General features: G+C 42.6%; 4 protein-coding genes across 11 annotated transcripts; 1 reads left to right on the top strand and 3 right to left on the bottom strand.

Moving 5' to 3' along the window:
- Window positions 1–3,002: 3,002 nt before the first annotated feature.
- Window positions 3,003–28,629, bottom strand: LOC110535501 (glycogen debranching enzyme). 2 transcript variants are annotated; one of them, XM_021620533.2, is made up of 31 exons: window positions 28,414–28,629; window positions 27,244–27,454; window positions 26,520–26,689; window positions 25,750–25,953; window positions 23,160–23,341; window positions 22,895–23,006; window positions 22,548–22,674; window positions 21,291–21,634; window positions 20,383–20,570; window positions 18,347–18,470; window positions 17,061–17,224; window positions 16,089–16,190; window positions 15,736–15,891; window positions 15,226–15,376; window positions 14,899–15,023; window positions 14,465–14,577; window positions 14,143–14,277; window positions 13,792–13,922; window positions 13,432–13,568; window positions 12,955–13,088; window positions 12,588–12,763; window positions 12,278–12,380; window positions 11,835–12,060; window positions 11,417–11,528; window positions 11,170–11,305; window positions 10,891–11,003; window positions 10,466–10,677; window positions 9,998–10,095; window positions 9,076–9,163; window positions 4,879–5,012; window positions 3,003–3,696 (listed from the first exon to the last, which is right to left on the bottom strand). In XM_021620533.2, the coding sequence occupies exons 1-31, from the start codon at window positions 28,493–28,495 to the stop codon at window positions 3,579–3,581; spliced, it is 4,608 nt and encodes a 1,535-aa protein (XP_021476208.1). In that variant the 5' UTR covers window positions 28,496–28,629; the 3' UTR covers window positions 3,003–3,578. The 2 variants fall into 2 exon arrangements, with proteins under 2 accessions (XP_021476208.1, XP_021476207.1); XM_021620532.2 differs by lacking the exon at window positions 18,347–18,470 and adding an exon at window positions 17,699–17,822.
- On the top strand, window positions 13,828–59,608 carry frrs1b (ferric-chelate reductase 1b). Of its 6 annotated transcripts, none has more exons than XM_036935208.1 (16): window positions 13,828–13,940; window positions 53,513–53,708; window positions 54,066–54,220; window positions 54,476–54,570; window positions 54,750–54,906; window positions 55,056–55,238; window positions 55,430–55,528; window positions 55,707–55,857; window positions 56,279–56,392; window positions 56,587–56,702; window positions 56,901–56,987; window positions 57,871–57,968; window positions 58,088–58,146; window positions 58,348–58,491; window positions 59,047–59,114; window positions 59,228–59,608. In XM_036935208.1, exons 1-16 carry the CDS (start codon window positions 13,893–13,895, stop codon window positions 59,318–59,320), a joined length of 1,863 nt encoding a protein of 620 aa, XP_036791103.1. In that variant the 5' UTR covers window positions 13,828–13,892; the 3' UTR covers window positions 59,321–59,608. The 6 variants fall into 6 exon arrangements, with proteins under 6 accessions (XP_036791103.1, XP_021476214.2, XP_021476212.2 ...); XM_021620539.2 differs by lacking the exon at window positions 13,828–13,940 and adding an exon at window positions 28,687–28,874; XM_021620537.2 differs by lacking the exon at window positions 13,828–13,940 and adding an exon at window positions 41,358–41,730.
- Window positions 59,609–59,610: 2 nt separating this feature from the next.
- Window positions 59,611–100,853, bottom strand: palmdb (palmdelphin b). Of its 2 annotated transcripts, XM_021620534.2 has the most exons (8): window positions 100,595–100,853; window positions 85,011–85,062; window positions 82,744–82,824; window positions 81,071–81,201; window positions 73,758–73,872; window positions 61,139–63,251; window positions 60,912–61,003; window positions 59,611–60,780 (listed from the first exon to the last, which is right to left on the bottom strand). In XM_021620534.2, the coding sequence occupies exons 2-8, from the start codon at window positions 85,053–85,055 to the stop codon at window positions 60,700–60,702; spliced, it is 2,658 nt and encodes an 885-aa protein (XP_021476209.2). In that variant the 5' UTR covers window positions 85,056–85,062; window positions 100,595–100,853; the 3' UTR covers window positions 59,611–60,699. The 2 variants fall into 2 exon arrangements, with proteins under 2 accessions (XP_021476209.2, XP_021476210.2); XM_021620535.2 differs by lacking the exons at window positions 73,758–73,872; window positions 81,071–81,201; window positions 82,744–82,824; window positions 85,011–85,062; window positions 100,595–100,853 and adding an exon at window positions 68,786–69,090.
- LOC118936499 (palmdelphin-like) lies at window positions 70,514–73,689 on the bottom strand. The gene is made up of 3 exons (XM_036935211.1): window positions 73,104–73,689; window positions 72,862–72,999; window positions 70,514–72,300 (listed from the first exon to the last, which is right to left on the bottom strand). Exons 2-3 carry the CDS (start codon window positions 72,962–72,964, stop codon window positions 71,102–71,104), a joined length of 1,302 nt encoding a protein of 433 aa, XP_036791106.1. The 5' UTR covers window positions 72,965–72,999; window positions 73,104–73,689; the 3' UTR covers window positions 70,514–71,101.
- Window positions 100,854–113,150: the final 12,297 nt, after the last annotated feature.

Raw genomic sequence — 113,150 nt, 5'->3', positions numbered from 1 at the left:
GTTTATGGAAGGATTTGAATGTTGATGAATGAATACAAAATATACAATTATACTTGCTCTAAATTAATAACTTTCATACACATTTAAAGAGTCCAATGATGTCTCTAGTGAAGGAGCCTCTCCTTCAAAGCTAGCCTACATGACATCATCCCAACTTAAAGAGCTTCAGAAGGACTTTATTACAAGAATACTGTCAAAATAATTTAAAATATATACAATACTTAACTTTTTAGATGGACATGTTACATATTTAAATACAGCATTTGTTAAAGCTTACATTTAAATGTATCTACTATCAGCTCATAATAACACTAAAGGGCATTGAGAATAAATAGTTGAAATAAGGTTATTGTTCACTTTATACCAACTTCCAATAGCAGGCCTATGTTACCATTGGTAAGTGATGTTATTTCACTAGGTGGAAGGCTACTCCTCACTCTGCGCTCCAGACTTACTTGGATGCTGTCCTGGACACAATTAAAAAGGAAGTGTCTGGTGAACAAGACTGGGGAGAATCTCAATTGCCTACTTCTTGTGTCCCCTCTGATCGCATCTTTCTCAAAATCCATTAGAGAAGGTCAGAGGGGAGGGACCTCTTGCGTTCTCATCCAATGGGTTTTGAGGAGGTGAGGAGAGGGTGTGAGGAGTATGCAATTGAGATTCTCCCTAGGACATACAGTGCGTCAAAGTATTCAGACCCCTTGACTTTTCCACATTTTGTTATGCTACAGCCTTATCCTAAAATTGTTTAAATACAAACATTACCTCAATCTACACAAAATACCCAATGACAAGGCAAAAATACTTTTAGAAATGTGTGCATAAGTATTCAAAATAAAAAACGGCAATACCTTATGTAAGAATTCAGACCCTTTGCTATAAGACTCAAATTGAGCTCAGGTGCATCCTGTTTCCATTGATCATCCTTGAGATATTTCTACAACAACTTGGAGTCCACCTGTTGTAAATTAAATTGATTGGAAACGTACATTCATATCTATATAAGGTCCCACAGTTGACAGTGCATGTCTGAGCAAAAACCAAGCCACGAGGTCGAAAAAAATTGTCCGTAGAGCACAGAGACAAGATTGTGTCGAGGCGCAGATCTGGGGAAAGGGTACCAAAACATTTCTGCAGTATTGAAGGCCCCCAAATACAGTTTGGAACCACCAAGACTCTTCCTAGAGCTGTCTGCCTGGCCAAACTGAGCAATCGGGGGAGAAGGGCCTTGGTCAGGGAGATGACCAAGAACTTGATGGTCACTCTGACAGAGCTCTAGAGTTCCTCTGTGGAAACGGGAGAACGTTCCAGAAGGACAACTATCTCTGCAGCACTCCCACAATCAGGCCCTTATGGTAGAGTGGCCAGACGGAAGCCACTCCTCAGTAAGAAGGCAGATGACAGCCCGCTTCGAGTTTGCCAAAAGGCACCTAAACACGCTCAGACCATGAGAAACAAGATTCTCTGGTCTGATGAAACCAAGATTGAACTTCATTGGACTGACTGAATGCCAAGCGTCACGTCTGGAGGAAACCTGGCACCATTCCTACGGTGAAGCATGGTGGTGGCAGGATCATGCTGTGGGGATGTTTTTCAGCGGCAGGGACTGGGAGACTAGTCAGGTTTGAGGCAAAGATGAATGGAACAAAATATAGAGAGATCCTTGATGAAAACCTGCTCCAGAGCACTCAGGACCTCAGACTGGGGCGAAGGTTCACCTTCAACAGGACAATGACCCTAAGCACACAGCCAAGACAATGCAGGAGTGTCTTTGGGACTGAATGTCCTTGAGTGGCCCAGCCAGAGCCTGGACTTGAAACCGATCGAACATCTCTGGAGAGACCTGAAAATAGCTGTGCAGCGATGCTCCCCATCCAACCTGACAGTGCTTGCGAGGACCTACAGAGAGGAATGGGAGAAAATCCCCAAAAACAGGTGTGCCAAGCATGTAGCGTCCTACCCAAGAAGACTCTAGGCTGTAATCGCTGCTTCAACAAAGTCTGAATACTTATGTAAATTTGATTTCAGTTTTTGCTTGTCATCATGGGGTATTGTGTGTAGATTGATGAGGAAAATAAACAATTCAATCAATTTTAGAATAAGGCTGTAACGTAACAGAATGTGGAAAAAAGGAGTCTGAATACTTTCTGAATTCACTGTATGTGCTGAAAAACCCACACTTCCCATTAGTGACAATAAAAGACAACGTGAGCAAAGCCTGGAGCCGAGGCTGTAGAAAGACGAACTGTGTCCACAGAAGATTTAATTTTACCTTTATTTTACTAGGCAAGTCAGTTAAGAACAAATTCTTATTTTCAATGACGGCCTAGGAACAGTGGGTTAACTGCCTGTTTAGGGGCAGAACGACAGATTTGTACCTTGTCAGCTCGGGGATTCGAACTTGCAACCTTTCGGGTTACTAGTCCAACGCTGGACTAGTAACTTTGTATGGCAAGAACTGTTTGAATCAACGTTGTTTCACGTAATTTCTTAAATAAATAACCAAAATCCAATGGCAGGGTGATATTTCTTTGATTTCACATTGAATACATGGAAGTTGACAACTCAACCAAATGTAAATCAAAACTAGACGTTGAACTGACATCTGTGCCAAGTGGGACCGTTGCTATTCCCAACAATAGGTAGAACATTATAATAATTTCACTGAAATGACTGAATACAATCTACCACCAATCTATGACAAAGGTACCAAGGGTGATGACTGGAATTATACAAGAGTGTTTTCCTTTTTGTAATGATTAATATTGACAGGATAATTGAAAATGACAGGATGTGAGTGGCACTGAAACTGTGCTGTTGGTTGAGTCTCCTTTGTTTCTACACAGCTAATTGGTAAAAATGTCAGTACGTTGGGCAATGCCACTTCCAGTATGTACAGTAAGAATCCGTAGGGGGTGAGGTCTTCCAGTAACAGGGGATAAGTGAACCATGACTTTGCAGAAAAGAGGGGGTGAATCATGACATTGCACAAAACAGCAAGAGAGGATTACTTCATGATTTATTTCTACTGGTGTTATCCACACAAGTTTGGACTGGAACACAAATGTGATTTTTTTTAAATACATTTTTTATTATGGTGGTGTAGCATGTGATGCATATTCTTGTGGTGGATCTGATTCATATTTCTGATTCACAGTTCAACGTCTCATCAGTCACAAGGACAAAATAATAATATATATATATATATATATATATAATATATATATTATGAGACAGCATTTAGAATGGGAAGAAGGGACAATTCATCCCTGCAGCGATGAGAATGCAGAATTAAGAAAAAAGTACTTCTGAATGTATTGAATAGTCTAACCGATTTTAAAGCAATTAAATATGTATTGACTACAATGAACATGCAAGCCACATTTATGAAAGCATACATTGACATGGATATCAACATGTAACAAAGAGGTTTAGGGGTTTGTTGTTTAAGGCAGTTTTGTAGAGATAGCCACATGGTTCTAGCTACGGTATGTGATAATGGTTAAAAGGGCTTCACGAAAATATTGCATAAAGGAAACATTTTTGAAAACTGCAAAAGAAAATAATATATTCTCCATCTACAGATCATGCAGCACCTCCAGTATGGTGGCGATAGACCAGGCCTGAGTCTCACAGCTGAAGGGACAGTACTGGCCATTCTCATTAGTCAGCTCAGGTAGACCCTTCCAAGACGATCTGGTGGGTGATAAAAGACAATACTGATTATGTGACAATTATAATCAATCACATAAATTGAGTGAAACAATAAAACAAAGTAATGTACACCTTCTTAAGGATAGGGGGCAGCATTTTCATAAATAGGATAAATAGCGTGCACAATTTTAACTTCCTGCTACTCATGCCAGGAATATATTAAATGCATATGATTAGTAGGTGTGGATAGAAAACACTCTGAAGTTTCTAAAACTGTTTCAATCATGTCTGTGACTATAACAGAACTTATGTAGCAGGCAAAACCCAGAGGAAAAACTGTTCAGAGTTTTTTTTTTTTTTTTTTGCCTGACCGTTCCCTCAGATGTCTTTGCCAAGGGATATTTGATAGCGTCCATTTTACAGTTCCTACAACTTCCACAGGATGTCACCAGTCTTTGGAATTGGGTTGAAGTTAATCATTGGTGCAACGAAGAAGAAGCACATCCTGGAACAACCTTACACTGTTGAAAGTTACGCAGGATGAAAAAAGGTGCATGGTTTGTTTACTTGCTCTATTGAATACAGATTGCCCCGTCTACAATTTGATCGATTATTATCCTAAAGTTGTATTACAAAAGTAGTTTGAAATATTTTGGCAAAGTTTATAGGCAACTTTTGAAATGTTTTGTAGTGATGTTGTGTTTTGGCAAGCAGTTTTTTTCTGGATCAAACTTGCTTTATAAATGGACATTTTGGGTATACATGGACGGAATTAATCGAAAAAAAAGGACCAATTGTGATGTTTATGGGACATATTGGAGTACCAAAGAAGCTGGTCAAAGGTAATGCATGTTTTATATTTTATTTCAGCGTTTTGTGCAGCGCCTGCTACGCTAGTTCTTTTGTTTACTACTGGTTGATGGGTGCATGCTATCAGATAATTTGCTTTCGCCGAAAAGCATTTTTAAAATCTGACATGTTGGCTGGATTCACAATGAGTGTAGCTTTAATTGAGTATCTTGCATGTGTGATTTAATGAAAGTTTGAATGTTATAGAATTGTATTTGAATCTGGCGCTCTGCATTTCCCCAGGCAATTGGCCACTTGAGACGCTAGCGTCTCAGTATCCTCAAGAGGGTACCTTTCACCTGAATTGTTGTTAAAACAATTGAGAACATTATAGCATTTGAAGTCACCTAACAAGTCTTTGTGCTTGTGTCTTACCTCTCGAAGTGGATGTTATGCCTAGAGAGGACATTCTTCACCAGGTACACAGTCTTGTCATATATATCTGGCCCCATCTTCTTGGCAAAGTACAGTTTGGCTCGTAGGAAATAGCCGACTGGCCAGAGCCACTCCTAAGAGAGGGAAACACACATTTACAGTTACCATAGTGCAGGGGCTACCAAACTTTATTGGCCCGTGGCCCCATCCAGGCTGTATCACAACCGGCCGGGATTGGGAGTCCCATAGGGTGGTGCATAATTTGCCCAGCGTTGTCCGGGTTTGGCCGGTGTAGGCCGTCATTGTAAATAAGAATTTGTTCTTAACGGACTTGCCTAGTTAAATAAAAAGGTGAAATGTAAAAACATTTTTTTTATATAAAAATATTAGTGATATTTTAAAAAAAGCACGACCGCACCATGCAAAAACAGTGATGCAATCAGCAGCCAATGTAACTTTTTTATTTGGGGCCTTGACAGTATTACAAATCAGTCAGATTACGTTGAAAGAATCTTAATCTGAAGTAAGTACAGCTTGAAGTGGATAAAATGCATCCCAGTACCACCCACGTGACTGCAGTGAAACATCACTCTGTGGGGGCTCCTAAACAACTATTGCCTGATGATCTTTTGAATTTCCCAATAGGTTTCTATTGTGAAATTCAAAAGATCATCAGGCAATAGTTGTTTAGGACCCCCCACAGAGTGATGTTTCACTGCAGTCACGTGGGTGGTACTGGGATCCCCTAAATCTGCTGTTGGAGCCCATTCAAATTAGCCCCAACATTGCCTTGCTAAATCTAGTTAATTCTCTTAAAATGAAATACCATGACTGTTTTCTCATTAGTTTGACATTTTATTTGAAATGTCTGATACAACATACTCTGGTGATATCGTTATCTACAGTGCCTTGCGAAAGTATTCGGCCCCCTTGAACTTTGCGACCTTTTGCCACATTTCAGGCTTCAAACATAAAGATATAAAACTGTATTTTTTTGTGAAGAATCAACAACAAGTGGGACAAAATCATGAAGTGGAACGACATTTATTGGATATTTCAAACTTTTTTAACAAATCAAAAACTGAAAAATTGGGCGTGCAAAATTATTCAGCCCCTTTACTTTCAGTGCAGCAAACTCGCTCCAGAAGTTCAGTGAGGATCTCTGAATGATCCAATGTTGACCTAAATGACTAATGATGATAAATACAATCCACCTGTGTGTAATCAAGTCTCCGTATAAATGCACCTGCACTGTGATAGTCTCAGAGGTCCGTCAAAAGCGCAGAGAGCATCATGAAGAACAAGGAACACACCAGGCAGGTCCGAGATACTGTTGTGAAGAAGTTTAAAGCCGGATTTGGATACAAAAAGACTTCCCAAGCTTTAAACATCCCAAGGAGCACTGTGTAAGCGATAATATTGAAATGGAAGGAGTAATACCACTGCAAATCTACCAAGACCTGGCCGTCCCTCTAAACTTTCAGCTCATACAAGGAGAAGACTGATCAGAGATGCAGCCAAGAGGCCCATGATCACTCTGGATGAACTGCAGAGATCTACAGCTGAGGTGGGAGACTCTGTCCACAGGACAACAATCAGTCGTATATTGCACAAATCTGGCCTTTATGGAAGAGTGGCAAGAAGAAAGCCATTTCTTAAAGATATCCATAAAAAGTGCTGTTTAAAGTTTGCCACAAGCCACCTGGGAGACACACCAAACATGTGGAAGAAGGTGTTCTGGTCAGATGAAACCAAAATTGAACTTTTTGGCAACAATGCAAAACGTTATGTTTGGCGTAAAAGCAACACAGCTCATCACCCTGAACACACCATCCCCACTGTCAAACATGGTGGTGGCAGTATCATGGTTTGGGCCTGCTTTTCTTCAGCAGGGACAGGGAAGATGGTTAAAATTGATGGGAAGATGGATGGAGCCAAATACAGGACCATTCTGGAAGAAAACCAGATGGAGTCTGCAAAAGACCTGAGACTGGGACGGAGATTTGTCTTCCAACAAGACAATGATCCAAAACATAAAGCAAAATCTACAATGGAAAGGTTAAAAAATAAACATATCCAGGTGTTAGAATGGCCAAGTCAAAGTCCAGACCTGAATCCAATCGAGAATCTGTGGAAAGAACTGAAAACTGCTGTTCACAAATGCTCTCCATCCAACCTCACTGAGCTCGAGCTGTTTTGCAAGGAGGAATGGGAAAACAAATCAGTCTCTCGATGTGCACAACTGATAGAGACATACCCCAAGCGACTTACAGCTGTAATCGCAGCAAAAGGTGGCGCTACAAAGTATTAACTTAGGGGGCTGAATAATTTTGCACGCCCAATTTTTCAGTTTTTGATTTGTTTGAAATATCCAATAAATGTCGTTCCACTTCATGATTGTGTCCCACTTGTTGATTCTTCACAAAAAAATACAGTTTTATATCTTTATGTTTGAAGCCTGAAATGTGGCAAAAGGTCGCAAAGTTCAAGGGGGCCGAATACTTTCGCAAGGCACTGTACCTACTGCATACCCCTTAAAAATATACATTTTTGTGTACATGGTGTGCTATTAGCATGCTAACACTCATTAAAACAGACTGGTAGAATAGCTAGCCATTGTTAGCATTCATTGGTTGAAGTAACTTTTGGAGTTAGAGTTTACTGGTGACTATGACATGAATATATATAATTCACAACATTTAGACAGGAGCTATAATCCAGTTACAATACAAAACCTTTTTAGTTTTTACTTTGTGTCATTATCGCTTGAATTCAGGCTTGGCTGAACTGGTTTCAATAGGGAAACATTTCTTCTGTACCCCGCTTCCATAATTTTAGTTGAAAACATCACTTTACAGTGTCGACCTGATGACTTTCTGTGTAGAAAAGAACATCCAGGTATTGACATTAAGGGTTGACCCATTGCCTGAAGCAAGTGAACTGAGCAGTCACATAAATTAAGCCTGCTCTGAGGTTGCACCATTCGGCAGGTGATTGAGTTTTTTGTATTAATAAATCATTCTAGTAGCCTAAAAACTGATCTTTGTGGTTCCTCCACATCGACAGATAATTTATGGAATTCATGGCAGTCAGCATGCAGTGAGAATTATTTAACTGACAACCAAAATACAAATAATTACAGTACTGATCTTCTTGGTTCCCCCTTATATTATGTCATACTAATACAATTGCTCAGAGAAAGAGATTTTCTTTAACAAGTAGTAAAACAAAGTCTAACAAAAATATAGTTTAATACTCCAGCACCCTCATGATGCTGTTGACTTTAACAAGGGCCACAGGACAAGTGGAAGCAAAATAGCCCCATAACATCAATGATGCACCACCATATTTTACTGTAGGTTTGAGGTACTTTTCTGTATATGCTTCCTTTTTGAGACGCCAAACACACAACTCGTGTGTGTGTATCCAAAGAGCTTTTTTTCTTCATGTCATCTGACCATAGCGCCGCCTGGAGTTTGATAAACGGCATTGGCACTTGGATTGGAACCGGTGCTATGGTCAGATGACATGAAAATAGAGCTCTTTGGCCACACAGTGGTGGGTTTGGTGTTGAAAAACAGAAGCATATGCAGAATATATACTGTAAAAAATATGTTGGATATTTGATGCTATGGGGCTATTTTTGCTTCCACTGGTCATGGCGCCCATGTCTAATTTTCATTTTCGGGCAAGTGATCATAATTTTTTTGGAAATCCCAACATACTATTGTCTTGCATGATGGGCAAGTGCCTTTCAGACCTTAATGTCAATCCCTGTCATCATTGCTTTCAATGTTCTTTTTTGCCCAGTTTGATTTGGTGCCTGGTCCTGTCCACTCTTCTAACGAGTCCTGCTTGGCTTCTGAGGATCGTGGAGGAATACAGAACGTCCATATTCATGAGAGTCTAAGCTTTCAGGATTGTGGTCATGACAGCATATAGCTTCAACCGTTCAAAAGTTAGAGCTACATTTGTTGGAAGAAAACAGAAACCATTCTGTTTGCCACAACAGCATTTAGCAGATGTTAGAGGTTACTCACGTAACCGCGGTTCTATGAACCAAGTTTCTCTGGCGACCTCATTTTCAAATCAGGTGACCCCACATGGGAACACGAACCCTAGTGTGGTACCATACAATCACCATTAAGTTCCTGTCTACTGACTAATGTTTATGTGGGCTGCAATAAATGTACTTACAGGTCCTTGATGGTAGTTGAAGCCCTTAGCAACATTGAAATTCTCACTATCCAGAGCATTATCGTAGACACCACAGTACTTCATGTCACTTTATGAGGGGAAAGAAAGAGAGAAAATGTTAACTGTGGGACAAGGAGGACAGGAATGAGATAAAGAATGACTGTGGTGCCAGAACTGGGTCTAGTCCAGCTTTTCCCAAACTCAGTCCTCGGGACCACAAGACGTGCACGTTATGGTTTTTGCCCTAACACTACACAGAGTTTGGGAAAGCCTGGTCTAGTCTAATGTGTGTAAACCCTACATGACGGACAGGGGGCGCTGTTTTGAAGCCCTGCACACCCATTTTTCTAATCTTCCACCATTGTAAAAAAAAGAGTTGAGAAGCTATAAAAATGCATTTACTAATGTCTACATTCATTTTTGCTAAATATATTACAGACAACTTAATAAATACTTTTAAATTATATTATGTGAACTGAACATATTATAAATATAACATTTACCTTAAAAAGGTGTATTTTTTGAGAGTACTACCGTTACTGCATGTCCCCACTACAATAAATATATTCCTAAATACCTGTCAATTTGTCCATTAAATAATGAATTGGAATACTATAGAATACCATTCGTTCCTACGGAGGACTGCTTCTTGTGAGGAGTACCAATGCGGTGGCCGGTGGCTTCAAAGCCTCTCATTGGCCAATACATAGCATCAGAAATCCAGGGTTTGTATACACCATTGGTCTAGTCTAGTAGGTCTCCAAGACTACTTTGTAGCGAATTCCTGATACGCCACCAATTTCGTAACTGTTGATCTTCTTGATCTGTCCTCTACCCTCTCTGCAGTTCTGAGCTGTCTAAATAAAGCAACAGAGTGAATGTGTTACTGTAAATGAGGGTATGGATGAAGCATCCCACTCACTCTGGATCTAACGTCTTCATTCCCAGGGGGCCGAGCAGCTTCTTCTCTGCCATCTCTAGTGCCTCCCAGGCCCTTTCCACTGTGAACAGCTCTGGAGCCTGGAGAACACAGAGAGAGAAGGTACACACAGAGCTGAGATACTTGACCTAAGACGACAACTTGTACAAGTGATACATCTTTGTAAATTGGGTTTGCAAGACTCAAATAATGTTCAGCACAAATACATTGGTAACCTCAGTACACCCACATTGAGAGGGTTAGTGTTAACCAGAGCACTGACTAGCCTAGTCTTTACAACACCGATGAGGTAAGTAGGTAAGCCTCATCAGTGCCAGATCGGCCCATATAGTAGGGGCCTATCTTCCCGTTTCTTTAGCATGAGGCAGTTTGATGTTGTCCATTCCTTGGACAGGACGCTAGGACATTAGTTACAAGGCCAATGAGGCAGTTAAAAGGAGCCGTGCTTACCACCACCATGGTGATAGCAAAGTTGGGCCTGAGCTGGTAGTCACACCAGGGACTGGAGGCCCCATAGCTGTCCTTGTAGATGCCTCTCTTGTGCACCAGGTCTGGGTGTTTCTCATTGGGGTCCTGAAGGTTGTGAGACACGTAAAACATCTTCTCAAAGTTCTCCTGGATCTTTCTGTTCCACTCTTCATAGGACACAGAGATGTTACGACCTAGAAGAGAACAGATATGTCTAGCTTCACTATGGCTAAAAAAAAACAGCAATTTTACAATTTTAGTGAGGTTATTGTTTAAAATACAAATTTCAACATCTGAAATTACTATGTAGTAGTATCCCAATTGTCATAATGGTCTAATTTTTTAACATTTGAGAATGTGAGAAAGCTGGGAAAAACATGAAGATTTGGGTTTATTCCAGAACGTACCATCACTAAGGATGGTGAGGGTTGCGTAAGGGAAGAAGCCGTGCGTATGAAGGTCCACTAACCAGCGCACTGTGGACTTACAGAGACCCACTATCTCCACTGCAGAGCCATCCCTGGAAGACACACAGACACAAACATGCACACCCTTGTGAAAACACTTAACTCAAGGGGAAAAGAACAAGCACTGCACATACTACAATAGAGTACTATGGATATGTAGGCTTGTCCTAGACTGAGTGAAGACAAGCAACTCTTTACCAAAGGAGAGGAAAACAGTACCTAGGTGTAGCTGGGATTCCTTTGTTATGAGCCTTGTCACTCTCTCCCATCTTGTCCATCCATGTCCCGCAGTTGAAGCGATTTCCTCCATAGACAAACCCAGTATCTTCATTCACCTTGGCCTCAACATTAAACCCTGGTAGGGAAAGACAAAAATCGGTATGATAAAACACGTAAATAGCTGATCAACCACGCCTCTAGATTTGCATGTGTGTGTAATGTGTGTGTGCGCGCGTGTTTATCTTGCCTTCATCGGTCATGTTGCGATCTATCTGTGGTCCAGCGTTCCTCTCCCTGAACTCCGTCCCCTGCATATGACGCGTCATCGCCTCATGAATGACATCATACAGGGGCTGGATCTGCAGAGTTAACATCACAGATACAATTTAACATGGGCAGACATTAAGGAATGACTAAATGGTCCTGTCTAAAAGTGCTTGTTTGAACTTTAACAATAAGCACATTTTTTTGGACTGCATCGTCAGATCTACACAGAGTATGACATATCAATAGGCTGCTATAACCAAGCTGTTTGACCCCAGACATGCCCTAGTCTCATGAGCCAGACTTAAAGTCTTGCGGTGACGAAGCGAGACCACCATGCCCCTTACTCATGCGCTGGCGGGCTGTAGAGTGTGTGTGTGTTTGTGTTTGTGTGAACCCACCCAGGCTCCAGCGGGCTGTGGCTGGGACACATTGGTGGGATACATCCTTGACACAGGGCACATGAGGATGTTGACTCCGTCAGGCACCATGTTGCAGTAGTCCTGGATGCACTGCAGCCACCACCATACTGCGTCACGGCAGTTATAGCGGGCGCCAGTCCCCTGTCCCAGCAGGTTGGGGATCAGGCCATACCTCAGGGTGCCAGCGAACGCCAGGATTATGTTTCTATGGAAAACAGTGACAGAAATTAAAGGATTCATCTTTATAACTCTGATGAAGGGCAAACAAAACACTGGTGTGAAATCCATTCAATTGTTTGGCAGCATCCAAGACCACAGGTGTACTGGAGTTTGTTACTTTTAAAAAAATCATACTTTAATTGAAATATATACCCATTCATCAGATAGGACACCGATGTTTTACTGGAGAATGTGACACGTACCTGGCCTCCAGGTGTCTTCCTGTCACCAGCATCAGACCTCGCAGTGCCATGAAAGTGTCCCGGCCCCAGCAACGGACCATCCCAGTCGCAAAATGAGGAAGACCTGTGACATCAGACAGACAACCATTAGCCAACCAGTAACACACACAGAGACAGAGAGTGAGAGCGAGAGAAAGAGAGAGAGAGAGAAAGAAAAAGAGAGAGGGAGCTAAAGTGTGTGGATGTATCTGTAAGTGTATAGACTGATTGGCTGGTCCCCAGTAGGGATTGCCCAGAATAAAGTTGTATTGAATTGAATGAAATGCCTTACCTGCAGCCAGTGACACACAGCACTGCTCTTTCTCGTTGGTAACGCCATTGAGACGGTAGGGCACGTCAAGCAGGGTGGGTGCCAGGGGGGGAAGGGCGGGGTGCAGGCCCACTCCACACATCTGTACTGAGCCCAGAGCTAACTGCTTCACCAGGGTGGAACCGGTCTGGATGAAGCTTAGAGAACCAGAGGACAAACACACAGAGATGACAAGCTGAATTTAGAAGTTTGAGGAATGATTTCAAGTTTCACCTTTCATTCAGAACAGAATTATTTTTGTACAATTGTTTTTTATTTTTAAGTACTACAAATTCAGATGTTTCTATTTCATTTATGAATAGGAATAGCTGGTTGTTATTCAACCTACTTTGACATTTTATTGAACACAATATCCAAGGCGGTGGTATAAGCCCCAACAATGATGGAGTCGAAGTAGCATGGCACCAGGTAGCGAGGGATCCGCTTCAGATAGGTAAACATGGCCTGGAACCACTTGCCTACCTGAAGGGACATCAAGAGACATATTAATTAAAACGGCAAAGCTGTGTGTGTCTATGGCCAGTTAGCAGGCTAAATAGACATAATCAATGCAATACAACAATGATGCTGAGTGTATGAGTGGTAAGGCTTGGTAAGGATCTGTAAAGTTCCAATTGAAGAATCACCATGGCTCTCAAAAACATTTGAGTGGACTCAAAGGAATAGACATCATCTTGACCAGATCTGGGTGCCAAATAGCAGCCTACTCTCTATGAACAGTAGTGCACTACTTTTGAGAGGTGCACTACATAGGGAACAGAGTGCCATTTGGGATGCCACCATGGTGAGGTTCGTCATGTCTTACCTCGCCCAGTGCTCCTCCCTTGATGACCAGCCGGTTGCTGACGTAGTCGATCATCCAATCGCCCCGTCTCAGGTTGTCACAGAAGGGGTGTCCCAGGTCGTTTTTGGGACGAATGTCCCCCATCACTGACATCAGACCTGTGAGTGTCAAAAGAGGTTACTCCATCTGACAAACAAACTCATCATACATATCCATTTCAATGTAATTAGTCCCGAAAAGGAGGAAGGGTAGCTTGGCGGTCCTGACTGGTAAATGGAAGATCATAGTTTTACGGTTCCCGGCACAAAACGGTTAACACTGCAATATGCATGCAGTAGGAGTCATGATTTTCCTGAAAGCCCCTCCCCCCCCGTTTTGTACCTTGCAGGCCTCCGTACTTGAGACTCATCCAGGAAGGGATGTTGTAGCAGCCTCCACCGTCCTCCTGCTCTTCAGCGTCACAACGGAACAGCAACACGTTCATGTCCGCCAGGGTCACCTTGGACATAATACTGGGAGGGAGCAGACAGGTAGGAAGATTAAATGTAGGCTGGATTAACATTTACCAGTGGAAGACAGCCTATGAAAAAGTCTTACAGCAGTTGCTTAATTAGTTAACATGTCTTATGTTGCAAATGCATGGGTCAGATATTAGCAGAGATATGGGCTGAGATTCCTTACAAAAGTAACCATCAATTTACCAAGTGAAAGAATTATCTAGAATATACGTACGCTGCCAGTGGAGTAGTGAGTATGGCTGGGGCGTTGTTGTCAGGCATACTGCCCGTCTTGTAATGGTCACTGAACTGGACCAGGTGTCTCCTCAGAACCCCCACCAGCTCCTGGGACCTGGGGTCCAGACTCACCCTGGGGACAAAGACCACGGGTTACAGACTCGTAAGGCATGACTCAAGAGTAGGAGTGCCGATTTAGGATCAGTTTTGGTTTTTCCGATCATAAATGCATATGGTATGGACACGGGGGAGACTCCAACTCCTAGACACTTGATATATACAGCACGTGAAATGACCTCAATAGGACAGTGTATTCTTACCTGAACACTATCACACTACCAGGGCTGAGGTGTTCGAATTCAATCTCCTGGACAAATTCACTGCGGCCCTTACACATGACATCATCCTGTTTCACAATCTTGCTGTCATGTAGCTGCAAGACAGTTGGAGTAGAAAGTGTTCACACCATCAGTGTCTTTCAAATTAAGTAGAATTCATATACAGGTGGTTAGACTGAAGAGACCTGAGAACAAAACCTGTTTTGTGCTACACTACACTCTGTAATTTACCAAGTGTGTATGAGACTACCATAACCATTCAACAAGAAAACAAACATTGCCAACTCTGCGACCTGAGCAAATCCTGGCCCACTTCTTTCAAAAGAAAGGAATGATAGACTAGAGGGATAAGCTTGCAACTAGTATTCTAAACCAGGGTGTAAAGTAGTAATTCCATGGTGCTATTCTCGTGTTACCTGGATGTGTTCTCTGATCTCTAATGTGTGATCAGGGAGACCGTTGATGCTCTTCCGGTCTTTCTGGTACGACCCAGCTATCCTCTCCACGGTCCTGGCCTCCAGTACCACCTCCTCTATTTTACCTGCAGGAGAACACAGTCGACACTGACCTGATCTGGGTTTTCATGGAAACTACAAAAGGAAGTGATATCAAGATGATTAGTGATAGATAGCCTACTGCGGTGATACTCAATCTGGCTCCTGGAGAGCCACAGTAGTTCTGGCTTTTGTTCTGTTGGCTGTGGCTCTACAGGAGTAGGATTGAGGGAAACTGGGGTACTGTACCTGGGATGCACATGGGGGGAACCTCCTGTCTATATTGATAGGTCTTGGGGTTCCTGAAGGCAGTGTGACACACAGCTACCACAGACTGGTGTGTGCTGGGACAATGTCTGGTTACTGCCACTATGTCCTCATCCACCTGGTCCACATAGACCTGCAAACACACACACACACGCTTCTTTGTTGTGTTCTTCAGTAGAAGCACTTACTCTGCAACTCTACAATTCAATATTCCCTCAAAAGTGTTTCCGCTTCTCTCAGGTTAAGTCCCTTGCTGAGCAATTCAGTTTAGTTCCCCATGTCCAGTTTCTGGATGGCCATTTTCAATAAGCCTGGTCCTGGACTAGAAAGCACTTTCCATCAAGATTCTGTATTGAGCATGCTTTATAGTCCAGGTTTAGGCTAAATCTGGATCTGGGAAAACAGTCAAAAGACATTTGCTGGCTGCCCATCCGTACCCATGGCTATGTGCCCAGTGCATGTCTCAGAGTGGATCTTAGAAGTCCCTCTAACCTGCGAGAAGCCCTTAGAGGCCAGTTCCTGGTGCAACTTGTTGAGTGCCAGTTTCCCAGCGATGATACCACTCTGGGAGTTCACCTCCCCTGCAGAGGAGGGCTTGGCCTCCGAGTTCCACTTTGGATAGAAGCGCTCCTCCTTCACAACAGAGATCTGCACAAGAACACACAGGAAGTTGGAATCAAACGTAGAACTAAACACTGTCCGTTTCATACATTGTCAGCAGTTTCAATATAGACGAGATAAATATAGAAGAGATTTTAGCTTACAGTTTTGTCTTTGAAGTGAACTCACTTTACAACACGCTCACAAACACACACACTTTTGATAATCATGGCCCTTATTCATACCTGGTGAGGGACCAGCTCGTCATATCCTCTAGTACTGCCTGTAGCACAACTGGCCATGGAGACGATAGCAGAGCTCGGGAGGGAGTCGTACACAGAGCGAATCTACAACACAGAAGAGGAATAGTAAATAAATAACACCAACAAACAGTCACAACATCGATCAACAATAACACTACTACAAACTCAGCAAAAAAAAGAAACGTCCCATTTTCAGGACCCTGTCTTTCAAAGATAATTAGTAAAAATCCAAATAACTTCACAGATCTTCATCTTCAATGAGCCATAAACAATTAATGAACATGCACCTGTGGAGCGGTCGTTAAGACACTAACAGCTTACAGACAGTAGGCAATTAAGGTCACAGTTATGAAGACTTAGGACACTAAAGAGGCCTTTCTATTGACTCTGAAAAACACCAAACGAAAAATGCTCAGGGTCCCTGCTCATCTGCAAAGACTTTACTCAACATTCAATTATCTGGCAACATCTCTGGTGGACATTCCTGCAGCCAGCATGACAATTCCTCAAAACTTGAGACATCTGTGGCATTGTGTTGTGTAATGAAACTGCACATTTTAGAGTGGCCTTTTGTCCCCAGCACAAGGTGCACCTGTGTAATGATCATGTTTATTCAGCTTCTTGATATGCCACACCTGTCAGGTGGATGGATTATCTTGGCAAAGGAGAAATTCTAACTAACAGAGATGTAAACAAATTTGTGCCCAAAATCTGAGAGAAATAAGCTTTTTGTGCTTATGGAAAAAAATTTATATTTTAAGTCAGTTCCTGAAACAAACCCTTTACATGTTGTGTTTATATTTTAATTCGGTATAAATACGGATGTTGACAAATTCCAGTGACATATTGTATACTACCTAATTAGGACACTCATTGTCATGGGTAACAACATACTGTACACTACCTGAATAGGGGACTTGTCATGGGTAACCCCAGCTACATACTGCAAACTACCTGGACAGGGCACTCGTTGTCATGAGTAACATCCAGGAACATGGCATGGGCGATAGAGGGCACCAGAGGTCTGAGGCTGGGCTGGACGAAAGAGCCCACAGGCTCTCCACCAAACCTGTAGACCAGCCTGCCCTCCTCATGACTGTCCCCTGCACTCATAGCCTCTGAGGAAGACAGAGAGACAGATTATATTGTTATTGTAGAACAGGCAAATGGTTATAGCCAATATGGTCATTGCAGTCATTTATAAGAAAACAAATAACCCAGGCTGATTTAAATAGTGAATGAATTCAGTTAACTTCAAATATTACCACCAACGGTCCTTTTTTAGCCAAGAGGCGATCAATTGCAGATTCATTCAGTTTCCAGTGTATCAATATTTTAGAAAAAAGGTATTTCATACCATGAACAAAGCCAATAGCCAACTTCACTAACACATATCCATGCCACATGTTGAAGCAAAACAGAAAACAGTAAACATGTATTTTTCTATTTCTATCAAATGTGTAGACTGGTCTCAGATCTGTTTGTGATCGTCAACTCCATTGCTCATTGTCAAGGAGTTGGCGAGACTGCACAAATAGACTGGCAGACAGGCTATAGATTAAGTGCCATTTGTGCATTACCCAGGCTCTTACCTCTGATGAGGGAGGTAATGGCCAGTCTAGTGACAAAGACATTGTCCAGCTCCTCGCTGCCCGTGAACAGCTCAGCCACCACATACAGGTCAGGCTTCAGCTCGCGAGCTCTCTCCAACATGTACTACACACAGCACAGCCACCCACACCACAGGCCAAAGCCAGGGCATGCAATGCAAGAAAGGCATGTGGGGGGGAGATCAGACAGAGATGAAAAAAGATAGGAGGAACAGAGGAAAGAAGGGGATTTAGAAAGTGAGATTAGATATGAGACAAGAGAGGTGGAGAGATGTGAAGGGGGACAGGCTAGGCAAGAAAGAGGGAAAATATGAAAACATCTCACACAGGGGGTGGGGGGGAGACATGCAAAGTGTCAATTACCATGCAACAAAATGTTAATAGAGGGAAAGGAGGAGAGAGTGGTGTTGGGAAAGGTAGTAAAGATATATATTAATGAAGGAGAATTTGATCAGGATAAGTATGATGAAAATATCAGATTCAAAGTAAGCCCGTGGCAGAAGAGGGGAATAAGATTATTGAAAGAAAGAAAGAGAAAGAAAGAAAGAACCAACATTTAGCATCATGCTCAGTCAGAATGCATCAGTCCAGTTCCCACAGTCCTACAGTACGATAAGGCAGAAGCAGTACCTCTGACCAGACTGGTAATCCCCAGGCGGTTTACAAACACATTGTCAATCAGCTCGCTGCCCGTAAAGAGTTCAGCTATCACATAGAGGTTAGGTCTGACCCCCCTGGCTGTTGCCAGCATCGCCTACAGAGCACAAGGTAAAACTTCACTTAGAGTGGTGACATGTAGCATTCATAAAGCCTTAATATGCATGATGATGTGTCATAATTCCCTACATAATAACATTAAGGGCTACATGGGGTTCAATTGTTTTGTTGAATACTACGTACATATTTATTTGACACTAGCTATTTTAACATTCTGAATACCCATGTAAATAAAGTATTGCCGTTTTATTTTATAGATATATACACATTTGCAAAATAAAAAAATAAAAACTGTTTTTTCACTTTGTCCTTATGGGATATTGTGTGTAGACTGATGAAGAAATTACATTTAATCCATATTAGAAAAAGGCTGTAACGTAACAAGATGTGGAAAAAGTCAAGGGGTCTGAATACTTTATGAATGCACAAGGGCAGGAACAGCCAATAGAATCTCACATTCTGAGACTAGGGGAACCCAATTTTGAATCTAGAAAACTTTTAAATATCTTCAGAAAGTTGTTCCCCGAGCAATAAAAATAAGATCATTTTTTAAAAAACCTTTATTTAACTAGGCATGTCAGTTAAGAACAAATTAGAATGTACAATGATGGACTACTCCGGCCAAACCCGGACGACACTGGGCCAATTGTGGGCCTAGAATCGAACCAGGGACTGTAGTGATGCCTCTTGCACTGAGATGCAGTGCCTTAGACCACTGCTCCACTCGGGAGCCCAAGAATAGTAGCTACTGTATGTTTCCATGAATTTGTCCAGTGTTTTTTTCCCCTCTACATTAGAAAGTTAGAAAATATTCTGAACAAAAATATAAAAAGGCAATATGCAACAAGTTCACTGATTTACAGTTCATCTAAGGAAATCAGTCAATTTAAATCCATTTATTAGACCCTAATTTATGGATTTCACATGACTGGGTAGGGGTGCAGCCATGGGCCTGGAAGTGTTTTTCCCCACAAAAGGGCTGGTCTCAGACAATCAAGCAGGTGAAGAAGACAGATGTGGAGGTCCTGGACTAGCGTGGATACACGTTGTCTGCGGTTGTGAGGCTGGTTGGATGTACTGCTAAATTCTCTAAAACGACGTTGGAGGCGGCTTATGTTAGAGAAAGGCACATTCTATTCTTCGGCAACAGCTCATGAAACATGGGACCAACACTTTACATGTTGCATTGATATTTTTGTTGAGTACAGATGCAACAATTTCCTGCTAGGGTGCATTTCCATTTAACTATCTCGCATCAGTAAAAACAGCTGGACATAATGACGTAATTATTTTTTTGTTTTTTGCAAGTGTCGAATAAAAACCACAAAAGTCAGCAATTTATTAATGTAGGCTGAATGTCCTCCTACCTATTTGTTTAATGTCTCAGGTAGCCAGCAAAAGCCAGCACAGATAGAATGCAACATTATTTTTATAGCCTAGTTGAAAAATTTGATAAAGCAAGCAGTAGACATTTAGAATGAAATGTGGAGTGGAGCTTTATAGTTATCACGTGCTCAGCGTACTATGACTTATTATGACTTCCAATGTGGCACCGTCATAGGATGCCACCTTTCCAACGAGTCAGTTCGTCAAATTTCAGCCCTGCTAGAGCTGCCCCGGTCAACTGTAAGTGCTGTTATTGTTAAGTGGAAAGTCTAGGAGCAACAACGGCTCAGCCGCGAAGTGGTAGGCCACACAAGCTCACAGATGTATACAATGTAAAAAAGAAATTGCCAACGTTTACTGACACCGGTCATATTCAGAGGGTGTTGCGTGTTCGTAAATTCATCAGTTATTCTGCGCTCTCGCACTCTCAGATGAGAGTGCTCTGAAATCGGAGTAGATAGCCAAAGTGAATTTACGAACGCACCCTAAGTGTATCACTGAAAATATTCACCAGGATATGTAGCTATGAATGATGCACCTACAGTCAGATCAGCATACTGTACCTCGGCCACATGTAGAGGAGTGGAGTGACAGTTGTCCAAGCGCACGCCCGCAAAGTGTTGGGCTGTGATCTCTGTATACTTCTTCATGTGGGCCCACAGGTAGGGACAGTCCGCTGGTTTCTCACCGTAACGCAGCTTCACACTGTCTCCCCAGCAGATCAGCTCCCTCCTCAGGTACACGTTAGAGCCTAGAGACAGGGAGGACACAGGGGAGTTGCACACCATCACACTAGTTGGGTTGAAATCAATGATATCTAAACCTTATATTAGAAAATAGTCACATTTCTCAAGGAAAAGTACATTATCATCTGGCATAGGATGGATATAACAATCCTAATGTACCATAAATCAAATGTTTTTATTTCACCTATAAAGGTGAAATAAAAACATTTGATTTATGGTACATTAGGATTGTAGGCAAGTCAGTTAAGAACAAATTCTTATTTACAATGACGGCCTACACCAGCCAAACCCGGACGACGCTGGGCCAATTGTGCGCCGGCCTATGGGACTCCCAGTCACGACCCATCGTGACTCAGCCTGGATTCGAACCAGGGTGCTTGTAGTGACGTCTCTATGACTGAGATAGAGACGGCCTTAGACCGCTGCGCCACTCGGGCACTACATATTTTCATGACAAGTGGTCAGTAAATACACAGGGGGTGTGAAAACATGTAGTGCCCGCGTGGCGCAGCGGTCTAAGGCCATCTCTATCTCAGTCATAGAGACGTCACTACAAGCACCCTGGTTCGAATCCAGGCTGAGTCACGATGGGTCGTGACTGGGAGTCCCATAGGCCGGCGCACAATTACAAACTTTTCAAAGACAAGTATGTGAATACTGAGCATGTTCTATCTGTTTAACTCGACCGGTCTGTAGAAATAGTTAGTTCTGTTCTATCAGCTGACCTGGCTCTGCAAAGTTCCTCAGGGGGTCGTCTGACATCACCCAGCCGTTGTGGGCCAGGAAGTGACACGCTTTGTCTGTCTGGCTCATCAGCTGCATTTCCTGGTCAAAGGTCAAGTTGTCCTCAAACGGGAAGGTGAAATATCCACACACCACTGGATGGTTCCTGGTAATAGGTCCCAACTTAGGCCCGTGGTCTGCAAGGCGTTCGTACACTACATTTCCCACAATGCAGTTGGTGGCCTGTTCCTCATGGTAGTGCATCTCCTTATAGCTCTCCACATTCAACTCCTCCAGTCTGTTCCTCAACCAGTTACAACACTCTTGGATGGATGAGGGCTCATTGCTGGAAATCAAAATCGAATTTTATTGGTCACATCCACATATTTAGCAGATGTTATGCCGGGTGTAGCAATATGTAACTATATGAGTGGCACAGAAGTATTTGTAGACCCAACAGTGGTGACAAAGCAAATCCCATCTTAAGATAAATCGGGATCATTGCTTCAAAGAATTCCTGTTTATCTCAAATGGGTTTAAAGCACCCTTGCAAAGTGTCTTAGCGGATGCAAAGATGGGTTAACAAGCATAGTAATTGTCTTATAGAAGGTAGAATACGCTACAAGAAAGGTGATCGGCATAGCAGTGACTCTATGAGCAGGTCTGCTGCTGTATTTATTATAGATCCCCATCAGTTCCTGCCAAGGCATCAGCTAGTCTTCCTGTGGTACAGTTATACATTACAGTACATTCATAACAGATTTCACAACATTAAGTGTGTGAACTCGGGCCTTTACTCTACTACTATTTATCTACTACACAAAATCCATGTGTACATGTGCGTATAGTATCGTGTGTTCGTATACATGTGTCTATGTTTGTGTTGCTTCACAGTTGCTGTTCCCTAAGGTCTATTTTTAAATCAAATTTTACTGCTTGCATGAGTTACTTGATGTGGAATAGAGTTCCATGTAGTCATGGCTCTATGTAGTACTGTGAGCCTCTCATAGTCTGTTCTGGACATGGGGACTGAAGAGACCTCTGGTTGCATGTCTTGTGGGGTATGTATGGTTGTCCGAGCTGTGTGCCAGTAGTTCAAACAGACAGCTTGGTGCAATCAAAATGTCAATACCTCCCACAAATACAAGTAGTAGTGAAGTTAATCGCTCCTCCACTTTGGACCAGGAGAGATTGACATGCATATAATTAATGTTAGCCCTATGTGCTCTCTGTAATGGTGTATCCTAAAGCGAACCCACCCATTGGGTATGAAGGTCTCCAAGGCTGAGGTCATGTCCACGGTGTTACCGAAGCGTCGACAATGGGGGTCCGGGAGGATCCTCAGACGCTTCTTATCCTCATTCTCTAATCTCACTGCTTTGCCTCCTGGGTAGAAAACATCAAACACAAAAATACTGAAGAAGATTAGTGCACCAGATGTTTAGTGCGAGCTGATTGCTACTTCAACAGTGGAAGCACAATATCTGGAACACAAATAACTTGGCTCAAAAGAGATATTAAAAACATCATTCACCATTCATCCCATTCAACATAATTCAATGTAATGACACTGAAATACAAGTCCTGAGTGGTTGGTAGCCCTTACCTGCCTGAAGCAGCTTCCTGAACTGTTCCACAGCCTTCTCCACGTTCACCTGGTAGAACTCCCACAGCTTGGTCCTGGGGTAGATCTCATCCCACAGGACACCTCGCAGCATCTACAAGAGGAGGCAATCAATCAATCCAACTTTGTCCTAAGAGGGACACTTGGGTTGAAAGTAGGGTTACTCAAAATATCTCTTCATTAATTGGATTGACAATTTTCCTATTTCAATACAGTACAAAACAGAAGGGTAACCCAACCAACTCACGTGGAGTTGGTGTTCATTCTCGATGTGAGCAGGAACACCATGGCCACTGTACTTCCCGTCTGCGATGTCACAGGTGAGGTGCCACAGAGCCCTGTCCAGCACCCAGGCTGGCTTCAGGTGAGGCGAGTTCACCAGATTATAGCCACACTCAGGGTGTAGACATAACCACCTACTGTTAGCAGCTAGGGAGAGAGAGGGGGCTGTTACTAACTGTTACTAGGTTGTAGCCATACCCACTGGGCACAGACGTCACTTCATTGAAATGACGCAGAAACAACGTTGATTCAACCAGTGTGTGCCCAGTAGGTGCAGCCACAACAACTTACTCACAGCTAGGAGGGAAAGAAGGTAAGTTGTTAAAAATGACAGAGGAAGAATGGATCCAACCCCAGTAGGGAATTCTCTCCAATGTCATGGAGTAAGACATATTTGGAACACATTCAACAATGGTCATTTGCGGGTCGTACTTAAGTACCAGAGATCAATAAACTTAAAAACACTAAAGGGGTAGGAGTTGTGCAGTGCACCCTAACACCGTTGCCCTTTACATAGGACAAACATTGCAGAGGCAGCTGTGGCTCTTGCATCATGGTCTCAGTTTCCTCGGTCAGCATTTAGCCTCTTCACATTGAAGGTCAGATTGAAGTATTCCCCTTTGCAATGAACCAGCCAATCACTCCATGACACTGCCTGTGTCCCAAATGGCACCCCATCTCCTATATAGTACACAACTTTTGACCAGAAGATAGTGCAGGGAATAGGGAATATGATGCCATTTGGGATGCATCCTGTGTCTTCAAAGGCAACTGAGTGAGGGGGGTTTAAAATGTTGCCACACTGCCACACCATGTTCACACCTTCATTAGTTATTGGTGCTTATGATAGGGGTGGAAAGATAACCATGGCTCCCCCATGTCTGCAGCACAATGTGTGAAGCTGAGCTTCTGATTACATTTTTGCCTAATAGTGGATTGTAATAAATGTGGTTGTTTGACTGTGCGCTCTCTGTGACATGATTATGTTTCAATTTATGACTAAGTGCTTCAACTTTCACCGTTGCTATGGACATCCAACACATGATTGTTCTATTAATTTGTACTGTTAGTGTTATCACAATGGTTACCACCATTGATTTGGTGACAAGAAGTCAAACATGTTTATTAAATCAGTATTTTCATTGTGTACTTCTAGTAAGGATATAGGATAACCTGCTGTTCACATACCATCTTCCTCTGTCCATTAACACGTGATGTAAAGGTTGCAAATCTCTCCTCGCATACTGGCTAATGCATTGGCAGTAGTCCTGCTGACCATACTTGAGTGGATGCCAAAGTCCACTACAACCTGGCACCAGTTTCTCTGTCATAACCTTTAGACTACTAGAAGGGCATGAGTCACCATGACCCTGCAATATATTCATGATACAATTTTGATAAATATACATGCATTTCCTTTTAAGCTGGACTCTTGGGTAACATTGTTTGTTTTGCTGTATAAAAACACCCTGTATTGGGCCTCCTGAGTGGGGTTCGATCCCGGGTTGTATCACAACCAGCTGTGATCGGGAGTCCCATAGGGAGGCGCACAATTGTCCCAGCGTTGTCCGGGTTAGGGGAGGGTTTGGCAGGGTGGGCTTTACTAGGCTCATCGCGTTCTTGTGGCAGGCCAGGCACCTGCAGGCTGACCTCAGTCATCAGTTGAAAGGCGTTTCCTCTGAACACATTGGTGAGGCTGCCTTCCGGGGTAAGCAGGCGGGTGTTAAGAACCGCGGTTTGGCGAGTCATGTTTCCAAGGACGCATGACTTGACCTTCGCCTCCTGAACCCGCTGGGGAGTTGCAGCGATGAGGCAAGATTGAAATTGAGGAGAAAAAAGGGGGTTAAACACCCCCAAAAAATAACACACTGTATTTGGTATATTTGAAAGGGATTGGGGGTAAGAAACATGGGACATTTTCAGTCAGGTATTGAGCTCTTGATATTTACCCCATTGCATTTTATGATGGGTTCACACCATGACTATGAAAGATTTACAAGCATATGTTTTGTGTTGGATTCTAAACTTGTGAAGTATGCACTTGTCCTTTTCAAAGATCTGAACATCCTGGACACTAAAGCCACTTGCTGTCCTGAAGATTATGAAGAGTATTAAGGCTATTTTAAAAAGGGAGCTACTACATATCACCTCTGCAAAGTTATATATTATATCAAACCCAGGTTATCTGAGAAGAGACTTTGCTAACCAATATTTTACTATCAGTCAGTCCTGCAAGCCTTCCCTGTGGCTTGGGAATAGTACCCAGAAGGTCACAGTCATAACTCTTCATGAAACATTATCTTCTGAAGAGCTTAGAGATGAGATCCCCTGTCTCTATAAATGGCAGCATGGATAGGTATGTTACATATCCAAGCGGTATGTTACATAGCCTACCACACCACCATTCACAAAATGGGAATGCATTCATCCTACAGTGTCGAGAGAGTGTGAGCCGATGCTCATGTGTAGAGTGCACCAAATGATGCCCTATTCCTTTAATAGTTCATGACTTTTGACCAGGGACTATAGTAGTGCACTTTACACTAAAACAATACCTGTATGGTTGTAGACCACGTCAGTGATGCAGACCATGTTCCACTCTTTCTTCAGTTTCTCCACCAGGTTGCCCACATCCATCCAGGTGTAGTTCTTCCCTTCAGTAGAGAACTCTGGGTTGAGCTCCAGTTGGTCGGCCAGAGAATAGCAGGAGCGAGACATCCCTAACTTCTGCAGCGGGGTGAAGTGGATCATGTTATAACCTATGGAGAGAGAGAGAGAGAGTTTAGATAAAAATATATTATGAATGAGAAATGTGAATCTATGAACGCACAGTAACAATTATGCTATAGGTACGTTACATGTTTTGCAATGAACCCAATGCGTGTCTGGACAGACAGATACTAAGAAACGGCAAACACTGCAAATATTTTTCGCAGATATTAGAATGGGTCAATGCCCACCAGTATAACCAAACAGATCTCAACCACTGTGTGATTATCCCCCAAACCACAACTCTTTGTACAGCACAATCTATACGATGAACCAATAAAGATGAACTCTGTATTTGTTAGTATCTGTACTTTTGAACTGCAGGCACATGATTAAGAACAAGCAAAAACAATTGCTGTGCTTTCAGAAATAATTATTTACTTCAGCAATTTAAACCAAATTAAATATGTGACAGTGTGACACTTATGAGTAAGGACAGGAATTTTTCCTGACCACGTAACCCGAGCAGGAGAAAAACCCATTTATATTGACGAAGACAATAGCCATGCTTCTGATTGTTGGCCAGCTGATTATGGTATCCCATTCTGCCCCTCACCGGTCTCCTTGGCAACCCTGAGCCTGTCCTGCCATTCGTCCAGAGGCCCCAGGCACTTGGCCAGGTATGTCTGAATGGCAATACAGTCCAGGGGTAGGACATGGTTATCAGCACCCACACGCAGCACTGGGTCCACCACTATGTAGCCACTACCAGTCTTCTCTTCAGTCCTGGGAATCACACAGACCACATCAGGCAATACAACAGGCAACGAGATCAATCAACAGCATAACGTGTATGGGATAAAAGGGTTGACTATTGAGGTTGAGCCCCAAAATCACCTGTAGGTTTGTTAAATAATAATATTTATTATTAGAATTATTATTAGGGTTATAGGGTGCTTATATAGTCCTGTTTCACTGCATGTGCAAGTGGGTAACCTGTACAAGTGTGAGGCGTGAAATGGAAATACGTTTTTTGCATATCTCACTCCCCCTGAGACACTCTCGGAGACTGGTGTCACAGACAGGGATTTAACTGTGATTCACCAGTTTACATTGTGACTCTTATGTCTTGTTTTCAATCAAACACATCATGATTAGATGTCAGAAATCAAAAAGAACAGTGCATAAACAGTGCTGGCTTACCACCACCACATATCTAGTACATTTTGATTCAATGTGAAAGTACTGCACACAGAACAGTGAACGGGAATCTATCTTGTACCCTGCAAATAACTAGATGTGTGTACACTCCTTCTGAACAAGAAACAGTGCTTTCTTACCCAGCACAAAAGTAATACTGGTAGGACCCTGCCACCTGCAGGTCCAGTTTGCAGTACTTGTCCGAGTCATCGTCTCTCCCCGTTGGGTTTATCCAGTTCAGAGGCCAGAACTTAAGCCGGTCAAACTTCTCTCCCTCCGCAGGGTAGTTAGTGTGGACCTGCACATGCCTCCCCTGCAGAGTGGGCCCCAACCGGAACTGGAGCTCAAAGCCTGATGGTACATAATAATAGTATGTCATTATCATTACATAATAACAAGTAATACACAAGCAGGATATGTGCTAAAAGCACTGCTGGAGTCTACAGTGAAATCAGAAAGGTTCACCCTGGACAATGACTGGAACTAATAATGTCCTAATGGGAAAATGTAAACTTGGATAACACATAGGCAGCTGTTATGGTGTCCTGCCAATCAAATGTGCATTAAAACTCAGTTTAAAAACAAATCCAATGTCTGAAGTGATGCCCGCCCAAGCAATTGATCTTGCCAAACAGTAGAAACAGTACAGCTAAGCCACAGAGAACACAAGGCCTTTTACCTTGCTATTTATAGCTGCAAACTTTTCACTAGAATATTTCAAGATAGGCTACTTCACTCAAGTGTCAAATGCATAGCAATGTTCAGCCCATGCCTAGCCTACCACTCCCCCATTAACTAAATGTGCATTTCAATGTCTATATTTTCAACAGCAGGAATAATATCCATCCTGGGGGTAAAATACAAGCAAGATAGCACCATACAAAAAAAAAAAATTGTCTAATAATGACAAACTTCAAATAGCCTATAATTCGCTGGGGGGGGGGGTGGTGTCTGTTCCAAAAACTTCGTAAATAACAAGGTTGCCAACAAACAACGCATACAAAGTTGTATAGCGGCAGAATAAGATACTGCAGTGGGCAGTTTAATTATCTTTTTCACTCACCACGTTAATTAAAACGTTAAGAATAAACTACGTGGTTAGTCGATACCTATTCTGCAGCTAGTTAGCGAGGTGAATTGGTCATGCTACTTTGTATGCGTTGTTTGTTGGCATCCTTGTACTTTACGAAGTTTTTGGAACAGATTGCTGTTGGAACGTTCCACAAATTATACCCAGTAGTTTTTGTTTGTATTATTCGCAAGTGCAAATGTGAAGTTGCCCAGGATTTGAATGGCCATTGCCTACATACCTTGCTCTAGTCGGAACAGAGTCCTCTCTAGTCGCTCCATGTCATTCAGGAACAGTACTCTGGTCTGTCTGCTTCGAACCATTTTGACGTTCCTTTTTTAGGGTGTCCTTTTCAAGCAGGAAGCGGTGCCCCCAGATTCCTACATGACACTCACTTCAATAGGGGGAGAGACCGAAGTCATGAGAGATAACGCCACCGTGTGAAAGAACACGCTATCCTGCAGCACAACGTAAATTCATTAGGCTAGCCTACGTGCATGTATGTGTGTCCATGGGTTTCATATGTACATAACTGGCCACGGTAGCCTATTCATAAATGTCTCTCTCTAAACGTAAGGAACAGCATAGGCCTATACATGTCGCTTTTGTTGCTGTTCACACACGTTCGTGATTTTTATTCAGATCCCCATTAGCTGTTCAAGAAGCAGGAGAAATTCTTCCTGGGGACCACATTCATCAAAAGTAAGTTAAATAATAGTTGCTCTCTTACTAAAAACAACACAAAAACTGTTTGGCTGTATTGAAATATAGATTTATATTTATATATTCAGCCCTGGTAGAAGAAACGACACATTGTAACTATGAACGATTTTACACGTTACAATAGTTGCAACATAATAGTAACATGTTTCTTTGCTAGAGTGAATCATCTTGTTTTTCCGTGTGCTCACTGCCAGTGTTGCAAACTCATTTTCAGGGTAGGTTGCTGGAGGCAGGTTTATTTTGTTGCTAAATGACGTTGTGATGTCATTGCGTGATAACGTAAAACTGTGTCATTACGTAGAATACACATTAACGTTACTCAAATTGACTACCGGTACATTGATATCAAAATATTTACACCTGATACGAACCTTGTTAGAGCATCCTACTGGAAGCTAAATTGCTCATTATTAAATAATGATATAGTTAAATTTGAGGTTAAAGATCTGCTCTCACACTTTTGGGAAAGGGCTTAATGAAGAAAAATCTTATTGCAAGAACTGGGAGCGCTTTAAATTTGAGGTGTCCAAATACCTTAGAAAATATGGTAGTAATCTTGCTAAAACCAGAAGAGCTGAGGAGGAAAAGGTGATCATTAAGATAACTTCCCTTTCTCAGAGGTCCCCAGCCGACCTCTTGGGGGACGAGAAGATGGAACTAATTGAGTTACAAAATAAACTGGATAATATATATAAATTAAAAGCAGAGGGAGCCTTTATTAGATCTAGGAAAAAATGTATTGAGGAGGGAGAACAGAATTCATCCTATTTCTTTAGACTTGAGAAATTTCACTCTAAAAATAACACTATCCATAAGTTAAACATTGATGGTGTTATTACAGATGACCATAAATGAATTGCTAAATACTGTAGCAATTTTTACAGAAAATTGTATAGCTCTACGTACTGTCAGGAATCCACATATATGTTTTTTATAACTCACTGAATAATGTTCACTCTATCAGTGATATAGAATCTAAACAGTGTGATGAACCCATCAAAGTTGAAGAGATTATAGAGTCTATCAAACATCTAAAGAACAATAAATCACCAGGTGTTGATGGAATTACATCAGAATTTTACAAATTATTTTCTGAACAAGTAGCTCCCTTCCTATTTGAAGTCTTTTTTAGCGAGTATTAAAAACAATGTTCTCCCTCCTACAATGAGTCAGGGGTTAATAACACTGATACCTAAGCCTAAAAAATAAGTGCTGCTCATCGATAACTGGCGTCCAATTTGTCTTCTTAATAATGACTATAAGACATTAGCCTTACTACTTGCAAAAATAATTAAAGAAGTCCTGGATGCAATCATTGATGAAACACAGTCTGGCTTCATGAGGAACATACATATTTCTAACAATGTCAGACTAGTATTAGACATACTTGACTACTCAGACCTAATAACTGAGGATAGCTTCATATTATTTTTTTGATTCTTATAAAGCATTTGACACAGTAGAGCATCAGTTCCTCTTCCACTCCCTTGAGAGACTTGGCTTTGGGGATTTTTTCTGTAAGGCTATTAAGACTCTCTATGCAAATGGTAACAGCTCTATCAAATTGAAACATGGCACCTCACCGAGATTTGAGTTAAAGAGAGGAATTAGGCAAGGTTGTCCTATCTCTCCGTACCTGTTTTTATTAATCACACAACTTGCAAATTCTTTAAATAATATTCCTGTACAAGGTATTTCCATAGCTGGTAAAGAAATTATTATAAGCCAGCTGGCTGACGATACTACACTTTTTCTGAATGACGCTAACCAAATTCCCATATAGATCAAATCAAATCAAATGTATTTGTCACATACACATGGTTAGCAGATGTTAATGCGAGTGTAGCGAAATGCTTGTGCTTCTAGTTCCGACAATGCAGTAATAACCAACAAGTAATCTAGCTAACAATTCCATAACTACTACCTTATAGACACAAGTGTAAGGGGATAAAGAATATGTACATAAAGATATATGAATGAGTGATGGTACAGAGCGGCATAGGCAAGATACAGTAGATGGTATTGAGTGCAGTATATACATATGAGATGAGTATGTAAACAAAGTGGCATAGTTAAAGTGGCTAGTGATACATGTATTACATAAAGATGCAGTAGATGATATAGAGTACAGTATATACGTATACATATGAGATGAATAATGTAGGGTATGTAAACATTATATTAGGTAACATTGTTTAAAGTGGCTAGTGATATATTTTACATCATTTCCCATCAATTCCCATTATTAAAGTGGCTGGAGTTGAGTCAGTGTGTTGGCAGCAGCCACTCAATGTTAGTGGTGGCTGTTTAACAGTCCGATGGCCTTGAGAAAGAAGCTGTTTTTCAGTCTCTCGGTCCCAGCTTTGATGCACCTGTACTGACCTCGCCTTCTGGATGATAGCGGGGTGAACAGGCAGTGGCTCGGGTGGTCGTTGTCCTTGATGATCTTTATGGCCTTCCTGTGACATCGGGTGGTGTAGGTGTCCTGGAGGGCAGGTAGTTTGCCCCGGTGATGCGTTGTGCAGACCTCACTATCCTCCGGAGAGCCTTACGGTTGTGGGCAGAGCAGTTGCCGTACCAGGCAGTGATACAGCCCGACAGGATGTTCTCGATTGTGCATCTGTAGAAGTTTGTGAGTGCTTTTGGTGACAAGCCGAATTTCTTCTGCCTCCTGAGGTTGAAGAGGCGCTGCTGCGCCTTCTTCACGATGCTGTCTGTGTGGGTGGACCAATTCAGTTTGTCTGTGATGTGTACGCCGAGGAACTTAAAACTTACTACCCTCTCCACTACTGTTCCATCGATGTGGATAGGGGGGTGTTCCCTCTGCTGATCAATGTGATACAATCCTTTTCCAACGCGTCTGGTTTATATCTTAACATTAATAAATGTGAACTCATAGCTGTCAAAGATTGTGTGACACCTTCATATTATGGTATTCCAGTAAAAGAAGAGCTTACATATTTAGGCATAACCATTAAAAAGGATCAGAAGTCTAGAGGCTCACTAAATTTTAACCCTCTTATTAAAAAAACCCAGAAGAAACTAAATCAATGGCTACAGAGGGACTTATCTTTAAAAGGTAGAGTCCTAATAACCAAGGCTGAAGGTATCTCTAGACTAACATATGGTGCTCTATCTTTATATATTGACAGTAAAATAAGCAAGGAGATAGACCAGATGCTTTTCAACTTTCTTTGGAGAAACCGTACCCATTACATTAGGAAAACTGTTGTAATGAACACTTATGAGAATGGTGGACTGAATTTTCTGGACTTTAAATAATACTTTTAAGATCAATTGGATAAAACAATTCCTAAGAAGACTCACTTATATCTGGAATTGTATTCCTCATCATGTCTTCTCTACTTTTGGTGGCCTTAACTTCATGTTGTTTTGCAATTATAATATTGACAAAGTTCCAATGCAACTTTCTGCTTTTCATCGGCAGGTTTTCTTGTCATGGTCCTTAATTTAAAAACACAATTTTTCTCCACACAGATATTATATATGGAATAATCGGGATATATTGTATAAAAATACCTCTTATATTGGTTCCAAAATAATATCCTGTTGGTGAGCCAACTGGTAAATGCAGAGGGTCTTTTACTCAGTTATAAAGAATTTTTATCACTTTACAAGGTCCCTGTAACACCTAAAGATTTTGCAATTGTTTTAGATGCCATTCCCTCAGGTGTTGCTATGTTATTCAGGAACGTGTCAAGACCTGACCCTCAGAGCCTACCTTCTGTTGACCCTGTTGACTCATCAGTAGGAAAGATTTGTTTCTCTTTTGTTCCATTCAACAACAGAGCAATACGATCCTTGCTTCAGCAGGATATTGTATCTATACCTTATGTCATGCCTTATTGGAATGGATTTATTGATAATATCTGTTGGAAAAAAGTTTGGATGTTGCCACACACATACCTACTTGTTAACAAAATTAAGGAAGTTTCCTTTAAAATGATTCATAAATATTATCCTGCCAACCACTATATGAAGAAGTTTAAGGAAAACATCAACTCAAATGGCTCCTTTTGTAATGACCACCCAGAAACAGTGTTGCATCTTTTTTGGCATTGTATGCATGTAAGAAAACTGTGGCAAGACATCAGTGGGTTTATAATTGAACACATTTATGAAGATTTTACACTATTGTGGAGAGATGTACTGTTTGGATTCTTTACATACAAAAGAAATAAGCTGAAACATTTTTATGTAATTAATTTCATTTTTCTTTTGGCCAAATTTCATATACACAAATGTAAATTTACAAACAGAAAACCACATTTTCGTACCCTACAAAAATAAATTGAACTGTATTTTAAGACGGTTAAATTCTCTACTAACAAAAAAGCTGTTAGAATTGTAAGTATATGCATGTCCCTTAAGGTCCTTGTGTAATTGTGATATTGTACCCCCAAGCTCGATTGTCCATTGTTTGTAATCTATGTATGCTTGTGTTCCCTCATGTGCTTTATGTATTGATTTGTTGTTAATAAAAATAATAAAAAATTCAATTCAATTTAAAATTACTCAAATTGACTGGCCATCTCGGCAAAAAAATATGATTTGACATTTGTTCAGGTACAGAGTCCAACTCTTTTCTGTACAATTTTGATTGAGACTTGTTGATTTATGTTGTAAGTTTTGTTCAAGATCAAACATTCGTGACCAACTATATTGGGTTTGGCTCGTTGAACCCGTACTACTGCTGCTGCAGTCAGCCAACAATGATTTGCAATTTGCTGAAATTGCTGCTGGCCTGCTGCTGCCTGGGCACGAGCTGAGCGGCTGCTGGTGACGTCACTCACAAAGCACTTTTGCAGTTGTGTGTTGTGACTGAGTGTGTAACATAAATCGATTTTTGTGTCATTTAGAGGGAAAATTCATGCATTTTAGCGTTTGAGTCACTTTTCAAAAGTTGCTAAAAGTTCCAAATATATTTTTTTAAATAGCTACATTTGTTGCTAGGTGCTGTTTGAAAAAAATATCTTGCCAGGGTAGTCTGAAAAGTTGATAAATCTAGCAACAAAATTGCTAAATTGGCATCACTGCTCACTAAGCAGGATCTGGGGTGTATTCATTACGTCATAAAATGTTTACCGTTAAGAACCAAACTGAAGCAAACGGGAAAACGGGGAGGGTCTCACCCGAATTTATCCAATAGAAACTCTCGTTTTCGTTGCAAACAGAGGAAAAGTTTTGCAACAGAATCTGTTAAGCAAACGGAACGAAACGGGGCGGTACCTACCTAAATGTGTCCAATAGAAACTCCCGTTTTGCTGTTCGCTTCCCTTTGGTTCGTAAATGGTTTCCATAATGAATACAAATGCTTGGCAGCTAGGTAATATTTCCCCTCCAAAAAATTTGGGTTGGATTATTTATGCTAACACGTTTGCAATCCCTTTAGCTTTGCTTACAAGCTTGCACTTTTTGGACAATTTTGGATGATCCACACACTTGGATGAAGACAGTGTGCAATATTCTAAATTGTCAGACAATGGTGGTGGAAAATGGTGCTTAATAAAGAAAGTAGCGTGAATTCGGGAAAATAAGTGGGACACGTTTTGCATTTCTGTCTTCTGTACCCTCTTTTGACATCTATTCAACACATTAGCCCAACACATGATCAATTTCTGGAATACTCAAGATGTTACCTAATCTCACACACACACAAATGTTTTTGACATCATATTCACAGGAGGCATGACACACCCATTTGTGTACACTGAGTCAAAAACTAATTCAGTTGGCATTTGATATACTGGGACACTATTATCATAATCCTATTTGTATCCCAATGATAATACAATTCACTCAAATAACAGTACTACAAGAAAATTAACAGAATATAGTACAAGAACAAGAGCCTTGCCTAACCCTAATGTAAACTGGATCTCCTTGCTCTATTGGAAAAGTCTAGAAGACTGTACCACTTTAGCTATTCCATGCTGTCCTACTTTATGGTTGACATAGGGGGACAACACAAAAAAAAGACAATTACAAAATGTAAACATAATATTGGCAACTTTTTTTGTATTTTGATGCACCAGTACATATTATGCATATTTACATCACAATTTTGCACAGTAGCTTATTTATGACCTTTTATAACCTTAAAACCTAACAGAAAAAAACTGTCACTGATCATACTGTGTGCTTTGTGGAGTGAGCTTCCTGTTTGAAGCTTGCTCCGCCCCTCTCTAGGATGTCAAACCAATGAAATTATGTGATTTTGATCATGTGGTTTCTCTGCAATATTGTGGTTTCTCTGGTTTCTTAGCAACAATAGTTTAGATTTTTCTCCTCAGACTAGAGGTCAACCGAATATGATTTTTCAACGCTGATACCGATACTGATTATTGGAGGACTAAAAAAGCAGAAACCGATTAATCAACCGATTAATTTTTTAAAATTTGTAATAATGACAATTACAACAATACTGAATGAACACTTATTTTAACTTAATATAATACATCAATAAAATACATTTAGCCTCAAGTAAATAATGAAACATGTTCAATTTGGTTTAAATAATGCAAAAACAAAGTGTTGGAGAAGAAAGTAAAAGTGCAATATGTGCTATGTAAGAAAGCTAACGTTTCAGTTCCTTGCTCAGAACATATGAAAGCTGCTGGTTCCTTTTAACATGAGTCTTCAATATTCCCAGGTAAGGAGTTTTACGTTGTAGTTATTATAGGAATTATAGGACTATTTCCCTCTATACCATTTGTATTTCATTATCCTTTGACTATTGGATGTTCTTATAGGCACTTTATTATTGCCAGTGTAACAGTATAGCTTCCGTCCCTCTCCTCGCTCCTCCCTGGGCTCGAACCAGCAAGACAACAGCCACCATCGAAGCAGCGTTAGCCATGCAGAGCAAGGGGAACAACTACTAGAAGGCTCAGAGCGAGTGATGTTTGAAACGCTATTAGCGCGCGCTAACTAGCTAGCCATTTCACTTCGGTTACACCAGCCTCATCTCGGGAGTTGAAAGGCTTTGAAGTCATAAACAACGCAATGCTTGAAGCACAACGAAGAGCTGCTGGCAAAACGCACGAAAGTGCTGTTTGAATGAATGTTTACACGCCTGCTTCTGCCTACCACTGCTCAGTCAGACACTTAGATACTTTTATGCTCCGTCAGATTATATGCAACGCAGGACACGCTAGATAATATCTAGTAATAAGATCAACCATGTGTAGTTATCTAGGGATTATGATTTATTGTTTTTTATAAGATAAGTTTAATACTAGCTAGCAACTTACCTTGGCTTACTGCATTCGCGTAACAGGCAGTCTCCTTGTGGAGTGCAGCGAGAGAGAGGCAGGTCGGTATTGCGTTACACTAGTTAATTGTTAGGTTGCAAGATTGGATCCCACGAGCTGACAAGGTGAAAATCTGTCATTCTGCCCCTGAACAAGGCAGTTAACCCACCGTTCCTAGGCCGTCATTGAAAATAATAATGTGTTCTTAACTGACTTGCCTAGTTAAATAAAGGTATAAAAAAATTATAGTAATATTTTTTTTTAAATCGGCGCCCAAAAATACAGATTTCCGATTATTATGAAAACTTGAAATCGGCCCTAATTACTCGGCCATTCCGATTAATCTGTCAACCTCTACCTCAGACCAAGAAAAAAAATTAAGCTGTCCCAGTTTATATGAAGTCCCACTCGTTCCGAATTCACCCTACGCATATTTCTCCCGTTTTTTCTGCCTTCTCACCATTAAAGCTTGTGGATTTAAAGTATGCCTTTGTCGCCTGAATGCAGGATGCTTTATGTACAAGCAGGTCCATGAGGGATACAAGTGTATTACCGGGAATGCACACCAAGCATAGACCATAGCAAATATTGTGGATATACTGACAAGATACATATCTCTCCGCCCTAAAAATGTGAGTCGTTGTCCACAAAGTGGCGGCGGGCTGTAGCTCCCGCTCATCCTTTCTTTGGATTGGTGGAAACATTTCATTATTGTAATAATTTTTTAAATAATCAATGAGGATTGTTGACGTCAACCACCTGTATTCAATAGAGAGATGCTATGCTACGAGCCTCATGACATGAATATGCATTGCCATCTTGAGATATCAATTCAATTTAAGGGCTTAATTGGCATGGGAAACCATTTTACATTGCAAAAGCAAGTGAAATAGATAATAAACAAAAGTGAAATAAATGATAAATGTACAGTAAACATTACACTTACAAAATAATAAAAACATTTCAAATGTCATATTATGTATATATACAGTGTCGTAATGAAGTGCAAGTAGTTAAAGTACAAAAGGGGGAAAAATAAACAGGTTGTATTTACAATGGTGTTTGTTCTTCACTGGTTGCCCTTTTCTTGCAGCAACAGGTCACAAATCTTGCTGCTGTGATTGCACACTGTGGTATTTCACCCAATAGATATGGAAGTTTATCAAAATTGGATTTGTTTTCACATTTTTTGTAGGTCTGTGTAATCTGAAGGAAATATGTGTCTCTAATATGGTCATACATTTGGCAGGAGGTTAGGAAGTGCAGCTCAGTTTCCACCTCATTTTGTGGGTAGTGTGCACATGGTCTGTCTTCTCTTGAGAGCCAGGTCTGCCTTCGGCGGCCTTTCTCAATTGCAAGGCTATGCTCCCCGAGTCTGTACATTGTAAAGATTTCCTTCATTTTGAGTCAGTCACAGTGGTCAGGTATTCTGCCGCAGTGTACTCTCTGTTTTGGCCAAATAGCATTCTAGTTTGCACAGTTATGGAAGGTTTGGGAATTGCATCCTTTTAGGTGGTTGTAGAATTTAACGGTTCTTTTCTGGATTTTGATAGTTAGCGGGTACAGTCCTAATTCTGCTCTGCATGCATTATTTGGTGTTTTACGTTGTACACGGAGGATATTTTTGCAGAATTCTGCATGCGGAGTCTCAATTTGGTGTTTGTCCCATGTCTCAAGTATGTTTTATCTCTCAGTATAGTCAAGATTACTTAATCATTAAAAAACGTATATTCGATCAAATAAACTCACAAAGCAAACAAGCCATTATTTTTTGGTTGTTGTCCAAATTCAAAACTCTTTGACCTCCATACAAAAACGCCTTGTTTGGTGAGCGAAACAACGAAAAAACACCACCATCTGGAGGGCGACAGATTTTCCGCAGAGTTCGGCTTCTCTCTTTCACTTCCTCTCTGAAGATAGTATGCTTGATCGGCATTATCGTCTGCCTAGGCTAAGAGAAAATGTATACTTCATATGAAATGTTGTCCTTGAAAGGTTGAGTATTGCTTTTTTAAAGCTGAAGGTATCTCCAGACTTACTTATGCAGCCAGTCCCTATATCTTGACAACAAAATAGGTAAAGCGGTTGACCAGGTGCTTTTCAACTTCATCTGGATAAATCGTACACATTATATTAGGAAATCTGTCGTTATGAACTCATATGAATATGGTGGTCTCAATATTTTTGATTTTGCTACTTTGAATAATACTTTTAAGATAAATTGGGCTAATTTTTTTTTTAAAGAATCCAACTTCAATTTGGAATTTCATCCCTCATTTTATCTTCTCCCGTTTTGGTGGCCTCAATTTTATGTTACTTTGTAACTATAACATTGATAAGATTCCTGCAAAATTATCTGCTTTTCATAGACAAGTATTCATAGCGTGGTCGTTAATATATAAACATACTTTTTCCCCGCATAGGTATTTCATTTGGAACAATAAGGACATTTTGTATAGAAACAAGTCTTTGTTTTTTAAGAACTGGTTATATAATCATATCCTGCTGGTAAGTCAACTTTTTAAGGCAGAAGGATTGTTACTGAATTATGATGCATTTTGATCTCGTTACAATATCCCTGTAACACCTAGAGAGTTCACCATAGTCTTTGATGCTATTCCATCTGAAACGCTCATGTTATTTAGAGGTGTAGCCAGACCTCACCTTCTTGACCTACCCTCGCTTAATCCAGTTGACTCTCCAATAGGGAAAATATGTTTCTCCTTGCTCCCTCAAAACAACAGATCTATACGTGCTTTATTTCAAAGGGACATTGTATCCATTCCTTATGTCACAAGTTACTGGAATACATTGGTCACTAATATCTGTTGGAAAAAAAGTATGGTTATTAAGACACAAATACTTGCTTGTTAACCAGGTCAAAGAGGTCTCTTTCAGAATGATCCATAAGTATTACCCTGCGAATCATTACCTGAAGAAACTCAAAAAAGACATTGATTGTACTTTTTGTGTTGAGCATCTAGAAACAGTTTCACATTTATTTTGGCATTGTCTACATGTAAAACAATTATGGAAAGATATTCACAGTTTTATAATTGTTAATATTCTTGATGACTTTTGTTTGTAATGGGAGAATGTGCTGCTCGGTTTCCTTAACCATAATAAAGAAAAACAATTTTACCTCATAAATCGAATTGTGCTAATGGAAAAATGTCATATTCATAAATGTAAATTCACTAATAAAAATAAAAAAAACTCTTCCATGTTTCTATAAGGAATTCGAGCAGTACATTAAAACCATTCTACACTGCTCAAAAAAATAAAGGGAACACTAAAATAACACATCCTAGATCTGAATGAATGAAATATTCTTATTAAATACTTTTTTCTTTACATAGTTGAATGTGCTGACAACAAAATCACACAAAAATGATCAATGGAAATCAAATGTATCAACCCATGGAGGCCTGGATTTGGAGTCACACTCAAAATTAAAGTGGAAAACCACACTACAGGCTGATCCAACTTTGGTGTAATGTCCTTAAAACAAGTCAAAATGAGGCTCAGTAGTGTGTGTGGCCTCCACGTGTCTGTATGACCTCCCTACAAAGCCTGGGCATGCTCCTGATGAGGTGGCGGATGGTCTCCTGAGGGATCTCCTACCAGACCTGGACTAAAGCATCTGCCAACTCCTGGACAGTCTGTGGTGGATGGAGCGAGACATGGAGCGAGACATGATGTCCCAGATGTGCTCAATTGGATTCAGGTCTGGGGAACGGGCGGACCAGTCCATAGCATCAATGCCTTCCTCTTGCAGGAACTGCTGACACACTCCAGCCACATGAGGTCTAACATTGTCTTGCATTAGGAGGAACCCAGGGCCAACCGCACCAGCATATGGTCTCACAAGGGGTCTGAGGATCTCATCTCGGTAGCTAATGGCAGTCAGGCTACCTCTGGCGAGCACATGGAGGGCTGTGTGGCCCCCCACCATGACTGACCCACCGCCAAACCGGTCATGCTGGACGATGTTGCAGGCAGCAGAACGTTCTCCACAGCGTCTCCAGACTCTGTCACATGTGCTCAGTGGGAACCTGCTTTCATCTGTGAAGAGCACAGGGCGAATTTGCCAATCTTGGTGTTCTCTGGCAAATTCCAAACGTCCTGCACGGTGTTGGGCTGTAAGCACAACCCCCACCTGTGGACGTTGGGCCCTCTTACCACCCTCATGGAGTCTGTTTCTGACCGTTTGAGCATACACATGCACATTTGTGGCCTGCTGGAGGTCATTTTGCAGGGCTCTGGCAGTGCTCCTCCTGCTCCTCCTTGCACAAAGGCGGAGGTAGCGGTCCTGCTGCTGGGTTGTTGCCCTCCTACAGCCTCCTCCACGTCTCCTGATGTACTGGCCTGTCTCCCGTTAGCGCCTCCATGCTCTGGACACTACGCTGATGGCAAACCTTCTTGCCACAGCTCACATTGATGTTCCATCCTGGATGAGCTGCACTACCTGAGCCACTTGTGTGGGTTGTAGACTCTGTCTCATGCTACCACTACAGTGAAAGCACCGCCACCATTCAAAAGTGACCAAAACATCAGCCAGGAAGCATAGGAACTGAGAAGTGGTCTGTGGTTATCACCTGCAGAACCACTCCTTTATTGGGGGTGTCTCGCTAATTGCCTATAATTTCCACCTGTTGTCTATACCATTTGCTCAACAGCATGTGACATTTATTGTCAATCAGTGTTGCTTCCTAAGTGGACAGTTTGATTTCACAGAAGTGTGATTGACTTGGAGTTACTTTGTGTTGTTTAAGTGTTCCTTTTATTTTTTTGAGCAGTGTATATTAATCTAATACGAAAGTTGTTAAAACAATCAATATGTGTGTTTCTTTTAAGGTCTTTGTATAATCTGTAATTTGTTGTACCTCCTATCATATGTTATCATTGTCTATTTATGTACTTATTGTATGTATACAGATTTTTCTACATTGGTAATAATATTTTTTTTTTTTTTAATATATATATTTTTTATTTATTAATTATTTAATTACAAATGTAAAAACTTCACATGACATCGCGGAGCATCGAGGCACGCCAGGCCAAATTGAGCTCTTTACTTCATCGCTATGCGTCTCTCAAATGTTGTAACAATGCCATATTGACATGATTGGTTGACGGTAGATGAGGGCGGGGGGTCCTGTATGAACACAAACTCACTTCCTTAACAACTTCCTTCCCAACAGCTCTGCACTGCTCAGCGAAGCTGACGTGCGAGCACAAGTTAGCCAGACAGACTACTATACTTCATGATCAGAATACAAAACCAGAATGAACTGGTAAGAGACACAGTCTTACTTAGGTTGTGCCTGTTGTTCATATGGTTATCTGCCCTCTCATTGGCTTGAATGGTCCTACCTGATCTCGCCTGCCGTCATTCATTGATCACAAGCGGTCACTCGGCTCTCTTGTCAATATAATAGATACTCTTTGCCTTTACATCTCCTCAACCAATCAACACTCACTGAGTAAGGACAGCCCCCCTTTTCGTTGGCTATTTGCCGACGGACTTTAATTTGGTTTCAAGAGTTGAGTGAGACAAGGTAAGGTATGCTCAATTACATTTTTTTTATTTTAAAGAGTGAAATAGATAAACATTCTTACTGTCCTGCAATAGGTAATATAGCCTACCGTTCTTCACACGAAATCGTATATAAGAGAGCATTGCGAATTGTTTTGGTTTCTTTAGTTTACAGAACACACTCAAGAAGAAAATATTTGTTTTGACAGTGGTGTGTGTGCAGGTAAGCACAGTAGGTTATTATGACCCATCCTCCACATTCAGATTTTACCCAAAGGAATCATTGTTTGTCTTATTTGCCAATATTGTTTGGGCTGTCAATGACCGCATATTTAGAATACAATGGATTCACTGATTAACAATTATGTTAAAGAATGAGATTTTCTGAAGAAATATTCAATGCCAAATGTAACTTTGTTAGAATTAGGCCTATTATTGGCAGTGAGTTAAATGTATACATGTAAAAAGAAGGTTCAATAACTAAGGCAAAATTGGTCCCATTCCTACATATTGTAGGCTACTGCTCTACGCATTATGTATTTGTCTAACAATTTATATGTTTGAATAAATTGTTACATGTACCCTACTGGGACCTGTAGGCTATAACTATAAAAACAGTAAACTCGTGTTTCAAGCAGCCACTACAGTTGGTCATGAGACTACTCGTTTTTGTAACAACCATAGTTCAGTTATTCTTTATCTACAGCAGACTGATAGAACCAACTAACTGTAAATGGGAAGTCGATTAACATTTCTCTTCCCACCGTCTTAAGAAAACACCATACGATATTACTGTTGTGAGTGTGAGCAGTATTTTGGGGGGGTTTGTCTTAAAATAATAATAAAAAGTTAAATGGTAAGCTAGACGCTAACTACCTTTAACGCACAATATAATATCTTGCGCAGGAAGTTTTGTTAAGAGCTCCGATGCTTGTTCTGAACAATAAAACGGATCGCTTGCGTTCCGGTTTTGGGAACGCATCTTTCATATAATCGAAAAATAATAATACATTAAAAAAAGGTTAAATTACTAAACACCTTATTTAGGGTTAGTGTTCCCACATGGCCATATCTCCACGTTACAGCGCGCGTTTACGAAAGACAAACAACCGGAAGACACGCGAACACTTGTGCTAATTAGCTACAGTGCCTTCAGAAAGTATTCACACCCCATTACTTTTCCACATTTTGTTGTTTTACAAAGTGGGTTTAATATTGATTTAATTGTATTTTTTGGTCAATGAACTACACAACATACTCATGTAAAAGTGGAATAAAATTGTAACATTTGTTTAATTTTTTTAAATTTTAATTTTAATGTGTATATATATATATATATATATGACTAGTGTTTTATTTATCTTGATTACATAAGTAGTAAGGGGAATCAATTCATGTCAGAATCACCTTTGGCAGCGATTACAGCTGTGTTTTTCAGAGTAAGTGTCTTAATAAGAGCTTTCCACACCTGGCTTGTGCACCATTTGCCCATCATTCTTTTAAAAATTCTACAAACTCTGTCAAATTGGTTGCTGGTCATTTTCAGGTCATGCCAGACAACCATTTTCAGGTCTTGCCATAGATTTTCACTCAGATTTATTTCAAAACTATAACTTGTCCACATTCGCTGTCTTCTTGGTAAGAAACTCCAGTTCAGATTTGGCCTTGTGTTTTTATGTTATTGTCCTGCTGAAGGTGAATTCATCTCATAGTGTCTTGTGGAAAGCAGACTGAACCAGCTTTTTCTTTGGGATTTTGCCTCTGCAGTCCTTAACGATTACAAGCATACCCATAACAGGATGCAGCCACCACTATGCTTGATAATATAGAGAGTTGTTCTCAGTAATGTGTTGTATTGGATTTGCCCCAAACATAACACTTTTTATTCAAGAAAATAAAAAAAGTAAATTGTTTGCAACATTTTTTGCAGTAGTTTTTTAGTGCCTTGTTGCAAACAGGATGCTTGTTTTGGAATATTTGTATTATGTACAGGCTTCCTCCTTTTCACTCGTCTATTCATTTAGTATTGTGGAGTAACTACAATGTTATTGATCCATCCTCAGTTTTCTCCTACCACAGCCATTAAACTCTGTAACTGTTTTAAAGTCACCATTGGCCTCATGGTGAAATCCCTGAGCGGTTTCCTTCTTCTCCCGGGCAACTGCGTTAGGAAGGACGCCTGTATTTCTGTAGTGATACACTTTGTAGTGATAGTAGACCCACACTAATTCGCTTACTGCCCCAAATGATCCACAGATTACGTAATCTCAATCACATTCTACACTGCCCTTTCCCACCTGGACAAAAGGAACACGAATAGTGCCCACAAAGCTCAGCACTAAGCTAAGGACCCTGGGACTAAACACCTCCCTCTGCAACTGGATCCTGGACCTCCTGACGGACTGCCCCCAGGTGGTAAGGGTAGGCATCAATACATCTGCTCTGCTGATCCTCAACACGGGACCCCTCAGGGGTGCGTGCTTAGTCCCCTCCGGTACTCCCTGTTCACTGACGACTGCATGGCCAGGCATGACTCCAACAGCCTATAGGGAGGTCAGAGACCTGGCAGTGTGGTGCCAGGACAACAACCTCTCCCTCAATGTGAGCAAGACAAAGGAGCTGATCGTGGAATACAGGAAAAGGCTCCCATTAACATCGATGGGGCTGTAGTAAAGCGGGTCGAGAGATTCAAGTTCCTTGGTGTCCACATCACCAACAAACTATTGCGGTCCAAACACACCAAGACAGTCGTGAAGAGGGCATGACAACAGCTTTTCCCCCTAAGGAAACTGAAAAGATTTGGCATGGGTCCCCAGATCCTCAAAGTTCTACAGCTGCACCATCGAGAGCATCCTGGCCGGTTGCATCACAGCCTGGTATGGCAACTGCTCGGCATCCATCCGTAAGGCACTACAGAGGGTAGTGCATTGCACCCAGGACTTCACTGGGGCCAAGGTTCCTGCCATCCAGGACCTGTATATAGTATACTATACTATACTATACTATTGTCAGACTCCAGTCACCCAAGTCATAGACTGTTCTCTCTGCTACCGCACGGCAGTCGGTACTGGAGTGCCATGTCTAGGTCCAAAAGGCTCATTATCAGCTTTTACCCCCAGGCCATAAGACTGCTGAACAATTCATCAAATCCCCCAGAGTGCCAGAGCCAGTCTACCTCTGAAACTAACATATACGGTCACCTTAAGGAGTAAGAGTAGGCTCCTCGAGAGAACATTCTTGGGCAAGTCATGAGAATACTCCTTGTTGTTATCTGTGACAACCAGCTCAGTTTTTCTTTATCTGTAACAGACTGATGAGGTAAATTTCCCTTTGCTTCTTGAATGTCCTATATCTTGAAAACTTGACTGCTGAATTGCAAAACATTTTGTAACTGTCTCAATAGTAGACTAACAAAAAAAAAATCTAAAGATAATTATTTTGTAGATGTTTCCTTTTAAAGGGCAATTCCATCACTTTTCAACCTTATTGGTTATCTCCATCACAAAACAAATGTCTACATATTTGAAAACGGCACATTTTCTATGTTTTGTGTAAAAATTAAAAAAGTTCTACATCATGCGAAGCCAGAACCCTCTTTCTAGAAACTCAATGTAGGTTTTGAAAACACTTTTTGCTCTTAATCTTACCCCGTGATGATGCAGAGAAGCATTTTATAGGATCTTTCTTCTCATAGAAATGCTCTGTTTTCAGATATGTAGACACTGGTTTGGTGCGAGGGCCATAACTAGGGTTTGAGTTTTAGTGAAATCCGGAAGGAATAACTTAAAAAAATATTTGTTTGAAGTTAATTTACTGCATTGCTATACAACAACAAAAAATACACGTTACAATGCTATTTGGAGAACAGCAAACACAAGAAAAAATCACCCCAGCCATTATCACCTTGGCTGCTCTAGATTCATTCACTTCTGTCGATTTACAAAAAAACACAAAGCCTATCTATACAATTGTAATGTTATACCCTTGAAAGGGGGGAAATATGATAAATGATTCACACTGACATGTAGCATCAGCGACGAAACAAAAACATGACATTTTTAGGACTCTTTTGATTGCATTTTAATGTAGTCCTATAGGGAAGATGTTCATACTGAAACATATCTTTTTTATGTTCCTAACATGTTTGATGAGATTAGTGCAGAATTTCTCAGGGGACCACAAATGGGGCGCAGACCCCAAGTTTGGGAAACACTGTACCAACCTCTGTCTCTGTGCTTGCTTCCTCTGTCTCGTCTCTCTCTGCTTTAAAAAAAAATAAAAATATTTATTTCACCGTTTATTTAACCAGGTAGGCCAGTTGAGAACAAGTTCTCATTTACAACTGCGATCTGGCCAAGATAAAGCAAAGCAGTGCGACAAAAACAGAGTTACACATAAACATGTACAGTCAATAACACAATAGAAAAATCTATGTACAGTGTGTGCAAATGTAGAAGAGTAGGGAGGTAAGGCAATAAATAGGCCATGGAGGTGAAATAATTACAATTTAGCATTAACACTGGAGTTGTCGATGTGCAGATGATGATGTGCAAGTAGAGATACTGGGGTGCAAAAGAGCAAGAGGATAAGTAACAATATGGGGATGAGGTAGTTGGGTGTGCTATTGACAGACTAGCTGTGTCTGCTCTGACAGCTGATGCTTAAAGTTAGAGAAGGAGATATAAGGCTTCAGTGATTTTTGCCATTCGCTCCAGTCATTGGCAGCAGAGAACTGGAAGGAAATGCGGCCAAAGGAAGTGTTTGGATTTGGGGGATGACCAGTGAAATATACCTGCTGGAGCGCATGCTATGGGTGGGTGTTGCTATGGAGACCAGTGAGCTGAGATAAGACGGGGCTCTACCTAGCCTAGACTTATAGATGAACTGGAGCCAGTGGGTTTGACACTACAGTGGTAGGCTTGATTACCAACAATGGCGAGACAGCCTACAGGGAGGATGTGAGGGCCCTCGGAGTGTGGTGTCAGGAAAATAACCTCACACTCAACGTCAACAAAACAAAGGAGGGCCTCCCGGGTGGCGCAGTGGTTAAGGGCCATCAGAGTCCCTGGGTTCGCGCCCAGGCTCTGTCGTAACCGGCCGTGACCGGGAGGTCCGTGGGGCGACGCACAATTGGCCTAGTGTCGTCCGGGTTAGGGAGGGCTTGGTCGGTAGGGATGTCCTTGTCTCATCGCGCACCAGCGACTCCTGTGGCGGGCCGGGCGCAGTGCGCGCTAGCCAAGGTTGCCGGGTGCACGGTGTAGCCTCCAACACATTGGTGCGGCTGGCTTCCGGGTTGGATGCGCGCTGTGTTAAGAAGCAGTGCGGCTGGTTGGGTTGTGTATCGGAGGACGCATGACATTCAACCTTCGTCTCTCCCGAGCCCGTAAGGGAGTTGTAGCGATGAGACAAGATAGTACAACAATTGGATACCACGAAATTGGGGAGACAAAGGGGTAAAAATTCAAAAAAAACAAAGGAGATGATCGTAGACTTCAGGAAACAGCAGAGGGAGCACCACCCTATCCACATCGACGGGACAGTAGTGGAGAATATGGAACGTTTTAAGTTCCTCGGCGTACAACATCACGGACAAACTGAAATGGTCCACCCACTCAGACAGTATGGTAAAGAATGCGCAACAACGCCTCTTCAACCTCAGGAGGCTGAAGAAATTTGGCTTGTCACCTAAAACAAACTTACAGATGCACAATCGAGAGCATCCAGTCGGGCTGTATCACCTCCTGGTATGACAACTGCTCCGCCCATAACCGTAAGGCTCTCCAGAGGGTAGTACAGGATGCACATTTCTGTTTGAAAAAGCTAGCCTTAGCTTTCCTAACATACTGAGTATATTGGTTCCTGACTTCCCTGAAAAGTTGCATATCGCGGGGGCTATTCGATGCTAATGCAGAATGCCACAGGATGTTTTTGTGCTGGTCAAGGGCAGTCAAGTCTAGGGTGAACCAAGGGCTATATCTGCTTCCTCCTGCATGCATCGCAGCCTGCCTCAGCCTCTCCACATCACCGTCTGTCTCAGTAGCCTACTCTCTGTAAAGTTTGCTTCTTAATTCATCCTTCTAGCTGGCTAAGTAATACTAGCCAGAGCCCTTCAACATTACGATAATAGAGGTCTCTGTCGTCAGAGACTGACTGAAATATTTATAAGTGACTATTTACTACTTGTACACTCATTCTCCGAGAGTCATTTTTTGTTTGTTTGGGATGTCTGTAGACACATTAGGAGTTGTGGGACGGTTTTAAAATGGCCTTTTGTCTGGCATCTTGCAAAACATAGTCGCTTCTAGACTATTTGCCTATTGAGCCGACTGTGATCTTGGGTAGTTAGTTTCCCTCGACCTGTGCCGCGAGAGTGCGGAGTTAGCCGTTTAAAAGAGTGGTGAATGTGCTGTTAAAAAGGCAAATCCAGGGGACGCAGGCGAACATAACGAACAAACCACTGTTCATGATTCCATTCTTTTGCAAACAGACAGGTGCGATTAGAACTCAGTCAGATCAAAAAAATGAGCATTCTGAGCTTTGATCAACGCTGGGAGCAATATTTAGATGTTGACCGGTAATTGATTTTGCTTTATTTTGTACTTTGTTACAGCCTGAATTCAAAATGTATGATTAAAATTTTTTTTTTTACCCATCTACACAAAATACCCAATAATGATAAAGTGAAAACATGTTTTTAGAAATGTTGGGAAATGTATCTATTTTTTTGCACATTTATAGAAAATGAAATGCAGAAATATGTCATTTAAATAAGTATTCGTACCCCTGAGTCAATACTTTGTAGAAGGACCTTTTGGCGGTGATTACAGCTTTGAGTCATCTTGGGTATGACTGTATCAACTTTCATTTGGATTTGGGAATTTTCTTCAATACGTACTACCCTCTGTGGTGCCTTGCGGTCAGAGGCCGAGGATTTGCCATACCAGGCAGTGATGCAACCCGTCAGGATGCTCTCGATGGTGCAGCTGTAAAACCTTTTTGAGGACCATTGCCAAATCTTTTCAGTCTCCTGAGGGGGAATAGGTTTTGTCGTTCCCTCTTCACAACTGTTTTGGTGTGCTTGGATGATAGTGGGAAGAGTTTGTTGGTGATGTGGACGCCAAGGAACTTGAAGCTCTCAACCTGCTCCACTACATCCCCATCGATGAGAATGGGGGCGTGCTCGGTCCTCCTTTTCCTGTATTCCACAATCATCTCTTTATTCCACTGTTGTCATCAGCAAACGTAATGATGGTGTTGGAGTTGAGCCTGGCCATGCAGTCATGAGTGAACAGGGAGTACAGGAGGGGACTGAGCAAGCACCCCTGAGGGGCTCCCATGTTGAGGATCAGTGTGGCGGATGTGTTTTTACCTACCCTTACAACCTGGGGTTGGCAGGTCAGGAAGTCTAGGATCCAGTTGCAGAGGGAGGAGTTTAGTCCCAGGGTCCTAAGCTTAGTGATGAGCTTTGAGGACAATATGGTGTTGAACGCTGAGCTGTAGTCAATGAATAGCATTCTCACATAGGTGTTCCTTTTGTTCAGGTGGGAAAGGGCAGTGTGGAGTGCAATGGAGATTGCATCATCTGTGGATCTGTTGGGGCAGTAGGCAAATTGGAGTGGTTCTAGTAGGGTTTCTGGGATAATGGTGTTGTGAGCCATGACCAGCCTTTCAAAGCATTTCATGGCTACAGACGTGAGTGCTTACGGGTCGGTAGTCATTTACACAGGTTACCTTAGTCCCTGTCCCCAAGAATACTATGGTGGTCTGCTTGAAACATGTTGGTATTACAGACTCCGACAGGGAGTGGTTGAAAATGTCAGTGAAGACACTTGGCAGTTGGTCAGTGTATGCTCGGATTAAACGTTCTGGTAATCCGTCTGGCCCAGTGGCCTTGTGAATGTTGGCCTTACTCATATTGGCTGCGGAGAGCGTGATCACATAGTCATCCGGAAAAGCTGATGCTCTTATGCATGCTTCAGTGTAACTTGCCTCAAACCGAGCATAGAAGTTATTTAGCTCGTCTGGTAGGCTTGTGTCACTGGGCAGCTCTCGGCTGTGCTTCCCTTTTGTAGTGTGTAATAGTTTGCCAGCCCTGACACATCTGACGAGCATCGGAGCCTGTGTAGTAGGATTCGATCTTAGTCCTGTATTGATGCTTTGCCTGTTTTGATGGTTCGTCGGAGGGCATAGCGGGATTTCTTATAAGCTCCTTGAAAGCGGCAGCTCTACCATTTCGCTTTGTGTGAATTTTGCCTGTAATCCATGGCTTCTGGTTGGGGTCTGTACGTACGGTCACTGTGGGGACGACGTCCTCGATGCACTTATTGATAAAGCCAGTGACTGATCTGGTGTACTCCTCAATGCCAACGGAAGAATCCCAGAACATATTTCAGTCTGTGCTAGCAAAACAGTCCTGTAGTTTAGCATCTGCTTCATCTGACCACTTTTTTTATAGACTGAGTCACTGGTGCTTTCTGCTTACATTTTTGCTTGTAAGCAGGAATCAGGAGGATAGAGTTATGGTCAGATGTGCCAAATGGAGGGCGAGGGAGAGCTTTGCACGTGTCTGTGTGTGGAGGAAAGGTGGTCTAAAATATTTTCATTCAGGTTGCACATTTAACATGCTGATAGTAATTTGGTTAAACTGATTTAAGTTTCCCTGCATTAAAGTCACTGGCCACTAGGAGCGCTGCCCCTGGATGAGCGTTTTCCTGTTTGCTTATGGCGGAATATAGCACATTTAGTGCGGTTTTAGTTCCAATCTCGCTCTGTGGTGGAATGTAGACAGCTACGAAAAATACAGATAAACTCTCTAGGTAGTTAGTGTGGTCTACAGCTTATCATGAGATACTCTACCTCAGGCAAGCAAAACCTTGAGACTTCCTTAGATATCGTGCACCAGCAGTTGTTTACGCAAATGCATAGGCCCCTGCCCCATGTCTTACCAGAGGCTGCTGTTCTGTCTTGCTGTATAATGTATAATTTGCCAGTTGTATGCTAATGTCGTCGTTCAGCCACGACTCGGTGAAACACAAGATAGTACCTTTTTTTTAATGTCCCATTTTGAAGGATAAATGTGCTTTCAGTTCGCCATATTTATTTTCCAGCGATTGAACGTTCACTAGCAGAACGGAAGGCAAGGGCAGATTAAGTCACTCGTTGCCTGATCCTCACAAGGCACCATAATATTTTGCCTCAATCTCAGTTTCCTTCTCCAGCGAATCACGGGGTTTGAGCCTGGTCGGGTGTCTGCAGTATATCCCTCGTGTCCGACTCATTGAAGAAGAACTCCTCGTCCAATTTGAGGTGAACAATCCCAGTTCTGATGTCCAGAAGCTCTTTTCAGTCATAAGAGACGGTAGTAGCAACATTATGTACAAAACAAGTTACAAACAACGTGAAAAAAACAAACAAAATAGCAGGATTGGTTGAGAGCCAATAAGACCGCAACCCTACCCTCAGGCACCATCATCTGTACACATAGGTTGACAATACACAGGTTGACAAAAAATGTGGCTCAATTCAGTTGTTTCAGAGTCCCACAATAAGAGCTACAATGCTAATGTTCTCTGGGTGTCACTGAGTAGACTGATACCCCATGTCATTGATCCACAATCCATAGGTAAGGCTGTACAGTGAAATAAGTATGCCCCCAATGCAATTCTAAAGTATAATACATCCAGTGTGATTTCAACAGATTTTTGTCAAATTAACAAATTGTCTTTTGTTGATTTTTATCTAACAACATTCCGACCTTGTTTAGCATGATCTATTCAATTATGGCATAATTATACTATTTGTATTAATTTGCATTACTGTCGATGACATACTTTTATTTTGAAGGGTAACCGCAAAGTCCACTATTGTGGCTAATCCTTATTGTGGCTAGCTTCACATAGATGGGTCCGACCACCATTAATCAAATAAGAACTGCCTTGTAAATTCTGGTTATTTTAGATGATTACACCTAGCTATATAGCTAGCTAACTATAGCTACTAAAACAGATTGTCGTTTTGCTATGTTTTTGGGGAAGAACATTGTTTGCATCCATGCGCTAGCAAGGTTTTTTTATTGACCAGCACTGTGGGTGCGCGAGACAACTTTACCAGCATCATAGCATACGCATCGATGAATCAATATGACATATGAAGTGTAATCAATGTGTAATAACTACCTAAAAGTATGAACGCGTTAAGTTAAAATGTGACATGCAGTCATATTCAGGTCCTGATTGGTCAACAAGCTTAATTGACAAGTGAAATGTTATTTGACACGCAAAGACCCAAAAGGGGGTTCCATAGAATGAGAAATCCTGGTTGAGAATGAAATGACTGAACAAATGAACAATGAAACAGCACAGCAAGTAAATGAAAGAAATATAGGTTTTGATGATGTTTTACCGGTAATGGGGATATACGTAAATGCCAAGAAAATGTATTTTTGTTCTCTGTGTGTGTGTGACATTTTTATTTAACTAGGCAAGTCCGTTAAGAACAAATTTCTATTTACAATGCCGGTCTACCCCAGACGACGCTGGGCCAATTGTGCGCCGTCCTATGGGACTCCCGATCACGGCCGGATGTGATACAGCCTGGATTCAATCCAAGGACTTTGAGTGACGCTACTTGCACTGAGATGCAGTGCCTTAGACTGCTGAGTCCGTGTGTGTGTGTGTGTGTGTGTGTAACTATTTAACTGTCCTAGAATGCTTAAAAGGCCATTAAAATGTTAAATATCTGTATTGGGTTTTTTTTGGAAAGGAAAATATCGGTATCGGCCAAAAATGTCATCAGTGCATAAAACTAAAACGAACCATGGCAGAGCTAGTGCCTGCAAAAAGACGCCATTACTATAGCTCTCTATTGGACACATCAAAAAAAATTTCACAATGAGCTATCGATTTGAATTTATACAGTTAGAAATTCCTTGGCTTTTAAAGACTGCAAAAGGCATAATTGGCTGACCTTAAATCAAATGCTAGTGTATTGTTGTTGGGGTTACCCCTGTGCTGTGATGTGGGTTTTATATGGTGTGTATTCTCTTTTCTCTCCACACTCTCTTCTGCTGATGTGTGTGGGTCTGGTAGTGGTACTCTCTCTATTCTACTCTTTTCCTTTCGGCATGGTTAATACCTGCCTGGCGCCCAAACAAAATCTTTCTTTACCCCTCTCTAATAAATACCGCTACAAGAGTAATTATTGATATGACTGTGAGCGTGGACCAAACAAAGTAAGGTGAAGGTGAAAGACTCCTTGCATATCTCCAATCACAATGGCTATTGTGATGTTATAAATACTGGGGTAATCCTCCAGCATAATAGGTAACATTTGGGCTTAGATTAAGTAACATGTAGACAATCAAATCGGTGCAATAGCAGGAGTATAAGGGGAGACATTAGCCCAATTAGGCTTAATGGAATGCCCACACTGTGCAAGGATGGCGATAGGCCACATCCTCACACAACTGTAAATCGGAAGTCAACTAACATTTTCCTCTTCCCACTCTTTCTTTATGAAGTGCCTTCAAATAAATTCAATATGGTTTTTCATCCTCTCTGGCGCCATACTGTAGGCCTATGTGTAAGCTATTGAGTAGCCTAAGAATCATTTTGTCTTTTGGAAAAAAATAATTAAAAAAAATGTTTTTAAAATTGCAAGCTAGCTGAGAACCAGAATAAGCATAGGTCTACCCATGACCTAAAATACCATTAGTCAGTTACAGTATGTTGCATGACCCTGAACTCTCATACAAACTCCGTCTTCATAACCTTCATTATAACCTCTGTATTGTCTTGTCCTTCCAGATGCCGGGTCCACATCTCTTGTTAGTGGTGGTGGCTGTGTGTTTAATAAAGACGGCCTCTGGCTTCGCCAATGGAAAAGTGTCTCTGTCGTGCGGAGATATGACACCACGGCATGGCCATGACTCCAGCTCTAAACCTGCCCCTTATAACATCACCCTGGACAAACACACATTCAGCCCTGGTGACCGTATCACAGGTAGCCTACTATATATTTGTTTCTGTTTTTTTATAGGGATATTGCTGTTCAATATCAACATTAGTGTTCACATCGGTGTAAATGTGTCCGAGTTAGCAAAATAGCTAATTCTCATCCATAATCCCTGGAATATTTCAAAGAGCATATTTAACTGAAAACGTTTTGTATTCTAGAAACCATCTCCTGCCAGTGTGCCGTTGAGCAAGTAAATTAACCCCAAAACTGCTCCCGGGGGTGCTGCACTGTGTCTTACCCATTCCTCCTACCTCTTTGTGGGTGTGTGTATTTGTGTGTCTCGGGGGGGTTGAGACAATGGAAAAATGAAAATGTCTTGAGTTTTTTGCTTTCTATTAACAGTGACCTTACGGGTTGTTCCCACATCTGGGAGCATCCACTTCAAAGGTTTCCTGATTGAAGCGAGGGATGCTGGGAACCCGGACGGTCCCGCTGTTGGATCATTCAGCCTCCTCAACCCTTCTGAGTCACAACTCCTACATTGTGACCACACACAGGTAGAGATGATGTTACCCGACCTCAATTATATACTACATGATTGCTGGAAACACAAGCTAAGTATTGTAAAGCTCTGGCTGTCTGGAATTACTATTCGGTTGCGTTTGAATATCATGCCGTCTTCAACAACCTTCACCAGCCATATCATTAGTAAAACAGACAAGATGCTACTTGTCTCAGCCACACACCTCCAATGGAGTTAGTACTGTGCAAGAGAAGTTTATTGTATGATAAGCAACCCTGTCATTTTGAAGGGATCTGCAGTAAGCCACACCAGCAAATCCAAGAAGACAGAGATACAGGCCGTGTGGGAGGCTCCAAAAACCCCCCCATCCGGTGTCCAATTTATGTGCGTAATTATCTCCTTTATTCTCATTATGCCAATCGCTAAATGTGATATTTTTCCATTCTATTGCTAAGGTGTTGTTGATGCTGTACTGAATCAATGCTGACAGCTATGTAAGTTGCTGTGGATAAAAACAATCTTCTGCTAAATGACTTAATAATATCATTATATTGTTGTTTCAGGGCCACAGTGGTGCAGAAGTATAAAGTCTACTGGGTGCAGATCCCAGGGCCGGTGGTGTCTCTGAATGGGGCGACTGGGGTTCCACCACCAAACCCCACCCCCACCACCACCACTACTGCTGCTGTGACCGCAACTCTGTCTGCGCTGACCAGACCTGTGAGTCACTCACCACCAGGATTGTCTCTAAGTATAGAGAGAAGAGACTGAGGATGAATCAGCATAATGTTTACGCTGACCGACAGGCTGTGGATGATGATTAGGTGTGGTGGTGATGGAGAATTTAACCCTCTCCCTCTCTTCCTCAGTTCAGCTCAGAGGGTTGTGGTAGGAGTAAGTCCTGCCTGCGTGACCCTGTGGGATGCGACCCAGGCAGAGACCCCCTGTGCTTTTTCCTCTCCTTCACTCCAGAGGAGCGGACTGTGCTGTTTGAGCTCAGTGGACCAGCTGATGGATACCTGTCCTTCGCCTTGTCGCTGGACAAATGGATGGTTGGTATGACCCCAGAAAGACTACCAAAGAAGTATTCTATAACCACTTGGAGCTTGTGTGGACTTAAATGATATGCCAAATCTCGGGCTACTATCTGTGGTATTTCAATATGGCATATGCACAGTGAGATTTGTTTTATGAAACCATACAATATAATTGTAACTCATTTGAGTTTTGTATTTATGTGTAGGGGAATGATGATGTATACCTGTGTGTGAGAGATGGGGACAGTGTGGACATCAATGCTGCATATGTCTCTGGCCGAGCTCACCCTGAATTTGCCTCTGAGGTATACACAATTTATGTTTTGCAAAGTTCTGATAAAAATATGAAATAATAGTTCTGTGAATGTTTTTTTTTTTGTGTTATTTGTGTGTTGCTTGTTTGTTTTAGATGGTTGTTTCATAGATTGACCTCTATAGTTACCTCACTGATCTTTGACCTATGACCTTTTGTGTTCTCTCCAGAATGTTCTTTCAGACACAGCTTGGCAGCTGGCAGATGGGGTCATTCAGTGTCGTTTCCGTAGAGACATACTCCTCCCCCGTCAGATTGAGAGCAGGTTCAGCCTGGACCAGAGCTACTTCCTGTTCATAGCCCACGGGAGGGCTGAAGATGGTATGACCATGTGTCTTTTTGTAATGCTTTTCCTATTTGTTTACCAACTTTTGGTGTTATACTATAGTCTCATACATATTATTGATTATTCCTATTGTGCCAGATATATATTGTAGATGCTGGTACTGAACTTGACATCTACTAGATTAAACATTCCTGACCTCAACCCCTCATTGTTGACTCAGGTGTGGGCTAGGCTGTGCCAAGTGTTTTGAACGAGCTCACTGCTGTTTTGTACGTGAGATTTCTGGTTTAAGCTGTGATTATCTAGTACAGTAGTCATATGTGTGAATCACGTGCCAATAATAAAACATTGGTAAATAGTTCCAACATCTATTTACCACAGTGCTTAACTGGCAGTGCTGGATCTAGTGTTGGTCCCAGACATAGACATTATCATCATCCATCCATCCATCTTAAGGTGTGATCTATAGACATGACCGGCAGCCTCTGATATCCACTCATCAGACAGTCATCACAGGTCTCCCCGAGAATCTAGCTGGCTCCAGGTCTCCCCTGCTCATTAAGTTCCATGGTAAGCCTGTAGTTTACAGAAAGATAAGCCTTTTATGACCTGCCTTGTTTGAATAGGAAGTGTTGCAACAAAGACACACATTTCATTACTTAATATAACACGCGTTTAACACTTAAGTTCCATACACTTGTTTCAGTATATGTCTGGCTCATACAAACACAGAGAACTAAGTGTGTATCCCTCTGTATCCCCAGGTGTGTTTATGCTTGTGGCCTGGATGACGACAGTGACCACAGGGGTCATCATTGCACGCTACTTCAAACACGACTGGCCAGAAACGAGACTATTTGGACGCAGGCTATGGTTTCAGGTAAAGACGATTTGTTTAAAGTGTTTTGTCTTGATTAATATATTTGGTTAATTCTTAAGGCTTGTTATCAGAGATGAGTTAGTGATGGATAATGCTCAAATCACCATCTTTCTGAATTTCCTCCTGAAAACGAGTGTTATTTCAACCCTATTTTCACCATGGTGATGATGATGTAGGATTTTGTGAATGTCTCTACAGGTGCACCGAGCCTTGATGACCCTGACCGTGCTCCTTACCTGTGTGGGATTCTCACTACCCTTCATCTACCGAGGCGGTTGGAGCAGGGTAAGACTGGAAATACCTCCCTCGGTCATCACCACATGCTACACATCTGACAGTCAGTCACTCCATCTGTCCGTCTGTATTTCTGGCTGGCTGGCCATATATTGTGTCATAATAATTTAGCTGCTTGAGTGCCTGTGAGGTGTGTGTGTGTGTGTGTGTGTGTGTCTTAGAATCAAATTTATTTGAATTGTCTGTCTTAGAACTGAATCATCACCACTCAGCTGTGTGTCATGTTCTCCCTTTTCTCTCATGCTGCCTCCTCCACCAAGCTGTCTGTCTGCCTTAGTCATTCTGGCCCTGCTGGACAGAGAAGGACAAGAGCGAGAATGTTGAGTGCTGTAGTTGAGCCAAGTAACCAATTATCACTGACTTACAAAGCTGAATAACTAGCATTACTTCAGCGTAAGCATGTATGGGAGAACAATAATTTGTTGGAGTGACATTGATCGATGGTTGAAATTATCTGCACCTGTTTATCTTTTTAAGGAAGGCTTTTTCAAGCGTTTGTCCACTTTGCGTCCTGCCAAAATATATATTTTCATTTTGGTGCTATTCCCCCCAGTGACCATTTAGAGGTCACCCTTCCCTTCAAGTGCTACAGAGTCAGCTGGAAGACCAATTTAGTACAACCGCCAAAAATTCCAAGATATTTATTTTATTTTGAGGTTGACTGTATCTTGTGTGCCAATTCAATTCCTGTTATTTACAGGGACTTCTGTACCCTGGATCCATCGAGTTGATCCTCTCCTCTCTTATCTTCCACTGTTGTTCAGAGGTTTCTGTAGTGTTGTTCTAGTGTTTGCTCAGATACCTATAGTGTTGTTCACCTCTACTGCATCTAATTCTGTACTGTAATACTGTTGCTCTGCGCTGTCTCCATCAGCATGCCGGCTCCCACCCTTACCTGGGCTGTACTGTCATGGCTCTATCTTTTATCCAGCCTATCATGGCCCTCCTCAGACCCGCCACAGACTCCTCACGGTACAACCTAAATCTCCCTACAGTGATCTGTTTCTGAGATCCGTCAAACATGTTAGCTGTCTATATTGTGTAGCAGGATCCAGGAATCAACTGTGCTGTATTTTACGGTCTTTCCACAGAAGGTACATATTCAACTGGATGCATTTGGGAACAGGCACTATTGCACGGGTACTTGCAGGTTAGAGATTCATCTTAATCTTAACAATGTTGACATGATGATGAAGACTATTATTATCTTGATATACGGATAATGATGCCAACAATAAAAGCAATGTTTAGTACAATGACTGCAACAGCAACAATGGTGTATCCAAACCTAGTGATTGCAACAACCTTCTCTACCCTGTCAATCATAACCCCAGTATCTCTCCTGTTGTAGTTGTGGCCATCTTCCTGGGTATTCAGCAGCAGGCCTTGCTTCTCCCTGGCCCCTGGTCCACTGGTGTCCTGGCAGGCTGCGTTGTCTGGGGAGTCCTGGTAGACCTGCTACTTGAGTTCCACAGTAAAGTAGTCATCGTAACAGGTTGGTTTCTTTTGATTTATTCAGGTAAATCTTTTTAAGAATGAATGATTATTGACAATGACAACCTTCTCCATGCTGTTCTTTCCTTTCCCACTTCCTATTCGTTCCAACAATTGTTAACTTTTAATATGTCCCTGGTTCTGGAACCACTGAATTAGACCTTAAAACAATGTAATTATTTGACTGTTCAATAATCAATGTTGTTTTGCTTGGAGGGAACAAATCAATTACACAGTCTGATTCCATTAAGCATAGAAGAGAATTGAAAACAAATTGTTTGGTGCGTGGGCAGGAATGCTAAGCAGGTTTAAATGTCAACAAAAAAAAACACTAGTCTTCATAACGACAGACTTGAGTATGTAAAATCATTTTTCACTTGTTGAGATGTCTTCCTTGATTACAGTAATACATATTTCTCTTACAGTAATGTGTATATAAGGTTTAAATATATATTAAATTGTTATTTTCAGGGATGTAGTAGTCACACAGAATGCCAAATATCTCTATGTATTCTGAATACTGGAACTTTGTGGTAAATCTCTAACCTCTGTACAGGGAGGACTCTTGCTGAGGACGAAGATAAGATTCTGGGTACTCACTCGGATAGTGAGAGACAGAGAAAGGTAAGCTTGAAATAAATGTATAAACTATGTATGTTTTGGATATATTTTTGAGAAGTGTTCTTTTATAATAAGTTTGTCCACACTGATTTTATTTTTACTCCAATTTCTTTCAGGTATCTCGATTCAAAAAGATTGTCTTGGCTGTGTTCCTCGTGGGAAATGTTGGATTTTTGTCTGTTCTCCTAAACACAATAAGAAATGTGTGACTGGGAATCACATACTCCTTGTTAGGGGTCATTGTAGACAATAATAGTATAGATGATGTGTTACTTAATTAAGCCATGTTGCTCTTTTTTACACACTACTGCCATTTCCTTTTTAAGATTCCACTGAACATATTAAAACGTGTGTCCTTAAAAAATGGTAAATGGATGAACAACATTTGTATTTAAGAACTAAATCTGTCTGCTGATTTGAATAAATATGTTACATCATCTTAAGATACTCTTTATAAATCATTCCCCCCGTCATTAAAATAAAGACTTTTGAACAAATGTATTCATACGTGGTATTTATTGTTGCACTAATCTATTGAACACTTGCAGTAAGAATACAAGGAAAATCACCTGAAAAATAATGTAATAAAGTGGCCTCTCTTATTTTAGGTAATTTCCTTACACAATTTCAAATGCTAGCAAGCAATACTGGTGATTGTTTTTGTATAAGCAAAACCGTAACAAGTAAGCATACAAACATACTTAATGAAACAATGTCAATTATTTTTTGTTTCATGAACTCTATTATCAGCGTTAAATGGCAATTCTCAAAAAATGGAGCTTGTTTAATACTCTGCCTCAATAATTATTTAAAAGCAGAAACATTTTCCTCCTTTGAAAATTGTAAACATCTGACATTTGTAGGGAAATGCACAATATAGAAAAGTTTTTTTTTTTTTTAATAAGCTTCTTTTTTTTTTTTTACTCTTTTCCTTTTTGATTCTGGAAATAGTATTTTATTTTAAACATGGAATCCGTAATAAGGGAAACGGCGCCACTGGCTGCCCATCGCCGTTATTGTTTTTAAAGTATCGCAAAAGGATGTGGTGGTTTCACCATTAAGGATTCCAGCTTTTAAGGGAATGTTAAAAATGTATTTCAATCAAACATGATTTCACATGGTGTATAATGTCCGTTCAACATATCTCAGATTTCAGCAACTGATTGAATATATTTTTTGATACAAGTTATATGTTATAGAATTGTATCATACAGTATGTTATATGCCCACACCAATATTTCTGGAAAACACAGTACGAAAGTACAATAAATATAAGCTTCTTTCCTTTAGCAAGACAATACACCAAAATATGTTTTAAGATTTGCTCACATTAAAATTTCATAAAATGTTAGCATCTGTGGACTAAACATTACATTCATTTACATTCAGGCATCTTGGCGGGCGAACACACAATACTATTTCCTGGCACTTGGACCAGAGAATCGATAACATTACAGAAGCAGCAAGTGTGGTTAAATGTCGCAACATGAAACAAACATGAGTTTGCAGCACTGCATTAAGTCTATTAACTCAGCTGAAAGTGGACCGACAATATTTTCACCAGTGACTGAGGGTTGTACTCTGTTCTTCACTCGGCAAACTCCCCAGCCTCCCAGCGCAGCGCCAAGGCGCTCTTACGCCTTCCTCCGGCTCCATACACCTCAGGAAACTGGGAGACAATCACCTGATTTGAGCTCCTGTGGCTTAATTTCAATGATATTTATGCTTTACATCAAATGCGATATTGACACTTGACTACGGTAGTTGTATGATAACACAACAGAATTTTGGTTCACTTACTCTGTGATCACAGGATAGGGCTGAGCGATCCATCTTGTATGCCGTTTTCATTGGTGATGATGGCGAAGACTTACACTTCAGTGGCGCATCAGCTGAAATATGGTCAAGACACAATGTTTTCAATTGGTTGATATTCATAGACAAAAGCACAATATGTTCCGGCTTAGTTTAAGAGTAGGGTCAGAAGTTCTTCCTGACCAAATGAGACAAACTTTGTATAAACTTACCTTCAAACGACAAGCTGTCCATGAGATTCTCAGCCACTAGGCCTGTGTTGTTGTACATCCCTTTCGGATAGATGTTCGCTCTTTCTTTCTTCAGCTCCTCTTCGCGCTGTTTCACCATCTTGATCTCCTCGTCCACCAATGACAGCTGGCTCCTGGAGCGCAGCTTGAAGAAGGGGTTGTTGAGGAACGTTGAGGAGCACTCCTGGCCCTGCTGCTCACAGGCCGTGTTCAGGCAGAACTCTGAGGCGCTCCTGATGATCAGGTTGGATGTCTCTAGGATGATAAAGTTGGCATTGGAGGTTTCATCCGAGTGCCACTCGTTAGCTCTGGAGGTGTCTCTGGCGCCATGTCTTGGACTTCCTTCCGGTTCTAGTATAATGATGCTGTTGGCAGGCAGATCGTGTTTCAGTGGCCCCTTTGCCGGCGAAGACGTAATAATGAATGATGGAGTAGTTTTGGATCTGGGTATGTTGCAGCTGCCGTCCTCCATACTCTCAAACGTCTTCCTCTTTTCGTCAACCTCCTGACATAGCTTCGCTGGGAGCAAGATGACTGGCTTGGCATTTGTCTGAGCACATTCTGTAGGTTTCATCCCATTGGAGAAACCCCTGTCCCGCTTAAAGCTGTCTTCTCTCTCCATGGCCAGGCGGATCTCCCTCTCAATGGAGGTCTCTGGGAATTCTTCATAAGGGGACCTGTAGCTGGAATCGCCCAGGCCTGAGTCCTCTGAGCAGGGGCTAAACTGGGTGTGGGGATACTCAGCTCCACCCATAGCCAAATTCTCTAGGCTCGTATCTCTCGTCTTGGGCCTGTCAATGTTCCTGACTGGAGTGTACATGAAGCTGTGGCTGCCCATGAGGGGCCCACACTGCTTTGTGGTGGGTGACAGCACCAAGTTCTTGGTCTGCTCTTCCATCTCCCTCCACTGTTTCCGGGCCAGCTGGAAGTCCACATGCTCTGTGCTGACGTTCTCACTCTTGGTCTCCTGGATAACGCAGAAGTCCTTTGGAAGCTTCTTGTTGGGATCTGCCTTGCAAGATGTATTGTGCCTTGAACCATTGCCATTTCCCTCCTCGTCTTCAGAGATTTTGGACAGGCTTTGGAGCAGTGCTGCAGGGTTATATGTCACTTCCTGTGCAATACCAGTGAGGTAATCTGGTTGCTCCAACACTTCCAGTTCCTCTTCCTTTGGTATCTTCACTTGAACTTCCTCCTCGTTATCGTCATGGTTGTCAACGTTTTGCACTTCAACCTTTTGGACGAAGAGATCCTGTGCACTCAGTTGGAGGCTATCCAGATAGTCATCATCGTCCTCATGGTTGATCGAGGAGGAAAATATCGCCCTCCATTTATTTGCTCCATCTTCACTCTCATCGTCTGAAGAGGCCTCTGCTATCTCAACACGCAGGCATTCATCCACCTCGTCTGGGTCCAGACCATGACAGGACTCGTTGGAGACATCCGACAGAACCTCCTCTCTGATGTACTGTTCTAGTAAAGACTCCTCTGGGACATCACTGATGTAGTTTTCTAATGGGCCATATTCAATCTCTTTTGTGTCTTTATCCTCACCATCTTCATCATCCTCTGGGTTGGACACAGTATCTTCAGGCTGTTCTAGTTCTTGGGTGTCCTGTCTCTTACGATGAGCTTCGTTCTCATACACACTGTCAACACTTGACGGTGTGTCAGAGACAGACGAAGTGATGGATTCGTTTCGGTTGAGTTCTTCATGGCTAGACAAAGCCTCCTTTCGAAATGGGTTACCTGTGCAGAGCCCGTTTCCTAAGCCGTCAAGCTCATCGATCATACTAGCCGGTAAATCTGCTAGAATTTCTAGCAACGCTTTCTTTCCTATGGATTCTAGTGAGTCAGCCTCTAAACAGACTTGTTCCTCTTCTGTTCCTCCTAAGCCCTTTTTGTTTTCAGTTGAGTCAGTGAGCGAGAGTTCCTTTTCATAGGCAATTACGCTGGTCATCTCCGTTTGTTCACTGGTCTCCATGGTTACTGCCTTCGGGAAGGATCTGGGTTCGTTTGGATTGTGATTCTGAGGGTTACTGCAACCTTCGTTCAGTTCTTTACCATCCGTCACACTTGCCACAGCGGTAGCTCTCTGAAAGAAATGAAAAGGTATTCACCCGTCAGTAAGGGAGATTGGGAATTGTTACAGTGTTACATGTTATTCCCTCACTGAGTGCAGTATCGCTGAGTTTGGCACTTTTGTATATGAAAATCATTTCCCTCTGTAGCCTTTCTCTAGGCTTTAGATTGGTTTGTTCTTCCTCTCCTTCTTTCCCCCTTCTTACTTAGTTGAAATGTCTCTGTTATATTGTCCCCTTATTTCCCAAGTGATAGGTAAAGCCTTTTCTACACAGCTCCTTTCGGCCAAACAATAGACCTTATTACAGTGACCTGTATATTACACAGAACAGACAGCAGATCATTTGTGAAGAGTTTTTGCTTGATTCTATATCTAGGTAAAAGGGTTTGGTATTCACTCAGAAATATGTTCATAAAATGGCAAAAAAACATTTCTACAGAGTCTATCTGAATCCTGTGGAACACATAAGAAACCAATCCAAGCAAATCCTATCTTTGTCTTTTCCCATCTATGGCCACTTTACAATTTGTACCAAACAATTTGAAAACAAAACAGAGAGGATCACATGTAATTGCAGAGGGGTGGACTCATCAAAGTTGTTTGTTTACTATTGCAGTGAATTGACAAATTGGGTTAATCCACAGTGAGGCTGAACAAGAACACCAGTCGTACCAGCTGAATTAGATGGCTCTGGCTCCGGCTTATATAAGACTGCAGGATTGACTATCACCCACGCTGTGTGTGTGTGTGTGTGTGTGTGTGTGTGTGTGTGTGTGTGTGTGTGTGTGTATATGTTATTATACACTACTTCTGTTCTGTGTGTGTACACCCGCAGACCCCCCCAGCATGCCCAGGGGTAGTGGTGTCCGCATGTCGCCGCTCAGCACCACCACCATGGGAGAGACAGGAAACTGACTGCTGATTGGTGTCATAACAAGGGAAAAACTTAGATAGAAAAACCGTGACAGGCTGAGCAGAACACACAACACATGTATTTCCAGTCAATTAACCTGAGGAAATGAATTTGTTTGCTTTTAGAAATGTAATGATTCTTAAAAATGTTATAGTTGGAACTGTTCGTGGTGAATTTGAAATTTGTTCTGTGCTCTGAAATTACTGTGAAAATAAAAGTATTTTCTCAAACAGTATTTACATGTCACATTTGTGATTTATGCTATCCACACTTTACTGTGTATAGTTTAGACTTTTTTTCTACGGATGGTGATTCATTATCACCTACTTTTCACACACCACCCAGGGATTGATTAGATGCCAACACCAAAACTGACTGTTTCAGTGGAATATACAGCGTCTCCATGTCTTGCTTTGATTTGATCAGGGAAACAGTGTTTTCCTTCTCATCTTAACTCCATCATTCCACCCACGGTTCTGCATCTATGACCGGACAAGCTAATCAAAAGTATCTCTTGTATCCTTTCCGTTGTGTAAAATGTGTTGTACATCGTGAGGCTGTTTCCCAGACAAAGATTAAGCGTAATCCTGGACTGAAAAGCACATTCAATGGAGATTATCCGGGAAACTGCCACCTAAATGTTCAACCTGGGTCTTTGCCAAGCCCAACTCCAGAGAAAGGCTCACATCAAGCACTGAGCTGTGGCTTCTTTCACACCAAAGCTCGGAGTATTTAACAGCTCCAAACAGCAAGGACTGCCAACAGTCATTCATAATGAGACCATAATCCTCATCTATCCTATGACTTTCTTTACAACTGTCACTGTGGGCAAATTCCTTTGTGTTGTTACAGAGCTGTTGCTACAAAAAAACACTGTGAAACAAGATTTTAATTGTGACTGTTATTAGCTGTTATTGTCAGGATTGTTTTGTTTGGATGTTTTGACAATATGTCAGACAAATCAAATCAAAACATATTTTGTGAAATAGCATAACATATTTATAACTTTATATTTCTTCTCCCTGTGAATGTGTTGAGATAATAGTTTAGTCATTCAAAACATTTCTTAGGTGGAATAATTTGGCAAGGCACAACGATATGATATCCTGCCTCCATTGTCAGCTCAACAACATCTCCCAGATATTTCTCTATCCCTGCTTGATCAGAACCAGATAGCTAGTTCAATGCAGTCTGTATTGTGTAGCTACAAACAACAGAGGTGATACAGGGCTTAAGGTATTTCCGCTGGTTGACAGCACCACTAACCTTCCTCTCTTTTCTTCCTGTCACCGTCATCATTTTGAACCATCTAATCCCACACAAATGCTACACAAACATTCCTCGGCGACAATACAACGGGGCAAAGATGGATAAAACAACGTTTCCTTCTGTCCAAGGTCTGAAATAGACACATCATCAAGCCAAACACAAAAAGCCATTAAGTCCAATCAAAAATAAGACAGAAGTGCTGAGCACCATGGCAACCCCCAGTAGTCATACCACTTAGCACACAGTTTGAGTGTCACAAACTTCCACCACAGTCTCACAGGCTCTCAGGCATGAGCTGTCGTGTCCTAAGTATCTGTATGCAATAAAGAATGCAGCGTCGATGCGAGATTAGCATCAAGCACACAGAAAGAGAGACAGAACTGATGTGTTGGAACGGAACGGAACATCATCGCCGTAGAAATATAATCAAATGCACATGACCCTATGGTACCTACCAGAAGCTTCCAACAGATGAGCCAGAAGGAGATCATCTTGATCTTACTGGTCCAGACAAATCAAAATACACTCTTCACAACAAACACCCAACATGGACTCTGAGTGACTGTGTGTGGTGCAATGGGAGAAAATACACGGCCTTATTGATAACTGACCGGAGGTGTTGATCAGTGAAGGGTACCCATGTTGAAAGAACTAGAGGGGCACTCTATTGGCAGAAATGCCATTGTGATGAGGTTGATGCTGGAGATGGTTGTTCCTCAGGCTACTTCCTAATCACGGATGTGGCTACATGTTATGGTGGTGTCCTAGTGCACTCCCAGTCACTGAGTGGCCATTGAGTGCCCCCTGTGTAATCCATGGACTTTTAGCAAGCCACTCAATAGGTGACTAAGGTCATGATGGGATTGATTTTAGCCTGAATGGTGGCATCATGGAGATATTTTCTGCAGGGAATGAGATTGAAAGCTGCATGTGATATTTGTGATGTGTTTTTGTTGTTGTTGTGTGTGTTCCCAGCTTGCGAAGCATCATCCAAATTACACATCAACTAAATGCCACGTTGAATTCTGAAGTCGCTTGCATGTGCGTCATTCGTAAGTGCCTGCAGGAGGCAGGATGCTTGGCAAGAAAGCTGTTGTACACTCTGCTTATGAGTTTCAAGGCTGTTCTCTATACAAAAGGAACAGTAGCTGTGAAGTTCAGGAACAGAACAGGCTCGGTGAAAAGAGACATGGTGTACGTGGGTGGGTTGGAAACATGGAGTATGACCAATGATGTATATAAACCCTGAATTGCTCATGCTATGTACTGGCCATTAAGAGGCTTTGAACTGACCGGTCGGGCATATTGTCACTGGAATTCTACAGTATTTTGATTAAATGTTTAAAGTCAAAATTGTAAGTGTATTTAAGTATTTTGTTGTTTTAGTGGAGACAGTAACATTTCGTTTTCAGGTTTAACTCATATAATATAATTTAAAAGTATGCATTAGTGTGTGTAATAGAATAACTGTGGCCAAAACTAATGTAGACATTAATAAATGCATTTAGCTTCCAAAATATTTGTACAATGACGAGGCTTCAACACAGTGCCCCCCTATGAGTCATCTAGTGTATGGAAATCATTGAGGACGACCTGAAGGAAACTAGTGTGATAGAATATTTCTAGGAAACCTTGAGCCCTGCAAGGTTTACATGTTCATCTCGTCCGAGGTTAACATATTGAAACACCCAACATTGACAATAAGAACATGAAGTCTGTCCTCTGGTGTTGATAGGTCAAATTTAACGGAAAAATGTGGTATAGTGATTTTTTGCCGGAGATTGTGTAACTAATACATGTGGTGTGTTCCTGCACTTTTGAGAACACTCTACACTGCTAGCTTGTTCACTATTACAAACGTCAATAGTAGTGACGTTCTAATTGGATGGAACTACATTTGGAGCTTTTGTTGCTATGCACTGCTAGCTAGTGAGGGTGATGTCATTATCATTTTAATTTATCAACGGGACTTGATACAGCTGTAAGAGTCACAGCCTCTATAGTAGGAGGTTAGAGAGGGTGTGTGTGTGTGTGTGTGTGTGTGTGTGTGTGTGTGTGTGTGTGTGTGTGTGTGTGTGTGTGTGTGTGTGTGTGTGTGTGTGTGTGTGTGTGTGTGTGTGTGTGCGTGTGCGCACCTGGCTATCTCTCCGGGCTGGAATGACTAGATGGAGTGGTGATGATGGAGGCCTCTTCAGCAACTCGCTATCTGCATAGTCAAGTACCTAAAACTCTTATCTCTACCTGACTCCCAGACAGCACAATGTAATGCATGTGTAATGAAATGCATGCCGTACATGCAAGGACACCTGCTGCTGCTTTCAGGCAAACACAGAGAGATGAGTTCTTATTCTTTTACCTTTGTTATTTGCAGTGCACTTGTGTGCATGTGACTTGTATGAAATTGACAAACAAATTCCTTCATTTTGATCTTGTTGATGTACCTGTAGCAGTCAGAGCATTGGGCCAGTAACCGAAAGGTTGGTCGTTTTTATTCCTGAGCCGACAAGATGAATAATCTGTCGACGTGCCCTTAAGTAAGGCACTTAACCCTAATTGCTCCAGGGTCGCCGTTGATAATTGCAGACCCTGGCCGTGACACAGGGAGAGTTGGTATATGCAAAAATCACATTTCCAATTTACACAAGTATTAATAAACACTTCTACATGTGTGAAATACGACAATTATAAGCACCCACCAAATAATTATTTGCAAATACAGAAAATAAATGAATAGAAAGGAGGATCTTTCCATTCAGAGGTTTTTTGATCGAAGAAGAAATTTTGGTAAAAGATCAAATTAAAACATTTGTAATCTCTTTCTACACACTTAAATTTAACCCCCAAAACCCCCAAAACCCCCAAACCCTCTCAAATGACCTGAATACGTCAATTCATTCAGCAAGGATTTAGTTTTTGGCTATTATAGTCCAAAGTGAAATATAAATATAAAATATGAGCATTTGAATATAATCCAAATGTATTGTCAGAACATCTTCATTTTGTTCAGAATGTAATCATATATTTCCGTTGTACCTGTGGCTGTGTCGTTTTTCTGTATTACAACAATTATACCGTCTTTGACCAACCTCAGCGGATCTATACCTAATCTAACGCACCATCACACATTCACACACTGTAACACACTCCAATTCAACACCCACTTCTAGTCCACTATCTATATGATCCCCTTTCACCATCATAATCCTTTTAGACTTTTACAAGAGACAATTGCAGCAAACCGATACAAGTTACATCATGCAATAACAGTTCTGGTCTATAAAACCAGCTGGTATTTCTAGTCCCTGTCAGTACTCCGTACAAAGGAAAAACTCTTCTGTCTGTGTTATTGTTGCTGCGGTCCTACCTTATGCCAGTCCAGCAGGTGATTGTAGACTGGTTTTGGCTAGCAGTGTTAAGCTGGCGCTCTGTCTCTCTGTAGCCTCAGAGACTAGAACTCTGATTATGAATGTGTGTAGAGGGGAAGCAACCAATAGCAGAGCAGTGTGGATGGTGCAAAGAGATGGTCTCTCTCTCTCCTTTTCCCTTGCACACACACACTGTCGCATATTCATAAAGAGCGTACCCAAGACTTCTCTGCTGTGAGTAACGTTGAGAATGCTGATGTTTTGTACTATGATAACCCTGTGACGCATTTAGTCAAAACCAGGAACTTACTGTTCAAGTCCTAATCTTTCCAACCTTCTCTGGTTTTTTTTCCTGAGGTTTGTCCAGTGTGCTGTAACTTGAACTGATGATTGCATGTATTTCGAGTTCAGATATGCTTTTTTTTGACTATTTCAATTGATAACAATCCCTTCACTGAATGTATGGTCAATCAATGTACAAGCTCTCAACCATAGAAATAACATGTTGATAAAAGTCTTTCTTATTCATTTTCTTTGGTTATTCAGATAACACATTTTTATTTTCCAATTTAGTATGCAATATTACCAATGGCATTAATAATTCAGGAATGAATTCCTCATTGTAGATTTTGTAAAAGCACTGACAGCAGAAAAAGGTCGGTCACTTTGGCATTAAAACACCTTCACAGCCATTTTAGAAATGATCAGCAAATGTCTTTGAATAAATATTGTTGCTGATTGAATACTACACCTAATAAATTTAACACAGGCATACCATAAATGCATGATTGACATACAGACATTTTCAATTTCACACATTCATAGACCATCTTGGCACTTCCATGATAATATAAATACAATTCTGATCATCTGTCTTGTCAGTGGTCTGTCTCTTAGAAGACGTCCTGTATCTGATGAGCAAAATAGTGTGTAGAAAAGGTCTGTTTCATAGGACCACTCTTTTCTGTTCCTTATTCTTCACAGAATAGTAACGTCAGGGACGGGTATCAATCACTTTGCCGGTTACACTTTCCCCCTAGCTTTGCCATTCTCATTTTCAAAGCTGTGGATAAGAAAAATGGAAAATGTTTAAGTTCAATATTTTTTGACTGAATCTTGATTTTCACCTAAATTAAAGTCAATCATCCCACAAACCCAGTAATATAAAATGTTCTCCTGAAGGTTTCCATGGTATAAGAAGAACAACCTGTGTGCATATCCATACGTAATACTTGTGCATTGTCTTGCTGTCTCTAAGATTTCTTCTTTAGGAAATTTTTTTTTAGGGTGGAAGGGATTTTTTCCATGGAAATTGTAGCTTATATAATGGTAAGAAAACGCTTATGTAAGTATTTCTCAAGCAAATGCCACTTCATGTTCCTCAGCGTAAGTCTGGGCTTTTCAGATGGATTAGGAAGAAATACCCAACGACATGCTTGCCAATAGAGACCCAAAAGAAAACAGCGTAGACAGAACGTTACCTTGAACATGGAACACAGTTCAACGTCTGTACCAATGCAACACAACAATGGAGAGTGAGTTTCAGGGAGGAGGAAAAACATAAAACAACTAAATGGTGATGTATAAATGATCGCCCTTTGAAGTCAGTTAAATCATTATATTGAACGAGTATTGTAGGATTGGCGGTATAAGTCAGTTAGTCAGCAGTTTAGCCATGCTGTGAAGTTGTAGTCTGAATTGACAAAGAGAGAACTGCAACCAGTGGATAGTATGACAAATGAGTTTTAATTATTTTAGATTCAAGAGCAGACATTATGCAGAACAGTTAAGTTAGATAGCACACACATACATTAGAAATGACCAAGCACTTAATCTTATATAAAATCAAATAAACATCTCATTCGAGAAATGTAATGCCTTTCCTTACAAGCAGCAGCATCATCTTTGGCATTCAGTACACCTGTACCCAGAACATGACCAAGCAAATGTTGATGTGTTCAGCAGTACGGCCACTGGATGGAGCTAAAGTCTTAAAAAAAAAACAAGTTAGTAATACACTGATTTACATGACAACATCTCTCCGATATTGTTTCCGTTCAAAACAGTTAAAAGCTTTCATTCAGTTGTCAAAGCTGACTATAGTTCAAATAAGGCCACATAAAGTAATGCCAGGTGTGGTAACCGCTCTAAAACTGTGCCTTATTATCTTGTTAAAGGAAGACAAAAGAGGGTGAACGTAGGGACCACGGGTTAGAGAATGCTGTACATGCTTGGGCTGTGGGTAGGTTGGCGCAGATGCCACAGTGTTCGCGTGAGAGAGAGTGTTAGGCTGTTAGAGTAGATGAGAGGCTAGGTTAGCATTTGATGAGAGGGATTGAAGAGCCCCAGCCCCCTAAGCAGCAGCAATTTTTTTTGCCCGTCTTGATACCTGCGCTCATGGGCACTTCCATGGCCAGGGGCTGTTGGTCTGGGTCAGAACTGCGCTTGCCAGGTTTGTGGGTGAACGTGGGTCGGTGTAGCAGACTCTCAGAGTTTGTGGAATCTGCAATATAGTCTGTGTTGTTGTTGCATATAGCTGTGGGTTGGAAGATCTTGCTTCGGTATCCCTCGGGGTGGTATGAGGGTACGTTGTTGTCATCTTCTTCATCATCATCATCGCCGTTTCCGATGACGACCAGCTCGGCCTGGATATTCTCCTCATCTTCCTCCTCTGCTGCGTTCTGGTAGCCCATGAAGATCATTGTCACTGGTTCAGAGTCCAGATCAGGTGGCAAGGTGTTCATGATGTTGAAGGAGGACTCACCACTGTCACTGGTGTAAAATGGTGACTGTCGACTGCTGGGGTAGAATGGAGACTGCCTGTCCCAATCTGTCACAGTATTCTCTATCAGCGGTATGGGAGTGCGGCTTTCTCCTGAACTCAGGACTGCGATGATAGCTGGTCTGTTTTTATCTGGGTGTGGGCCTTTTCCACTGCTACCATTGGTGAGGCTCTGGCCAGTTTTGAAACCTTGATGGGGGGGTGATTGAGGCTGCACTAGATGCTTGTCGGCGTGGATGTTTGGAATGTGAGTGGGGGCAGAGCTGGCTACTTCTTCCCTGCTCTGGGCTCCATCTCTGGGCAGAGCTTCTGGAAGCATCTGGAAAGGGCTGGCTTGAGGATGGCGGGTTGTAATGGATGTCCGATGGCCATTGGGCTCACCAGGACTGGGGCTGACGTGTCCCTGCTCAGGCTTCCATGCAGGGGTTGAAGGCCTGCTGGTGTAAGGAGCAGCGTAGACGGGCCTGTGGTACTGGACCTCGGTGGGGACCTTTGCATCCCCAGCCTGACGCAGGAGCGCCTCTACCTCAACGTTACTCAGTTCGCCCACCCCCACCCCATTCTGGGTCACCTGTCCCTCCGAGCGTAGGGCATAGACAGACTTCTTCCCATCATCGTAGACCTTCACACCCTTCTGTTGGAACTCTTCAGGGGTTAGGGTGGTCATGGACACGACTTGGCTCTCTCCTGTTCTTATGTCCTTCTCTACACTGATCTCCATGGCGAACATAGCTACGGAGAGAGAGAGAGGACATAGGATGGACAACAACTAGAACACAATGTGTATGATTCATATAACATCCTGAATGTATTTTGAATGTACCACAAATATGTACAGTAGGTTATAACTCCTGTCTGTAAACTGTTTTCATGTATTTATGTGTTCAATCAATAATCAAAGTATAGATCCTTGACAAATGAAAAAAAGCTTTTTATCCAATTTCCGCCATGCTAAAAACATTAAATTACAGGCTTTGAGTCCATGTTCTAGGAATCCAAATGAGTCACCGACAGAGAACGATCATATAAAGGCCCATATCACATAAAAAATACACTGTGATGTACAGGTGAAGTGCTTAATAATTCCAGATATCATCCTGCTTTTTCTGTTTTCGACACTCTATTCATTCCATTATCCTGCTTGCTGAGACCTACGGGCCTTTGACATGACGCAATGTTGTGTTAAGCACTATAAAAGAGTGCAGATGGCCACTCATTGCGTGTACACAAATATTCACTCTAAATAACATAGGCCAGATATCGCATACAGAATACTGTATATTGTTTATATACCCTGCTTTGGTTCTTCGCCATCAAGTCCTTCCTGTGGATTTTGTATTTTCCTCAGTGGTCTACTGGTAGGTGTGATGGACCTTTGCATCTGGAAATCTGGCATATTTGGAATCGGTCCGTAAATGTATTGTATCGGGTCTGTAAAGATAACATCCCAGTCAGTTCACATATGCCAACAGGTCCACCAGAAGATGTTAACATGGAATAAATATAGGAATATAATGTTAGGAAGACGTATTTACCTGCCTGGTACTCGGCATTTAACTCCTGTGTGGAGATACAGGTGTTCACAATCAAAACCGACTGAAAGGATGATGTGAAAATCACAACAGGCCAGGTGAAAAAGAAAGGATGTTAGTAATTAGTGATGATTTCCAAACGTCGCGAGGTTTGTTTCCGCTTAGTGATTAGACACCATATCCAAGGAATCAGAAAACATGCAACTAGAACAGTGGCACCTTCTGCCCTCCATCAATATAATTGCCTTCCATTTCACATCACCTTTTCCTCTGAAAGCAGACCTTTGCCAAACGCCGCACACCCACACAGTCATTTCACAGTAACCTCTTGGTGGGAAAAAAAACGACTTTAACACAAATCACTACCTGCATATTCAATTAATATCCTCCATTTCATTGGAATGAAGCCATGCCCCATAGATATAAAGAACATAGACACAGATTATTAGACATTATCCATCACCCCATTGCTGTTAGTGTAAGGCTGACGGTGAGAATGATAATCCAAGTACACTGCAAACTCAAGAGTCAAGCATTAGGCTTAATACCCAGGAACCCTTGTTGTTCTCCCAAAGAACCAGAATAATGGATATAAATACAAGTCCCACATTATAAGCACAAAGTAATGGTCTAATGTTAGTATTAGACGAGCAATACCTTGATGATGTCCTCTGCAGTCCTTTCCACCTCCTTCAGTCTCTTCAGAATCACTTCCTCGTTGGCTGAAATCTGCAGCTCCTGTGTTTCCAGAGCCTCTATTTCCGTCTCCATTCTGTAAAGTGGATGCAAAACATAGAGCAGCTCAGCAGCTGCAATCAGCCCAAACAGACAGTAATCACTCAGCAAGCAGTGGTATTCATATGGAAATTGGGAAAAACAAATTGACATTTGCATGGAAATGACCTTATCCATTGCAACCGTAATCATTGGTAGTCGGTCACTAATAGCTTAGCATGTAAATTAGCATATGCAATGACTGCTTGTTCTTTGATAGAGATAGATTGCTTGATTGAATTTGTGTTTATCAGTATGCGGCTTGGATGTCAATCAAAACAACACTGAATATTTGGCTCATATCAAATAGAAAAACATGACTATTGTACTTGCATCCAATATTGACATATTTTACATTCAATCATACTCTCATTAAGGTGAAAATTGATAGGCTGTTTATGTGTTTTTCTAAATGTGGTTGTTTTGGTCAGGGGTCAAAGTCTATTTCTGAACCCTCATCCGGATCCTTGATAGGTTGTTTTGTCCAGGTGATGAAGAGGATTTCTCTCTAGATTGGTTTGGCGCTTTTGTCTGCATCCCAAATGTCACCCTATTCCCTATATAGTGCACTACGTTTGAATAGTGCACTACTCTTGACCGGGACGCAAAGGGTGGGAATAGAGTGCCATTTAGGACATAGCTTTATCACACAACTCTGATACTGTCCAGTGAACAGAGCCCATCTCATCACATCACTGCTGGCAGGCAGGATGGCAGGACAGACAACAGACGGGTCCCTCCAGTTCACTCGTCTCTCTATTAATGTTCTACCATCAGAAAATATAACAGTGCCTCTCTCTGATAGAACATATTATCACTTACAGCTATACTCTGAGAGCTATACTAAAAGCTATATACACTAACACTATAACACTAGAGAGTAACACTCTATACTCTCAAGAAGTTAGTATTGTTATTACATAATGGTACTATTACTCTCTTAAAGTACTTATTATAGACTGGGTGGTTCGAGCCCTGAATGCTGATTGGCTGAAAGCCATGGTATATCAGACAGTATACCATGGGTATGACCAAACATGTATTTTTTATGCTCTAATTGGTTACACGTTTCTAATAGCAATAAGGCACCTCGGGGCTTTGTGAAATATGGCCAATATACCACGGATAAGGGCTGTGTTGCAGGCACTCCACATTGCATCGTGCTTAAGAACAGCCCTTAGCCGTGGTATATTGGCCATATACCACACCCCCTTATTGCTTAAATATATCTGCATTGACTCTGAGGGAGTAATCCTCTCTAAGGGGGTTGGTTTAAGCAGGCAGGGCTATAAGAACAGTAGACAGGTTGTTACGTAACAATGGTTGGGGTGGGAAGACTGTCTGTACGACCGTTGGCTGACACACAAAGCCTCTCACAGGGGTTAAGCAGTGGGTTAAGGAGCACCATCTCTGTATAATCCTTCCAATCGTTTCCCACTCATAGTAGCTCAGGCTAGAAAGGGAAAGCGTTTGAAAATCTCATGTGTTGCCCTTTGACTTAGAAACGTATGCTCTTGACTCACTAACGCGTGAATGTGTGCACTGCACTCAGTCACACACAGGCAAACATGGACGAACGCACAAGCACACTAGTGCCGAGTGATTTGTGTTTTTTGAGGTCAGTTCAGTTGCGGTTCGGTTTTTTAAAAATAATCACTGTTTTCGATTATATATATATATTTTTTTTACATTAAATGCATTCTGAAATATGACCTTGGAATTATTTTGTAGCTTTTTAAATGAAATTCCAAAGTCAAATATTTAGAACATTCAATTGCCAAAACATTGAAAACACCCCATTGTCGCTTACCAACACAGAATAAAGAAATTAAAAGGACCCCATGATGTAGTGCCTACCATCACTCCTTAGCACTTACAGTGCCTTGCGAAATATTCGGCCCCCTTGAACTTTGCGACCTTTTGCCACATTTCAGGCTTCAAACATAAAGATATAAAACTGTATTTTTTTGTGAAGAATCAACAACAAGTGGGACACAATCATGAAGTGGAACGACATTTATTGGATATTTCAAACTTTTTTAACAAATCAAAAACTGAAAAATTGGCCGTGCAAAATTATTCAGCCCCCTTAAGTTAATACTTTGTAGCGCCACCTTTTGCTGCGATTACAGCTGTAAGTCGCTTGGGGTATGTCTCTATCAGTTTTGCACATCGAGAGACTGACATTTTTTCCCATTCCTCCTTGCAAAACAGCTAGAGCTCAGTGAGGTTGGATGGAGAGCATTTGTGAACAGCAGTTTTCAGTTCTTTCCACAGATTCTCGATTGGATTCAGGTCTGGACTTTGACTTGGCCATTCTAACACCTGGATATGTTTATTTTTGAACCATTCCATTGTAGATTTTGCTTTATGTTTTGGATCATTGTCTTGTTGGAAGACAAATCTCCATCCCAGTCTTAGGTCTTTTGCAGACTCCATCAGGTTTTCTTCCAGAATGGTCCTGTATTTGGCTCCATCCATCTTCCCATCAATTTTAACCATCTTCCCTGTGCCTGCTGAAGAAAAGCAGGCCCAAACCATGATGCTGCCACCACCATGTTTGACAGTGGGGATGGTGTGTTCAGCTGTGTTGCTTTTACGCCAAACATAACGTTTTGCATTGTTGCCAAAAAGTTCAATTTTGGTTTCATCTGACCAGAGCACCTTCTTCCACATGTTTGGTGTGTCTCCCAGGTGGATTGTGGCAAACTTTAAATAACACTTTTTATGGATATCTTTAAGAAATGGCTTTCTTCTTGCCACTCTTCCATAAAGGCCAGATTTGTGCAAGATACGACTGATTGCTGTCCTATGGACAGAGTCTCCCACCTCAGCTGTAGATCTCTGCAGTTCATCCAGAGTGATCATGGGCCTCTTGGCTGCATCTCTGATCAGTCTTCTCCTTGTATGAGCTGAAAGTTTAGAGGGACGGCCAGGTCTTGGTAGATTTGCAGTGGTCTGATACTCCTTCCATTTCAATATTATCGCTTGCACAGTGCTCCTTGGGATGTTAAAAGCTTGGGAAATCTTTTTGTATCCAAATCCGGCTTTAAACTTCTTCACAGCAGTATCTCGGACCTGCCTGGTGTGTTCCTTGTTCTTCATGATGCTCTCTGCGCTTTTAACGGACCTCTGAGAATATCACAGTGCAGGTGCATTTATACGGAGACTTGATTACACACAGATGGATTGTATTTATCATCATTAGTCATTTAGGTCAACATTGGATCATTCAGAGATCCTCACTGAACTTCTGGAGAGAGTTTGCTGCACTGAAAGTAAAGGGGCTGAATAATTTTGCACGGCCAATTTTTCAGTTTTTGATTTGTTAAAAAAGTTTGAAATATCCAATAAATGTCGTTCCACTTCATGATTGTGTCCCACTTGTTGTTGATTCTTCACAAAAAAATACAGTTTTATATCTTTATGTTTGAAGCCTGAAATGTGGCAAAAGGTCGCAAAGTTCAAGGGGGCCGAATACTTTCGCAAGGCACTGTACTTAACCATAATTTATTCACATTACTTAAATAAAATATTTTTGATATGTATATTACTTATTTTTCATATAAGTACTTTATTATTTCATTTCTTCGCATCTCATCTCTTCTGAGGCAGTAGCAGCAAGACTACCAGACAACCATCTAACGCTATCTCTGTGCTCCCCAACGAGCCAAGTTCCTCTTGGCTAGCGAAAAGTTTAGCCCATGATCATTGGGTTGCCACAGCTGCCCATGCTGCAGAGCTTTCTGACAAAATCACTATTTTAGTAGTTCTTCAAAGTAGAGGCATTTTCAAGACTGCTACAACTATCAAAAGCTACCTCACAAACTGTCTCTATCCCTCTTGTCGCTGTGTTGTGTACATTCCTCTCCCATGGCGTACATTTTGTGTGCGGGAAGCTGTTCAACCACACTAAACTGTTGATTCTTGTCACACCCTGATCTGTTTCTCCTGTCTTGTGATTGTCTCCACACCCTCCAGGTGTCACTTATTATCCCTGGTGTATATATCCCTGTGTTTCCTGTCTCTCTGTGCCAGTTTGTCATGTATGCTTTTCAGTGCTTTTCCTGTACTCCTGGTCCTCCCGGTTTCCCGTACTCCTAGTCCTCCCGGTTTTTGACCCTTGCCTGTTTTCTGGACTCTATACCTGCCTGCCTGACCATTCTGCCTGCCCTGACCTTGAGCCTGCCTGCCACTTTGTACCTCCTGGACTCTGAACTGGTTTTGACAATTTTGCCTGTCTACGACCATTCTCTTGCCTATCCCTTTAGGCTTGTTTAATAAATATCAAGACTCAAACCAGCTGCCTCCCGTGTCTGCATCTGAGTCTCGCCTTGTCCCCTTATAGATGCTGGTAGGATTTAATACCAAGATATTTAGCGATCTACATTTTAAGTGGTAAATAGTTCATTGCAATAGGCTTATATTTAAGGCTACAGCTTGGCAGATAAGTTATGGTGGCCTAAACATTTTGTGGAATTAGTCATTATTGTTAGTGACAATTATGGTTGTAAGTAACGTTAGCTATATCTGATATTATAATGGCTCAGTTCAATGTTATATTAAATGACTCTCTCTTAGGGGACACTATTCTGACATCACAATGAAGGAAGATGGCCACAATGAAAGAAGTAAGTTTAAATCAGTCACATCAAGTAAACAGAATATGCATATGAATATGCAGAATATGCATATGAATGGGAGATGAAACAACATTTTTCAGAGAACATAATTGTTATGCCCCCCCCTGTGGTACATGGATGCCATAATGGATGAACAGTAACATAGTTATGATGACAGAAATGCATAATCTACATACCTAGGAGAGACAGGGAAGAGAGAACAGAGAATCTACCAACTGAGTTTAGGTTAGCTAGTGAGTTATTTTTCATAATGTGAAATCAATTCGACAGACCAGTAGTCATTTAGGACAGGGGCGTGTGTTTTATTTGGACTGGCACACCACTGTATGTTTTCAACAGCACTAACACTGTTACTGTAGAAATTCACAGGTACCTGAAACAACATCTGCCCGAACACTGTTGTTATAGGAATCCACAAGAGAACCAACATGAACTTTCCAAACACTGTTACTATATGATCAGAGAGAGGGTACTAAATATATTGTAGCACATGATAGGTTTTATCCTCTGGCTGGTCAACAGTGTTCGTGTGGACAGTTCAAGACATTTCAATGCAAAACATGTTTTATGTTATTTAAATTCAAGTACTGCCTCTCAGCGCCCGACAAAACAATTTGGGTGGACATCAATCGGGCTGTGCTGGACCAACCCATGTGGATGGCCTTCGTCCTCATCCCGATCTTTGTTCTGAGGTAGATGGTCTTCAATACAACTCAGAAGATGATCTAGTCCCAGATGACTGAGACAGACACGGAGCCCAAACAGACTTAAGAACTAAATGAACTTCTGCTTCTGTCTGTAAAATTTAAGTATAGTTTGACCAATGATTGCCAAGAGGACATCATGAATCTTGTGGGTGGGAGTAATTCCGTTAGTGTCTCAAATGTATGTGTTTTGATGACATGAAACAGTACATGGAAATTCACTACGTGTGAGAATTGTTGTCTTGGTGGAACATTCTGATGTGAAGGTGCATTGCAGGAGCTGTGAGACGGCAATCGAAAAACCAGAAAGACAAAGACGGTATCTAAAAAATATATATTTGCCTTTGGAAGAGCAAATAAAGAATATGTTGCAGGAACCTGAGATTGTAAACGATCTAAAGCATAGATTTGATAGTTAAAGAGAACCAATCTTCTATAGATAATATATATAATGGGAAGATGTATAAGGAACTGTCGCCTCTAAATTCTCCCGACAATCTGTCCCTTCAGTTGTGAGTTCCAATTTTTAAATCCTCATCTTTTTTAGCATTTGACCACATCTTCGTACTGTTAATGAGCTTCCTGTACATCTGAGAACGAACACGTCCTTCTCTGCGGTTTATGGTTTGGGCCCCAAAAGCCACACATGAACACATGCTTGAAACATTTTGTAGCTGAATGTATTACTTTGCAAGATCAAGGTGTCAAATGAAAAAATCCTGAAGGTGAAATTGTGACTAACAAAATCTTTCCTTTAAATTTAGTCAGTTACACAGCTGCCAGACCTCTTCTTCAAAACTTTAAACAGTTTCATGGGGAATTTGGCTGCTCTTTTTGTCTCCATAAAGGTACTGTAATAGCAAAGGGAAGAGGGCATATCCTTTTGAGGAAAACTGTCAACTCAGAAATCAGTCTTTAGAGTAATTTATTTATAGATTTAGCAACATAGTCTGGGATAGCTGTAAAAGGAATTTAAGGCCCCAGTATTTTATCTCGGCTTGAACATTTTGACATAATAGTGGGACCTATCCCAGATTATATGCATAATGTGCTATTGGGGATTGCCAGAAGCATGACCAGTTTATGGTTAAACAGAGAAAATCATGAGATGTCATGGTATATAGGTTGATCAACTCAACATCTAGATGACATGCTTTTGAATATAAAGACATCATACAACGTCTCACTTGTAACACATTCAGTCACCCAAAGAACATTTTGGAAGGCACACAAATGGTACACGTGGCTCCTGTACACTCTTAGAAAAAAAGGTGCTACCTAGAACCTATAAAGGTTCTTTGGCTGTCCCCATAGAAGAACCCTTTGAATAACCTCTTTTGGTTCCAGACGGCTTTACCTGGAACCAAAAAGTGTTCTACCTGGAACCAAAAAGGGTTCTACCTGGAACCGAAAAGGGTTCTCCTATGGTGACAGCCGAAGAACCCTTTTGGAACCCTTTTTCCCTAGAGTGTGCTATAGTCTTCCACTACTTTAAGGAATCAGATTGTTACCTAACTCATTGGTTAAAACTCGCTAAGAGGTTTTACCACGTATTAATAGGTTGAATATTTCCCTATTACACCCTACAGCGTGCCACAGTTCGTTCTTGATGCGATGTTTCACGTGCTTGACATGATTTCTCTCTATGGAATTTCTCTCAAGTAATTAAACCGATGTCAGTCAATTAGTTGTTTAATAACTGGAAAAAAGTAAGACATTTTGGTTAATCACAGCACTAACACACACACGCACACGCACACACGCACACACGCACGCGCACGCGCACGCACACACACACACACACACACACACACAAACACCTCACCATTCATCCCATTCTAAGATGTACCTGTCAATGTTACTCTGCAGTAATAGGGTTTGCTCCTGGTCGCCCTGGGCCTGTAGTTTGGTGGCCTCCTGGTCCTCCTCACTCTGAGGGCTTAGCCCATCCATCAGCCATTGCTCTCGAAGGGCTTTTTTCTATTTGGGGAAACCATCAATAGACTATGTTACACCATGAACTATAGTGTTGTAACTCAACAACTGTTGTGTGTGTCCCCAATGACTGCGTAGATATTTAAATTCCATTCCATTCTTTTTGACTTCAGATAAAATGCATATGCACTAGGTTTTTAACAATGTACAGTGCATTCGGAAAGTATTCAGAACCCTTGTCCTTTTCCACATTACATTACAGCCTTATTCTAAAATAGATTTTTTTTAAATATCTCATCAATCTAAACAAAATACCCCATAATGACAATGCAAAAACAGGTTTTTAGACATTTTTGCAAATGTATAAAAAATGAATTAAATATAATTTTTACGTAAGTATTCAGACCCTTTACTGAGTACTTTGTTGAAGCGCCTTTGGCAGTGATTGCAGCCTCAAGTCCTCTTGGGTATGACGCTACAAGTTTGGCACACTTGTATTTGGGGAGTTTCTCCCATTCTTCTCTGCAAATACTCTCAAGCTCTGTCAGGTTGGATGGGGAATGTTGCTCCACAGGTCTTTTCAGGTCTCTCCAGAAATGCCTGTGTGCTTAGGGTCATTGTCCTGTTGGAAGATGAACCTTCACCCCAGTCTGAGGTCCTGAGTGCTCTGGAGCAGGTTTTCATCAAGTATCTCTCTGTACTTTGCTCCTTTCATCTTTCCATCGATCCTGACTAGTCGGCCAGTCCAGGCTGCTGAAAAACATCCCCACAGCATAATGCTGCCACCACCATGCTTCACCGTAGGGATGGTGCCAGGATTCCTCAAGACGTGGCACTTGGCAGAAGAGTTCATTCAGGCCAGAGAATCTTCATGGTCTGAGAGTCATTTGGGTGTCTGTTGGCAAACTCTAAGCAGGCTGTCATATGCCTTTTACTGAGGAGTGGCTTCTGTCTGGCTACTCTACCATAAAGGACTGATTGGTGGAGTGCTGCAGCTGGGCAGCTACCTCTAGGAAGAGTCTTGGTGGTTCCAAACTTTTTCCATTTAAGAATGACGGAGGCCATTACGTTCTTGGGGACCTTCAATGCTGCAAAACATTTTTGGGACCCTTCTCCAGATCTGTGCCTCGACACAATCCTGTCTTGGAGCTCTACAGACAATTCGTTTGACCTCATGGCTTGATTTTAGCTCTGACATGCACTGTCAACTGTGGAACCTTATATAGACAGGTGTGTGCCTTTCCAAATCATGTCCAATCAATTGAATTTACCACAGGTGGACTCCAATCCAGTTTCTAGAAACATCTCAATGATTATCAATGGAAACAGGATGCACTTGAGCTCAATTGTGAGTCTCATAGCAAAGGGCCTGAATACTTATGTAAATAAGGTATTTATGTTTATTGTTTTTAATACATTTGCCAACATTTCTAAAAACCTGTTTTCACTTTGTCATTATGGGCTATTGTGTGTATATTGATGTGGAAAATTTAGAATAAGGCTGTAACTTAACAAAATGTGGAAAAAGTCAAGGTGTCTGAATACTTTCCGAGTGCACCGTAAATAATAGTTTGTACTAAAACGTACCTTCAAACATTGGAGTTTTAATTTTTCCTCCTCAATTTGTCTCCTTTTTTTTGCGATGTCGTCCTGGACTCTTCTTTTCTCCTGTGAAGACATTCAAGCATGGCTTTGTCAATGGAGAGATTCCACCTGTTTTTGTCGTTTCATAGATTGAAATTAATCTACAGCTAGTCATGGCTATTCCAACCAATGGGAATGCCCCAGCTCCCCACTGTGTCCAATCAAGCAGGGAGGTGCCTGTGACATCATAGCAAGTCAGATACAACCTGTCCACAGTGTCCATCTGCTCAATATAACAGTTTAGCAGTTTCTCTCTATAAATACCCTTTGGGTTGGTTTCCAAGACACAGATTAAGCCTAGTCCTGGACTTAAACACTATTTCAATTGCTCTGTCTAGGAAATCGGCCCAATGCGTATAGGCCTACCCTGTATGGTTGGATTATTAGGTTGACCCAACTGCTGGGTACAGGCTTTGGGTCACTTCGTTGCGATCTATTCTTTAAAAAGAGCAGGGTTGGGTTGTTGATGTTGGGTTATTGGTGCTGGTTTATTGAGATCAGAAGACTGGAGGTGTAGCTTAGTAGGAGCGTGGCTTTCAGAGAGTTATGCTTAGCCACCCGTGAAATGACATTCCTGTTCATCTGTGCTGTTGTATAGTTTTCACATGTTAAGGGTGAACATTGACATTTTTGTAGCTTCAATGAGGCTTACAGAAGTGTATTAGTTCCCTAAAAGCCTATGCAAATCCCATTGTTGGGATGGATACCACCTTATCACAATAATATTAATATTCTAGAAGATTGTGCAAAATCCCCCAAAAAACACATGTAATTTGCAGTATGTAAACTTAACATGACAAACAGGAATGGAATTTACTCTCACGGGTGGCCAATAAGATCTATCTGAACTCCACACCTGTCACGACTTCCACCGAAGTCGGCTCCTCTCCTTGTTCGGGCGGCGTTCGGCGATCGACGTCACCGGCTTTCTAGCCATCGCCGCTCCATTTTTCATGTGTCCATTTGTTTTGTCTTGTTCCATACACACCTGGTTTTCATTCCCCAATCAATCTACATGTATTTAGTCCTCTGTTCCCCATCATGTCTTTGTGTGTAATTGTTCATTGTTAACGGTGTATGTTCACTTGCAATACTTTTATAGTTTATGTTCCGTGTTTTTGGGTACTTACGTAATTTTTTGTGCCTATTGTTGAACGGAGTAAAAGTGTGCCTGTTTACTCTACTCTGCTCTCCTGCACCTGACTTCACCTCCCTTACACAGCCATAACAACAACCCTAATAAGCCAGGTCTCCTGAAAATAACCTAAGGATTACATTAAAATAGACCCAGCTGCTATGTGAACCAAGCATGAAACAAAAAAATACCCAACTGATGCTTAAATTAACCGATGTTTACTTAATCCCCAAAACCCAACATATTGGGTTATTCAGGAATTCCAACTAGCTCGGTCAAAATAACCCACCTTGTTCTGTCCAATATTCATCCAACGCTGTGTTACCAAAGAACCCAAATTGGGTTGTTTTTAACCCACCATTTTTGTGTGTGTAGAACCACACAATACTTCATACATTAGATCAGAAGATGTAATGCTTATTTTCTAATGGTTGTTAGCATTACCAAAGATAAATAATGCCTGTCTGTCTTCATTTTTGTGGAAAAGTTATAACTGCATAGACATATCTGTCATGTAAAGTGTGGTGGTCAGACATATTGTTGTCTATTAATAGTCCCATGTTTGATCCTTGTATTACTAAGCCCCAGGGAGAATGGATATCCCAGATGAAGTCTAGTCCACTGACAGCTAGCTCTGTGGATGCACATCTAGAGCGAAGCAAGTTTACTGAAATCAGGGAAGCGTGAAGACAGCCAGACAGGAAAATCAGATGAGGAAAGAGATCAGGTCTATAGACCTCTTAGACTACATACTGAACTGAAGTGATGAGCTCACTCTCACTTCCTGACACTAAAGTGTTTGACCTTCATTTCTAAAACAAGATATCCTGATGATTTCCTAGCTCTCTTTCACAGCTACTAGATACCGTTGCCGTCCATTCTCATTTGCAGAATCATCACAACACAAATAGCTTCATAAATGCCTCTGACCTATTTAAATGTGTAGCTTTCAGAAACACCACTCTTTCTTTCACATGAATAGAATAATTTGGGTACTGCGACAGCAAAAAAAGGATCAAATGTCTGTTGTCTCTGTGTAATGGAACAATAAAGATGTATTGTTTTGTAGCTTTACCGTTATGGCCTGGAGCCGCTCCTTCAACAGGTCGGCCTCCTCCATACTGACCCTGAAACACAAAGAGGAGCGAGAGCGTTACCCGGAAGTGTATAGGAGAGTGTGAGAGAAATATAATTTGTGAGAGCGCATGTGTGTGCATGTGTCTGTGTGTATGTATGGTTGAGAGAGGGGGGGGCATAAACAAAGAGAAAGACAGAGAGAGTTAGTATGCTTGGCCTGGCAGGGTCTGTGACAGAGACAGGAGGCAGTGATGTGATGGTGACAGCAGGCTGGAGAGAACAGAACAGAGTTGGCCTGGAAGCTTGTGACAGGAGTGTATCTGCTTGGGCCTGGGTCTGGGGAGGAAGGGAGGGAGTATGTGTGAGGCAGCCTGTGAAGGAGGGTGTGTGTCACCAGGAAGGGTTCGAGGGCTAAGCCCAAACCAAGGCCAACTGGGATAACAGGCATGTCTCTGTGACACGTCACATGGCAGAGTTATCCAGGCGAGGGGTTGGTTTATAAAGGGATGGGGCAGGCAGTTAGGCAGACACACATGCCTCTCTGGGCTGTGTATGGAATCTGACATAGCGTTACTAGATTTTTTACATGCACCGTGATGTGATCACGGTAAATAACTGCAGATAAAGAGGACATGGCACCCACCATGCAAACAGAGAGAGGAACTGACAGGTTGTACTATGACCTATGAGGATTTTAACTTGACCCCAAGGCTGATGTGCTGTTATGTAGTAAACGAAAGGGGGAAAATATAGCTTTAGTCCATGTGACACTTCAATCTGAATTGAAGTTGGATTGATGATAATAACTTGTAAAGTAAGTATGTTGTGCCGAGACGTGACATCATTCTATGATCAACTATAGCAAGATCACAGAGTTTTTCTTCACCGTGTCACCTGACCAGGAAAAACTTGAGTCATATTTGGTAACCGTTTTATAAAAGCAATACGGCACCTCTGGGTTTACTCCTAAGGACTAGGCTTAATCTGTGTCTGGGAAACCGGCCCATAGGGTGTTTAAAGAGATAAACTGCTAAAGTGTCATATTGAGCAGCTGTTTCCAGGCACATCTCTTTGCGTCATGTACTACAGCCCCTCCTACCTTATTGCTAAAGTATCCCCCTCAAGATAAAGTGAGCTGTGAGCTCTACCTGCATGCTGTCTATTGTGAGTCAGCTCAGCTCTGGGTTTATCACATGTGATTTAAGGTTGATCTGTTACTAATTGTGCGGAGTCAGCTCACTCTGTCCCCTCTTCAAATAAACACATCAGGAGGCAGGATATATCTTTCCGCAAGCAGGTCAGGGCAGGACTCCAAGGTTAGGGGGCATTCAAATAACATCCCTGAGCTATGGACCCAGCCAGGATCAGATAGCATGGCTGCCTGACAATATGCCCCATGGAAAGGCAGGGCAGCAGCCTCCAATGACATTGAGTTCCAAACAAACAATGACAGAATAATAAAATATACTAGAAATACATTAATTGACAACCCCCAAAGGGAAGGGATGTTAAAACAATCGTTTAGTGTCCTTGAAGAGATTGAAATAGAATCAACACTGAGTGACTTTCTCACAGGCCAAACATAGCTATTTTATTTCCAGCCATTACTACTGTATAAGAAAAGGAGAGCACATATAGTTATTGTTGTATTATACCTACTGTTGCATCATTTGGTAACAATAGACAATGTTCAATATGACTGTCATAATAAACTGTGCAGAAATTAGAGCTGAACTGGACTGGTTTAGTCTCATGTATACAGAGGAACTGCAAATAGTGTCCCAGTATTCAAAAGGCACATTAGTAGCAAGCTCCCTCTGAAACCACAGAAACTTAAGATAGGAATGACGGGTGCTGAGAGTCGTGTTGAAACCGGGAAAATATGATGTGTGATTTAAAAGGTGTGTGGAGGCCTTGGCTTAATTTCTATCTCTGTCTGAAGACAGATGGCTAGATGGCCAAGTATCTGGCCAGATATTCTCACAGGCTGAAGGACATATTTCCTCTCCCACATGTCTATGGCAGGGCTCCATTTAAAACTATTCCTAGATCTATCTATCTATCTATCTATCTATCTATCTATCTATCTATCTATCTATCTATCTATCTATCTATCTATCTGTCTGTCTATCTGTCTATCTGTCTTATCTGTCTTATCTGTCTTATCTGTCTCATCTGTCTCATCTATCTTATCTACAGCACATTTTGTAATTATTTTTTTAACATTACAGCCTTATCCTAAATGGATAAAAAAAAAAATCATCTTCAGTCTACACACAATACCCCATACTGACAAAACCACTTTTAAAAAATGTGGCTAATTTATAGAAAGTAAAAACTAAAATATCACATATAAGTATGCAGACCCTTTACTCAGTACTTTGCTGAAGCACCTTTGGCAGCGATTACAGCCTCGAGTCTTCTTGAGTATGACGCTACAAGCTTGGCACACCTGTATTTGGGGAGTTTCTCCCATTCTTCTCTGCAGATCCTCTCAATCTCTGACAGGCTAGATTGGGAGCGTTGCTGCACAGTTATTTTCAGGTCTCTCTAGAGATGTTCGATCGGGTTCAAATCTGAGCTCTGACTGGGCCACTCAAGGACATTCAGAGACTTGTCCCAAAGCCACTCCTGCATTGTCTTTGCTGTGTGCATATTGTCTTTGTTCTGTTGGAAGGTGAACCTTCGCCCCAGTCAGAGGTCCTGAGTGCTCTGGAGCAGGTTTTCATCAAGGATCTCTCTGTACTTTGCTCCGTTCATCTTTGCTTCGATCCTGACTAGTCTCTCAGTCCCTGCCACTGAAAAACATCCACCACCATGCTTCACCGTAGAGATGGTGCCAGGTTTTCTTCAGATGTGACGCTTGGCAATCAGAACAAAGTGTTCAATCTTGGTTTCATCAGACCAGAGAATCTTGTTTCTGATGGTCTGAGAGTCTTTAGGTGCCTTTTGGATGTAATGTTCCTTTAACAGAGGCTTCTGTCTGGCCACTCTACCATAAAGGCCTGATTGGTGGAGTGCTGCAGAGATGGTTGTCCTTCTGGAAGGTTCTCCCATCTCCAAAGAGGAACTCTGGAGCTCTGTCAGAGTGACCGTCGGGTTATTGGTCACCTCTCTGAACAAGGCCCTTCTCCCCTGATTGCTCAGTTTGGCCGGGCAGCCAGCTCTAGGAAGTCTTGGTGGTTCCAAACTTCTTCTATTTAAGAATGATGGAGGCCACTGTGTCCTTGGAGACATGTTTTTGGTACACTTCAGATCTGTTCCTCGACACAATCCTGTCTCGGAGCTCTACGGACAACCCCATGGCTTGGCTTTTGCTCTAACATGCACTGCCAATTCAAGGATTATCAATTTAAACCTGAGCTCAATTTTGAGTCTCATAGCAAGGGTCTCAATACTTATGTAAATAAGGTATTTCTGTTTTTTATTTTTAATACATTTGCCAAAATTTAGAAAAACCTGTTTTTCACTTTGTCATTATGGGGTATTGTGTTTAGATTGCTGAGGGATCATTTTTATTTATTTATTTAGAATAAGGCTGTAATTTAACAATATGTGGAAAAAATATGAATACTTTCTGAAGGCACTCTGTCTGTCTGTCTGTCTGTCTGTCTGTCCGTCAGCTTTCCAAAAGTGTCTGATTGTGTAACGTCTGCTTCCAATTCACACCCTCAAACGCATAGATCCACTGAACGCAGCTCACTTTCCAGCTCACACTCTCAAACACCTAGATTCCCTGAACGCAGCTCATGCTCCAGATCCCATCCACCTGAATTCTAATCACCTGTTCACACACCTGTATGTCATTATCACACACTATTTAGTTCAGTTCTTTGCACCCCATCACTGTGAGCTATTGTTTGTTTTGTGACACACGTCTTTCAGAGCTCCGGTTTTCCTGTGAATGATCTACCTATTGCCTGATCTCCCGGACTACGTTACTAGCCTTTTCCCTGCCGGTACTGTTGCCCTTTTGGACCCCCTGTGTATGACCATCTACGCCCTGTGTTTGAAACCAGCTCTCTGTCTCCCCTCGTGTTCATTATAGAATACCTCACCAAATACGACAGATGGATTCAGCGGCGCTGCAGCTGCGTCTGGCCCGACAGGAGGAACGAATCGATGAACTCTGCAACCTCCTTCGCCAGTCCATTCCTGTTTCACCCAGGAACTCGGCCGTGCCCCTCTCACGCCTGCCTAGAGACGCCGGAGGTTACGTAAAAACCTGTGCCTCTATTGTGGCAAGAGTAACCACCTACTCAATAGCTGTCCAATTTGTCCTCCACGAAGGGGTGACCACGACTGCTCCACTTCTGCCCGGGTAAGCATCTCTACGTTTTTGAACATTACCTGAAGGCAGCTCTTCTTTCTGCTAATGGGGTCACTCAGTTTGTGGAGGGATTAGTGGACTCTGGGGCTGCAGGAAATTTAATTGATGAACAATTGGCACAACAGTTAAGGGTCAAGCTAATCCCTGTTAATCCTCCCTTTAGGATTAATGCGCTGGATGGACAACCTCTCGGAAACTGATCTTGTGAATCGCATGACCGAAAGTACCACCCTTCAGATTGGCCTCCTTCACTCAGAGGTCATTAAGTTAATGGTGTTGTCTTCACCTAAAGAACCCCTCATCCTTGGTCACCCCTCAAGGCTTAGCCTTCACGACCCTGCCATCTCCTGGTGGCAAGGGGAACTCCTGTCATGGTCTCCCGTTTGTTTTAAGAACTGCTTCAGTCTACCCTGTCAAGTCACCTCTATAGAAGGATCGGGGTCTGCCATTCCAACCCACATCCCACCTATATATGCCCAGTTCCTGAGTGTCTTCAGCAAGAAAAAGGCGTCTATTCTGCCCCCTCATCACCCGGAGGACAGCGCGATCGACCTCCTTCCTCGGGCATCGCCCCCTAAGTGTCGGACCTACCCCTTGTCCATCACAGAGAATGAGGCTATAGACAACTATATAGGAGAGGCTCTCGCCAGAAAATTCATCCGTCCATCCACATCTCCGGCTGCATCCAGTTTCTTTTTTTGTAAAAAAAAAAAAAAAAATCAAATCAAATCAAATTTTATTTGTCACATACACATGGTTAGCAGATGTTAATGCGAGTGTAGCGAAATGCTTGTGCTTCTAGTTCCAACAATGCAGTAATAACAAGTAATCTAACTAACAATTCCAAAACTACTGTCTTGTACACAGTGTAAGGGGATAAAGAATATGTACATAAGGATATATGAATGAGTGATGGTACAGAGCAGCATAGGCAAGATACAGTAGATGGTATCGGATACAGTATGTACAAATGAGATGAGTATGTAAACAAAGTGGCATAGTATAGTATAAAGTGGCTAGTGATACATGTATTACATACGGATACCGTCGATGATATAGAGTACAGTATATACGTATGCATATGAGATGAATAATGTAGGGTAAGTAACATTTATATAAGGTAGCATTGTTTAAAGTGGCTAGTGATATATTTACATCATTTCCCATCAATTCCCATTATTAAAGTGGCTGGAGTTGAGTCAGTGTCAGTGTGTTGGCAGCAGCCACTCAGTGTTAGTGGTGGCTGTTTAACAGTCTGATGGCCTTGAGATAGAAGCTGTTTTTCAGTCTCTCGGTCCCAGCTTTGATGCACCTGTACTGACCTCGCCTTCTGGATGATAGCGGGGTGAACAGGCAGTGGCTCGGGTGGTTGATGTCCTTGATGATCTTTATGGCCTTCCTGTGACATCGGGTGGTGTAGGTGTCCTGGAGGGCAGGTAGTTTGCCCCCGGTGATGCGTTGTGCAGACCTCACTACCCTCTGGAGAGCCTTACGGTTGAGGGCGGTGCAGTTGCCATACCAGGCGGTGATACAGCCCGCCAGGATGCTCTCGATTGTGCATCTGTAGAAGTTTGTGAGTGCTTTTGGTGACAAGCCGAATTTCTTCAGCCTCCTGAGGTTGAAGAGGCGCTGCTGCGCCTTCTTCACGATGCTGTCTGTGTGAGTGGACCAATTCAGTTTGTCTGTGATGTGTATGCCGAGGAACTTAAAACTTGCTACCCTCTCCACTACTGTTCCATCGATGTGGATAGGGGGGTGTTCCCTCTGCTGTTTCCTGAAGTCCACAATCATCTCCTTAGTTTTGTTGACGTTGAGTGTGAGGTTGTTTTCCTGACACCACACTCCGAGGGCCCTCACCTCCTCCCTGTAGGCCGTCTCATCGTTGTTGGTAAATCAAGCCTACCACTGTTGTGTCGTCCGCAAACTTGATGATTGAGTTGGAGGCGTGCGTGGCCACGCAGTCGTGGGTGAACAGGGAGTACAGGAGAGGGCTCAGAACGCAACCTTGTGGGGCCCCAGTGTTGAGGATCAGCGGGGAGGAGATGTTGTTGCCTACCCTCACCACCTGGGGGCGGCCCGTCAGGAAGTCCAGTACCCAGTTGCACAGGGCGGGGTCGAGACCCAGGGTCTCGAGCTTGATGACGAGCTTGGAGGGTACTATGGTGTTGAATGCCGAGCTGTAGTCGATGAACAGCATTCTCACATAGGTATTCCTCTTGTCCAGATGGGTTAGGGCAGTGTGCAGTGTGGTTGAGATTGCATCGTCTGTGGACCTATTTGGGCGGTAAGCAAATTGGAGTGGGTCTAGGGTGTCAGGTAGGGTGGAGGTGATATGGTCCTTGACTAGTCTCTCAAAGCACTTCATGATGACGGATGTGAGTGCTACGGGGCGGTAGTCATTTAGCTCAGTTACCTTAGCTTTCTTGGGAACAGGAACAATGGTGGCCCTCTTGAAGCATGTGGGAACAGCAGACTGGTATAGGGATTGATTGAATATGTCCGTAAACACACCGGCCAGCTGGTCTGCGCATGCTCTGAGGGCGCGGCTGGGGATGCCATCTGGGCCTGCAGCCTTGCGAGGGTTAACACGTTTAAATGTCTTACTCACCTCGGCTGCAGTGAAGGAGAGACCGCATGTTTTCGTTGCAGGCCGTGTCAGTGGCACTGTATTGTCCTCAAAGCGGGCAAAAAAGTTATTTAGTCTGCCTGGGAGCAAGACATCCTGGTCCGTGACTGGGCTGGGTTTCTTCCTGTAGTCCGTGATTGACTGTAGACCCTGCCACATGCCTCTTGTGTCTGAGCCGTTGAATTGAGATTCTACTTTGTCTCTGTACTGGCGCTTAGCTTGTTTGATAGCCTTGCGGAGGGAATAGCTGCACTGTTTGTATTCGGTCATGTTACCAGACACCTTGCCCTGATTAAAAGCAGTGGTTCGCGCTTTCAGTTTCACACGAATGCTGCCATCAATCCACGGTTTCTGGTTAGGGAATGTTTTAATCGTTGCTATGGGAACGACATCTTCAACGCACGTTCTAATGAACTCGCACACCGAATCAGCGTATTCGTCAATGTTGTTATCTGACGCAATACGAAACATCTCCCAGTCCACGTGATGGAAGCAGTCTTGGAGTGTGGAGTCAGCTTGGTCGGACCAGCGTTGGACAGACCTCAGCGTGGGAGCCTCTTGTTTTAGTTTCTGTCTGTAGGCAGGGATCAACAAAATGGAGTCGTGGTCAGCTTTTCCGAAAGGGGGGCGGGGCAGGGCCTTATATGCGTCGCGGAAGTTAGAGTAACAATGGTCCAAGGTCTTTCCTCCCCTGGTTGCGCAATCGATATGCTGATAAAATTTGGGGAGTCTTGTTTTCAGATTAGCCTTGTTAAAATCCCCAGCTACAATGAATGCAGCCTCCGGATAAATTGTTTCCAGTTTGCAGAGAGTTAAATAAAGTTCGTTCAGAGCCATCGATGTGTCTGCTTGGGGGGGGATATATACGGCTGTGATTATAATCGAAGAGAATTCTCTTGGTAGATAATGCGGTCTACATTTGATTGTGAGGAATTCTAAATCAGGTGAACAGAAGGATTTGAGTTCCTGTATGTTTCTTTCATCGCACCATGTCACGTTAGTCATAAGGCATACGCCCCCGCCCCTCTTTTTACCAGAAAGATGTTTTTTCCTGTCTGCGCGATGCGTGGAGAAACCTGTTGGCTGCACCGCTTCGGATAGCGTCTCTCCAGTAAGCCACGTTTCCGTGAAGCAAAGAACGTTACAGTCTCTGATGTCCCTCTGGAATGCTACCCTTGCTCGGATTTCATCAACCTTGTTGTCAAGAGACTGGACATTGGCAAGAAGAATGCTAGGGAGTGGTGCGCGCTGTGCCCGTCTCCGGAGTCTGACCAGAAGACCGCCTCGTTTCCCTCTCTTTCGGAGTCGTTTTTTTTGGGTCGCTGCATAGGATCCACTCCGTTGTCCTGTTTGTAAGGCAGAACACAGGATCCGCGTCGCGAAAAACATATTCTTGGTCGTACTGATGGTGAGTTGATGCTGAGTTGATGCTTATATTCAGTAGTTCTTCTCGACTGTATGTAATGAAACCTAAGATGACCTGGGGTACTAATGTAAGAAATAACACGTAAAAAAACAAAAAACTGCATAGTTTCCTAGGAACGCGAAGCGAGGCGGCCATCTCTGTCGGCGCCGGAAGTAGTGGTAGTCTCCATCCCTGCTTAGATTACCAACCCCTCAATGCCCTTACCATCAAGAATCGCTTCCCTCTTCCTCTGATTCCGGCTGCACTAACAAGTAGGACAGGCTACCATCTACTCCAAACTGGACCTACGTAGTGCTTACAACCTGCTCCGTATCCAAAGTGGGTATGAGTGGAAGACAGCGTTCATCACCTCTAGGGGTCATCGTGAATACCTGGTTATGCCCTACGGTCTCACCAATGCTCCCGCAGTCTTCCAGTCTTCATGAATGAAGTTTTCCAGGACATGGACAGTTCTTCATCGTGTACATTGATATCTTGATCTCTCTCACTCCCTTGCGAAGACATGTCCATGTGCAACAGGTCCTCCAACGGCTACAGGACCACCATCTTTATGTCAAGGCTGAGAAGAGCGCATTTCATGTTACTACGATAACCTTCCTAGGGTTTGCGCTGACACCAGGAGGGGTCAACATGGACAAAGGCAAAGTCACAGTCGTGCTTAACTGGCCCAAACCTACCACCGTAAAGGAACTACAATGTTTCCTAGGATTCTCCAACTACTACCGCCAGTTTATCCGAAACTGCAGCAGCACAACCGCTCCTCTCAGCTCTCACCAGTCAAAAAACCCGTACCCTCCAATGGACTGATACCACCCTTAATGCATTTGAGACCTTGAAATGCCTCTTCACCTCTGCACCCACCCTTAGGCAGCCAAATCCTACCCTTCATTTTGTTCTGGAGGTGAATGCATCCAAGGTCAGCGTGGGAGCGGTTCTTTCTCAGTGGGTCGGGACACCTCCCAAATTACACCCACGTGGCTTCTTTTCCAAGAATCTGTCACCCGATGAGAGGAACTATGATGTTGGGAACCGAGAGCTCCTCGCCATTAAGCTGGCTATTGAAGAGTGGCGCCACTGGTTAGAGGGAGCTCGTCACCCATTCCTTGTTCTTACCGACTACCGCAATTTGGAGTACTTAAGAAGTGTTAAGAGCTCAACCCCAGACAGGCTCGCTGGGCACTCTTCACCCGATTCAACTTCACCAGCATCTACCTGCCCTGCGAGAAAAATGTGAAGGCTGATTCTTTATCCCGTCTATTTGACGCCCCTTCCTCAACCCAGCTCCCGAGCCCATCCTGCTTGTGTCGTGGGACCCATACAGTGGGAAATCCAAGCAGCTGTCCAAGAGGCCCTACACCATGACCCAGCACCTCCCGACACCCCTGCAGGCAAGACCTGCATGCGTCAGACCCCAACTAATCAGACCCCATCCCGGAATCACCCGAACCACGGAGTCCCTAACAGCCGAGGTCTGAGATGACGTTCTTTCCTGTCCTGTCTGTGCCTGGGCAAAGATCCCTCGCCAACTACCTAGCGGTAAGCTCGAGCCTTTACCTACAGCACACCGACCATGGTCCCACATTGCCATGGATTTCCTCACAGATCTGCCGGACTCTTCAGGCTTCATGACTATTTTAGTTGTAATGGAAGATGTGCCGACTCAACCCCCTTCCGCATCTACCTAATCCCATGGAAATGGCGTCCATGTTCCAACAGGTGTTTCGTCTGTAAGGGATCCCGGAAGACATCGCTTCGGATTGGGGACCCCAGTTCGTCTCCAGGGTGTGGCGAGCCTTCTGCGACCGACTGGGGGTCTCCATCAGCCTATCCTCGGGATACCATCTCCAAACAATGGGCAGACTGAAAGCCTGAATCAGGAAATAGAGAAGTACCTTCGCCAACACTGCACCCACCAACCACACTAGTGGAGTTGCTATCTAGCCTGGGCTGAATACGCATTCCTCACTCCCTGGTGCATTCCTCACTCCATCTCACTTCTTTTCACTGTCCTCGGATACCAACCCCCCGTGTTCCCATGGGAGACAGAGCCCAGAACTGTGCCTGCCATCGATGAGTGGTTTCGACAGAGCGAGCAGGTTTGGGAGACTGCAAATCGGCACCTCCATCACACTTCCCTTTCCCCGAAGCGGTTCACTGACCGGTGTCACTGACCTACTCCACTCTTTCACCCTGGGCAACGGGTGTGGCTCTCTACCCGGGACATCCGGCTTCGTGACCCCTGCAAAAAGTTCAGTCCCCAGTTCATTGGTCCATTCAAAATAACACACCGCACCAATCCTGCCACTTACTGTCTCCAGTTGCCCCGCCATTACAGGATCTCCTTATCCTTCCATGTGTCCCTTCTCAAGCTTGTGAGGTACAGCGCTCTCCATCCTCCTGTGGCACACCCCCTCCGTTTGACACCGGCAGTGCATCGGCTTATTCCTTCCGAGCCCTCCTTGACTCCAAGTGCCTGGGTGACATCCACTACCTGGTGGATTGGGAGAGGTACGGACCCAATCCAGAACGCTCCTGGGTCCCCGTCCAGGACATCCTCGACCCAGCCATGATCCTGGCTTTCCAAAGTCACTGTCCTGACCGCCCAGCTCCACGCCCCTGGGGGAGGCCCCCTGCTCAGCTTCCTAGGCTGTTAAGAGTGTGTGGGGGGGGGGGTACTGTAACGTCTGCTTCCAACTCACACCCTCAAACACCTAGATCCCCTGAACGCAGCTCACTCTCCAGATCCCAATCACCTGAATTCTAATCACTTGTTCACACACCTGTATGTCATTATCACACACATGTCTTTCAGAGTGCTGGGTTTTCCTGTGAATGATCTACCTGATCTTGCAGACTACTTTACTAGCCTTTTCCCTGTACTGTTGCCCTTTTGGACCCCCTGTGTATGACTTTCTGCCTGCCCCTGGACCCAGCTACATGCCTCCTCCTGTGGTCCTTTGCAATAACCACCTGCGCTTGAAACCAGCTCTCTGTCTCCCCTTGTGTTTATTAAAGATTGCTATTAAGCTGACCCTTTTTTCGATGCACTATTGCTTAAATGTATTTTCTCTAGGAGTTAAATTCACTATTTTGAAGCATTTTGTGAATGTCAGCATCTACAATTATAGGGAATTGTATCTACATATTCCAGATATGGATTGAAATCCCCAAAATATGAGGTGAAGTGAGGAGTCTCATGTCAAATGACCAAGGAAGTTTATTTGTGTGGCAGCGAAGTTAACATTTCAGTTAGCACCTGGATTACTCAAATGTCACCGTGTCCACCTTTATCTGGGCCTTGTCACTATGTCTATGAAATATAATACACCATGATACCACAAGGCTGCAGACTTCATATGCATTCCATACACACATGAACAATGCAGCACGTACTGCCCAGTGTGCCTACATGTATGTGCGAGTGTGTGTGTGTGTGAGAGTGTTTGGTCCGCGCACATGCACGTGTGTGAAAGTAATTATTGCCATGCTCCACACTTAATTGCAGCAACATCAGACACAGACGTTCTGACGCCGACCCCTCTGTAGCCTAATAACTTCCAACATATATCAGGAACAGTTTCTTCTCTATAGCAGGTATTTCATCCATGCTTGGAGGTCTGGAGTATCGCTGTTCTGCCTGATCATTAATTGCACCCACCTGGTGTCCCAGGTCTATTTGCCTGTTCTATAGCATACAACTCATATCTGAACCAGAGTTTGATTGACTCCATCATGACTTGTTTTCCCTGACCACGTGACCGGACCAGGATCAACTCTGGGCCCCAGTATCCAGTGACGGTGTAGTTCTTTCCGCTAACCTGCAGCCCTAGCCTGGGTAGGATATTAGATTGGTAATTAGGTTACCATTAGGCTACCAGATCGGTAACAGCCTAACTAGCTTTCAGATCGATGTCCTGAAAACCAGTCCAGACTAAACATATCCCACAGTGTAAGTGGGTATCAGGCGTTGACACATATAGGTATTAGGCCATTGAATTCTTCCTGACCATGTGACCTGTCAGAGATGTGCTCTATAGAATGCTATATCTGTATGTGACGATGCTACTCAGGCCTGTAATGGGAGCAGTTGAAATGCAAGCCTATAGAATTAACTAGAATCACAATTATGTTGAATAATTCTATTGAATTATAGGATCTTTATGTAAAACCTGCCATACACAATGTCTATGGATCTTATTTATATAACCAGCGAATTAGACACACTGGGAAATGGAGAGAAGGCAGGAGTGGGTGGCGATATGGGACTGAAGAGGAGTGCAGTGTTAGTCACAGCTGTAACCTCACATACACTGTACTGTACATACAGTATGCTGAAATAGAGACATGTCTCCAGCATACACACACACAACCTGGAGATGGACATCCTTTGGCAAATACACACACTGGCCCATCCCTCTATCTCCCACCTACACACTCATCCAACCCACCTACACACACACGTGCACACACACGTTACCAATTGGGGAGACACACACACACACAAACACACCCATGCTTCATTATTGTCCTCATAACCTGAAGCCGCAGCCTACAGGAGCTGAGACAAGACAGCTAGCGTGGACAGAGAGGGAGGCTACAGAAGGTCGAGGCGGTTAGCGTCGCCCCACCTGTTGGCACTATAGCGTGCTCCTCTCTACCCTGATCCAGCCAGGCTCAAAATAGAGACCTCTCTCACAGCTGTACTGTTACCAGCAAGTCGCAGTGTGTGTGAGTGTGTGTATGTCAGCATATGTATGTTGCGGCTTGTTTGAGGTGAAGGTTTCCAGCAGGTGACGTAGCTGCTAAGAGCACAGAGGATCTAGACAAAGCACCAGCGACAGGTCACTCATGTACACACTGATCTTTAACCTCTAACCCCTTGGCCACTACTCAGCCAATCAGATACTGCAACCACAGGGAGGGAGACATCTGATGTAATACAATTGGCTAATATACAGTAATATTGGCAATGTGGTACTACTCAGTTTCCAAATATTGTTATAAATCATATCACAATGGTTAATTGTTTGTACAATAGCTATGCAGTATATGATCACATTGAAAACCTGTAACCAAAGCACACAGCTAGTCAAATGTTAAACAATAAGTTCCTTTAAATTAGAGTTTTACCCCAATTGTGAGCATACTGTTTGTCCAGTGTAGCATGGGATCATTCGAATATGTCAAGTTATCTACCGCTATAATAATCTATAATCATAGTTATATGCCTCTATAATGATGTATAACCATAGTTACATACTGACATTCTCTAATGAGATGGGTCTGCATGGTGAGAGGCCAGTTGACTCATAGAGGTCCTATAATCCACTAGAGAGGTTGATGTCATAGACCTGCAAAGCTCTAGAATGTGCAGATCATGTCAACCATGTTGGTCAATAATACATTCAATTGGAATAAATGTTAGGAGAGACATAGGCGTGTTCTATTTAATTATGTGTTCTAGCCACAATAACCTGAGCCCCAGCTATCTCAGACTGGCCACCGTCACAGTCCAGAGAGACACACCTTGTAATCTCTCATCCCTAATCTGATCACTGGATTAAGGGTTAGGGTTCCCAATCTAGCTCTTCTAGCATCTGCCTCTAGCATGGAAACTGGACATACAGTGTATATATATATATATATATATATATATTTACATGATCCACTGGCGATACACTGACCCATATACAGTAGCATACTGTACACTCTTAGAAAAAAGGTGTTATCTAGAATCTTAAAGGATTTTTCAGTTGTCACCATAGGATAACCCTTTGAGGAACCATTTTTGGTTCCAGGTAGAACCCCTTTGGGTTCCATGTAGAACCCTTTCCATAGATGGTTCTACATGGAACCCAAAAGGGTTTTACCCGGAACCAAAAAAGATTATCCTATAGGGACAGCTGAAGAACCCTTTTGGGACCATTTTTTCTAAGAATGTACTGTACTTAAAGGTGCAATATGCAGAAATCGCTCTGCCATTTTCTGTTTGCTAAAATTAGAATAGTTTCAGTTGATGTGACCAAATCAGCAGTCATTGTGTAGAGAATCACTGTGCCATCTAAACTGCTGTGAAATATATTTTCCATAAGCCAAATATATTGTATTTTCAGCTGTTTGAAGCTGGTGTACCAAACCGAAAGTAAAAGACTCAAAAACTGGACCTAAGAATGGGGAGCATAAAAATAGCACACATAGAACAGATCTACCGCTTCTTAGACTTGCGTTCAACGAGAATGACATATCTATAGCTCACATTTCTATGTGAATTTGGTCGGGTTGCCCAAAAAGTTGCATATTACAGCTTCAACATGTCGTGTTAACTAGTATGAAGATACATTTACATTTACCACTGGCTGTAGACTAGGCAAGTCAGTTAAGAACACATTCTTATTTACAATGACAGCCTCATAGCTCTTTGGGCTATGAGAACAGTACCAAAATCCATGTAATAGTGTTTCTATGAAGTAATTTTCTTCACTTAACTACAGAATCTCTCTAAGGTGATGAGATTCAGTATGTGGGTGTACAGAGTAAGGAGGTGATTTGTGTGTTTGGTTGCCACATTTGCGTGTGTGTGGGTGTTAGTGTATTTGTGTCTGTGTACATGTCAAGGACAATATCCACAAAGCATGAACTAAAACGTAAAGACACTCCCATCCAGTAGTAAATGGATAGAGAAACTACTAAACTACTAAAGTGGAGAGGAACTATGTTAGTTACATCTGGTCCAGTTAGTTAGTTAGAGGGTGACTCTTCGGGCTTTCAGATTGTGTCTAGAAAGGAAAGTGTTTTTGCTTAATAATGCCCAGACCCCTTAAATTAGACTGACAGACCCCCCATGGGGAGAATCGGACAGCAGAGCACAAATGTCCAGGATTACACAGATTAAAAGATTACTCAATCAAGAGACCCCTTGGCATGATATTTTTATACCAGAAACAACAACAGTGCAGTTAGCTAGCCACCTCACGAACCAGAGAAACAGTTAGGCTGTGTTGTCTTTATATTTCAACCAAACTAAAGAACAGAATCAAGATACAGCAAGTTACAATCCTATGATGCTAACAGTATGAGCCATCCCAAAAGTCCACTCACAGCAAATATGCTGCTACTACTTCTACTAGAAACAAGCAAAAAGCCAGAAATGAACAGCCCAATAAGCACAGAAAAACAAACACAGAAAAGGTAGAAACTCACCGGTTGTGTTTGGCTGAGAAGAGAGTTGTGTGCTGTGTTGTGTGGTGTGTCAGAAGCAGAAGGAGCTCACTCTCAGCACAGCGTGTTGGGATCCTGCATCACTGTGTCTGTGAGAAGATAGCAGGTAGGCTGGGGGTTGAGATAGGGTTAGCTCTGACTAGTGGAATGCCGCTGCTCGTGCTCGCTCTCTGTCTCTCTCTCTTTCTCTCTCTCTCTCTCTCACTCCGCTCACTCTCTCACTCACTCACTCACTCATTCTTCTCTATCTCTCTCTCTCTCTCTCTCTCTCTCTCTCTCTCTCTCTCTCTCTCAGCCCCCTCAGCTGCATATGAGCCTGCCACAGTGGAGCTACTCAACCATGTGCCTGCCAGCATACCAATGCCAAAACAATGGCTCAATTCCATACACACATGTACACGCATGCACGCGCACACACGCGCGCGCACACACACACACACACACACACACACACACACACACACACACACACACACACACACACACACACACAGACAGACAGACAGACAGACAGACAGACAGACAGACAGACAGACAGACAGACAGACAGACAGACAGACAGACAGACAGACAGACAGACAGACAGACAGACAGACAGACAGACAGACAGACAGACAGACAGACAGACAGACAGACAGACAGACAGACAGACAGACACTGTATACAATCTCAAAAACACTACTGCAACACAATGATAAATGGTACATGTTAAACCTCTTCCCTCAGTCAGTGTGAGTCTGTCCCTCACCCCTCTATCCCTATGTTAGTGTGATCAGCTGTTCCTGCCCCTGATGGACATCCACAGACATCAGTGCTGACACACAATTAGTAAATTACTCCACTCCAAAATGAGCTACAAAAGTCTCTGCTCTGCTGTGTTGTTAGGAGTCCTGTCTGAGTGTGGCCACTGACCAGACTACCATTAGTGTAGTAGGGGACCAATACAAGATGGTGTTCCATCAGTAACACTCCTACAGTGACATAAATACCAGACTCATGGTAGTGTAACAGAACATACAGAACATAAAAAATATAAAACATTCTCCTTAAGGAAAAACAAATAAATATCACGTGATCACATGATCTTATGTGAAGTTAATGTGATAACATGTGACATGTGAATGCAACGTGTTAACATGAAGCTATACGTGAAAACATTTGAGCATGTGAAAACATGATCTCATGTGAAATAAATGTGATCAGATGGGGATGCAACATTTCAACATGGGATACCATGAGATGACACGTGACAACATTTGAAAACTGAAAATTCGATTTTCAAATGTGAACGTTCTTCAGTTGTGAAAATGCAATTCCATATGTGAGAGGTACATTTTCACGTAAAAGTTTTTCACATGTGAAAGTGAAAATGTTATTTTCACATGTGAAGTTTTCTACATGTGAAACTACAATGAAAACATGTTATTCTCCTCACATGTGAAAAGGTGGTGTTTAATGGTTTCACATGTGAACAATTAACCTCACATGTTTCTCTTTTGTTTTCACATGTAAACATGTCAGCTCAACATGTGAAAACTTTCACAAGTTTTTTGTAAGCTGAGTAATGACATGGTATGGGGGTTTCAGCCCTTAACCAACAGTGCAGTTCAAGAGAGTTAAGAAACTATTTACCAAATAAACAAAAGTAAAACATAATAAAAAAGTAACACAATACAGTTACAATGAAGAGGCTACATACAGGGGGTACTGGTACCGAGTCAATGTGCAGGGGTACAGGTTATTCAAGTTCATTTGTACATAGAGGTGGAGGGGAAGTGACTATGCATAGATAATAAACAGCGAGCGGGGGGGTGTCAATGTAAATAGTACAGGTGGCCATTTCATTAATTGTTCAGCAGTCTTATGGGTTGGGAGTATGGGAGCCTTTTGGTCCTAGACTTGGCGCTCCGGTACCGCCTGCCGTGCGGTAGCAGAGAAAACAGTCTATGACTTGGGTGACAGGAGTCTTTGACAATATTTTGGGCTTTTCTCTGACTCCGCCTAGTATATAAGTCCCGGATGGCAGGAAGCTTGGCCCCAGTGATGTACTGGGCCGTATGGCCTTATGGTCAGATGCCGAGCAGTTGCCATACCAGGCTCTCGATGGTACCACTGTAGAACCTTTTGAGGATCTGGGGACCCATGCCAAATCTTTTCAGTCTCCTGAGGGGGAAAATGTGTTTTCGTGCCCTCTTCACAACTGACTTGGTGTGTTTGGACCATGATAGTTTGTTGGTGATGTGGACACAAAGGAACTCTCGACCCGCTCCACTACAGCCCCGTCGATGTTAATGTGGGCCTGTTCGGCCCACCTTTTCCGGTAGTCCATGATCAGCTACTTTGTCTTGCTCACATTGAGGGAGAGGTTGTTGTCCTGGCACCACACTGCCAGGTCTCTGACGTCCTCCCTATAGGCTGTCTCATTGTTGTGGGTGATCAGGCCTAACACTGTTGTGTCGTCAGCAAACTTAATGATGGTATTGGAGTTATGTTGGGCCATGCAGTCGTAAGGTGAACAGGGTGTACAGGAGGTGACTAAGCACACACCCTTGAGAGGCCCCAATGTTGAGGATCAGCGTGGCAGACGTGTTGTTGACTCCCCTTACCACCTGGGGGCGGCCCGTCAAGAAGTCCAGGATCCAGTTTCAGATGGAGGTGTTTAGTCACAGGGTCCTTAGCATAGTGATTAGCTTTGTGGGCACTATTGTGTTGAACGCTGAGCTGTAGTCAATTAACAGCATTCTCACATAGGTGTTCCTTTTGACCAGGTGGAAAAGGGCAGTGGATCTGTTGGGGCGGTATGCAAATTGGAGTGGGTCTACGGTATCCAGAATGATGCTGTTGATGTGAGACATGACCAGCCTTTCAAAGCACTTCCTGGCTACCGACGTGAGTGCTATGGGGAGGTAATCATTTAGCCAGGTTACCTTCTCTTCCTTGGACACAGGGACTATGGTGGTCTGCTTGAAACATGTGGGTATTACAGACTCGGTCAGGGAGAGTTTGAAAATGTCAGTGAAGACACTTGCCAGTTGGCCCACGCATGCTTGGAGCACATATCCTGGCAAGCCGTCTGGCCCCTCGGCCTTGTGAATGTGGACCTGTTTAAAGGTCTTGCTCACATCGGCTACCGAGAGCATTATCACACAGTCATCCAGAACAGCTGGTGCTCTCATGCATGCTTCAGTGTTGCTTCCTCAAAGTGAGACTAAAAGGCATTTAGTTCATCTGGTATGCTCGCGTCACTGGGTAGCTTGCAGCTGGGTTTCCCTTTGTAGTCCGTAATAGTTTACAAGCCCTGCTACATTTGACGAGTGTCAGAGCTGGTGTAGTACTATTCAGTCTTAATCCTGCTTTGACACTTTGCCTGTTTGATGGTTTGTCTGAGGGGGTGTAGCAGGATTTCTTGTCAGCTTCCAGATTAGTATCCTGCTTCTTGAAAGCGGCAGCTCTATCCTTTAGTTTGATGCGGATGTTGCCTGTAATCCATGGCTTCTGGTTGGGATATGTACGTATTGTCACAGTAGGGACAACGTCGTTGACACACTTATTGATGAAGCCAATGACTGAGGTGGTATACTCCTCAATGCCATTGGATGAATCCCGGGAACCATATTCCAGTCTGTGCTAGCAAAACAGTCCTGTATCGTAGTATCAGCATCATCTGATCACTTCAGTATTGAGCGAGTCACACTACTTAATGCTTTAGTTTTTGCTTGTCAGCAGGAATCATGAGGATATAATTATGGCCAGATTTGCCAAATGGAGGGCGAGGGAGAGCTTTACATGTGTCTCTGTGTGTCACGTTCTGACCATCGTTCGTGTGTGTTTTCCTTGTTTTAGTGTTGGTCAGGACGTGAGCTGGGTGGGCATTCTATGTTGTGTGTCTGGTTTGTCTATTTCTATGTTTGGCCTGATATGGTTCTCAATCAGAGGCAGGTGTTAGTCATTGTCTCTGATTGGGAACCATATTTAGGTAGCCTGTTTGGTGTTGGGTTTTGGTGGGTGATTGTTCATGTCTCTGTGTTTGTTGTCACCAGATAGGCTGTTTCGGTTTTCACGTTACGTTTATTGTTTTTGTATTGATCGTGTTTCGTCTTCATTAAACATGTATCAAAATTACCACGCTGTGTTTTGGTCCGACTCTCTTTCACCCGAAGAAAACCGTAACAGAATCACCCACCACAACAGGACCAAGCGGCGTGGTGACAGGCAGCGGCAGCAGGAGCTACGAAGTCTGGAGTACACGACTTGGGAGGAAATAGACAGGTGGGCGGTCGACCCAGGGAGAGTGCCGGAGCCCGCCTGGGATTCGCTGGAGTAGTGCGAAGAGGGGTATAGGAGAATGGAGTTGGAGAGACAAGCACGGCGGCGCGGACGGAAGCCCGAGAGTCAGCCCCAAAAATATCTTGGGGGGGGGGGGGGGGGGGGGGGGGGCTCAGGGAGAGTGTGGCAGAGTCAGGGTTCAGACCTGAGCCAACTCCCCGTTTTTATCGTGAGGAGCCAAGGAGGAGACCAGAATCAGAGCCGGTGTTGGAGGTGAGCGAAGCAGAGACTGTGAAGGAGTTAATGGGGAAATTGGAGGAGAGAGTTATGAGGGAGTTGCTGTGTTGGTGCTTTAAGTATGGAATTCGCCCGACTGAGCGTGTCGGGGATTTGATGGCACCTGGGTCAGCGCTCCATACTCGTCCTGAGGTGCGTGTTAGTCGGCTGGTGAAGATTGTGCCAGCCTCACGCACTAGGCCTCCTGTGCACCTCCCTAGCCTTGAAGCCCTGCTCTCAAGATCTCCAGTACGCCTTCACGGTCCGGTCCATCCTGTGCCACCTCCACACACCAGCCCTCCGGTGGCAGCCCCCCGCACCAGGCTTCCTGTGCGTGTTCTCGGCCCAGTACCACCAGTGCCAGCACCACGCATCAGGCCTACAGTGCGCCTCGCCTGTCCAGCGCTGCCAGAGCCTTCCTCCTCTCCAGCGCTGCCGGAGTCTCCCGCCTGTTCAGCGCAGTTGGAGCCTTCCTCCTCTCCAGCGCTGCCGGAGTCTCCCGCCTATTTAGCGCTGACAGAGCCTTCCGTCTCTACAGCGCTGCCGGAGTCTCCAGTCTGCATAGAGCTGCCAGTCTGCAAAGAGCTGCCAGTCTGCAAGGAGCTGCCAGTCTGCAAGGAGCTGCCAGTCTGCAAGGAGCTACCAGTCTGCAAGGAGCTGCCAGTCTGCATAGAGCTGCCAGTCTGCAAGGAGCCGCCAGAGCTGCCAGTCTGCAGGATGTCGCCAGAGCTGCCAGTCTGCAGGATGCCGCCAGAGCTGCCAGTCTGCAAGGAGCCGCCAGAGCTGCCAGTCTGCAAGGAGCCGCCAGAGCTGCCAGTCTGCAAGGAGCCACCAGAGCCGCCAGTCAGCATGGAGCAGCCAGAGCCGCCAGTCAGCATGGAGCAGCCAGGGCCGCCAGTCAGCATGGAGCAGCCAGGGCCGCCAGTCAGCATGGAGCAGCCAGAGCCGCCAGTCAACATGGAGCAGCCAGAGCCGCCAGTCAGCATGGAGCAGCCAGAGTCGCCAGTCAACATGGAGCAGCCAGAGCTGCCAGTCAGCATGGAGCATCCAGAGCTGCCAGTCAGCCAGGATCTTCCAGATCCGCCAGTCAGCCAGGATCCGCCAGTCAGCCGGGATCTGCCAGAACTGCCAGTCAGCCAGGATCTGCCAGAACTGCCAGCCAGCCGGGATAGTATGGTCTACAGCTTTTCATAAGGTACTCTACCTCAGGCGAGCAATACCTCAAGACTTCTTTAATATTAGACATTATTAATAATAATATTAGGCACACACTCACGCCCCTCGTCTTTCTCCGTCTTTTCTTCACGCAAATTACGGGGATTGGGCCGGTTCCTTGAGAAAGCAATAGATCCTTTGCGGTGGACTCATTAAAGAAAAAAATCTTAGTCCAGTTTGAGGTGAGTAATCGCTGTTCTGATGTCCAGAAGTTAATTTTGGTATTAAGAGACGGTAGCATGAACATTATGTACAAAATAAGTTCAAAATAAGTTACAGACAACGTGAAAAAACAAACAAAATAGCACAATAACACAGGCACACATAAAACGGCAGCCATCCCCTCCAGCACCATTATACAATATTCCCCACAATATTTTAAGGTAAGTGATATGCTGTTTAGCTTTTTTAGTGTACAAATTTTTAACCAATTTGACATGATACCTTAGTGCTGAACATGTACAATATAACTCCCCGTGGGATTTCACCTCACAACCTCTGGATTTGGGATAAACTGATCTTCCTGCTGCATCACAAAGTCAATAGCATTCTCAGAAGTTCTCTCCACATTCATTACCTATAATACATCTCTGCACTTAGCAAAAGAGTGACATCTGCACTGCTATTTTAGTTCAGTTAATCTGACTAATCTGACTATTCTCTCATCATTGATTTAATTGACTTATTTCAGCAATTTGAGGGTTTTCTGTATAATTGTCAAATGGTGGAGAATATATTCATGTTTTATCCGAGAATTACTTTGAAGTCCAAAGTGTAGGAATGCATGTGAAATCAGTTATTGACACAGAAATGGTAGTGTAGCAGGAAGATTGGAATGCTGTCAACCAAGAGGTTGAGAGTTCACATCCCATTTTAACCTCTTCACATATTGAATGATAAATACTGTAAAAATGAACATACTCAATGTAACCAAATATGTAAGTTGAAAACTGTGTTATGTTTCAAGGACATCCTAATGACTGATTTTTGTTTGCAAGGCATCACCTGTGAAATCTCATGTGAAAAATATACTCTTGATATCATCGCATTTGAAGTGTTCCAAACCACATGGTTTCACACGATTTCACATGTCAAATCAAATGAAATCGGTACCGAGTCAGTGTACAGGGGTACAGGCTAGTTGAGGCAATCTGTATATGTAGGTGGGGCTGATGTGAAAGGTTATGTGATCACAAGTGAAAATCCACATGTGAAACGTCATATAAAATATCATCATGTGAAGTGTTCGAAAACCACATGGTTTCACATGATTTCACGTAAAATTTTGCATGTGAAATACAATTTTACATGTGCAAAACTGGTAATTTCACACATGAAATCATGTGATTTTCCACGTGAAATGATGTGGGTTTTCTGTAAGGGTAAAATGTTTTTGAATCGGCCAGTAAATGTTGGACACGCTGCTCACAACTACACCTACAGTCAGTGTTAACACAAACTGTTCACTGCTAACTGATCTGCCTTCACCAATAATCTTGTTATACCAGTTGAGCAATTTTACATATAAACTCTTGTTCACAGAGTGCAATACTCAACACCACATCCACACATCGTTCACACTAACTACAGCTCTGGGAGCCTCAGGCAGATATAAATGTATCCATGGCAACCAGCTGAACCGTCTCCAACTCACTCTTCTAGCTCTAATCTAAAGATAGGTCCTGCACATAGCTAGCTCCTCTCACAAGCTAACACTAAAGAGAAGAAATGATCCTAGTAAATCATCCACTTATTTTGACATGGAGAAATGCTTATCGGATTTACTCTTGATGGTGTGTTACAATAAGTAAGCAATATATTATTATGTAACAGTAAGCATTTCGTGTCCTAAGGCGAGAGACCCAGAAGTGTAGTTTGTTTCCAATACAAAATCTTCACAAATTGAACACAAAAGTTTCAACAAGTCAGTGTGTGGGTTTAAGACGAGTTGTTGACTAAGGATGGATGACAGTGTCCGCATACCCTCTGATGATGTCACACTCTAGGAGGAGGTCGTTGCTGATCTAGCTCTCACCAGAGCCTCACATGCCTGAGGGCCTTAGCTAAGAGGGACAGAATGCACTAACAGGTTGCAGGCTGGTCACCACCACCCACACACACACAGATGAGGGAGAGGACACATTGCTGAGGGCAGACAGGCAGTCAGGGAGAGAGAAAGGCAGGCAGGAAGAGAGACAGCCAAAGAGATGGCAAGATAGGGAGAAAGGGCAGACATTCAGGAAGGCAGAGAGACAGGTAGTAAGTGTAACAACAGGGAGAGAGACAGGCAGGCAGATGGAGACCGGCAGGCAGAGAAGGAAGCAGACAGGCAGACAGGCAGACAGACAACCAGAAAGGGGGAAAGTGTGGGACATTCCACCACTACATTCGCCTCCGAACACGCCACCCTCGTCAACACGACATATTCCCCTTTCACTCTCTAATGAATGGAAATACATGCACAATCTGTGGTCGGGGTCTGACTAGAGCTCTGTCTTTTCCCTGGACGGATCACCAGCAGCACATTTGGGTCTCCCACACACAGTCTGTCGTGGGGAGCCATGAAATAACTGAATTCACCCTGGATACAACTCAACCAATCATTTGTGTTCGAAGGAGGAACTGACATTGTTTCCTGTTTGAAGACGGAAAACAAAACACAAATGGAAAAGTCTTGTTAGGGAACGACATGTAGAAATGTCACGCAGCTGTGTTCTAATACATTGCCAATGTTTTGTTACGTGGTGGTGTGCCTTCCACCTGTGAGAGGCCTTTACCCACATCATCCTTTTGCCTTGCTGTCGTTTGGACAGCTTCTCAATGAGATAGCATTTTGCAATGCCTTCAATGACATTGATAGTGAGTAAGCGTCAGCTGATATAAATACCTTCTTGCTATAAAGAGAATAATGAGTTTGCTGCCAAGCCCTTTGGCCTGTCAATGCGCAGGTGCATGTGGCTAGTAAAATGGAAAAACACATAAGACTCTTAGACACTTTCATGGCGGACAAAAAGAGAGAGGGAGGGAGATCAACAGAGACGGCAATAAGCAGAAAGACGGACAGACAAAAAGATCAAGGAGAACAAATGCTAGGAAGTTAGTGAGACATACGTAGAGAGAGAGATGGGCGGAAGGAGAGCACACTGGTCATCTGTTCTGTTGTCTGCCGCTCCCTCGGGAGAAAGACATCTCACATGGGAGGAGATCAGGACAGCTGAACACTGACAACCACACCACACACAGCCAAGTCACACTGGAGAGAGAGCCAGGGGAACTAATGTCACTCTATCCTTCTCTTTCCCTCCTTCCTCTCTACGTCCCTCTCTTTTACAATCAACCACATCACATACAGTCAAGTCTCAGCGGCGAGACAGCCAGGGAACCAGATTTAATTCATAATAATACGTTATACAATTCCTATATTCAAAAGCAGAAAACAAACAACCAATACATCCTCACGAGTATCCTAGCTGTAGTAAAGGTCAACCAATAGAGGTCAAGTCTTTGAGTGCATGCATCCTCCTAAGATGGAGAGAGAAGATTCATGGCTTGATCAGAGGAAGGTGGTCGTTGAGATGGTTGATGAAGAGTCTGGTGACGATCATGTAGAGGGCTACTCTGGGAACCAGCCTGAGTCATGTAGCTACTGTCACTAGATCTATCACTCTCTCATTTTCTTTCTCTCCTTCACCTCTTCATCCCTCTCTTTTACTATCAATGATGTGTTAGAGTGTGGATAAAAACCGGGGGCTGAATATTAACAGATATGAATTCACATCGGTTCTTCAGTATTACGGTTTCTGGTGTATTACCGTATTTTAAAAGCTCAACCTTTTTCTTTCCCATCCCTTAAACACGAAAGCACTCAGCCACTCACACAATCCTTCCCAGTCATGCCCGCCCACATACACCCCCAACTCCACACACTTACAGCGGAATAGTACTTCCTCAGTTGATGTGCAAGAGAGAGGAATGGGGGATGGTGCACTCCAGAGCTCCCCAGCCCCTACTGCTGGTTTGTTTTCCAGCATCTCAGAGACAAAGACACATCAAAGCACCCTGGTGCCACAGAGAGCGAGACCTAGGGGAATAGACAGATCAACAGTGCCCACTATGGGCTGTTGTCAATAGTCCTGGATCCAGAGCCACAATAGTCTGGTCAATTATAGTCCTGGATCCAGAGTCACAATAGTCCAGTCAATTATAGTCCTGGATCCAGAGTCACATTAGTCCGGTCAATTATAGTCCTGGATCCAGAGTCACATTAGTCCAGTCAATTATAGTCCTGGATCCAGAGTCACATTAGTCTGGTCAATTATAGTCCTGGATCCAGAGTCACAATAGTCTGGTCAATTATAGTCCTGGATCCAGAGTCACATTAGTCTGGTCAAGCAGACTGACCGCTGCACTCACATCGTATGTGCTATCGGGGGATCTGTCTCTGCTAGAGTCAATGCTTGAGTCTCCTTGCAGGCTTATACAAAAAGGTTCTTCTGCATATTCAATAAGAGGCAATAACTCAATACATTAAAAAATAACATTTTCACATTATCTTCATTGTCACACTTACCTGGTTGACTAGTGTCCTGTCCAAGGAGAGTACTTGTACATCAAGCTGCGTCACACTACAGAAGCAGGAGTTAGTCTCTTGCCCTACGGGCTGTTCTGGCTTGGAAAAGGGTTACTTACCTGGTTGACACAATGTATTGCCCTGCACAAAATGGTGTTGGCCAGGCGTTCCTGGACCGCCATGCTCATTATACCCTGGCTGTGGAGTTATGAGTGAGCTCACCTGACCTACTTAAAGAAGAATGCAGTACAGCCCCCAGTATCTCTCTAGTGTAGTCGTCCACAGCCCACTGTAGGGGACTGCAGTGGAAAGGATGAAGATATTATCATTGTGCACATGCGTGCGTGCATGTGTATGGAAGAGTTTGAAGGACTATTGAACAGCAATGTATTGACAAGATATGTACAATATGTACAACAATGTATTGTACTTGATATGCTGTCTGAGACTCTTGTCATCCCTCTGAGGTCAGCAATGGAATACTGTGACAGAATCAGGCCATCCATCTCTTTTTTTCGAGTACAGAGGCATTCCACATTCTAGTCCTGGGGTATTGTTTGGGGATGCCATTATTATCTAACCTACTGTTCATCAATAGTGATATGAGAGAAATGTGAATGGAGCCCCATCTCTCCGACAGACGGACCGAAAGACGGATAGACAGACGGGCGGACGGACTGAGAAACGGACAGAAGGACAGTTAATGGATGGACAGATTGTCAAATGGACAGACAGACAAACGGACAGAAGGACGGACGGACGGATGAACGAACGGTTGACGGGCGGACGGTTGATGGACAGCCGGACAGACAGACCGCACTCTCTGTGGGTGATGCATTAGAGGATCCTGTACTGCGTTTGGATCACAGCCTATTAATCAGAGCATTACACCCAGGAGAGATTAAATACTTTATCCTGCTTTATAAGGTGTTAAAATGGCTATTTCAGTGTTTATGTTGACCAATACTAGAGCTGGATCAAGTCATCACAGGTGCTATGCTAAAAGGTACCATGCTGTTGCCATGGCACCCGAGGTAAACCACCATACAATGGGAGAGTGTGAATAAAAGGGGAGGGTTGCCTTTCTCCTTTTCCTCTGTCGGACATTCTTTCCTAGATTTGTCTGATGGGTTTCTGTGGTGTCACGCTGCGTCTGTGTCCCAAATAGTACCCTATTACCTTTAAAGTGCACTATTTTAGTATGGGAATCTGGTCAAAAGTAGTGCACTCTGTACGGAATAGGGTGCCATTCGTTTTCTTTATCTACTCCAAAAAAATTGTGTGCTGAAGCCAAACATTTATCATGTAAAATAATATGTTCTTCTCTGATAATAAGAGTTCAATCTTAATTTATACTCACAATCCTGTCATAAAAAAGAAAAAAAGGGAAGAAGAAAACCTTTTATTACATCTTGGAAAGGCAATACACTTGTGGAAAATCTAAACTATCAGACTATTAGGTGACTTAGATATTGTAATGTATCTATATCATCATCATATCATTCAATAAAAATGTAATCTTCTCCTTGAGCCCTCTTTAATCACATGGGCTTTATTTAACTCCATGTCTGTCTGCTCTGGGCTTTGGGGAGAGGAGGGAGGAGTGTGTGTGGCACAGGAGGTTGGGGGCATCTTATTTGGGGAGGATGGGCTCATGGTAATGACTGGAGTGGAATCAGTGGAATGGTGTTAAATACATCATAAACATGATTTGATGCCATTCCATTCCCTCTGTTCCAGCCATTATTATGAGCCGTTCTCCCCTCAGCAGCCTGGGAGAGGGGGGGTGGGGGGCTTTGGAGAGGCATGGAGACAGGATTCCAACGCTAGTTGCATTACAGACTAATTGTGATGTGCGCTGGCAGTGAGTGAATGAGTGACCACAGTGGGGAAATTACCTGGCAACCTACCCAATCTGGCAATCCCACGAAAGGATTCTTTGGGACTGATATGTGGTCTGCATTCCTTAACTTTAAAAGAAAGTCTCGCAAATCGTGGCTTCTGTTTGCACTTAAAATGACATAACATTGATTGCGGATATCATCAATGTTAGCATAACACTGCTAATGTACATAGGCTCAATAAAAGTAATTGAAATAGAAATCTCAAAAATGTAATCAACTTCAGGTGGACTTGAATATTCCTAGAACCGTTCCAACCAATGATAAGAAATGTATTGCCGTCAGAATACATGGGGCTTGTTTCCTGGAA

Source organism: Oncorhynchus mykiss, chromosome 11, assembly GCF_013265735.2.
Source record: "Oncorhynchus mykiss isolate Arlee chromosome 11, USDA_OmykA_1.1, whole genome shotgun sequence".
Taxonomy (NCBI): domain Eukaryota; kingdom Metazoa; phylum Chordata; class Actinopteri; order Salmoniformes; family Salmonidae; genus Oncorhynchus; species Oncorhynchus mykiss.
This window is presented reverse-complemented; position numbering and strand designations above follow the sequence as displayed.

Coding starts and splice junctions, on each gene's coding strand:
- frrs1b (XM_036935208.1), top strand. CDS start 13,893: ATGTCCGCCAGGGTCACCTTGGACATAATACTGGGAGGGAGCAGACAG. Junction 54,221..54,475: donor TACATTGTGACCACACACAG/GTAGAGATGATG, acceptor GTCATTTTGAAG/GGATCTGCAGTAAGCCACAC. Junction 56,703..56,900: donor GACGCAGGCTATGGTTTCAG/GTAAAGACGATT, acceptor ATGTCTCTACAG/GTGCACCGAGCCTTGATGAC.
- LOC118936499 (XM_036935211.1), bottom strand. CDS start 72,964: ATGCCAGATTTCCAGATGCAAAGGTCCATCACACCTACCAGTAGACCA. Junction 72,301..72,861: donor TGGCGAAGAACCAAAGCAGG/GTATATAAACAA, acceptor CTCTCTCCGTAG/CTATGTTCGCCATGGAGATC.
- palmdb (XM_021620534.2), bottom strand. CDS start 85,055: ATGGAGGAGGCCGACCTGTTGAAGGAGCGGCTCCAGGCCATAACG. Junction 73,873..81,070: donor CTGCAGAGTAACATTGACAG/GTACATCTTAGA, acceptor TCCACTTTACAG/AATGGAGACGGAAATAGAGG. Junction 60,781..60,911: donor CCCTATCCTGTGATCACAGA/GTAAGTGAACCA, acceptor ATTGTCTCCCAG/TTTCCTGAGGTGTATGGAGC.
- LOC110535501 (XM_021620533.2), bottom strand. CDS start 28,495: ATGGTTCGAAGCAGACAGACCAGAGTACTGTTCCTGAATGACATGGAG. Junction 15,377..15,735: donor CCTCTAAGGGCTTCTCGCAG/GTTAGAGGGACT, acceptor GTGTGTTTGCAG/GTCTATGTGGACCAGGTGGA. Junction 12,381..12,587: donor CTGTGTGTCACTGGCTGCAG/GTAAGGCATTTC, acceptor CTGATGTCACAG/GTCTTCCTCATTTTGCGACT.